Below are 124,854 nucleotides of genomic sequence, written 5' to 3' on the forward strand. Positions count from 1 at the left end.
GCTGTGCTGTTCTCATTCATCCGCTTTCAATGGCGATCTGTGTCCACTTCACTCGCAAGCGAGTTAAACTTCAATACGAAGCGCACTATTCTTTATGGGATGCATGGCAAAATATATGAAAAGCATAGAGTGCTCTTGATCGAATTTTCAGATAACATTTCAATAAATATGTCAAATACTGAGGGTGAAAAATAAATTTAAAAAGATTTTACATTCTTTCTCTCTCTCTCTCTCTCTCTCTCTCTCTCTCTCTCTCTCTCTCTCTCGATCAATCTTTACCTCATATTACCTTATCGTATTTAATTTCTGGATTTAATTGCTCAAACATTTGACTTGAAAAGATTAAAAGATATCGTGAAAAAAAAATTTTCGAATTATTAAAATTTTTAATGGAAAGAAAGGAAACTTTCAAATATCCAAGAGAGATACGTCTTTTCATATTTTTTCTTGCATCTTGTAAATATCTATTGATATCATTTGTGTACAGGATGTCGAAAAAATATGTGTTTTAGTTACAACAACAACAGAAATGAATAATGTGCATTGACAGCAAATCATTAATTATTTTCAGCCTAATATTTATTAATATTAATCTTATAATTCTAATTTATGATAAAGGAAGGATAAATGCATTATCGTGCTTTCATCCTGATGTGATAAGCAAATACGAAAGATACATCACTGCTGCTTATTGCACAATACGTCGCACGATATAGAAACGGATTGCGTAATATATTGCTCGATGATAAAAGCATAGTTAGAAATTTTAAATAATTTAAATTAATTTGTAATTACTTCTTAATTAATCTATAAGTCGATATTTTTTCTCCATTATCGATACTTGTATCATTTTTATTGTGTACACGTAATTTTTTGTTTAATCCGTAATTGGAGAAGCTTCTATTTCTTACGAAATTAATTTACAATCCGTTTCTGTCGCACGCAATCAATAATTAGACATGCGAATAGTTTCAAGAATGCAATACGAAATCTAACAATCATCTAATAATCGTATTACACGTACTGTCAATCGCGCTGATTCAAATGACAATACGTCGAAAAAAAAATACGCATGGAAACAATAAAGTTATCGAGATAACTTTGGGAATTCGATGCTTGAACCTTTTTTCTTCCTAATACGATCTTAAGTTTCTAACAGAGAAAAGTCGAAAATAAATAATTATACATCTTCTATGTGCATAATTAATCATAAAATTTATTATAAAAAACTAATATACATATATTAATATAATATATAATGTATTTGATCAAGGGATATACTCTAAAGTATATTTTATCTTTGAAAATAAATTCTTTGAAATGAAATCGGTCTCTCGTATCGGGAAGAATGATGTTCGTCGGTTATCTCGAGGAGGAAATTTGTGATAGTTTATTAATTAAATTATATTGTAACAGCTCTTTTAGGACGGCGAAGCGTGCGATCTCGCAGCCACCTTTGGGCAAGACGCCCTTCCCGTTGGAACGATCCACGAGCGTGGGTCCAGGATCGAGCAACATTCACCGATCGGCGGCGACTGAGAAACTTTGACGATTCGCGCGCTGCCGCTCGTTCTTCGAGTCCCGGCGGTAGCTCCCCGCGAAGGAAGAACACGATTCTCGGTTCCGTATCCTCCTTTATTCTGTTCCCTCGTTTCGTCGGGATCTTTACTCCAAGTAATATAGATCTTATATAGATCTTTACGCCCTCTCGTTAATCTCGTGAAGATTGTGTGATCTTCTGATTATATATATTCTTCTTTTTACTCTTCTCTGTTCTTTATAGATCTTCGATAACATAGGCGTTACCGCTCCATCTTTCGTGATATCTTCCTCATATCGTAAATCTTTGGTCTAGAATTTCGTAAATTTATGTATATATTCTATATATAACGATAAGAATATTCTCTATACGCTTTTATTATAGATTTTTATTCTTCTTCTTGATCTTAAATACTTTTAGTTTCACGCGAGTGCTAGTCTTAAGGTTTTTTGATGTCAAAAAAATTTTATTTATTTCTTTTTTAATTTTACTTATTCCTTTTAGAATTTTAGTTATTCCTTACAGATCCGAGAAATTAGATATGGAATATTCCTCTGTTCGATTTTATAATCTCTTTTTTACATAGATTCCAAATTCTGTATTGTATAGATTTTTAGTTTCAAATTAATTCTTGTATAGCTCCTATTATATGACTTTTATTATACGGGACTAGCAAATCTCTCGTATTATTCCAATAAATAAAATTTTACTTTTATATATATATTTTTTTGTATGTCTTATACCATTTTTATACTACAATTTATCGCAGTAATCTCATTTTACGCTTATTTATGGAACAAAAATATTTATTTATTTCAAATATGTATTTTTTTAATTTTCTTTTTAATATAATAGTGAAAAATAAGAATAGATATAAGTTAAAACAATAGAATTTTATTTAGTGGAATAATGCGGCGAGAAAATAACTTGTTGAAACTGTTACCTGAGTCCCCCTGTTGTTATTAAGAAGACGTAATGTTATCTGTGTGACACACACCGAGACACGCTTAGATGTATAATTAGTATTAAGATCTGTTAGTATTCTATTCATTGCCAAAGACATTATAAAGAAATGTAATACGTAATGCTCTGCAAGGTCCGCGCCAACTTCTTTCAGGGCTCTTTTCTCCTCGCGCGAAATATATATCAAAAAAAGACAATTTTAAAATATGAGGATGTAACACATTGATTGATAGATGGTACTTGTTGTACGCGTGCGATTTTTTATCCGTTTGACTTCACAGTTTTATTTATAGCATCAAGAAGATTATAGTATGTCATAATATTAAATATTATTTATCCGTGACGCAGACTGAGAGAGTGTATTTTATTAAATCGACTGAGATAAATATTTATATCGAAGATAATAATTAAGACGCAATATTTTTGTAATGGTAATTTGAAAATATACGATTATTTATAATCAGAAGTGAGATGATATATATAATGCGAATATAATAATATTGATTTGAGAAAGAGAAAGATCTTTCTATATTACTGTCTCTATAAGATAAATATAAATGAGTTTTCATTCAATCCTTTACAGAACAATAAATTTTTGAAAATAACGCGTATGTCGACAAGTATTTGTGCATTTAATTGGAAGGATGGAAGATGTATCATTCATTTATAAGACGAAGCATCAACATTAGACGCGCGCGTGACAAGCGGTACAAAGCTATTTCCCTTATACTTATTACATAGTCGCGTAAAGTTGTAGCTGGCGATGTAAATAATGTTAGATGCTATGTAAATAACCACTGTTATTCGTGAATAACGCTAGGGAAAGTCGTGAAATGTCATTTACGTGATTAGTTGCTAGGTGCTTCGTCGAGGAAAGTGATATGATAAACGACTTGGAACTGAAATGAATCGATGCCTCTGATTTCTGACTATATAAAATTCCACATTTCTATTCATCTTATGCCTGTAAATTCTTCCGCATTGTACTTGCAGAAAGAAAAAAAAGGTTTATCTGTCTCAGCTTCGATCGCATCGACGATGGCTAGAAATGGGATCGATCATGATCCAGTATGTTTCTCATTAAACTTAAATCTATTATAATCACGTTACGAAATGATAAATTCTTTCCTATGAGCTCGATTCCATGTACACGGTGTCCCATAAGTCTTGCGTCAATGACGAAATTTTTGCTGTAAAATTATTTTGATTTCTTTCTTAGAAAAGAAATTTCACTGACGATTTTATTTTCTTTCCACTCAAAATTGCCAGGTATATAATTAATTTTTAATCTAGATCTCCAGATCATCAAATCTTAAATCATTATATTATTTTTGAAAATATATAATTTTAATTTAAAGAAAAATAATTATATTATCTAAGATTATTGTTATTATTAAATCTCGAGAGAAGAAGAGATAAATAAATATAAATTCTGTTGCGGAAAATATTTACACTTTTCAAATTACGTATGAATATTAAAGTAAAAGTAGATAAGAGACAAGATAACTTTGTGCCAATGATCGGGACACTCTGTAGAACAGAATCGAGCGCGGAGATTGATTTGTTGCCGTCTTATGTCACATTCGACGATCTTCTCGGATCATATTAATCTCCCGATTTTGAAGAAAGCATTACGTATTGCTCAAACTGCTATACTAGTTGTGGTGCTTGCATTACGCAAGTCAACATTATCATTAAACATTGACTGTTTGTATTGTTGTAATATGGCATGGAATAGTTCTATATATACATTATATATATATACAAACGTTTACATCTAAAAATATAAAAGAGAATAATACACACATGTATACAAGTTACGAATTTGGAAACATACACGAATGTATGTGTATATGTAGTACGCGTAATACGTATGTATATATGTATTCTTTTACAGGGTGTCCGTAAAATCCACGTGTCGGAAAGAAATGCGTTTCATCTCCCATTTTAATTCAGTCTGTCGTGTGTCGCGAATGACAAATTTTATAGACAATCTCGTTAGCAAAGAAATCTTTCAAGATTCTGACTTAAATAGGTTAATATCGTCAATGATGAGAATAGAAAGCAAAAAGAGAGAAAATCTTAATTTAAGATTGCATCGACATTTCTTTTGCAATGATTAGTCACTCTCTGATTGTGAGATCGACTATTCTTTTTCTATATGAAATTGAGTAATTAAAGATAATTATCATAATCGGATTATTTGCTATTAAGGTCAATTACAAGCAAAATTAATGCACCATTTGACTAACTAGTTTTCATAATCTAATTAATCTTTCATAATCAGATTTGATCATTATTATATAATCATTATTATATGATAAAAGTTTATAAGGCTAAACAATAATGATCACTAAATTTGATTGTGAAAGAAAATTACTTTGCCAAATATAATTAAATATTACCTGGTAATTATATCTAATCTAAAAAGTATATATCTGTGTTATTGTTAACGCGATAAAGATAGATCTTTATAAAGCTAGGCGAGAGAAAAAATGAATCTCATTCGCTTATTAAATTAAAACACTTGTACAAAGACGCGTAATTTGACGGACACTCCTTAAAGATAGGTGAGCGACTGCAAAAGATATTTTACTTATACATTATATATAGAAGGAAATGCGTGCACGCGCGCGCGCGAACGAAATCACTGTGTGTACTGATCGATGTAATGAGAATTATATTTTTATTAGAGTACACATAAAAGTGATGCGATACTGTAATAATAAAAACTAACTGGAGATCATTGTTTTGTATTACGCGCTCTCGCTCTAGTGTGTAACAATTGTTTTATATATACATATATGTATATAATAATGTTGAGACGAGCGGTTCCGTGAAATTTCTTCGCCGCAACAGGAGACATCTCGTTTCCTTTTCTAAACAAAGGGAGATGAGGGAAAGAGAAACTCTTAGCGGACAACACTGTATTCCACTTCCTTCATTGGAGACATTAATAAATGATAAGTCATTGTGGTTTAAATATCCGTTTTCTCCTTTTGTTATTACTATATTATTTGTAAATCTCACATTTTTGTTATTGATCTTTTCATACTTTTGAAGCAGAAATCTCCTCAAGATCTTTGGAGGACTTAAAATAAAAATGATAAATAAATATATGTAATATCATAAGATTCATCAATTCTTTATAAATCATGTATTATATTCAAATTATCAAATTGGCTAAATGTAAATTATCAGTTATGTAAATAGTGTTCAAATTCTCGAATTATTGAGTGAATATATGTAATATAACTTTCAAGATATTTAACATATAAATTTCTGTAAATGTTCAAATCGGTAAACATAAAAGCAGGAGATTTTTAAGAACATTTAATTAAAAATTTCGAAGATATATATAGAATTTATAAATATGATAAATCGCGGTGAAAGTAGTGTAACTTTTTGTTGCGGCTGGGAAGATGCTAGAGATGTTTCGAAGCATTGAATTAGCCAATCAGAATAAAGAAATTTTTACTCTTTTTATTCTGATTGGCCAATCGAGTGCTTCGAAGCATTTCTGGTGATCGTAGCCTAATTGATCAATCGGAATAAAGAAATCTTTGCTCCTTTTGTCCTGTTTAGTCAAATAAATATCCCTCTACCTGGATAGAATTTTAAAATACACTCCTAATCGAGAATTCGTCACGTCCAGAGAGAAGACTGAGAGATGTCATGGCCCGCTTTTAGGTGATCCCTGGAAGCGATACTCCCTCTATGGACATTAAAAACGTGGACATGAACTGCAAAGCCAACGTCCACGAATGTTCTCAGAGGGTAACATATATGTCTCTCTGACAATATAAATAATATCAGAGAGAAGACTGAGAGAAGTCATGGCCTGCTTTTAGGTGATCCCTGAAAGCGATACTCCCTCTATGGACATTAAAAACGTGGACATGAACTACGAAGCCAAAGTCCATGAATGTTCTCAGAGGGTAATATATAATGTGCACAATTTCTGGTTTTGTTCCGTGCTATGTGAACGAAATGCCGGTAGCATCAGTGCTTTATAACAAGATACTTATGTATGTAAATTGATAGTAAATAAATTATTCAATCGCGAAAGATACTGTAATATTCAAAGATGAAATAAATATTTTTCTATATTCATTGTCATATTTATATCTTTTTATTTACAAAACACAAAATGCCTGCTGTGGGATAAAAACATTTTTAATCGTAATCCTATAAATCTTCTTAATTAGCAGTAAACTGATCTTTGATATTTATCAATCATTTTTTTAATTATTTAGAAATTTAATTATTAATACATGTATAGAATTAATCACTGATTCTTCTGAAGTTTTTATAATTAAGACTCGAAAAATATAAACGTTGCAAAATATTTTAAGTCTCTTCCTCTATATAAAATATAAAGAATTCATATGTTCCATTTTAATATAGCTAACATTATTTTTTAATATTTTTATTAATGATTATTTATTAATGCTAAATACATATTACAAAATATATGATAAAATATAATACAAATTTAATATAAAATATAATTCGAAATTTAATACAAAATAATTTATTACATGGAATAATTTATTACACGAAAATATCCAAAATATACGTGTAATATAAAATTTACTAAAAATTTTTACATAGTCCAGACGAGACTGATCAGCGAAGATTAATTACGCGACATTTATTATTAATAATAGATATGCAATAATAGAATTTAATAAGTTTTATATAACGTAAATAATCGTGATCAAAAGAATCATTAATAAAATTATTGATAGTTTATTTGATTGTAAAAGAAAGTATTTGCATTACTGGCGCATTTTGTATAGATTATCAAAGGAAATATTCAAAATGAAAAGATAGAAATAAACTTCTAGAAATATCCTATTTCGCGCATGATTAACTGAATAAGATAAAATGAGCTCTATAAGCTTTAAAATATAATTAAAAATCGCGTTGTGGCCACGATTAATAGAAAATAACAGAACGAATGATTTTCAAAGTCCCTCTAATAATCGATGTAATTGTAGAGTTTAATAAGATTTAAATAATGTAAAGAATCACGTTTAAAACAGTCATTAATAAAGTTATCGATCGTCTTTTAAATTATAGAAGAAAATATTTGCACTACCAGCATTTTGCACGAACTATTAAAAACAATATTTAAAGACGTGGAAAGATAAACAAAGCTTCAATGTATAAGTCAACGATTAAATTATAAGATAAATCGCGATTTAAAATTCCCGAGAAAACGCGACGAATAAATAAATCGATAATATTCGAAATATCCGATTGTGATATGTATACCTTTTATAATATAATAATCGAAGCGCCTCAATAGACATTATAATCGCGCGCGATATAATTATCACATAAATGCGAAGATATTTTGACAGACAATTTGATGACTGTAATATTTACGAATACAGTACTCACTGTCCGAGTCAATTGCGAATCTTTATAAGATAAATCGCGACTCGAATTCACGAGAAAATGCGACGAATAAATAAGTCGATAATATGCGAAATATTTGATCGCGATACGTATAATTTTTATAATGTAATAATCGAAGCTCTCAATAGACACGTACGCGATATAATTATTATCACGTAAATATAGAAAATCGAAAATATTTCGACAAACATTTGAGGTCTGTAATGTTTGTGAATATGCAATTCACCGACCGATTTACTTGCGAATGTTTATAAGATAAATCGCGATTTAAAATTCGCGATAAAACGCGACGAATAAATAAATCGATAATATTCAGAATATTCAATTGCAGATACGCGAGTGACATACCGGTAATCCGATAAAAAGAGGAGCGATCTTAAAAATGGAGAACGATTAACATCTTGTTTCTACATCAGATTTCGCAAGATCAATCTGCGAAGAAAAGTTAAGTGATCCATTGAACGTCGGGAACTTCACTGTAGGAGGGAACGAATCCTGGATCTTCCGGACTATTCCCGATAGCAATGATTTCAGTAATAAATCAACGACAATTATCCCTCGTCATTATCTTCAATTCACGAAATTGATATGCACATCACAAAACATGTTCTTCCATTATTAAGAAATATATTTCTTTATTGAAAATTAAATGGATATAACGACCTTTTTTATTGAAATGTGATTACGAACGATTATATTTATAAATAATAAAATACATGCATTATTGGAGTTTGTGTTAAATGTGCGAACACATATAATTTGGGGTACCGTTCGCGCGCGCGAGACGAATCGAACCTGATATCAGCAAGATTTAAAAAATTTCAATTCGAACAGTGTGCAAAATAAAATAAATCAAATAATTTTAAATAATTAATTCTAGATTAATTCTCTAGATTCTTATTCTTATAACGTTTAAATTAATGATTTCTTTTCTTTTAATCAATATCATACTGATATAGGGGTACCCATTCGATTTATCTCGAAATTTTTAAGTATTCGCACATTTTATGTAACATTCATGTATAATTTCGCTTAAATATATAACATTATTAAAAATTATAAAAATATTTTGGATACGTGAATTTGTGCATGTATTTTATTATACATATATATAAAATGGTATATACCTAAAAATTAATATTTCAAAATGGCGATGGATGTCCAATACCTGCAAATAGTTTCTTAAAAGAAACTAAAAATTAATGTTAATATCCCCAGCACCTAGAAATAATATTTCAAAAGAGACAAATTATATTAATTAAAAATATATTCGTTCGTAATCATTTTTATCAAAAAAATTATACAAATTAATTACAATATAAAATTACGTGAAAAATTAAAATTTATACACAACGCTATATCCATATTTAATCTACTATTAAATCTTTCTGGCATTATATATATATAGACAATAATAATACCAATCCTAATAATGATAGAACATTTTTAACGAAGAAAAGAAAAGATACATTTCGCTCATCTAAATATATATTATTTAAATTAATTCGACGTTAAAGAAGCGTATCGTCGTTGAATTACTACCGAAATCATTGCTTTCGGAAATTGCCAGGAAAACCTGGGATTAGTTCCTTCAATCGTATAATAAAAATTCCAAATTTTCAACAGGGCACCGAACTAGACGTAGCGAATGGATCTCACAAGAACCGGTGAGAAATAATTCTCCATGATGAAAATCGTTTCGACTCCTAGGCGGTACGAGCCACGCAACTTTCATTAACGTTTATTTAACGGAAGGAACAATGATAACTCTTTTATTAAAACGACAATCTCGTCTAACAATAAGAACGCGAAAAAGAACGCAAGAAAAACACGGTGTTTTCGCAACGGTAATTTATTAATTTATTTATGAATATTTTCCGATAAGAAAAAAAAATTCGTAAATACAAATATAACTGAAAAAACAAATTATTAAATTCATAATAATTAACTCGCGATTCTATAATATCGAAGGTGATCGTTAAATTTTGTGAAGCTAATACTTAATCGTGGACATATCACATCGAATCTTCACTCTCTTATTCGACATTTCTTTATATTTAATTAGCAATATTTAGGAATATTATCTAACGAGAGGGACAGCGATCAATTTCTTTTGTTAAAATGATAATCTTGTATGACACGAAGAGAACGCGGAGAGAACACGGTATTTTCGCAATCATAATTTAATAATTTATTTTAAGAATATTCAGTTCCGCGCGATATCGAATTCATAAATAAATAAAGCTAACGGAAAGCATATCATTAAATTTATAATAATTGACTCGCGATTCTGTAACGAACGTCCGTCAAATTTTATAATGCTTATATTTAATCATTAATTTAGCATCGAATTTTTACATTTTATATAAAAATTTTCCGAATTTATTAATGACTCTTTGACATGAAAATACAAACAGTTATTCTTTTATGAATATTCAAAAAATATATACTTCAGAAACAAATACTTTAATTTAATGAATTACTATTATGTTAATTACTATTATGTAATCATTACACGTATACTTTCGATAATTTTTCGTGTAATTTACATAAGAATTTACAATCGTAAATACAATTTCATATAATATAATTATAGTCATAATTGTATTGTATTTTACAATTAAAATATCAATGTTAGATTATAATTAAAATACAATTATAACTATTTATAATTAACAATTTACAATTTACAAATTTATGATGTTATCAATATTAAATAATAATATTCGATTTATTCAAATATTTAATAACATCGATATAATAATTTGATATTGATAGCATTAACATTTGGATTTAATATTATATTTGATTTAATACACATATATTTTTAAGTTTTAAAATAAAATATAACATGTTAAGATTTCTTAAACGTTAATAATTATGCAATTTCTTTAATATTTCTGAAGATAATTTTGATAATTTAAATTTCACTTTTAAAACATGTTATATTTATTTTTACAACGTTATTAAAAATAAATTCAACTTAATGAAAATAATTTTAATTTACCCCTAGGATTATTGGAATATTAAAAGAAAGAATGAATCTTACTTAATAGCCCTAACAACCCTATTATTAAAGGATTCTAATAATTTTAATAGCTCTAACAATCCTACTATTACAGAATTCTAATGATCTTAAGAGACCTAATGACCCTAATATTAATAGAAGAATTTTTATGATTTTACTTAATAGCCTTAACAACCCTACTTCCTGATTAACTAAAATTATTCGAGATTTGAGGAACCTATCTCTAATCATCACCTTACCTAATCATGTATAAATTTTAGTCAGGTGCCCTAACCGCGTGCCCTAACCGTACTCTTCAGGCCAGTTGAACCTACCTTTCGTTGATCCTGGCCACTTTCTTTCTCGATCTCTAATCAGAGATCAAAGAAGGAGATAATTACTCCTTCTTTTGCCGGATAAAGGGCAAAAGAGCGTGAAATATTTACGCTCATTTAGTAACGATCGTTCGATTTCACGATCGTTCGTTAAATATTGAATATAACTTTATTTTAACTGAAATAAAGCCAAATTACTACAAATTTCTATAAATTATATTTTATAATAAAATATAAAATTAATGTGTGTATTTATCATATTACAAATTATTTAATTAATTAATCATTTGGCTTTATATTAAGTTAAAGTAAAGTTTAAAAACAATATCTATAAACAAATTCTACGATGGATGAGCTATGAGCAATCAGAAAATAAGTGCGTATTATAAGAATAAATTAGCATCAAATATTGACAAAATTGATAATTGTTAATGGGTATCCTTTATTTAATAAATTAGACAAAATCTTTTCTTGATCTCTTCTTTTTTTAATTAATATTTCAATATATTTTCGCAATAGATGTAAAACATAAGTTCGAAAGAACTTATTAAAATTATTTAATTTAATTCATTTAATTTAATTATTTAATTTAATTTATTTAATTTAATCCATCCTAGCTCATCCATTTTAAGGCAACGGATTTATCTACAATCTACAATCTACATCTACATCTACATCTGCAATCTCTACGAATCCGTTACCTTAAAGTTAAATAAAAGTTTTTTTCACTCACCGGCACTGATGCGCAACAGCGGAGTTGTTATTATCGAAGCTAGTTGTCTGTAACATACAAATATAAAATTCATTTATAATAATGCTCACAAAATGCAATTAATATTTTAAAAAATTTTTATCGCGCGAAATTTTATATCCGATGTGCAAAATAATAAGCAGATAAACACGCATGGAAAAATTTTATAAATTTTTGAAACTGTTTTTTAAATAGAAAATTTTATATGACTTTTACAAAAATCTTTCTTTTTAATTCATTTAAATAATAAGATCGAATTATTGTTCGTTTATAACAAGTTAACGATTTATAACAATTAATATATAAATAATAATATTCACCATCAGGTTGTTCCGCCGGTGCAGGATGCCTCTCCTAGGCCTGCTCCTCCTCTCAGATCATCAGGGTTGTTGCATCAATCTATAACATACAAAAGAAGATTCCAATGTAGCAGCGTTCAAAATAATTAATATTTCAAAAATTATTGTATACATTGAATTTTATATTCGATGCATATAATAATAGCAGATTAATAAAATAATTCTATAAATTTTAAAAAACATTACTAATAATTCTCTTATAACTTTATAAAAGCTTACACCTTTACAAGATTATAGCTTTAATTTAAAAATCTTTTTCTTTAATTCTCTCTTATTTAAATATAAATAAAAACATCAAATTAATTGTTGCGATTAACTGTTTAATTTAAATTATAATAAATATATTTAATATTTAATATATAATTACAAATAAATAAATTGCTTACCAGAAGGTTGCTCTGCCGGAACCTGAAGCCTCTCCTAGGCCTCCCCCTCCTCTCAGTCTCAGGCGCGCGATACTTAACGGCACTCCCGCACTCACGAGCGATATTTTTATATCGCTATTTTCGCTTTTTTACGCGCGATACTAAACGGTTCCCGCACTATTTCGGTACGATAAAAAATTTTCTATTTGGTCGCGCGATGTACATACTTAATATGTATATACTTTGAACGGCACTCCCGATTTCGGTACGAACGAAAATCCCATTTCACTTATGAGAATCAGCTTCGAGCCAACAGGTCAGGAATGCAACGATACAACGAGCAAGGATTAAGCCCAAACCGGAAAGAAGACGAAACGATTGACGGAAATAGAGGAAAATGAAGTTCACCAACTCTTTTTCGCGCATAATTATCCTATCTCGTACCGAACCTGGACCCGCTAAGCACGATTTCAGGTGCTTCGCCCGGAACACGAAGTTTCCCGCAATGCAGGATATGGCTACACCAGGCTGGTAGACGGCAAAAGAAGAGGATACCCACATTTTTTAAATGCTAACATTCAGCAATTTAGAAAATGGGGAGGCAACCCCTTTTACCGAGCGAAAATCGTGCCTAGGGGAATCCACTCGACTCCTCGACAGGGTTAACACACGCAGTGCGTGTGGCTGTAGACGAGCAAAGAGAAGGGACCCATTGACGACCATTCCGAGCAATCGATCGAGTTCTAACTAATTCGGGCCGAATCACTTGACGAAGCACGAAGCAAGAGTGTACGTTGCATAGCAACGTGTGCAAACTCGAAACATCCCAGTTAGTTGGCATCAGAAGTAGAGACTCGTGACAATAAATGAAATTGGGATTTTATATGAAAAGTCCAAAAGTTCCGCGAAAACGCGACGACGCGAGAATACTACAACGCGAAAACGCGGTAACGAAGCGCTTGCCGTCCGCGGCACGTTTACGGCACCGACGACGCGAAAGGGTACTTAGCTTCCCATTCAGGCACCTTAAGATTTATCATAAATAGAAAAATTTAAGATAAACCTCAAGGCACCATCCAAGTACTAAGCCCTCCCACCGCGACAAGGTGTACCCCATGGGAGAGTTATATTATATATAATTTTATATATAATATAATAAATAATTTGAAATTTATTTTGTAATATAGTACATAAATTTAAATTTGTAAATATAAACGATAAATAAAAATATAAAGGATAAGAGAACATCTATTATACAAAGCAATGTTCAAAATAATTGATTTTAAACCTAATTATTGCGCGCAATTAATTTTTACATTTTTACTTTTAAATAGATATATTTTAATATTATAAACTGCGTAATTACAAAATAATTTATATTTCTTAGATATAAACTTTTAAAAATATGATAAATAAAAAAATTTCTATTTTTTTATATATATGAAATATTTAAATAAATATATTAATTTGAAATGTTTTACAAAACATAAAAGTATCTGAAAATATTAATTAATAAAAAATTTTATAAATGTTTTAATTATTTTAAAATAAAATGGAATATTTTTTATAAGTATATGTATTATATATGTTACAATTTAAAATCACTATTAAATCACAATCAAAGAAATAAAACGAAACGAGAAATATGTATATTTTGAATATATATATTATTGATAAATAATTTATATATTGTTGCGTCCGCGGAACGCGGTATATATCGAACGCGCGCGACACAATCGGCATACGCTGACGCTCGTGCACTCGTAAATAATAACGCGATTTAAGGTGCACAAGAATTTTAATAAATCGCGAGTAACATACAAGAATTCAAAATAATCGTAAAACGGATCACAAATAGACGCGCGTCCGCACAACTTGACAGCTGGGCTTTAGACTCTCTGACAGTTGTTTATAACAATATCTTGACAACGCGCGCGAAAACGATCTTCTTCGAAAGAATTCAACGGGTGACGAATACATTCAGCGGGACGGGACGCGGGGACGCAACAATATAATAAATAATGAATGTGATAAATAATTTATATTAATGACTTACATCATATCTTATTGATCCATCCACTTCCAAAACCTCCTTTTTTCTTTTGCTTTCTTCGCTCTTTTCTCATGGCACTTTAATCCTCGTTGCACTTACACTTATTCACGAAAAGTTCCTCGTTGCACTTGCAATTGTGTTTAGAGAAAGAATTTGATAATATATGAAACGTCTCACATCACTACTTCACTGCTCAAGAGCCACTGAGCGAATGATCGTAAGTCAAGAACATTATCGCGGTACTGTTTATATCGCCAGGGTCGACTATGTAAAGAAAGAATTTGATAATATATGAAACGTCACTACTTTATTGCTCAAGGTTACTGTGCGAATGATAATAAAGCCGTGTAACGTATTAACAATAGCGCGATACTGTTTATCAAGGTCGAACACGGTGTTATTGATAATTCTCTCGTTGCCGAAATATTTTCTGTAATATAAAATATTCGCGCGCGGAATATTAAATTATAGAAGTATTTTAATTTATTGATTTAAATTGATTATTTTTTAACAATTTATCACGGAGTCTTTCGTTATGCTATTTATTTGCATCTATAATTCGATTGTTTTACTTTGTATTCTCTCATAATCCAAATTATTTTTAGATTTTCAAGTAGAACGATAAAGTAACACGGATGAAATATATTTGTGACTCTAGGTATTGAAATAATAATTATTGTCCGTAAAGGTCGCAACGATCGAAGCAATTATTTAACATTTTGGATTCCTATCATTTAATCGATTCTCGATTAAATTGTACATTGTTTAATTAACAAGGATTGTTAAAATTTAAGGTATTGGTCGAAATATAATTAATTCTAATATTGTTAATGAAATATAATGAGCATCAATGATCGAAAGTTCATAACATAATTAAGTCTCTTATCCCCTTTTATGTATATTTTGATTCAATTTTTAATCACGGTAATGAATGATTGCGATTCGATAAAGATTTATAGTTGCGATACAGTTTCATGTCGTGAATTAATTTTTAATTAATTAATTTATATTAATATTTAATGCAAATTATGTTTCGATGCTAATCGTAATCGTGTTTAGTAAAAAAATTACAATACAATACGAAACGTTTCTCACCACTACCTTATTACTCGAGAGTCACCGTGCGAATGATGACAAAGCCAAAACATAGCGCGCTACTGTTTATATTTTATATTGCCAAAGTCGAACACCGTGTTATCGTATAATTCGTTGCCAAAATATTTTATATATTATAAAATGTACATTAACGCGGAATATTAAATTAATGAAGTATTTTAATTTATTGATTAAAATTGATTATTTATTAAACAATTTATCCTTTCATTATGCTAATTATTTGCATCTATAATTCCATTGATTTACTTCGTGTTCTCTCACAATCCAAATTACATTTAGATTGTCAAGTAGAATAATAAAGTAACACGGATGAAATATATTTGTGACTCTAAGTATTAAAACAATAATTATTGTCCGTAAAGATTGCAAACATCGATGTGATTATTTAATATGTTGGATTCCTATCACATTAAATCGATTCTCGATCAAATTGTATATTGTTTAATTAACCAGGATTGAGAAAATTTAAAGCATTGGTCGAAATATATTTAATTCTAATATTGTTAAAGAAATATTATAAGCATATAATAAGCATCTTTGATCAAAAGATCATAATATATTTAATTCTCTTTTTCCCTTTCATGTATCCCCTGTTTCAATTTTTATTCGCAGCAATGAATGATTACGATTCGATAAATATTTATCGTTGCAATACAGTCGTTTCATGTCGTTTATTAAAAGTTAATTAATTTTTAATTATTAATATTTATAGCAAATTATGTTTCGATACTAATCGTAATCGTGTTTAGTACAAAAATTACAATACAATACGAAGCGTTTCTCATCACTACTTTATTACTCGAGAGTCACCGTGCGAATGATGACAAAGCCGTAATGTAGCGCGCTACTGTTTATATTTTATATTGTCAAAGTCGAACACCGTGTTAATGATAATTCGTTGCCGAAATATTTTATACATTATAAAATATACTTTAACGCTAAATATTAAATAACAGAAGTATTTTAATTTATAGATTAATTAATCGAATATTTATTAAACAATTAATTAACATACGTAGCATTTTGCATCACTACTTTACTGCTCGAGTGTCACCGAGAATAAATGATAGCAAAACCATTACATTCAAACAATAGCAACCTATTATTTACGTCGCCAAAATCGAACATAATATTATTGATAAGTCGTTGCCAAAATATTTTATATATTATAAAATATGCACTAACGCGGAATATTAAATTATAGAAGTGTTTTAATTTATTGATTAAATTGATTATTTATTAAGTCTTCATCACGGAGCCTTTATGCTAATTATTTAGGTATATAATTCAATTGTTTTATCGCGCGTTCTTTGATAATCCAAATATATTTTGATTATCAAAGGAACACGCGTGAAATACGTTTTATTTTAAGTATCATTGAAAAAATAATTATTGTCCGTAAAGCTCGCAACGAAATGATTATTTATTATCTTAGATTTCTATCACTTTGATTTTTCTACTTGACAATCTCAATATAATTTGGATTGTGAGAGAACACGAAGTAAAACAATCGAATTATAGATGGAAATAATTAGCATAACGAAAGACTTCATGAGTGATGAATAGTTTAATAAATGATCAATTAATCTTAATCAATAAATTAAAATACTTCTATAATTTAATATTCCTCGCGCAAATATTTTATATTACAGAAAATATTTCGGCAACGAGAGAATTATCAATAACACGGTGTTCGACTTTGGCAATATAAAATATAAACAGTAGCGCGCTACATTACGGCTTTGTCATCATTCGCACGGTGACTCTCGAGTAATAAAGTAGTGATGAGAAACGCTTCGTATTGTATTGTAATTTTTGTACTAAACACGATTACGATTAGTATCGAAACATAATTTGCTATAAATATTAATAATTAAAAATTAATTAACTTTTAATAAACGACATGAAACGACTGTATTGCAACGATAAATATTTATCGAATCGTAATCATTCATTGCTGCGAATAAAAATTGAAACAGGGGATACATGAAAGGGAAAAAGAGAATTAAATATATTATGATCTTTTGATCAAAGATGCTTATTATATGCTTATAATATTTCTTTAACAATATTAGAATTAAATATATTTCGACCAATGCTTTAAATTTTCTCAATCCTGGTTAATTAAACAATATACAATTTGATCGAGAATCGATTTAATGTGATAGGAATCCAACATATTAAATAATCACATCGATGTTTGCAATCTTTACGGACAATAATTATTGTTTTAATACTTAGAGTCACAAATATATTTCATCCGTGTTACTTTATTATTCTACTTGACAATCTAAATGTAATTTGGATTGTGAGAGAACACGAAGTAAATCAATGGAATTATAGATGCAAATAATTAGCATAATGAAAGGATAAATTGTTTAATAAATAATCAATTTTAATCAATAAATTAAAATACTTCATTAATTTAATATTCCGCGTTAATGTACATTTTATAATATATAAAATATTTTGGCAACGAATTATACGATAACACGGTGTTCGACTTTGGCAATATAAAATATAAACAGTAGCGCGCTATGTTTTGGCTTTGTCATCATTCGCACGGTGACTCTCGAGTAATAAGGTAGTGGTGAGAAACGTTTCGTATTGTATTGTAATTTTTTTACTAAACACGATTACGATTAGCATCGAAACATAATTTGCATTAAATATTAATATAAATTAATTAATTAAAAATTAATTCACGACATGAAACTGTATCGCAACTATAAATCTTTATCGAATCGCAATCATTCATTACCGTGATTAAAAATTGAATCAAAATATACATAAAAGGGGATAAGAGACTTAATTATGTTATGAACTTTCGATCATTGATGCTCATTATATTTCATTAACAATATTAGAATTAATTATATTTCGACCAATACCTTAAATTTTAACAATCCTTGTTAATTAAACAATGTACAATTTAATCGAGAATCGATTAAATGATAGGAATCCAAAATGTTAAATAATTGCTTCGATCGTTGCGACCTTTACGGACAATAATTATTATTTCAATACCTAGAGTCACAAATATATTTCATCCGTGTTACTTTATCGTTCTACTTGAAAATCTAAAAATAATTTGGATTATGAGAGAATACAAAGTAAAACAATCGAATTATAGATGCAAATAAATAGCATAACGAAAGACTCCGTGATAAATTGTTAAAAAATAATCAATTTAAATCAATAAATTAAAATACTTCTATAATTTAATATTCCGCGCGCGAATATTTTATATTACAGAAAATATTTCGGCAACGAGAGAATTATCAATAACACCGTGTTCGACCTTGATAAACAGTATCGCGCTATTGTTAATACGTTACACGGCTTTATTATCATTCGCACAGTAACCTTGAGCAATAAAGTAGTGACGTTTCATATATTATCAAATTCTTTCTTTACATAGTCGACCCTGGCGATATAAACAGTACCGCGATAATGTTCTTGACTTACGATCATTCGCTCAGTGGCTCTTGAGCAGTGAAGTAGTGATGTGAGACGTTTCATATATTATCAAATTCTTTCTCTAAACACAATTGCAAGTGCAACGAGGAACTTTTCGTGAATAAGTGTAAGTGCAACGAGGATTAAAGTGCCATGAGAAAAGAGCGAAGAAAGCAAAAGAAAAAAGGAGGTTTTGGAAGTGGATGGATCAATAAGATATGATGTAAGTCATTAATATAAATTATTTATCACATTCATTATTTATTATATTGTTGCGTCCCCGCGTCCCGTCCCGCTGAATGTATTCGTCACCCGTTGAATTCTTTCGAAGAAGATCGTTTTCGCGCGCGTTGTCAAGATATTGTTATAAACAACTGTCAGAGAGTCTAAAGCCCAGCTGTCAAGTTGTGCGGACGCGCGTCTATTTGTGATCCGTTTTACGATTATTTTGAATTCTTGTATGTTACTCGCGATTTATTAAAATTCTTGTGCACCTTAAATCGCGTTATTATTTACGAGTGCACGAGCGTCAGCGTATGCCGATTGTGTCGCGCGCGTTCGATATATACCGCGTTCCGCGGACGCAACAATATATAAATTATTTATCAATAATATATATATTCAAAATATACATATTTCTCGTTTCGTTTTATTTCTTTGATTGTGATTTAATAGTGATTTTAAATTGTAACATATATAATACATATACTTATAAAAAATATTCCATTTTATTTTAAAATAATTAAAACATTTATAAAATTTTTTATTAATTAATATTTTCAGATACTTTTATGTTTTGTAAAACATTTCAAATTAATATATTTATTTAAATATTTCATATATATAAAAAAATAGAAATTTTTTTATTTATCATATTTTTAAAAGTTTATATCTAAGAAATATAAATTATTTTGTAATTACGCAGTTTATAATATTAAAATATATCTATTTAAAAGTAAAAATGTAAAAATTAATTGCGCGCAATAATTAGGTTTAAAATCAATTATTTTGAACATTGCTTTGTATAATAGATGTTCTCTTATCCTTTATATTTTTATTTATCGTTTATATTTACAAATTTAAATTTATGTACTATATTACAAAATAAATTTCAAATTATTTATTATATTATATATAAAATTATATATAATATAACTCTCCCATGGGGTACACCTTGTCGCGGTGGGAGGGCTTAGTACTTGGATGGTGCCTTGAGGTTTATCTTAAATTTTTCTATTTATGATAAATCTTAAGGTGCCTGAATGGGAAGCTAAGTACCCTTTCGCGTCGTCGGTGCCGTAAACGTGCCGCGGACGGCAAGCGCTTCGTTACCGCGTTTTCGCGTTGTAGTATTCTCGCGTCGTCGCGTTTTCGCGGAACTTTTGGACTTTTCATATAAAATCCCAATTTCATTTATTGTCACGAGTCTCTACTTCTGATGCCAACTAACTGGGATGTTTCGAGTTTGCACACGTTGCTATGCAACGTACACTCTTGCTTCGTGCTTCGTCAAGTGATTCGGCCCGAATTAGTTAGAACTCGATCGATTGCTCGGAATGGTCGTCAATGGGTCCCTTCTCTTTGCTCGTCTACAGCCACACGCACTGCGTGTGTTAACCCTGTCGAGGAGTCGAGTGGATTCCCCTAGGCACGATTTTCGCTCGGTAAAAGGGGTTGCCTCCCCATTTTCTAAATTGCTGAATGTTAGCATTTAAAAAATGTGGGTATCCTCTTCTTTTGCCGTCTACCAGCCTGGTGTAGCCATATCCTGCATTGCGGGAAACTTCGTGTTCCGGGCGAAGCACCTGAAATCGTGCTTAGCGGGTCCAGGTTCGGTACGAGATAGGATAATTATGCGCGAAAAAGAGTTGGTGAACTTCATTTTCCTCTATTTCCGTCAATCGTTTCGTCTTCTTTCCGGTTTGGGCTTAATCCTTGCTCGTTGTATCGTTGCATTCCTGACCTGTTGGCTCGAAGCTGATTCTCATAAGTGAAATGGGATTTTCGTTCGTACCGAAATCGGGAGTGCCGTTCAAAGTATATACATATTAAGTATGTACATCGCGCGACCAAATAGAAAATTTTTTATCGTACCGAAATAGTGCGGGAACCGTTTAGTATCGCGCGTAAAAAAGCGAAAATAGCGATATAAAAATATCGCTCGTGAGTGCGGGAGTGCCGTTAAGTATCGCGCGCCTGAGACTGAGAGGAGGGGGAGGCCTAGGAGAGGCTTCAGGTTCCGGCAGAGCAACCTTCTGGTAAGCAATTTATTTATTTGTAATTATATATTAAATATTAAATATATTTATTATAATTTAAATTAAACAGTTAATCGCAACAATTAATTTGATGTTTTTATTTATATTTAAATAAGAGAGAATTAAAGAAAAAGATTTTTAAATTAAAGCTATAATCTTGTAAAGGTGTAAGCTTTTATAAAGTTATAAGAGAATTATTAGTAATGTTTTTTAAAATTTATAGAATTATTTTATTAATCTGCTATTATTATATGCATCGAATATAAAATTCAATGTATACAATAATTTTTGAAATATTAATTATTTTGAACGCTGCTACATTGGAATCTTCTTTTGTATGTTATAGATTGATGCAACAACCCTGATGATCTGAGAGGAGGAGCAGGCCTAGGAGAGGCATCCTGCACCGGCGGAACAACCTGATGGTGAATATTATTATTTATATATTAATTGTTATAAATCGTTAACTTGTTATAAACGAACAATAATTCGATCTTATTATTTAAATGAATTAAAAAGAAAGATTTTTGTAAAAGTCATATAAAATTTTCTATTTAAAAAACAGTTTCAAAAATTTATAAAATTTTTCCATGCGTGTTTATCTGCTTATTATTTTACACATCGGATATAAAATTTCGCGCGATAAAAATTTTTTAAAATATTAATTGCATTTTGTGAGCATTATTATAAATGAATTTTATATTTGTATGTTACAGACAACTAGCTTCGATAATAACAACTCCGCTGTTGCGCATCAGTGCCGGTGAGTGAAAAAAACTTTTATTTAACTTTAAGGTAACGGATTCGTAGAGATTGCAGATGTAGATGTAGATGTAGATTGTAGATTGTAGATAAATCCGTTGCCTTAAAATGGATGAGCTAGGATGGATTAAATTAAATAAATTAAATTAAATAATTAAATTAAATGAATTAAATTAAATAATTTTAATAAGTTCTTTCGAACTTATGTTTTACATCTATTGCGAAAATATATTGAAATATTAATTAAAAAAAGAAGAGATCAAGAAAAGATTTTGTCTAATTTATTAAATAAAGGATACCCATTAACAATTATCAATTTTGTCAATATTTGATGCTAATTTATTCTTATAATACGCACTTATTTTCTGATTGCTCATAGCTCATCCATCGTAGAATTTGTTTATAGATATTGTTTTTAAACTTTACTTTAACTTAATATAAAGCCAAATGATTAATTAATTAAATAATTTGTAATATGATAAATACACACATTAATTTTATATTTTATTATAAAATATAATTTATAGAAATTTGTAGTAATTTGGCTTTATTTCAGTTAAAATAAAGTTATATTCAATATTTAACGAACGATCGTGAAATCGAACGATCGTTACTAAATGAGCGTAAATATTTCACGCTCTTTTGCCCTTTATCCGGCAAAAGAAGGAGTAATTATCTCCTTCTTTGATCTCTGATTAGAGATCGAGAAAGAAAGTGGCCAGGATCAACGAAAGGTAGGTTCAACTGGCCTGAAGAGTACGGTTAGGGCACGCGGTTAGGGCACCTGACTAAAATTTATACATGATTAGGTAAGGTGATGATTAGAGATAGGTTCCTCAAATCTCGAATAATTTTAGTTAATCAGGAAGTAGGGTTGTTAAGGCTATTAAGTAAAATCATAAAAATTCTTCTATTAATATTAGGGTCGTTAGGTCTCTTAAGATCATTAGAATTCTGTAATAGTAGGATTGTTAGAGCTATTAAAATTATTAGAATCCTTTAATAATAGGGTTGTTAGGGCTATTAAGTAAGATTCATTCTTTCTTTTAATATTCCAATAATCCTAGGGGTAAATTAAAATTATTTTCATTTAGTTGAATTTATTTTTAATAACGTTGTAAAAATAAATATAACATGTTTTAAAAGTGAAATTTAAATTATCAAAATTATCTTCAGAAATATTAAAGAAATTGCATAATTATTAACGTTTAAGAAATCTTAACATGTTATATTTTATTTTAAAACTTAAAAATATATGTGTATTAAATCAAATATAATATTAAATCCAAATGTTAATGCTATCAATATCAAATTATTATATCGATGTTATTAAATATTTGAATAAATCGAATATTATTATTTAATATTGATAACATCATAAATTTGTAAATTGTAAATTGTTAATTATAAATAGTTATAATTGTATTTTAATTATAATCTAACATTGATATTTTAATTGTAAAATACAATACAATTATGACTATAATTATATTATATGAAATTGTATTTACGATTGTAAATTCTTATGTAAATTACACGAAAAATTATCGAAAGTATACGTGTAATGATTACATAATAGTAATTAACATAATAGTAATTCATTAAATTAAAGTATTTGTTTCTGAAGTATATATTTTTTGAATATTCATAAAAGAATAACTGTTTGTATTTTCATGTCAAAGAGTCATTAATAAATTCGGAAAATTTTTATATAAAATGTAAAAATTCGATGCTAAATTAATGATTAAATATAAGCATTATAAAATTTGACGGACGTTCGTTACAGAATCGCGAGTCAATTATTATAAATTTAATGATATGCTTTCCGTTAGCTTTATTTATTTATGAATTCGATATCGCGCGGAACTGAATATTCTTAAAATAAATTATTAAATTATGATTGCGAAAATACCGTGTTCTCTCCGCGTTCTCTTCGTGTCATACAAGATTATCATTTTAACAAAAGAATTTGATCGCTGTCCCTCTCGTTAGATAATATTCCTAAATATTGCTAATTAAATATAAAGAAATGTCGAATAAGAGAGTGAAGATTCGATGTGATATGTCCACGATTAAGTATTAGCTTCACAAAATTTAACGATCACCTTCGATATTATAGAATCGCGAGTTAATTATTATGAATTTAATAATTTGTTTTTTCAGTTATATTTGTATTTACGAATTTTTTTTTCTTATCGGAAAATATTCATAAATAAATTAATAAATTACCGTTGCGAAAACACCGTGTTTTTCTTGCGTTCTTTTTCGCGTTCTTATTGTTAGACGAGATTGTCGTTTTAATAAAAGAGTTATCATTGTTCCTTCCGTTAAATAAACGTTAATGAAAGTTGCGTGGCTCGTACCGCCTAGGAGTCGAAACGATTTTCATCATGGAGAATTATTTCTCACCGGTTCTTGTGAGATCCATTCGCGACGTCTAGTTCGGTGCCCTGTTGAAAATTTGGAATTTTTATTATACGATTGAAGGAACTAATCCCAGGTTTTCCTGGCAATTTCCGAAAGCAATGATTTCGGTAGTAATTCAACGACGATACGCTTCTTTAACGTCGAATTAATTTAAATAATATATATTTAGATGAGCGAAATGTATCTTTTCTTTTCTTCGTTAAAAATGTTCTATCATTATTAGGATTGGTATTATTATTGTCTATATATATAATGCCAGAAAGATTTAATAGTAGATTAAATATGGATATAGCGTTGTGTATAAATTTTAATTTTTCACGTAATTTTATATTGTAATTAATTTGTATAATTTTTTTGATAAAAATGATTACGAACGAATATATTTTTAATTAATATAATTTGTCTCTTTTGAAATATTATTTCTAGGTGCTGGGGATATTAACATTAATTTTTAGTTTCTTTTAAGAAACTATTTGCAGGTATTGGACATCCATCGCCATTTTGAAATATTAATTTTTAGATATATACCATTTTATATATATGTATAATAAAATACATGCACAAATTCACGTATCCAAAATATTTTTATAATTTTTAATAATGTTATATATTTAAGCGAAATTATACATGAATGTTACATAAAATGTGCGAATACTTAAAAATTTCGAGATAAATCGAATGAGTACCCCTATATCAGTATGATATTGATTAAAAGAAAAGAAATTATTAATTTAAACGTTATAAGAATAAGAATCTAGAGAATTAATCTAGAATTAATTATTTAAAATTATTTGATTTATTTTATTTTGCACACTGTTCGAATTGAAATTTTTTAAATCTTGCTGATATCAGGTTCGATTCGTCTCGCGCGCGCGAACGGTACCCCAAATTATATGTGTTCGCACATTTAACACAAACTCCAATAATGCATGTATTTTATTATTTATAAATATAATCGTTCGTAATCACATTTCAATAAAAAAGGTCGTTATATCCATTTAATTTTCAATAAAGAAATATATTTCTTAATAATGGAAGAACATGTTTTGTGATGTGCATATCAATTTCGTGAATTGAAGATAATGACGAGGGATAATTGTCGTTGATTTATTACTGAAATCATTGCTATCGGGAATAGTCCGGAAGATCCAGGATTCGTTCCCTCCTACAGTGAAGTTCCCGACGTTCAATGGATCACTTAACTTTTCTTCGCAGATTGATCTTGCGAAATCTGATGTAGAAACAAGATGTTAATCATTCTCCATTTTTAAGATCGCTCCTCTTTTTATCGGATTACCGGTATGTCACTCGCGTATCTGCAATTGAATATTCTGAATATTATCGATTTATTTATTCGTCGCGTTTTATCGCGAATTTTAAATCGCGATTTATCTTATAAACATTCGCAAGTAAATCGGTCGGTGAATTGCATATTCACAAACATTACAGACCTCAAATGTTTGTCGAAATATTTTCGATTTTCTATATTTACGTGATAATAATTATATCGCGCACGTGTCTATTGAGAGCTTCGATTATTACATTATAAAAATTATACGTATCGCGATCAAATATTTCGCATATTATCGACTTATTTATTCGTCGCGTTTTCTCGCGAATTTTAAATCGCGATTTATTTAGTAATTTAATTGTTGATTTGGAAGTTTATTCTATCTTTTCATTTTGAACATTTCTTTTGATAATCTATGCAAAATGCGCCAGTAATGCAAATATTTTCTTTTACAATCGAAGAAACGATCAATAATTTTATTAATGACTCTTTTGATCACGATTATTTACGTTATATAAATCTTATTAAATTCTATTATTGCATATCTATTATTAATAATAAATGTCGCGTAATTAATCTTCGCTGATCAGTCTCGTCTGGACTACGTAAAAGTTTTTAGTAAATTTTATATTATACGTATATTTTGGACATTTTCGTGTAATAAATTATTCCATGTAATAAATTATTTTGTACTAAATTTCGAATTATATTTTATATTAAATTTGTATTATATTTTGTCATATATTTTGTAATATCTATTTAGCATAAAAATATTATATTAAGCATAAAAATATTATGTTGGTATGAAAATTATAATAAAAATATATAAAAATAATGTTAGCTATATTAAAGTGGAACATATGAATTCTTTATATTTTATATAATGGAAAAGACTTAAAATATTTTGCAACGTCTATATTTTTCGAGTTTTAATTATAAAAACTTCAGAAGAATCAGTGATTAATTTGACAAATTCTATGCATGTATTAATAATTAAATTTTTAAATAATTAAAAAAATGATTGATAAATATCAAAGATTAGTTTACTGCTAATTAAGAAGATTTATAGAAATACGGTTAAAAATGTTTTTATCCCACAGCAGGCATTTTGTGTTTTGTAAGTAAAAAGATATAAATATGACAATGAATATAGGAAAATATTTATTTCATTTTTGAATATTACAGTATCTTTCGCGATTGAATAATTTATTTACTATCAATTTACATACATAAGTATCATACATAAGATTACATACATAAGATACATAAGTATCTTGTTATAAAGCACTGGTGCCGGCATTTCTTGCACATAGCACGGAACAAAACTAGAAATTGTGCACATTATATATTACCCTCTGAGAACATTCATGGATATTGGCTTCGTAGTTCATGTCCACGTTTTCAATGTCCATAGAGGGAGTATGGCTTTCAGGGATCACCTAAAAATAGGCCATGATTCCTCTCATTGTCAGTCTTCTCTCTGGTCACGTCCATTCTATTCATCCATTCTCGCCTTCCATCTGCGCTTTCGGTCTTTCCATCGTGACGTAAAGCGCACGATTCTTCCACGAGCAAGAATTTCATTCACGATTGATTGTACAGCTTATATTTAAAACTGATTAAGAGAAAATGACAGATTCAACATTAACGGAGGAAGAATTAACGCAAAAACACAAGAAAGAGCGAAAGGAGTTGCAAGGTATTCAAATCAGAAATCAAATTTCCTATCACCTGCAATTTTGTGCAATCCTTTTTTCTTTTTTTTTTTTTTACAGTAAATTTATGTGATGTTAGCCATTTTCCAATTTGATAAGATTAAAATTTTTTTTTTACATAATGTCAGAATCAATTCAAAGTTCTCTTTCTGATTTTTTTGATTGTAGCACAGATACAAACTTTAAAAAAGTCCATTTGCAAAGGTGACAAGAAGAAGAAGAAAGAGATTGCAGAAGAGATAGGGCGCTTAGAAGAAAGCCTAGAAAAACAGCACGCAGAGGAATTGAATGCATGGAGATTGGCACATGTTACCCTGAACGATCAGCAGACAGAATCTGCACAAGTAAGCAAAGAAGTCGATAAGGACAATAGTAGCTTGGAACAATCAACACACAGAATTTCCAAAGCACAAAAGAGGAGAGAAAAAAAAGCAATTGCAGAGAAGGAACGCAATCAGAGAATCATTGAGCAAGAGACGCTTAACACCTTTGGCAAGAGAAGTATTGAAACGGAGGCCATAAAAGAAATTCTTTCCAAGCGAAACTTGATGATCTATGAAATCCCTAGTGATGGCCACTGGTAAACATTTCGTTATTCTTGTGTAACTATGTATAGTCTCATTTATTTTGCTGAGAAAAGCAAGAATGAAGGGACTAACAATATATTGTATAATAATTTAGATATTATTTAAGATTTGTTTATTCATAAACATATAAGAGTCTGAATTTTTGTTTGTAGTTTATATAATGCAGTGGCACATCAACTTAAAATAAATGGGGACACACCTCTGAGCTTAGATGATCTCAGAACAAAAACTGCAGATTATTTGAGAGAAAACATGAACGATTTTCTACCATTTCTTTCTAATCCAGATTCTGAGGATTTATTGACGCCCGAGGAATATGAAAAATATTGTAATGATGTGGCTGAAACAAGCGCTTGGGGTGGTGCTGTTGAGGTAAATATAGACATATGCCATACATTTTTAAAATATAGAATAAATATGGATATAAGATTCTTACAATCAAGTTACTTTCTCTGTGATTTAATATACTGATTAATATATGTAATTTTTTTGGTAACATTTTGGTTTATTGCAGTTGCAAGTATTGTCGCGTATATTGAAATGCCCAATTGAAATCATACAAGCTACAGGGGCTCCTTATATCGTCGGAGATGAATACAGCAATGATAAAAAGGTAACATTGACTTATCATCGTCATATGTATGAGTTAGGCGCTCATTATAATTCCGTTACAAAATGCGTTCAGGACGAGGAGAGTTGATGAAAGTTTCTTCTAGATCTATATATTTGTCTTACAACTGTCTTCAAGTTATTATCAAATGATTGGATTACACATATCTCGATTTATGAGTATGTGCTTTATTAGTTACTAAATTAATTTATCCTGTAGGGAAAGTAACTATAAATTTTTAGACATTATAAAAATATTTTTAAGGATATATGAAATACTAAAAATATGCTGCCAGCAGAGAGAACATTCAATCTTCCGATGAGAATCATATTTTTAAACTTTACAATTATTACGCGAGTGATTATTAGCTATTAATGTGTATAAGAGAAATTCTTCAAATGTGTATTGTGACTATTAAAAGATTAAATGTAAAATATATCACAAATTTTATCATAAAACAAAAACTGGAGAGTTATATCTTAGACTAAATCTGTGCTGAAAATACATTATTGTTTAGAATAAGAGATTTAATCTTAATAGTCACACATTTTAGGAATTTTTTTCTATAGTCATTAGTTAAATGCAAGATACATATCAATGAATCATCCATAAAACGTATCTTCTTGATCATTTTAATCCAATTTGAAATTTTGATCTGCACATTTAAGCTAAATATGACTGCCAAGTTCTATTGAAATATAAATAATAGATTATCTATAAATTCCAAAAGCATACACTTTTATATTTATTCCTAAAGCTTTATATGTGGCAAATATACGTTTCTTGTGTTTATTGAAACTTAGAATTCTCAGAAATCCATATGTAATACTCTTATATATATTAAAATCATATATATTCACATTCAATACTAATAAATAGTTGCATATGCCTCATATTAATGTCACATGTGATTCTTATATTAAATAAGTGAACTTTAACAGTTACATTTGGTATTAAATGTGCTATGAAAATTGGACAATGAACTTTAGGATTGTTTAGATTTGACTGAATTATTATAACTAAAATATTTCAAAACTTTGATGTTGTGCAAAGCTGATTTAAAGTTCCTGTGTTATTAGAGATTAAATTTATATAGAATATTTATATAGTTTTCAAACATGGATATCAGACAATATAAAAATATGCTGCCAGCAGATATTATGTAAGTACTTATTAAGATTCGATGTTCTTTAGTTTTTTCCAAAAAGATTGATGAAGTATGTGTCGTTCCTTTTTTTTTATCGCGCATACTGTTCGTGTTCATTAGTAGCTGTCGGGAAATATCGAACGGCTATCAAACCTGCGCCTATAGAGAACTTCCAGAATTGCGTTCCAAAATTCGACTCAAAACTGTGACGAACAGATTGGGTACAAAAAAGAATAAAAGTACTCTAATTTATTTTGACTCATAAAAGTTAAATCTTTGATCCCAAACTTTTTGGAATAAATAGGCTTCTATAGATTGATAAATTGAATTTCTACAACTTTGAAACACATAGTCCCTTATAAGAGTATTAGAATGTTTCTTAATTAGAAAAATCTTCCTTTGTTTCTTCTACAAATAAATTTTTTAGTTAACTCCTTACAGATTTCCAAAGATGTATTATATATCAGAGATTCTTATTTATAATATAAATTTTTTTTTAATTATTTTGAGTTACGTATGAGAATGATTTTTCTAAAGAATGATACATTGTTTTAAGTTTGATTGCCTTATAAATCACTGATGAGGCAACAATACACTAAAAGATTATAAACAATAGTTTGAATAAGTAATCTTGGAAATTCTGTTTGCTATGTGATATGATAATATAAAAGTGATAGAAAAAGAAGAAGGGAAAACAAGGAATACAATAAATGATTTATAATTGTAACATTAGCAGACAAGGAACATTCTAATTTATACACACATGAATGATGCTGTTCTACTCCGTGTTCTTGCGATTTTGTAAATATATATTCGTTTGTATAATGAGTGTTCTGTAGTCGGGCATCAAATAAATATAATATACACAAGAAAGAAAAACACTGTTTATATATCTTCAATGCAGTTTAATTTAAAATTAAAAAATATATATATTGTATATATATATATTTTTTGTGTATAAGCCGCAGTTATCTATTGGAAAAAAAATAACATTTACATTTCGATAATAAATATTAGTGTTTTTTACTGCTTTAAATGCTTTCTAAATTATCATTTAAATATATCATTTAAATTACCTTTCATTTTATTTTTCCCCATTGTCACTTAATGCTTTATCATCCTCAACAATCTCTTTATTTTTATTTGGATTTTCGTCTGGTTTCATGTGAGGGAAGAGCAATACTTCCTGTAAAGAGGAAATTATGTATCTATTATGTGTCTTCTAGCACAAGAGACAATATAATAAAATCTTGTAATTCTCAACAATTTCAATTATAGAAGAAGATAAATTAATTTTAAAATGCCTTAAAATGCCGATTTTTTTTTCTTTCGCTTATTTTAGGAAATATAATATATATTTGATCACACTCACTTTAATATTGTTCGTGTCGGTGAGGAACATTGTTAATCGATCGATACCCAATCCCCAACCTGCCGTTGGCGGTAAACCATATTCCAAAGCAGTACAGAAAGTTTCGTCAACCAATTGCGCCTCTTCATCACCGGCCGCTTTATCCATCGCTTGCTGCTCGAATCTATGCATGTATTTAGTGTTCAAAATTTATGAAAATGTGATCTTAATCTCTTAAAAAATGTATTTTTATGATATAAATTTTAATAAAAATTAATTTATTACCTTTCTCTTTGAATGAATGGATCATTCAATTCGGTGTACGCATTGCAAATTTCTTTCGTTCCAACAAATAGTTCAAATCGTTCTGTAAGACCTTTCTTGGATCGATGCCATTTTGCTAAGGGAGACATCACTTGCGGATGATCAATGATGAATGTAGGATTAATGATGGAATCTTCAATAAATGAACCAACAAGCTGTTGTAAAAAAATATATAAAATATATATAATTAGGATCTCTATACCTACATGCATATATAACTGCATATATTTATTAGTATTTCACACATGTATCTATTATTTATTCTTATTTTGTAAAATGCCATCTATCAAAAGAAAACGTGTCAAGTTGAAAAAGTTTTAAGCATTTCATTAAGAAAAATTTGCATTCTTACTTTGTCTAATAACCTCGCTGATGTTTTAGGAGGAGGACATTCGATCTTATGGTGATCACAGAGATCGCTCAAAATCTTATTTGCCTCTGGTGTATTAAGCTGATCTGCTGCTGGCAACTTGACATCAAGAACCCTCTCCAATTCCTCCATCATTGAAATGCGCTTAAAGGGAGGCGTAAAGTCGAGCGTAAGTGTCGAGCCTTCATTGGTATTGTACTCTATCTTCCAACTTCCATGTATGGCTTTCACCATGCCTGATATCATGTTTTCCGTAATCTCCATGAGATCATTATAGTCCGCATATGCTATATAAAATTCGCAGGTGGTAAATTCAGGGTTGTGGGTCAAGTCGATACCCTCATTCCTGAACTGTCTACCGATCTCGTACACTCTGTCGAGTCCACCGACGACTAACATCTATTAAATATTTACGGCTTTAATCTCACTGAGTCTCATTCTTTCGTTTTTCGAATAAATTTATTTTTTCAAGTTTAATTTGAAGAAGGAAAGATTTATTTACCTTGAGATATAATTCTGGAGCTATTCTCATATACAAATCCTTGTTGAGTTCGTTATGATGCGTAATAAAGGGTTTGGCAGTCGCGCCTCCAGGGATCATGTTCATCATAGGAGTCTCAACTTCCAGGAAGCCCATATTATCCAGAAACTTACGTATATAAGCGATTATCCGCGCGCGTATGTGAAAGATTCGTCGAACTTTGTCATTCAATATAAGATCCAGATATCGTTGTCGGAATCTCGTTTCCTGATAATAAGTACAAAGGCTTTTAGCACATATAATATTTTTACAAATATATTTACATAATATATTTATATCATCTCTACAACAGAGTTCTACAACATGTATTTTTTGGTGAAATGATTTCTTACCCTGTCTTTTAGACCATAGTGAAGATGTGGCAACATATGCAAACATGGACTCAAAAGAATAATTGAAGACGGTATAATCGAAAATTCGCCCGTTTTACTTTTGGCAGGATAGCCGATAACGCCTATAATATCGCCTCTCTTAATTTTGGCTGTATCTCTTACAAACAGGTCCTGACATTGATACAATTTTGCATTAGCCATTATTTGCAATTTGACACCCTCTCCTCGGAGGTCATAGAAAACCAGTTTTGAACCAGATTCTCGAATAGCATGGACACGTCCAGCGACACTTTCTATCGTGTCCTTCATTTGTTCACCATTCTTAAGTTTCTTGCTATACTCTTCGATAAAGTTTGTGAGCGAAATCGACACATCGAATTTATGCGGGTAAGGTTGATCGGCGGTTTTGAGTAGACTGACGATATTCGATCGGAGCTTGAAATATTCCTAGAAACAAAATACAACAAAAAAATTACTCAGTTTTGCATTATATAGACTAATTAATAATTTGAAATGTTGAAACATATAAGAGGCAGAAACTGAATTGTATAAAAAAATGCAGTTGTTTGCTCATGAAGAGATTTTAATTCTTCACAAGTCATACTTGTAAAAAGAAAAATTTCCTTAAGATATTCACGATATAAATTATCTAGCAAAACTGTTTACATTTGGACTAATATTTTCCTCCTTCCTTTCTTTGATCTCATTCTTCTTAGAACTCTGATTCTTGTTGATAGCTGCTACAAGTTCCTTGGCCTCCTCCTTTATAGCCTTCTCCTTAGCCTTCTGCTCAGCTTTGAGACGTCTCTTCTGCTCGCTGCAATATAATCAGAATAGCTTCAGCATCTTTCTAGAGATCTGATGCTGCGTCAAGCGATTCATTACGCACTTGGAAAACCGACGTAGGGACGTCTGACGCAACTTTATCTCGCGGTTCGCAAGCCACGCGCGCGTTCGTGATACGACAGCGCGACTTTTGCCCAAGGTGCCGAGCATGATCGTCGTTACCTCGCGGGATTAAACTTTAACCCACGTGACGCGCTCGCGTCAGAGGGTCTTAGATCTGTCTTAGAGATATCGTTATCTGCGAAAAAACACGGGCGGACGAATACAGGATCTCGCGTCAAGCGTGCAACGTGGGTGACCGCGTGGCGGGGCAAGCCGCATATTGTTCACCAGGTTATGTCGCGCGCGCTGGAAGCGGATCCTCGCGCAATCGTAGGTCACGGATTGAGACTTACGCTCGATAATATAACGCGCACTTTTTCCTCTATATACTCACTTCTTCGACAACTTTTCTCCCTCCGTTACGTCCGCCATACTGCTGATGAACCAGCCGTGAAAGAGGGTCGGTCGGTCGCTCGCACTGCGCTGATCAGACTGCGTGTGCGAACGCGAGCCGCGAGCTGCACGTAAAACGTGAAACGTCCGATTCCGAGGTTTCCTCGATTGAGATTAAGGTGCGCTACGTCGTTCTCGCGGGCGATTATAAAACGGAAATCTTTCGCGGAAAGTCGCAGGCGGTCCGGTCGCTCTTCTAAAAGCAGATTACGATGGACGCGAACGAGTGATCTTCGAGTAAAAATCAAATTGCGCTCGTTAATTTCCAAGTATTAAATCGTCCACGCGAACGAAATGTCATTTATTTAACGTTTGATCAAGGACATCGATAACCTTACGTCCAAGTACGTTCAAATATCGGGCTGAATGATACACGATAACGATTTCTTATACGTGTTGCGAGAGAATAAAATGTTTGAACGTGACGTTTGACGTACAGTTCCTTTTCTCGCGAACCGCGCGATCTTTGACCTATATAGGTCAATTTTTTCTCAAATTATTAGTTTTTAATTTTATTATCATTACAGTATTTCCTTTCTTTTTAAATTATATATAATTATATTCTTATTTTTTTTATATTTTTATTTATTTTATTCATTTATTATATTTAATTTATTTTCTGTGCTTTAAAAATTTTTTAAGGGCTTCTCCCTCCTTTTTGGATTCGTATATGAAGTTTAAAAGCCGACATCAATTAGGATCCGGATTGTCGCGAAAACGAAAGAATTTTGGATAGAATATCACCAAAAAGTCTTTCCTTTCTAAAAATATAATTTATTTACTGAAATTATATTATTTTTTCACACACATATAACAAATATTTTAAAAATTACATATTCAGAATATTACATACATATATCATCTTTATCCACTAAGAAATAATGTAAATGATTTTTGTATATTAAGAACAATCTTAATATTTTTTATATTATATACATTTATTTTTTTTTCTTTTATCGTTAAACCATATTTTATATATTTTTTTGTATCTTTCATAAAAAATATACTTTATAAATCCATTTTCTTTATTGTAAAATTCGCTTGGAACAAACGATTTCGTCTCCATTTTTCTGCAAAGTATAATTTCATGTTTATATATCGGAAAAAAACTGGCTACAAGAAAAACTTATTATCATAGATAAGGCAGTTGATTTGGATTACAGCAGAATTTTCTCACTGTCTGTTTGTGCCTCCAAGCTATTTGTGCTTCATCTCCTCATTGAGTGCACTTGAAATATTAAATTCCTCCAAGCCCCGATCCGAGATTTAAATCGCAAGATGCTGGACGACGCATACAACAAGATCACGCATTGCTTATTCGATATGGACGGTTTGTTGCTGGGTAAATAAATTAATTCTGCCAAAACTATGGGACAGAGATAATTTTTTTCAATTCGACTGCAGTTGTTTTTTTCTTTTTTGCAGATACAGAATATTTGTACACCAAGGCCTTCAATCGTATCACTAATCGTTATGGCAAAGAGTTCACGTTGGAGCATAAAGCGCACGTGATGGGTTTCAAGACCAAGAAGGTCGCCTGCTACATAGTTGAAGAGTTAGAGTTACCATTAACAGCCGAGGAGTTCAGACAAGAAATTGCCGAGATCTATCGGGAGTTATTTCCACAGACTAATCCCATGCCAGGTAATACTCTATACCGAGATTGATCGTTGAGATTCAATGCGATAACGTAATATAATATATATCTCGAGTAACAATATATATGATCTTATCTCTGAAATAATAGGCGCTGTACGGCTCTTGAAGCATTTAAAGGAAAATAACGTTCCAATCGCGTTAGCCACGAGCTCCGATCGAGAGAATTACGAGGTGAAAACCAGCCGTTGGCGTGATCTCTTTGACCTCTTCGATCACATAGTGCTCGGCGGCTCAGATCCCGAGATTGTACATGGAAAGCCGGCACCTGATATATTTCTCACGGCTGCCAAGCGTTTCCGCGACAATCCGGATCCTTCGAAGGTAATCTTCGGATCCGAAGGTATTCTTCGGATAGCTTAACTCTCAAATACTTCCACATGCAAGAGAGATATTATTTTAACCGATAAGCATCGATTAAAATTTATGTAAGATTAATTGTCCGAGCCATTTTTAGTGTCTGGTCTTCGAGGATTCGCCGAACGGAGTTGAAGCGGCAGTGAACGCTGGAATGCAGGTCGTCATGGTGCCGGATCCGAAACTTCCCAAACATTATACGAGCAAGGCGACTTTGGTCCTGAATAGTCTCGAGGACTTTCAACCAGAGAAGTTCGGGCTACCACCATACGTGACGTAGTACATTTCCTTTTCCCGATTTGTCATGCATGTATGCGTGCGTATGTGTGAGATGTGGATTCGTGCAGAGAGGATATATATACAGTTCACGTATTATCTCGAATAAAGATAATTTAATGAGAAGTTTTCGTGTGTGCAGTCTTTTCGATTATTGTTTATCGTTTCGATTATTGTTTGATCGATGTCTTTTTTTTTCTTTTTAAATCTCCTTATCCGTGTCATCGGACAGATCACCTAATTCATCGAAATCCTCTCGCGATCCGGCACTGCCGAACATCGCTACATTGGAACTACCGCTAAATATGCCTGTGATATTTACGCACGAGAACTTGTTGCGCCTCAATTGTCTGTCGATCGCTTCTCTCAGCGTGTTGTACGCGGCGATCATATCTCGCGAACACTGGGACAATAAATCTGAAAGCAGATTGAGAGATCAATATTCTTCTAATTCGGTTTCTTCGGATTCTAATATAACGTGTAAAAGAAAATCATTACGTTTATAAGCCGGTTGACTAATGTCAAACATCTTGTGGTAGTAGTACAACTGATTATAGAGATCTGTTCCGGAATACTGAAATATATAAACATGTAATATGATCTTGGAGTGAAAATTTCAAATTTTTTGGAATGTATTTGATTAAACTTACGACTTTGCTCATGGTAACATCTTTGCACGCTGGACAATCCGGGAACTTTCTCGCGAAATCTAATGGCAATCTTCTTGTTCGGTTAGAACAAAGTGGATTTTCGCACTCCAACCAACCATTATAATACCTGCCGATTGCTTTCCTCATAGCAAGTTGAACCACATTCTGTATTACGTTTGCGTATTTCCAGGGTGGTAATTTACAATCTTGATTGGGACACATACTGAGCGATAATTGCCGACCGGAATGCTACGCAAGATTAACAAACACTTAAATATATTCTCAATATACTGTAGAAGTCATAAATATTTTATGCGAGTTTTTCACTGAAAAGAAAAAATTTAAAATAATTTTGAAATTCTATCGAAGTAAGCTTACAAACTCTGTTATGGTATCTGTAATCACTATGTCCGTATTGCATCGCTCATTTTTACATTTAAATGTCAATGGAAGACAATTGTTGAATCTATCGTCGTTGATAGCCAATGGTAGGTTCAGAGTAGCCTCGCAAGCTAATGTTTTCGGCTTGTAAACAAATTGTAAACCTGGAGAACAGATTAACAGACATGTATATAATTTTTTTAAAGATTTATTTTTTTAAAGCTCATAATATAAGTTCAAAGTTACCTAAATTATTGGCCAAGAAAACATCGTCGATGCCCTCGATAGGTTCACAGATTCGTAATATCACGGGAAATATTTGACTCAACAAGTAATAATTGACATCCACCTTTAATTTCTCGTTATTCTTTACTTCATCGATGTGATACGCTCGTTCCGTCGCGCTCGCATCAGTTCCATCCTAATATAAAACAATAATATATAATTTTTTTTCAGATATTTATTTATTGGTATTTTCCGGTTTCTATAACTCAGGAAAATTCGCGAATCAAGATTGCAAATTTGATACCTCACATATAACATATGGTAACGTATCGCCGGCTTTCCACATCCGACCGCCCGCTTTATTTAATCTCAGCGCCACCATCACATGAGACAATTGCTTCTTATCCGGATATGCGTCTGGATTTTTGGATAGTTGTTTAGTGATGACAAATGCCGATAGCGGCGTCGTCCCCTCTCTCACGCCTTTCGCAACGTTCTGCATAATCTGAACAACCTGCTCCAGACGCGTTTCGCTCGCTTGATCACAGAGAAGTATATCTAAAACTTTTCTAAGAGAGAGAAGACGAATAATATTAGATTTAACATAATGAGAATAAAATTAATCTCTGGAAATATGTCCACTTACTTTCCAGTATCGCAAGCCAATGGACACCAATCTCTTCTCACAATATCCAAGCCCTTGTGTTCCTGTATTAATTGCATCTGACCATTTGGCAATTTCGTCATTGCAACAGCAGCGTATTTCTTCTTTTGCAAAAGCAATAGGTATCGGAATACTCCGTCTATGTCTAATTCGACTTTTTTATATCGGTTATTGACTTCTCGCATAATCTAGAAAATATTTAGTCCCGTATAATATATAACATTTAATCCTTTAATACTATAAACTGATGATAAATTAATATACATAAAATTTTCCATACTTTTCTACCAATCGAGAAAACATCGTCGTATTCTAAAATATTGGTGTTTATCATCAAGGAATCGGTATCACCATAAATCACCTCGTACTGTAATTTCTCAACCAAATGTTTTGTATCTTCCAGAATCTGTCGACCCTTGGCTGAGAGCAACAGCGGATATATGTTACATGTATATGTTGTGTTCTAGATATTTATTTCACAACTTACCAGTTATCAGAGCAGCAAGACCTTTGGCATAGAATCGACAATGTGTTGCTCCCAGACATCCATACATTGAATTGGCCGTAAGTTTTAATGCCATCTGCCTGATATGATAATCCATTTTTTGTTCCGGTGTAAGATTCGGCGTTTTCATTAATTGTTTGATTTGCTGTCTACTCTTGACCAATTTGTGAATTTCGGTTGGAATCACACCGGCCTCCAGATTCGATTCGGGAATACTCAATTGCTACAAATTATGCGAATTACGTTTTTATCCAAAACACTTTGATCTATCGACATTCGCGACGAAGAATTACCTCGACATCGGCATACGCCGCACCAGGTACAGTGGTGAAACACAAATTATACTCTTGTATGATACTCGGATACAGGGAATTGAAGTCCATCAATAGCACCAGCTTGTCATAGAAACCTTTCTTCGGATCGAGCACCAGGCCTCCGGTATATGCCGCAGCCTTTCTACGCGGACCATCTAATGTGCGTGATTTAGCATTAGTTATATAATCGCGTATAACAATATACAAAAATATATTGACATCTCACCGTCATCTCGTGCTTTCTTCTCAATTTTCTTGTCCGGAGTTATGTAATCCTTCAAATGGAAAGCATGCAACAACAAATACTCATTTCTTTCTGCTCTTCCGCCTAACAGTGTTCTCGATAAGATATTTCCTACGTTCGAAGATTGATTTGTACATGTAAAATGTTATATTTAAAATATTAATTGAAAGAAAGATGTTAAAGCAAGTAATACCAGCTAGAGAGGTGATTTGAAGTGCGAGCGGTATAATGTTGAGATCCATTACTATGGTTATAATGAATTTTGCTTCTTTTAACGTCATGTGCATTAGATTCAGAATTTTGTCCACTGTATTGTAGAACAATAGAGTCTCCGCTGGCGTAATCTCTTTACATTCATGTTCCTTCGTTTTTAACACCTATCACAAATATTTATTAAACTTGTATAATATTAATTTATATTTCGAGGAATATGACACTAATGTATCATGCAACTTACTGCACTGCAAAGCGATTGCAAATCATAACTTCTGACTTTCAAATTTAATTCCTTTGCCGAGATTTGTATATCGCAAATTGGACGACCGACAAATGCTTGATTGAGGATTATCTTTCCCTAAAAAATATAATTTGAATTAGATTCTTTTACTACATTCGTTATCTGATATTAATTTGTATATAATATTAATTTCGATTTTTAAAAAAGGTACATATTTACCCTGAATAAAGGAGGAGTTGTAGATTTTAATCTTCCCATTCTGTTCCAATTTGACACTTTTAATGAGAACATTCTTTGCATCAAGACGTCAAATTGAAATGCGCAGTCGTAGCCTATTATTAAATCCGGGTCTGCTTTCTGCATTAAAGTTAATAGTTCCTCGAGTAATTCACTTTCGGTTTCGCATTTTATTACTTCGGTATTCGCGACCTTTAAGGCGTCCCGGATTTGTCGCGGCCATGGAGTTTCTCGAGGATGTGTGACAACTGCGTAAAAAATTGCAAATCAATCACAAAGCTTTTATTAATATTTTAATTGATAGATAAACAGAAAAATATCTTGCAATTTAAAAATTAATGAAAAGAGAGTATTTCTAAATTATATAATGAAAGTATTTTTTGTTATTTATTTAATTGCAAAATAATATTGATGTTTTTAAATATCAAAAATAATTGTTGATGATAATTGAAGTAATCAACAAATGATGTAAAAATAAACATACAGCAAAATTGGCGATCATAAGGTGGTTTTGGTGGTTCTTTGTCGACATTATACTTGTGATGAATCAATACAACAACCATCACCACTTCGTTCTGCAGCTTTGCATTCAAGGACATCCTCACATTTAGGGTCGCTATTACCATTGGTGGCTTGGATTTTTCTTGGGAACATAGCGATATATTGTCCATGTCTGAAGTAACCACCTGTTGCATTATATAAACTGTATTCAAAAATTCAATTTTCTTATTATACCATATAACAAATGCACTTACTATTTGCGAACACCAGGCGAATCGTCCCGCGGTCGACGATATATTCTTAATATCTAACCAACAGGGTCCTTTAATCTTTCGTTCTATAAGTAACAGCTCTAATGCATTTACTGTTGTGCCAAAGACGCGTTCTATTGCCTGACCCGAGTAATCGGCATCAATCGCTGGATAGCGCGCATTATATCTGACTTCCAAATAATCGGAAGTTCTCGGTGTACCTTCCTTTTCGAAGGAATAATGCTTCTTTGTCTCTTTACAGTTAAACTCCATTATACGCATTTTATTCGCATATTCATCAAATTCTTTATATACGTCTTCAATAGTAGTTAATTGCGATTCGTTGTCTTTTGATGTCTTTATCTGTAATTTAGATCCATAAAAAGAAACTGCATTTAATAATTAATAACAATCGACTAATATTAACATATTTGAATCAAATAATAGCTTAAACAAAAATTAATGAAAAATTATATGCATACATATTTTCTAGGCAAGAGATATATTCTTCTTGGTATACAATGCACCATGACGCAACATGAACAATATACATCGTGTTTTGGTACATAAGTCTTGCCAAAGAGGTATACAGTTCCAGGATTTTTGTATGGATTTTCATATGCATCCAAATAATAAAACCTAAATACTTCTTCCTCATCTTTTGTCTTAACCAACTGTGGCGCTATTTCCGTCAAATCAACGGCGTTACCGATTTTCATACTTTTGATGGAAGTTTTATATGAAGTAGTTTGTATGTCTGTTTCATTCTTTTGAGGTATAACATTTTTATTCACTGGAAATGAAAAATCAACATCCATGCTTCCATCATCAAAATCTATAGTAGACAGCTGCAATGTATTTCATATGTAAAATTTTGCTCTTATAGAAATAATAAATGTAATAACAAATAAGATTATGGAAAAAGTAAAACTTACATCTCTGATACACTCATTAGGATCCATTACAGCAGTAACCTCATCTTCAATTATCTGACTTGCACTTTGTGTAATATTATTAGATTTTGTTAATTTTCTTACATCTTGTTCTTTTAGTTTTAAATTCTCTTCTACTTTCAAACAATTATTTATCTCTGCTGATTTATTCACACTCTTCTTTTTTGGCACATCAAATATCACAGTGTCATCTATATCTTCAATTATTTGACTTGCACTTTGTGCAATATCATTAGATTCCATTGGTTTCATCACATTTTGCTCTTCTGACTTTTCAGATATTTTCTTATCACTAATTTCTTGGTTTGTGGATAAAAGTTGATAATTTTGTCTGCAATTAATTTATCATTTGAAATTAATGTAGTAAACATGTAGTAAATATGTATAAATACAATTTATCAACTTACGTAATATCTGAGTGAACTGTACGACAAAATTTATTTTTATTGTTATTTGTTTGTGTTGGTTTGGAACTATTTGTTGTTTTCTTACACACAGAGATTTCACTAAGCAACTCTCCCAAAATATCATCATCTTTAATTACTGTTGTATTGGTGTTTTTCTTAGAAGGCATATTTCTAATCATACTTTGAATATTTCCTCTTTTTCCATTTTCTTCTTTTCTTTTCTTTCTAGGACCAGCCATATTATGTCTTTGTTTTCTTGCTTCTTGAATGCTTTCTTCATCCAGATCATCGTCAAAAATCTCCCTTCCATCTTCAATGTATCCACTTTCTCCTGCAATTAAATTAAAATCAATGCTTGCATATTTTAATCTCTATGAAGCAGGTTTAAATTCCTTCTGAAATATTTTCCAAACAAATTGCTATTTAATATAAAGTCTGCTTTACTTATAATAAAATATTTTATATCTTTCTCTATAAAATAAGAAAAACTCTTATACCATCGTCAACTATCCAATCATCTCGTTGACGTTTCAAAACAGTATTGCTGTATTCTTTTTCATCCACCTCGTCATATATATTTTCTAGCTCTTCAATTTCATACTTGCGTTTTCCTCCGCTTCGAATTTCCTTCAGTTTCTCCAAAGCTGAGAGTCTGCCAGTCTTATCAATCTTCTGACGCTTAGTCCTACCAGATACAGATGCTAAAACATTTTTTAGCAAAGAACAAAAATATGCAATACTCTATAAATATTTATAAGAAAATAATAAGATAAAATAATACGATGCAATTTATTTTATTTACTCTATGATTAACTTGCTGTTAATATCAACGTTTACTAAATCATTAGTTATACGAATATTAAATGTAAACAAAAAAATTGGAAGAAAATGCAGTAGTGTTTACAAATATACAATACACCTATGGTAGATATATAGCCAGGGATTGATGATAATTTCGCATAAATAATCGGCAAACTACTTACGCTCGTCCATTATTATTGCTACAAATCTATGCAAACCACGTTTGTCAATAGAAATATGCAAATGCCACTTCACGTCTTCACGTTTCGACAGTCGACAAGTGATTTTGGCGGGAGATAAATAAGGCATCGGCCATTGGCCGCGATATTTCGCGATTCGATATAACTCGATGAATTTGAAATTTGTCCACGTAAAGCTTGTATCAGACTACGCGTTGAAATTTGACCAATCAGGGCGTATCGCTTTTAATGCGTAGTTGAAATGGGCCTTAAGATAACCAGCAATGATTGACCAATCAGAGAAGCCTAGTAAAGATTTCTTCATTCTGATTGGTCAATTAAACGCTACTTTTTATCCCACAGATTTCTGAACGCGCCTCATAATCTTCGAGGTTTTATTTTCTGACCGCGATTTTGAAAATTCGCGGAATTACCATGTAAGATATTACGTTTATTTTCGTGCGACGATAAAAAAAAAAGGGATAGAACATTTCACCGATTATTGAACTGCTGCAGAATGGACGGCAAAGTCTTTCCAAGGTATTTTTGTTTTGTCAGAAATCCCTTTCAGATCCTCGCTGTAACAGTAATGTTGTTCAGTGTCAAAAATGCGGAAAAGAGAAATGATTATCGTAGAACTTTATATTGACTGATATATATTTATATTTAATTATTTGAGTTTCTCCCTTATTCATTATGCTAGATCTTTTTAGTACATTTATTATTTACAGAAATTATTGCATTAAGTTTGCATACCAACCGAAACGTCGTACACCACTCACATCATACATGCAACGTTTATCCTTACAATATGTTTATCCTGATAACACTGTATTTAATAAACAAATTCTAGCTAAGGTATATATTTGATATTATAAGATTAGATTATATTTGATTTATGTTTGTGTATAATTATTCTAATATATTAATAAATCTGACTTCTTATACTGATATATTAATTGTGATATTGTATTGAGGATTATATAATTGTTTGGGATTTGCTTGTGAAATAGATAATTGTTATTTTTCAGATCTATTTTGTACCGGTGCTACATATACCATCTATATTTAAACATCAAAGTTCCATAAAACCGACAACTTTTGGAAAAGCAGAATTGAGCAAAAATTCTCACAATCAATCATCTAAGCTGAAACGAGAGAAAAAAAATTTTTTCTATTTGATATTTCTTATTGTCAATATATTAGCAGTAATTATCATTTGCAGTATAATTATAAGAGTAATTTTAGATGTAATGGACAAAAATACTATGCAACCTATAAGCAATCATACTTCAGTATTATTTAAACTTATTAAGAATATTAAAGCTGCATATTATAATCAAGAATCAGATATATGGAATAACATTTCGTCCTCTATAAACAAAGTAATATCAGGAGCAACTAGGAAACCTTTGATCATTCTGTTATTTTCAAATGAAACAACTACAATAGATTCTCTAGCTGTAGCATTAGCATATGCAAGCAGTACTGTTTTAAACACTAACAGTCCCCTGTGCTTGAATCCAGAGAATTTTAGAGATGATACTGGTGAGATCATTGATATATTGAAAGAAAATTTTCCAATGAAAAAGGTTGTGGTGAGTATATACATGTATATTTTTCATGTAAATTTTACATATGCTATCTAGTTTGAACAAATAAATATTTGTTTCAGATAATTCGTGATATTTTGAATATTAATACAAAAGCAATAATGGCATTATACAATTTGTGTAATAGAATAAATCCTTCACCTGAAAAGGCTATTTACATTCTTACTGTGCAGAGTGATAATTATCAGTTATTACAGGAAAAGCTTGCCTTTGTCCAGAAACAAATTTATTACAAGCTATTCAAAAGCATTGATCGGGACATTTTAATGCCATTTATAACATGCATTACAAATGGGGTAATTATACCAGTACAACCTGAAGCCACAATTAAGATATTGTTAATCCATCCGAATTTTTAAAAAAGGATGCAGACTGTTTTTCAAGTATTTAGATAGATTATATAATTGAATAATAGCTTTAAATAGAATAGATATAAAATAAGTTGATATACATGAAAACACTGATATAAGTATTTTTCATGTTAAATGTACTGAGATATCTACTTTCAAGACTTCAGAGCTATCATTGCAATTATGTTAGATTATGTCAAAAAAACTGAGGAGTTATAAATCAAATATTTTCCTTGCATTATAAATAACTTTTTTGATGATAGAATACATATATAGTTTATATAGCTTTACAACAACAGAACATTTCTATTTACATAATTGCAGAAATCATTCATATTTCGTTATTCTGATTTATTTTGCTCAAGAATTAATCATTTTTGATTTTTCATCTTTCATAATATCATAATTTGAAAGTATATACAATTACAATATAAATTTTTCAAAATTAATTTTTTTTGCATCTTAACAATATCATTTACTTAATGATTATGACAATCCTGATCAAATTGATTTCTAATTTAAATTAGATGTAATATAAAATTTATATTTAATTTACAATTCTAGAAAGAACTTATTTCTGATAATTTGTTTTGAACTAAAATATATAATAATATTAAATATGTTATAAAATTCGATTTTTGCATATTAGTTTGTCAATCAATAATACAATGATTAAATAATATTGATTATCTTTCACTTCATCAGTTTACGAGATGCTTTAAAAATCATAATAATAAATTAATGTCGTACAATTTTATATATAGAAGAAAAATGTTACATATACAAGAACTTGGTTTAAAATATCTTGTATAAATTGATTGTGCTAAACACAATATATTACTGAAAAAAAAATATATATATATAATATTTTTTTAATTATATTAATAATTTATATTTTATTCCTTGAATAACCTTTTCATTGTATTATTAATAATTAATCTGAAAAACGTTGATATCTTTGACATTTCAATGACGCCTTTTTATTCTCGCGCATGCGCATTAAATTTTATTATGTCACTGACAGTTGCCTGACTGTGTCATTTTGCGATTATACTTCATGCTTTGAATTTCAATCCGTCAAACTGACTCTCATAACGAACTTTAGAGCGGTGGTTTTATGTTTAACGAACATCAGGGCGCGAAAGGGTAAATATTCTCTTTGTAATAATATTCGCATAATGATACTTTCTCCTTGATCAGTCTTGAGTTAGTAGTTTAAGAATTTGCATTAATTTGCGATTGTTTTTTGCCGGTATTAAAATTTCTAATCGGAGAGAACTTTGAAACTTGAAGTTCGACAATGACTCTCGTATAACCAACTAACATTCGTCATGGATGAGTGAGTGATAAAAAAGAAATACACGAAGCACTAACTTCTGCATCTCATGTCGATTGTGTCTTTACGTTATCATCATAAGAAAATATTTTTGTTTTATTACAACATAATAATTGACCTTTATAAAGCACTTCTTTTGCTCATTGAAACATAGGTACTATCAATGTTAAATAAAGTTATTGATTCTCTTATGACATTTCATTGTTTGCACACTTTTTATCGACTTATTGCTTAAAAACTGTGATATATATTTATATTTTATTGAATACTCTTTATGATACAAACATTAATACTTTAGTCTTTATATATATGGCAGTTTTTATATAATAAAAATATATTTTCAGTTATAATGTCGAAGACGCACAGTCCAACACATTTTAATGGAGAAATAGATAGCATTTATTATCCAGAGTTTAATGCGAATATTGATAAGCAGATGCGAGTCCCCAAAAGCATTCGAGTAAACGGGGATTATACAGATGAAGATAGTGCTGCTACAAATAGATCAACGTGGAATCAAATGTCAAATACTACAGAGAAACTTGAAATGCGTGTACCAGAGAGGATTCTTGTTGTTGGTGAGATTCTTTCTTAAGTGGTTGTATTTATTGTACATTTTTATATTATAAGATTAATTTATATAATATTGATTTTATTTCTTCGCTTTTGTTATAATCTAAAATTTATTATTGCAGGACAAGAACAGCATGTTGGTACCAAGGCACCACCACCTGAAATTGTTTTAGAAAATGCTGTAATGCGTGAGCCTGCTATAGTCAGAGTACAGGTAATATATCAAAAAAACTGCAAAATGATGGCATTTGTTAAATACTTATCTTCATCAACAGACTCCTCCAAGAATTTTGACTCTGGACAATCATTACTTCCCAGCGGTGGATGAAGAGGAGGTTCTATCACATGTTGATGAAATTGTAAATCCAGTGAATGAGACAAGACCCAGGACATACAATACAGAAACACAGATAGTGAAGCATGTCAGGTATAAACCTTTACTTTAGAGAGATTTTGCTGAATATTTTAATTCTTACTCTTTGTATGTTTACTGTGTAGAGAACAAACTACCTCTTACAATGCTCTTGATGTGTCTTTGCAACCCAGTGAAGAAGTTCAACACTTACGTCGTCAAGTAGGTAAATTGAATCGCAGAGTAATGGCACTTGAATTAGACATGCTGCATCGTCAGCAGAGAGACAGGATCTTGTATATTGCGACTATAGCATACTTCATTTTGAAAACCTTCTCTTGGTTAACCAGAAATTGAATTATTGATTGAAAAAGAGAAAGGAAAGAAAGAAATTTCGGAAATATTTACTTTGCTAGAAGGCAATGTTTTTTTAATCAGAATCTTGGATTATTCTTGTTGTAAAAAAGTATAACCAAAGATTTTTTATCACAGCCTTATGAATCGTCAAAATAGAGGTGAGTGACGTATATAATACAAGATAGGTGTGCTAGAGTTTCTAAAGCAAATAGATAGACGATATATGAAACGCATTGAAAATATGACGATCGCTTGTCTTTGCTGTATTAAAAATAAGTCTGGATTTAAAAGGATGCGTATGTATTGTATTGGGTTTGACAATATATATATATATGTGTGTTATTGTTAATGTATATACAACAATTTGTGCAGAACTGTAATAAAATGAACTAATTTTCATACGATGTAAATGTAGGAAATGTAGCGCGAATATTGATCGAAATGCGCATCACAATCTAACTTAATTTCCTTTCTCAGTATTAACGAAAAAAAAGGAGTGTTTACGGAATAATTTATTTCTGTCGCGTGCGATATCATCGACGATTATCTATGCTTATCTGAACATCTTATCTGAATTTAATAATTTACTTCAACGATACATAGTTGCATTTTCTCTGTGGCCATAGCACTTAGGATTGTAATCTTGTCTAACATATATTGCGAGTAACAAAATTAATAGTTATATTATTACAGACATTTTACAATGTTAGGAATATATGTGTATAAAAGTAATTGGAGTGTTGTGTATATCTATTATATGAATGATTGTTCTATAGGAAAACTCTGTTTGTGATATAAAATTCTCTTCAAATCTTATTATTAGTTTTCTTATTTAGATCATATACTGTAGATAATTGCTTTTGTAGTAATAATAAAGGCATTAATCTCTCGCAAAAGCTAATTTTTATATTTACATCCTCGACAAAGAATTTACACAAAGAATTGTTTTCCAATCGGTATTTGCATGTGGATTTCCCACGCATATGAAATGAATCCAATATTAGTAAGTATTTAATATAAGGATGTGTATCGAGCTTAATACAAAGGCTTGGATGGAGCATCTGGTTGGGCTCGTCAGACTCATTAAAGATTGAAATTTGACCAATCAGGACAAAGAAATTTATTTCCTTTTGTTCGGATTGGTCAAATTCCAATTTCTAACTGTCAATGCGTAGCTCGAGTCGTTTGATACGGGCTTAAGGTCTCGTAAATCCATTTTTTACCTACACTTTTCTAGCTAGCGTTTGACGCGAAACGGATCGCTCGTACGTCGAAAGGATAAAGAGAAGAGACCCGAAGCACGATTTTAAAACGAACGGAGAAGCTTTCTCGGAGGAGAGGCCTTTTCCCGGAATCGCGGCGTCCCGTACAAGATTCCAAGGGAGAAGAGATAGTGACATTCGTGGAAACGACTCGGGTTGGCGCACCTGCGAGCGAATGCGGGAGGTCAGTGCACGTCACCGTAGTTATTTGCTCCGAGCCGTGGAATCCGAGTTCGCGAGCCGTTATCGCGACGGTCCGCGACAGCGTCTCTCTCGCAGCGGGTCGCGTTAACAGGCCGTAATCGTTCCCGGACGACTCCGCGCGAGCGGGCCGAGGACATTTGGTGCGCGGTCTCTGGCTCCTCTCTCCAGGTCTGTGCTCACGGGGCGCCGACGGGCGGCCACGTCGGGGGCGCGCGCGCGCGCGCGGAGGAACAGCGGGAACAATCGCGTGGAATAGAGCGGAATCGCGAACGGCGTGAAGCGGGTCGGAGAAGCGAGGGCCCCGTGTTTCGGCCGCGAGTGTTGGCATAACTTGGCGGGCCGCCGCCAAACAAGAGGAAGACGAGGGTGGAGGTGGCGACCGTGCGACCGATCGCTGGACGTAACCGCGCGATCCGCTGTTCCAGCAGCCGGTGGTGCTCAGGGACGGAGCTCCCGACCGACCGCCTATTTTGTCCTCTAACGCAACCTAGTGCCACTCTCTCTGTCTCTCTCTATCTATCTGTCTTTCTCTCTGTCACTCGTCCTCTCTCGACACGGGCGCCGCCGCCGCCGTCGTTGTTCGACGCCGCCCCCGCTGACGACGACGACGACGACGACGACACAGCCGCGCGAATCGCAGGTTATGTCAAGCGGATTGGCAGGCGCTGTCTCAAACCAGGTCAGTGTGTTGTGTTGACGCGACGCGACGCGACGCGACGCGCCGTTGCCGCTCTGTCTCCGCGATAGACACCGACACGTACTTCCTTCTCTTTCCTCTCGTGCCTGCCCTCCCGCCCCCGTACTACTGTCACGTCTCGTCGTGGGTCGGCCCTTCTCTAAATTTTGTATGTTTTTTCATGCAACGGCATGCAGCGGATGAAAGGACAAACCGGCAACCAAGGTGAGTCCAGCTTCCTCGTCCTGGCGACTTGACTTTTCCTCGCTGTTACTTGACTCGCGCCCAAGCTTCTCCTGGAAGGAGCGGAATGAGTGCTTGAATGAGAGCGGCGAAAAGTTAATTTCTCTTGTCGAGGGATGAATAATTCTATATTAGTTGTTTGGAGAAATGTCATTGTGCGTACATTGATTGAAAGCTTGTAATCTGATTAATAAGACTTGCATTTTTATAGTAAAGAAATTGGATGCAATTGGAAGAAATTGATGTCATGTTGCGTGTGAAACATGTCTTGTATAAAAATGATGTAAATAACGATTTTTTATTAATGATTTTTTATTAATATTTTATTAATGACTTCCACAGAGATAGAACTGACAAGTGATTAATTAGAAAACTTTCTCATGCAGTTATCGAGTTACATATTTGACACTCTTGGCTCTTGTTAATTTGCTGCTTGAATGAAGATAACGATAGGCTGTAAATTTATCGATTCTTTTATCATAATACTTTGGTATGCTAACTTATGTTTATTTCAAAACTGTTGATGCAGTATTAATTAAAAGTTTTAGTTGAACAATATTTTGGCTGTTTTCCTTTACTTTGTGTGCACGTAATCGCGATACGTATCTCTGAGTACGAATATAAACGCATTTCTATTTCGGCCGCAGTGAGCAATGGTCCTAAGGAACATCAGCAGCAACAACAGACGGAGCATGCCGCTGGCGAGGACACCGGCTTCGATTCGTGGCGAGGTGGCAACAATGCTCAGCATCACTCGAGTTACCCGATCGGTACCGGCGATCCGTACAGCCCGTACTACCCCGGCACTTCGTTCCCCTACCAGACCTTCGGCGCCGGCGATGGTACGTGGTCGAACGGCACCGATCCGGTCGCCTTTCTCTCGGGTTACGGCGGTCAAATAAGCCACGATGCTTACGGCACGATGGACGGCATGTTCTCGGCGTCAGCGGCCGGCGGTGGTTTCAGCGCGTTCGGTCAGCCCCCGTTCAACTACTTCCACGGCAACGGCGACTTTAGCGCGTGGGGCACGCCGAGGAGGACCAAGTACGAGGATTACTATCAACCGCCGCGCGGCAACGAGAGCTATGCTAATCCCGCGGCGAGCGGCACCGGCGAGATCAAGAGCATCGAGCAGGGCGTGCAAGGTCTGTCGATCGGCGGCGGCGAGCTGCCGCGACAGGATCAGCAGCATCCGCAGCAACAAAGTACGGCGCAGCAGATCAAGCCTGAGCCGAAGGAACCTAGGAAGATCACGTGGGCGAGCGTGGCGAGTCAACCAGCCAAGCCGGTACCGCCGCTCTCGTCCACGCAGGGGATGAAGAAGAAAGCAGGCATGCCACCACCGCCGATTGTGCCGGGCAAACATAACATGGACATCGGGACGTGGGGCGAGGGCAAGTCTTCCGCGCCGCCGCCGCCTACGGCGCCGCCGCCACCGCAGGTACAACCACCGATCCCGCCGCCGCCGCCGCCCGTCCAGAGGCAGCAGCGACCGCAGCAGCAACAGCAGCAGCCGCCTCAGCCTTGCTGGAACAGGCAACCATCCACGGCGGCGACAGCGACACCACCGCTCCCGCAAACGCAGATTCACATGCCGGTGCAATCGCAGCAACAGCAGCAGCAGCAACATCAACAGCAGCATCACCACCACCATCACCATCATCATCAGCAACAACAGCAGCATCAGCAGTCGCAACAGCATCAACAGCAGCAGCAGCAGCAACAACAACTTTCCCAGGCCAACCCGTCGCATCCGGTTCTCGACGAACTGAAAGTGAAGAATGATTATAATCCCATAGAGTTCGATCAGACCGCGCCTGGTGCCAGGTTCTTCGTGATCAAGTCTTACTCGGAGGACGACATACATCGATCCATCAAATATGAGATCTGGTGCAGCACGGAACACGGTAACAAACGGCTGGATCAGGCTTATCGAGAAGCGAGTCGCGAAGGCGCGCCCCTTTATCTGTTCTTTTCCGTCAACGGGTCCGGTCACTTTTGCGGCATGGCACAGATGGTCTCTCCCGTCGACTATCAGTGCAACAGTAGTGTCTGGTCGCAAGACAAGTGGAAGGGTCAGTTTCGCGTCCGTTGGATATACGTGAAGGATGTTCCTAACGTGCAACTGCGACACATTAAGCTCGAGAACAATGAGAACAAGCCGGTAACCAATTCGCGGGACGCGCAGGAAGTCCCGCACGCGAAGGGCATCACGGTGCTGCGTATCCTGCACACCTATCGTCACTCTACAAGCATTTTCGATGATTTCGGGCATTATGAGCGTCGACAGGCCGAGGAGGATCAGCGCAAGGTTCCGAGCAATCCCGTACAACATCATCATTCTTCCTCCAATCACAGAAACAGAGGGCACGCCTCAGACATGTCCAGAGATCATCAGCATGGTCATCAGTCTCACCTGCATCAGCGAAAGGTAGACATTTATCAAATTTTATTCGATACATACTATTATCACGATAACGAGATCTTTGAATAAAATTATGATGATTGTCGGTGAGAGTCTAATAGAATTTTGTTGTTTCGTTATAGGAGCGCGGCCGTAGTAGCAGAGGAGGTTCGCGTCAGTAGCGCTGGGTATCGCGGAAACGTATTAGCGTTACTAACAAGAGTAATCGACGTAAAAGGAGCACGCTGCGACTAATTATCTACATTCTACCACTTATCTTTGCTTTCCCGGATCCATGATAGGCTTCGTCTGATTTCCCGTGACCGAACAACAACACTCGTCGTCGTCGTCGTCGTCGTCGTCGTTGTCGCCGTCGTCGACATCATCGGCCGCGTTGTTCTTTTGTTGAAATGATTAATCCGGTAATGAGATAACATTAGCGTCGCGTCGGCATCATCGTAAAATAATATGTAACCGCAATTATTATGACAATGCGAGAGAAAAGCAGGAGGAGGAGGAAGATAATACACTATTTCGAAGGATATTTGGCTAAACTCACTGACGATCGTAATTGCGTATAGTGTGGTGTTGCGTGCTATTCATCGAAAGGTGTTTCTAAACGTACAAATCATGCAATGGAACAGAAGACGGGGGAGAGAGGGGAAGAAACGAGACGCGCGGTCTATAGAAGAAAAAGAAAAAAAAAGATAAAAAATAAAAAACTGTAATATGTGGACTAATCCTTGTAAAATGCTTACACTTTTGTTGAAAATGGAAAAAATCTATACAAGAACTACTATATTATATAAACAAGTGTCATTTGGATTGGTTATCGTTTTAAACACCAATGAACATTTAATCTGGTGCCTGCAGCTATGAAGATTGGATGAATTCCCCCTTAATTGTTATAAAGGTGCAGGGGGGGGGGAGCTTGTTATTACAACATTCTCAGTTGTATTTATAACCATCTTGCTTGACAAAATGAATTATACAGAAATTATTGGCGTTTATTTTAGCGCGTATTCTCTATATCTGTATATTGCGAGTATATCATCAATTATTATATTATTCACACATGAACTATACAGAGAAAAAAATGAGTTGAGATGATAATATAACAAGAAGTGAAATAATATTGCAATTAATCTATACTGTAATGTACACGATGATGACGATCATTATTATTATTATTATTATTGTACCATTTGATGACATTTCATGAGATATTCTTATTGTTAAACGCATCTCTGTTCTCTGCTTTTTTCACGATACATGATATACCCTTTGCAATGATGAGACAACGATAACGTTATACAGAGCGATACTGAATAATATAGAACTCGCGTATGAGTTTTTTAATCGATATATAAGGAATAGAAAATTTCTCTTTTATAGTTTTTATACATCTCCATTTTTCTCACGTTTTTTTATATTTTAATATCTTAAAGTTTATCAGATTTTGAACATTTAATTGATTAAAATCTATAAAACTGAACAAAAAACAAGTTTTTATCAATCTTTACTCTTGAAGGTTGTTTAAAGTTGACAATTATAACTTTTAATAATTTGAAAACCGCCGGTAATTCGATTGCTTTCATTTAAGAAGTATCATGGAATAATCGATTTCTAATTCATTTCAAGGACTTTCCAACTATAAAGTTCATCGATATTATTCAAATTGCTCTGCATATAAGATCATACTATAGAGACGAAGAAAAACCGCTGAAAAATTTATTAACGGACACTGCAGGTCAAATCAATTAGGAAATTCGCATTAAACATCATTTCCGTATTATTTGATAAAGACATTATCGTTCTTCATGGCTAGCCATATTAGCTTCTTCATCCATGCATTTACTCGCTTCATTATCATCGATCTTTTCATTCGTATCTGCAACGAGTTTGCATTCATCCTCCCTCTCCTGTATCTTTCTAGCTTCGACGTCCACATCATTCTGCAGCATGCCTTGCTGTAGAAAGTAGTTACGCAAATTCTCCCGGACCTCCTGGCAAAATTTGTCGCGATTCGCCTCTACATAGCGATATACAAACAAATCGGCGCCGGTGATTACGAAGCGATGATTCAATATGTTGATACGCGCACCCACAAAAAAATCCTCAGGCGTATAATACTCCGGATCGTCTCTTTTCGTACTACACGGTTTCGGGATCAGCCTGAAGGATAGAAAGCAACCCTCGTCCCGGCCAGAATTGCGCTTCTCCCTCTCGACGATTTGAATGGCACCGTCGCTCAATCTGTATTCCAACACAAAGTCGCGATCCTCGTCTTCCGGATGTACCGCATCCATCCTCATGCAATAGCGCAGTTTCTTTGGAAAATTGATCAGTTGACGAATGACATTTTTGCTAATCGGTCTCGATACGAAGGATGGACTGTTGACATACGTATCTTCAGGACTGTCAAATTTTATATATGGCGATTCGCATTTGGCTGGCATTAATTTCTCGTCTCTCACGGGAATCGGAATCGTATCCGCTTGTGGAGTGCCCAGCACATCCGAGTAGTACTTCCGTGTAAAATCGTCGCAGTCATGTAGCAGGAAGCTTCGTCCATACAAGAGGATCGTCTCGCCTATCTGAGAATGATATGATTTTAATTTCATTTTATAATGACCAGAGAGAGTGATATGATTTTAATTTCATTTTATAATGACTAGTGATATGATTTTAATTTTATTCGCTTCGAAGAAGAAATATTGTTCTCTGAAAAAATATTCACATGTTCTATCGTATCTAGACAGCATGTAGAAGTTGAAAATATAATTAAAATTTCTTAATATTGCAGTTTACATATGCAGGATATTCCAAAATTAAATTTTAGCATGTTTATATGTTATGAATAAAAGTAAGAAAAAAATGTTATGTAAACATAGATATAAAGATGCTTGATTATCATGTTATATTGAAAAAAAGATGATTTAATTTTGCATTTCAAGAAATTGGTCTTTCTCAACACTTATTCATCTTAATATGATATTTTGAAATTGTATTGATAATACTGATATTTCGAAACTGACTACAAATTCGCTCATTGAAAGATTGATCATCTTATATTGAAGCATTTTGTATATCTTATGTAAGCGACATATTATTTTGAACTTTAGAAATGAAAAGAAAGCGCTCACATGCTCTTTAATTTCAAGATCGTGTTTTACGTTTGTATGATATAGAAAGCATTGAAAATGTCTACAAAGATATTTTAGTGATAATTTTAATTTCTAACTGTTCTTTGATTTGTATTCAATTAAAGAGCTTATTATCGTATCAAGCTATTCAATTAAAGAGCTTATTATCGCATCAAGCAAAGCAAACAATCAAGTCTCACTCTAAAATCTCGCGGTGTATAATACTCGATGATTTCGGGATCTCCGTATTCCATGTAGATACTCGGATGCCAGGAAGGCAAACTTTGCCAATTTTTAGGTACACGCGTTCGCTTGAGCAACATCGCCACAGGGTCCTTGCCGTCGTTGGGCTTGTGAATCTCGCGGATGGCCACAGTATCATCCGTTAGAAAATACAACACCCGATAATGATCGTCGTTCCACGTAGCGTCGAATGACAGCACCATGCCATCGAACTCTAGAAAACGTCGTCTAGGATCGTCGCTCATCATTCGCGTAGCAATCCTTCCAGTCGTCTCATCCTGCTTGATCTTACGCTGCTCCGCGTAAGGATCCGCAGGCAGACTCTCCTTTTCGCCGACATCGATGCCTTGGCTCGTCAAGAATTCCCTGGTGAACGGGTCGCAGTCGACGATACGATAGACCACGCCGTAAATACCTGTGAGAAAACGCATACTTTATTTGGAATTCATATGATATACATTTGACAAAAATTTTTTTATTTTTTTAAGTATAATTTCTGAACAAATAAATGCCTTTTTAGTCAGATTCTCTAAGAAATCTCGAGATGCATGTTGTATAGAGAATTGAAAGGCGTTCTCTCTGCTCGAAATAATACAGCCGAAAGGAAACAAAGAATGTAATATTCAATCACCGATAACATACACACGTTGATCCCGACGTTAAAGTCCTTCCAGATGAATGGGTCCCCCTTTGCGTTCTTCGAGATCTTGTCGCGCCTCACTAATTTGCCCTGCTGGAAACCGGCATTGTCCACTACCGGTTCTATCACGCAGAGCGTATCGTCCTCTAGGTAATAAATGATATCCACGTGGCGAACGCGATAGTGCTCGTCCGGGGAGTTAAAGATCCCTTGACGAAAGAAGGCCTTAAATCGGAGACATTTTTGCGCAAACAATACGTAACGCGGCACGAATTGTCGAAATGCATACCGAGGCGCTCGGCCATAAGTCAGTGATGGATCATATCTATGTAATTAAAGACACAATTAATAATAATGTAATAAAAAGAATGAATTTTTTAAATGAAAATATAAATTCATATAATACACACACATATATATATATATATATATATATATATATATATATATATATATTTCTGTAAAGTAGTAATATATATGTATAAAATTGAGAAATAATTCCGATTAATTTTAATTTTAATAATCTTGTACTGTGTTCTATGTGGAATAAAATAATATAATTAATATCAATGCGCGCGATATGATCTTGGAACAGAAAGGTTCGCGATTACTTACACAACTGGCTCTGGACATTCGGCATATCGAAGGGATGCTGCGTCTGTCGGTCTCCTACCGAAGCCATAATTGCTGTCGCGTATCACGGGAAAGCCGTTTGAAATGTCGAGCTTGTGCGGCAATTTATAATCCTTGATCTTATGAAACGAGAATGAAAATATATCCCCCTTATTTGCCACTAGAATATCTTTTCAAGATATATGAAAATTGATTTAACCAAGCTATAATCTCGCGATGCATGATATGAAAATAGAGCGAGAGAAAAAGAGAAAGCTTACTTATTCAGACACTTACGCTAACATCTCGAAAGATGTATCCCGGTAAAAGGGGTAGACTTGCCATGCCGATACCAAAGTATCTAGTGATATTAAAAGTGTATAAATCGCCGAAACATATTCGCGATGATCGAGTTGATTCATATATAATCTGACATTTCAAGACTCTTGTTTGAATGCATCTCTATAACAACGCAGGCTGCCTCCATCGATTTTTAACCCTCGTATCGCCGCGCAGCTCGACCTCCCCGAGGTATTCATTTTCATTTCTTTTTTTTTTAGGATTATTGAAACGCTTAACTTAAACGGACTCGAAAAAAAGGAATAAACATGATACAATATTATGGAGTTTCTGTTCGACCATATTTATTTGTTGAAGAACTTTTATTGACAACAGAGGAGAGCGGTACTTGGATGGCGATTTTCTGCGTCTAAAGCCGCGTTTTCTCGGCCGCGCAACGATCACAGGCTCATTACTTCGCGGAAGATGGCCATGCAGCCGGCGGACAGGCAGCCGGCCACCGGCACGGTGATCAGCCACGCGAACGCGATATTGCGAAACAGCTTCCACGAGACCCCCTCGCCGCCGCGTGAGGCCCATCCCACGCATACCACCGATCCCACTTTGCAATGCGTCGTTGACACGGGTAGACCGATCTTACTTGCCAACAGGACCGTCACCGCGGATCCCACCTGCAATAAAACAAATTTATAATGTACTCTTAAGAGAGAAAATAATATTTATGTTTCATAATATATGTAATTATTTTTAGAGTAAATTTAAACCAAACTTTGATTAATTTCAACTGACAGAATGTTGTTTACAATGAAATTTTTCTATGTACTTAATCTAATATTTTTTTCTTTACAAAAATATAAAAAAATAAAAAATCTATTCATGTCAACGAAACACTGCAGGTATTATTTGACAAGTTAATCGCTAATTAAATTAATTGGAGTTTAGTTAATGGAGTTAAGTATTCTTTTTACGTTGACTGCAAATTGTTCTTGCTTGTACTTTGTATTAATATTTTTTCTATCTGTGTATAAAAACAACGAAAATAACTATATAAATTATTATGAAAATTCAAATTTATGCATATATGTATAACTTGATATATTTCGCGTCAATCTTGGATAATTTTTCGCAAAATAAGCGCGTATTCCATCACCTCTATGGTGAATCCGGTCGTTGGGGTGATACGCGCTAGGTCCTGGCCCAAAGTCCGTATTACTCTGCGTCCCCATACCCATAGTCCCGTGGAGATACCTAGGCCGCCGTACAAGAGTATAAGTATGGACGTTTCAGCCTCTTGCCGAGCCGAGCCTTCCGCATACACCGCCCAGAGCGCGATAAGTGGACCGATCGCGTTGCTTACGTCGTTGCCACCATGGGCGAAGCTACCGAATGCCGCGGTGAGTACCTGAAGAAAGGCAAACAACTGCGAAACCTCCGGCTGCTCTTCTTTATCCATCATACCGTCTGCCTGTGCGTTCTCCGCATCCACCTGTGCGACCATCAGCAACGGGCTTTCGCTGCTATTGCCGCGCAACTGCGGCGTCGTTACCGTTAAATTGGTTTTCGCGTTACCGTTACTATTGTCGCCGCAAGGTACCTCCGAGATCACCGACAATGCTGTCGTTTCCTTCTTGTCTTGACAGGCGCTAAAATGCGTCCCCGTCTCCTCACCGTTTCCGTTCGATGCCAGTAGTATCCTCACTCTTTGCCACGGTACCACGAACACATATACGATCACTGCGACAAATGTGCCCAGTAGCAACGCAGCTATCAAACTACCCCACCACGGCAATTGATCCAACATTAATACTGAAAAATTAAAAATAAAAGATATAAATATTATTTTTATTTGTAGAGATGGCATATTTTCTTCTTACAATATACAATTTTTTCCTTATAATATAAATTTTTCTTTCAGGCTTTCTTTTTTTGAAAATACACAATTTTGGAGTCCAAGTGCGAATTAACTCTTTCATTCCGGAAAAATACTCACATTTAGGTCCGTCGAGTACAATTGACAAAATATTGACAGCAACGGTCAGACCGTATGCCACAGGGAGAATATAGAGACCTTGCTCAAATGGATCGTTAGAGTTGAGTACGTATTTTCTCAGGAGCCAGAAGATACTGGAGGATACGGTTCCGCTGAGTATGGGACTAGCAAACCAGGACGCTGCTATATTAGCAAGTGCTATCCATTTTACCTGTACAGTTAACGCAATTTAAAATTAAGACACTCGTTATCGCTAGATCGCAACGCGTTGTAGCCCTACTAACCCCAGCGGTACCTCTGCACACAAGGGAAAATCCGACTGTAGCACCAACAATGGAATGCGTACCAGAAATTGGAAGTCGTAACGCGGTTGCCAGCAATAGCCAGATACCAGAACCGGCTAGACTGGACAATGCTCCTAACATCAACTCCTTCTCATGGCCTTCGTACAACGAGACGTCCAGTATACCTTTTCGCATCGTATCAGAAACCTGCGGCAAAGTAAAATAGGTGGAATTAAAATACTATTTGAAAGTCTATATCTCATTTTTTAATTTATAGAATTTATACATCTATTCATGGAATCCGTTTATCATATTCATAGATATTTGATGATCAGTATCGCGATACTCACCTTATATCCTATCAGTACAGCGCCTGCGATCTCGAAGAAGGTCGCCAGAACGCAGGCTTGGAATATCGTAAGAACTCCGGCACCGACGCTCGTCCCGAAGCTGTTGGCGACATCGTTGGCGCCAATACCGAACGCCAGAATGAACGCCACTATAAAACCGACCACCACTATCCAGATTAAGCTTTCATCGTACGGTATACTCATTGTTTTTCTTCGCTTCTAGCTAGCTTAAATCTATTCTGCTTGAGCCTCGTGTTGCGCGTGTGTGCAACCGCTATGCGTTTTATTATCCTTCTATTATCCTCGCCAGTTAAAAAAATGGTAGGCATAAATCGTCGTCGTATCTTCTCTTTTCCTAAACGCTTCCATAACAATTAATTGCGATTAATCGCTTAAGAGTAACCTCGTAGCACAAGGAAGAACCTTTTCTGATACAGAATGTTATAGCAATACTGTATGTGTAAACGCTTATTCATCAGAATATATTCTTTCTATATATACTTGTGAAAGAATGTATATATATATAATTTTTTTCATAATATAATATAATATAATGTATCTATCTTCATTGTAGCCCTAATACGATCAATTCTTCAATAGTTTTGTACATGTAGCAGAGGTAGTGTTTTGGCGCAGCACCTGATTTAATTTTTAACATCGTGATGTAATTTCGTCACAGGTCGTCGATGCACAACTGTGTCGAATTAAGTAAACTCGAAGAACGAGAATAATTATTCACCGACTATCCTCGTTATGATCGTCGAGTACTGTTCCTCGAGATCGAGATTGTGGCGTACGATCTTCGAGTCTTCTTCTATCAGTTCCTCTGTCAGCGTTTTCCTTGTGTGGAAATACGCCGGTCGCTGTATTCCCCGCATCTGCATATAAATGTATTACAACATTTTATCAACTCTCCAGTATAAAGTATTTTATATTACAATATAAACTATTTTAAATTACAGTTTTTTATCAATTTTCTCCAGTATAAAGTAAGTATTTTATTCATAATATATATAATTTTTATTATCATTACACAAATACACACATATATACAATTCCTCGTTTTCAAATCTCTCTCTTATGTGTGTGATTATATATTTAAAATTTAAAATTAAATAACCACTGTTTTTTGAAAAATTTACGTTTGTATTTGTTTCTTCGATTAATTTTCTTGGAAAAAGAAATAAAAATAAAAAAATATATATATTTTATGAAATTATGCTTATAAAATGTAATTAAAATGATTAAATAAGAATTTTTTTATTTGTAATGTAAAATATTTTCTGATATAATAGATTAGACTATTATAAAAAATATGATAAAAGAATCCACATATATACAATAAATGCCGAATACTCGTTTTCACATAGCTGAAAAAAAATTAATTGCTAAAAAAATCGTCAAAAATCTAACTAATTTGAAACTTATTCGATCGAAAAAAGAAAAGACACACAGAAAAAGAAAAAATTCGATATAATGAGAATATTAAATTTAGATTCTTTCGAGGAACGAGTCGCGAAACTTCCTTTCAGCCGGCTGAATGCAGTATTGCATGCAACGAATTATCCGATCGTTATACTCCTACTGATTTTTCTCCTTCCCCCTCTTCCCCTCACGAGATTCTAACTTAAAGCCGTTCTTACGTCATTCTCAGATTATTATAATACACTTTTTTTCTAATATTCAGGATTTTCGGAATCCCTTGCCAAGAAAGAGCGTCGAAAAGTCATAAATTTTGGCGACAGCACGACGGCTAACGATCGAAACCGCCCCGTGCAAAGCCCCGACGAGCGACCCCTGAGTCATCCGCCGCATAATTCGATCCTCGAACTGTATAGCGATAAGAAAATTAATATCACAAGTCACAAGTTCGCCTTGAAACTCATAGAGAAGCGTTTTTTTCAATCTCTGATATCTAGAGAAATATCACCCTCAAAAACTTTCGGAACGAAAAATTCGTCCATTATAAGAACTTTTACAATTTTTACATTACAATAGCATCAATTGACAATTATACGATTATAAAGTACACAAATCTGAATTTTTATGCTTGAAATTAGAGAAGACGCCCCAAAAAAAGTCGCCAATTATTTTTTTCCCTCCATTTACATGTACGCGCGTCCCGTCAAATGATCGGATCAACTGTCGAAGATAAAACGATGATAAAAATTCTCGATTTAATCCTCGAGTTATTTCTCATAAAGGAAATAACCAATGAAAGACTCGAGAGTTCGATATTAAGGAGATTCCAATATTACCACGCTCCGAGTTATTTTTCGTGCTGGCCAACACGCGTCGTGTCCTTCAGCACGTTGCGGGTATAACGTCGACGGTCACACAGCCGGGTGGTCATCCGAGCAGACAGGAATGAGCAACGCGTTCCAGAGATATTCGCGTTTCTCGAAGAAATCCACCGGCGAATCACCAGTAGCAGCAGCAGCCGCGCGAGACCCGAAACCGCTCAGCGTTCTTGAAGCTCTGACGGCCGCTCGTTCGCTCTCGTCGCGATGCCGTCCGCGTGGGGGTGAGATATTGATCCGTCAATTTGCCCGCGAAATGCATGCCACGGGGGATGATGATGCGGCTCAATGATGATCAATAGATGATCCTTGTGTTGGCACCACGCCGGTCGAATCCTGTCGAGGCTTCCTCGTTTTCCCGGATATCCGGTCTGGTAAAATTCGTCCGCATGTCCATGGATACTGAGGAACAAGTATACAATGGATGCTTTCCATTTAGCGACACAAGTCGATACAAGTGTCATTCTATCTTTGTTTGTTGTTATTCACTGAAAAAAGATAGAATGATGCTTGTGTCGACTTATGTCGCTAAATAAAAAGCACTCAATATTAGTCGTTTTGTAATGTCGAGGTATCGATTTATAAATTGCAAAAAGTCGAAAAAGTTTTAACTTAAAGTTTGATATCTCATAAAAATGCGAAGGAGTAGCAATTTTCACTCAGAAAGTTTGACCCATGTAATTTTTTTTTTAAATCCAAGATGAGGAAGAACTGTAATTCAAAACGACAATTCAAAGATACTTATTAAAAATCACTCTCATTGTGGCTTTTAAATTCCACATAAATATGTAACAATTAAAATTTTCAAAAAAAAAAAATTTCTATTTATATATTCATATATTTCATATATTCTATACGTGCAGTTTTAAAAATATCAATATTTTTTATGTTTAAAATTATCATCAGAGAACGAAATTATACAAGAATTAAATTATGTAAATTCGTGTCTTAAGTCTACCCAAAAATTATTTTAAAAATTGTTTTTTTTGTTTTTTTCACCTATCATTAAATATATATATATAAATCTAATACACAGCGCATTCATTTTATTTATATAATTCTGCTATATTTATTACGTCACTGTGTATTTTCCATTCTCCCTTGAACAAACAAATTAATCAATGAGAATGTGTCAACATTACATATTAACATCATTATAATTTATTATCGTTTAATTATCGTAAATGAGTACTCGCTTAAACAACCGATAATTTGCGTCATTAAGTAAGGAATACTAAATAAGCTGCGAATAGACGCGAGAACAATTAATTTTCGATTATGAGTTGTATTGTTGAGAAATTCATTTAATATTCCTTACGCAATAAGTTATCAATTATTTAGATAAACACGCGCGCGTCACGATAATCAAATACTAATAATAATATAAATTAAATGTTTTACTAATGACTATTTTTATAAGTTTATCGAGTTATTTGGAAATGGTCGTTTAGGAAATAAGATGGATGTTGCAATGCAACCAAGAATGCAGGATATTACTTGAAAAGCGTCGAAGAAAATCATCGCTTAGTTTCATAAATAACTATTTTTTTCTTTTTAAAGGAAAAGCGAATATAATTTATTTAATATCTATTTATCTTAAATATATATGTACAGACCATAATTCTTCATCGCACAAAGCGTGCATTAGAGAACATAAGTAAATTTTTGTTACATTTACTATAACAACTGTTGCATCATATTACATCTTACTCCATGTCCCACTTTTCTCTTTCTTCGCGTTCTTTCTTGACTGCCTCGATGTATGGTTGGAGATACAGTACATCCTATAAAAATATCTTCTTAGCCAAATGAAGTTTGAATTGACCGAGCGATATAACTGGCGATCAATGTTTACATACTTCTTCAAATTTAGTCCACTGTTCTTTAGGTAGGAGCCGCTTATTGGCATCCAACAGCAAGGCTCTCGCTATACGAAAATTACGTTCATCTACGATATGCTGAGGAAGGCGTCTTAGCGCTTCTTTTACATCCTCACTCTCAAATAGACAATCATCCCTCTGTAATCCTTAACAGAACAATTAATTAATTTTTTCAAACATGTAATAATTCTTCCACTGTCAGAATGTTAGCCATATGTAAATTATTGCTTATCGATGCCATTTTTATATAAGATATAAATATATATGCAAGCAATACGAAATGCTATATCGCAGATATAATTCAAATTAAATAGTATATTCAGTGTACAATAAAATAAAGATATGACTACAAATATTATATGTAAAAAATCAACAAAAGCGAGTTGTTAAAAGCCAATTTTTATATGTAGAAAAATATGTTACCGTTACATAAAAATCAGGTTAAGCACATTAACCGTATCAAATTGGTAATAACTAATTTTAATGCAAGCTTAGGATATAAATCTGCCATTACCATATTGATTAAATCCGGAGAGGTTATAGCACCATTTTCTGAAGCTGGTGGCTGAAAACAAGTAATGTATTATGTAAGAATCTGTATCTCAATTGTGTAAAGAAACAAAATCACATCAAATTTCGTTACAAGTAGACTTTAAAATTGTCTACTTACTGATCAACCGATTCATCTGTTTACTCATTTTCAAGGATGATTTTGAAATTAGAAGTTTTTAACGAAAATCGCGGAAGAAATTACCCGTCTTCGCGATGCAATCGACTTGTCCAAAAATTAAATGGCGAAGAGTGTTTGACAGGTTTGACAGTCACATGACGTTTTCGAATGATCGGGTTTGATCCGACCCAGGGTAGTTTACTAAACGTTATTGGCCAATCACAGCCATTCTTCTGAAGAACGTATAGTTATATTCTTCAGAAGAATGGCTGTGATTGGTCAATGACGTCTAGTAAACTACCCGACCATTCGAAAACGCCAATAAGTTCGTAAAAATAACACACTTTCGGGACCCTAGAAATTTCTTATCCGATAGCCAATCAAGATACCCTTTTGCCTATCCAGGCTGTGTTCCAAAATTCACTGCCAGTTCTGAAAATCTATAGTGTACGTCACGTAAACTATAGATTTTCAGTACTGGCAGTGAATTTTGGAACGCAGTCCCAGTCTCGAGTCTATGGACGCTACGCGAGGTTGGCCAAACGCAAATATCCCTAATCGTAGATGTCGCTGAAGCTCGAAGGGGGACTACTTCGCCGGAAGTGGACGAGACGGTTGCGCGGCCGGGTATATAAACGCGCGCAGGAAGTTCCGCGACTGTCCACGACGCTCTTCTGCCTCAGTAAGAGTAGAGTTGTGTTCACGTTTGGTTGTGTGTCTCCTCTTTCGCTGAAATAGGCCACACAACCTACGTTCATTCGTGAAACTAACTCTTCTAGAAAAACCCCAAAAAAAAAGTAAAAAAGTCTCCGAAAAAACGCATACAAAAAAATCGCAAAACCGTAGGCGAAAACCGTCGTAACCCTGGCAGTGTGCGAGTGACGGGACGCGACGCTAGCACGAGACAAGAGAGGACTCGGTGCGGAAAGTCGGAAAGAGGACGAGCCATATTGCGAGGAAGAAGAGGAGGAAGAGGTGAAGCGGAGGGGGCGAGAAGCGAAAAATCCTCGGCGTTCGCGAAGCCAAAGGAAATTTGGAATCGGGAATCTCGGAAGGAGCGCGGCTCTCGATCCATCCATATTGGTATATCTCTCCTCTCTCTCTCTCTCTCTCTCTCTCTCCATCCATCCATCCACCTCTCTCTTTCCCTTCGGTGAGAGCTCGAAGAAGCAAGATACTCCGCAGCCGCCAGCATCATGAATCCCGGAGCGCCCAACTACCCGATGGCCTCGCTCTACGTGGGCGATCTGCACACCGACATCACCGAGGCGATGCTGTTCGAGAAGTTCTCGTCGGCGGGTCCCGTATTGTCGATACGCGTATGCCGCGACATGATCACCCGTCGCTCGCTCGGCTACGCATATGTCAACTTCCAGCAACCGGCTGACGGTGAGTCATCGCATTGCGATTTATCTCTCTACGTCTCTATGCGCTATCCCGTGTCATCGCGAATGCGTGACGCAACGTGGAGCCCCGCGCGCGCGCGCAAATGGCGACCGCCTGCTGCATGTGCCTCACACACGTGCCGCGCGTTACGTGCCTGCTGTTCTGTTGCCGTCCGCCATGTTGGATTCGCGCCGTCGTCGTCGTCTTTGTCGTTCCGTCATGGCAGTTAACGGTTAAACCGTCTCGTGACAACGGGAGAAAAAAAGGGTTTCTTAATCTTTTTTTTTTTTTTTTTTTTTTTCATTACATTTTTTCCCGAGAAATCGAGAATTCCACGATCGCGGTCGCGTGGAAACTGGCCCGAATTTTCGGCTCTGCACGCGTCACCCCGCGCTTTTCACGCGTTTCGCGCGTGTAAGATGAAAATGGCCTAGAAAGAGAGGGAGGAGGGAAGAGAAATCTAGAAAAGGTGCAGCCGCGCAGGCAAACGTGGATCCTGCGTTTTTCGACGACGAGCGCGTGTCCGTTTGCTTCTTATACCGAGGGGACTGATTTTTCTAAAACATAACTTGTTATTTTTCGTCCGTATGCGTCCTTTTTCCGCGGAATTCGAGATGTACGGAGATGACGAAGAGCGAGATAAAAGAAGAAAAAATTCCAGATGTCCGTTGAAAACAAAAATCAAAGAATGTCCCCCACCCTTATCTAACCTTCGGACTTGTTCCACGCGGCGATACAAAGGACGAGTATATCCGCCGGCAAAGAAAGAAAGAGAGGAAAGCTGAAAACAATTTTTTTATCTTTCTATTATCTTTGTGTTCTTTTGGCTTCTACCTACAGGCATCTCGATAACGAAAACGACAAAGAAACTGACCAACGACAATATATTCCTTGATTTCTTTCTCCCTTGTCAATTATTACACTTTTATCTACGCTTCATGCTTGGATTTTTTGGTTTAGTTCTATATTCTTTCTTGCATTTTTAAAATAAGATAGCTATGTCGAAGCAAAATGTAGGAAATGCAATAAAAATGAATGAATCTCTATAATTTATAGAGATTTAGTAGTTCTATAATTTACCATCATAAATATATTGCAAAAAAGGAAACAAAAAAATACTGAGAAATAGAAATCTTTGATGTACTTTCTAAATTATATCTCTTTACTTTTTCGTAAAAATTCCAAGTCAAATAACGTCTATTTCGCTCTGAAAATACAGAAAGTACGATAAAAAATATACGAAAAGACCTAGAAACGAGTATACGGTCCTCTTTTTGGTCGTAAAAAATAAACAGCTTTTACCTCTTTTTTTTTTCCCCTTAACCTTGGATTTCTATCACATAAATAGAGATTCGAAACGGAAACTTTCGATTCCGCTTTTTCCGCCTGTTTCTTTCGTGAAATTTTATGTCGCTCGACTTTTCCTTTGTTATCAATTCAATGCTATTTCAGACTTTCTTTTATTATCACCTTATAATCGAATATTTCTCGGATTTTCTTATCAGACAAGTGTTTACTTCTTTTGATATCAATGAACGAAACCATATAAAAAAAATTCTTTTGATATCGATGAACGAAATCATATAAAAAAAATGCCAATTTAACTTGATAATTTAATTTTACAGCTAAATATTTTTTACAAATATGTCTCTTTAATCGCGCAAACGACACTTGTACATTCGCGTATAAATTTGTTTAACGATAAGACATAAATTCTTTTATAACGCCACATTAAAATTTTATTTTACATTCCACAGGAGAATTTTTGCACATTAAATATATTTATATGAATATTTATGTTTCAGCCGAACGCGCCCTCGATACTATGAATTTTGACATGATAAAGGGGCGGCCTATTCGAATCATGTGGTCCCAGCGTGATCCTTCCCTACGCAAATCGGGCGTCGGAAATGTATTCATAAAGAATCTAGACAAAAACATAGACAATAAAGCAATGTATGATACATTCTCCGCTTTCGGTAACATATTAAGCTGCAAGGTTGCGCAGGACGAGTCGGGCGCCTCTAAAGGATACGGTTTCGTCCATTTTGAGACCGAGGAGGCAGCCAATAAATCTATTGACAAGGTCAATGGCATGTTATTGAACGGCAAGAAGGTAAAGTTTCACACTTTTTATTCCTTATTATTAAAACAAAAGATTCAATCGATTTACTTACCGATACTAACGTGTTTCTTTTCTGTGTTTTTTTTTCCTTCGAAATTGGAACGAATCGCACGCACAGGTGTACGTCGGTAAATTTATCCCACGCAAGGAACGCGAAAAGGAATTGGGCGAGAAGGCCAAGCTCTTCACGAATGTCTACGTGAAGAACTTTGGTGAAGACATGACGGACGACAAACTTAAAGAGATGTTCGAGAAATACGGGACCATTACCAGTCATAAAGTGATGAGCAAGGACGACGGCAAATCGCGCGGCTTTGGATTCGTCGCGTTCGAGGACCCGGATGCGGCCGAGCAGGCGGTGCTCGAGCTGAACGGCAAGGACATCTCTGAAGGCAAGTGTATGTACGTCGGCCGCGCCCAGAAGAAAGCGGAGCGCCAGCAGGAGCTCAAGCGAAAGTTCGAACAGCTGAAGATCGAACGACTGAATCGTTACCAGGGTGTGAACCTCTACGTGAAGAATTTGGACGATACGATCGACGACGAGCGTCTGCGCAAGGAATTTACGCCGTTTGGCACGATCACATCCGCGAAGGTAATGATGGAAGAGGGTCGTAGTAAGGGTTTCGGTTTCGTGTGTTTCTCGCAGCCGGAAGAGGCCACTAAGGCTGTCACGGAGATGAACGGAAGAATCGTGGGCTCGAAGCCACTCTACGTCGCTCTGGCGCAGCGGAAGGAGGATCGTAAAGCGCATCTCGCCTCTCAATACATGCAACGCATGGCGAACGTACGCATGCAGCAAATGGGCCAGATATTCCAGCCGGGCAATGCCGGCAGTTACTTTGTTCCCACGTTGCCGCAACCGCAACGCTTCTATGGTCCCGCTCAGATGGCTCAGATCCGCGCCACTCCGCGCTGGCCAGCGCAACCGAATCAAGTACGACCGAATGCGCAGACCGGAAACTCCGGATTCGCATCGATGCAATCTGCTCCCTTCCGAGCGGCGCCGCGTGCCCCCGCCGCACAGGCTGGCGCCTTGCGTAACAGCATGTCCGCCAGACCTATCACAGGTACGAAAAGAAGTAAGAAAGGTAATCAGCGTTTATATACAGCGCCTATGATTCAAGTTTACGCTTAGGTTTTGTCATCATCATCTCACTTTGTATTCATTTCATTGTATCAAAGTATATCTTATCACAAATTTAGATAAAAATTCGTATTATCTTACAAAAATTCGGAACACTTTAGACTGCTTCGAATCCTTAGAAAACTTGGAGACTTTTAATATTTTAAAAAGCATGGACGAATAGAAATATTTTCTTGAATTAATTTTTTTGAAAGGGATTTTTTAATAAAAGGATTATCTTTGTCGACTAAATCTATTTTCTATTTATATCTGTTTTGGAAATAGAAAATGATTTTAATAGAACATGTTAAGGAAGGAGATATATTTTTATTATTTATATTTTTTTATATGTAATAAAAGCTTATTTTTTTAAGTAATTTTATTATTTATTGTAAAGATTATGCAATCTATATGAGTCCATCATCGAATTTTCTGTAATACTATATATTTCCACATTTATATATGTGATTATTTTGTCATCAAACAAATTACAAAATTTTAATATCATAATTATCTTTCTCAACCTAAATAAAAGACTTAAATAGTGACTAATTCCGAAAAAAGCTGTGTATACTTTCAAAGAATATTTATAAAGAAAGAATATTAAGATAAGCAAAATAAATCGTTAATTTTCTGTCTGTGAGTTTTATGCATCAGTTTAAAATGACTAATAATATAGATTTTACGAATTAAATCGATATTATAGTCTCGAATTCTAATTTGTAAAATGGTAGTTAATTATATAGTTGGATGAGTTAACTATATAATAACTATCCAATCTAATTAAATGCTTGCTTAAATTGAAATTATAAATAATTCTTATATATATTTAAAATTACATGTGTAGAAAGATGTATAAGAACATTTAATATGTGTTGCGACAATAATTGACCTTTAAGAATATCAAAACATTCAAGATTTTCACGACTCGCGAAGCTATTCGAAACTTTCATAATATATTATAAATAATGTAGCGAGAAAGAATTATATGAAGAGTGACAGAAATGTAACCGGTATAGTCCTCAACGGAATTGAGGGTACGCGGATATATACATTTAAAATATCTTGTTTTTATGTTATTTGAATTATGTTTATAGTATACTGTAAATAAAGCTTAAAGTTCATCGATTTTATATGTGTATTGGTATAATGATGATATTTAAAATCATGCGACTCGAAAATAATCATTACTATCGGCATAATCGAAAAACTTATTTTTTAATTGCAGTTGATTCTTATAACTACTTTTTATATCAATCATTAATTATCAAAGATAGTAAATTATTCCCAGGAAAACATTAAAATGACGCATTCGTTCAACATCTGATGTTTACCATTACTCTTCTAAGTTGACAATAGACAACTGCCTCGAGCATTGTTGTAATAGATGTAACGTAACAATTATATTTAGTTTTATTATCGTGAGAGTTCACGCACAATTGATATTTTTTTCTTCTCCTTTAAGGTCAACAAGCAGTTGGTGGCGCCAACATGCAAAGCCGTTCCATGGCCGGGCCCGCTGTCGGGGTTTCGCCCGGTCAGAGTCGTCCGCCGAATTACAAATATACTGCGAACATGCGTAACCCGCCGCAGACGGCTATGGCGTTACCTGCACCGAGCGGCCCTTCGGTGCAGCAGGCCGTACATATTCAAGGCCAGGAGCCGCTTACCGCGTCGATGTTGGCTGCGGCGCCACCTCAAGAGCAGAAGCAGATGCTCGGCGAACGATTGTTCCCGCTCATTCAATGCATGTATCCGTCATTGACCGGCAAGATCACCGGTATGCTGTTGGAGATCGATAACAGCGAGCTGCTTCACATGTTGGAGCACAACGAATCCTTGAAAGCCAAGGTCGAGGAGGCCGTGGCCGTGTTACAGGCTCATCAGGCCAAACAAGCTGTTGCACCGAAAAAGGAATAAGAGACCGTGCTTTGTGAGATCAGACTTTTTGTCGGGAAACAATATTCAATTGTTTTAAATATATAGTTAAATTGATATAAAATTACATATGATAATCTCTTTTTTTTATTTTTATTTTTTTCTGAATTAGACGCGACTAATTTGACATATTTGAATGTAAAATGCATATAAAAAAAGACTTACACTAATAAATTTTTTTTTCAAAATATATTTATGTTTTTCTTTTTTTTTTTTTTACTCTGATACGTTAATTAACGACAGTTACTTACAAATCGCTGTCTATTTTTGAAAGTAAATTTATTGCGTAAAAATATTTATAGATATAAGCATATTTAGAATTTAAATATAAAAGTTTAATCGCGTCTACTTCAAAAAAGAGATGAGAATGAAAAAAAAGAGAGATTATTATATGTAATTTTATATTAACTCAATTATATACAAATTCAGAAAAAAATAGAAATATTCAGAAAAAGAAAATAAAAAGAAACGAAACAAAGATAATGTAATTTTATATCAATTTAATTGTAAATTTAAAATAATTGAATATTGTTTTCAAAAAGTCCGATTAAAAATAAAAATAAAAATTTAAAAAATAGATTAAAGCGCGTTCGGCGAACGTAACGGTTAGACGATCAGTTTCAGAAAAAAAACTATTCGATGTATAAAAGCCTGAAAATATGTATCAATCATTAAGTGACAGTTGTTGCTCAACAGTATCTGCAACTATTGCGTCCGCTGATCGCAGTTTTTTAAATTTTCCCTGCGTATTTTCCTTTCCTAAACATATATTTTTAATTTAAGAAAAGATCGAGAGAAAAAGGCGTAGCATTTCTGTCGAGTACTCTTCCTTCTTCTTACCTTCTTCAGTTCCCTTACAGTTTATCGAAAGATAAATAACGGTTATACTCGGTATAACTCGGCTCGCCTTACGTTCTGCGACTGTCGCAGACTCTCGTGTAAAATGATACTCGAGCGATAACGAGAGATTAATGATGTCATCAGTTCATAAGAAGTTCCATTTTTTTCTTTCCTGCGCGCCTTGTGTACGCGCGATATTGCTTTGGATTTCGAATATGTATTCCTTTTTTTCCAGTATAATAAATTCTTTGATTCTACGATTACACACCAAGTACTAATTGATTTACACTCGAAACAAGATACGAGGTTGGGCGAATCGAGGGGGGAAAAATGACAATTGTTCCAGCATTTTGCGATTAATGTCATACATTTATGTTTTTATTTTTTTTAACAAGTTTGATATACAATATATCGATGTAATATTCCATTCGTACGATCCTGATTAAATCTGATGCGAGATAGAATTTTTTTAATAAAAATTCCAATATATTTTATTTCAAATTACTTTGAATTAAAAAATAAAAAAATGAAGCTTAAGAAAGAAATCTTATACATCGCTTTTTGTATCCTAGATTCGACAAAAATTGAAATTAAAAACGTCGGAGATTGCTTTAAGGATAGCCATACGGTTCAAAAAAATTCGCGCGGAAGCGAATGTCAGCTCGGCTCAGAAGAAGCGAACGCATGATTGGTGACCGCGACCCACTTCGGTGAGCGGGATAGGCTGTCGCGTGGGAGACGAAAAAGAGAGAGAGACACAGATTCCGCGAAAGCGCGCGGCTCTCGCAAAACGTCGACGGGACGATCGAGGATCGAGTCAGTCGTCAGTCCGTCAGTCGTGTTTGGTACGTGCGTTTCGTCTTTTCAAGGAGATACTCAACATTCGCCGAGAAACCGGCTCGGGGAAGAGCGAGGAAAGCCGCGGTCGCGCGGTTCACGATCTTCCGGACGACCAAGTCGACGAGATCCAGTCGTCCGACTTGCGTCGCCAGTGATTCGTCGCGCGCGAATCGAGAAGAGGTAAACGCGTAAAAAGAGATCCGTACATTCCTGCACGTAACGTACATTCGTCGTCCACCGTCGACGACCTCGTTCCAGCTTGATCGGCCGACTTATCGCGGCGATACGCCGCCCCGGGAGATCGTCGTTCTGTTCTCTCGATCATCCGTTACCGTTAATTACGTTGCATATGGCAATGCACACGATGGGGAAATCCGACACCTCTCTCGCGAGGTTTGCTCGCGTTTGTTTGCGTCGTCCTTTCGGTCTCGTCGACCCGAATCTCTTTAGGCGCGTAGTCGACATTGTTTTCTCTTGATGTATAACCGCAAAGATACATATGAACTGTAATTTGCATAATATTGCTTTCGAGGTATATACAAGGTGTCCAATTAAGTAATAATTCTTGTAGATATTTCAGATAAAGATAACCGGTATTCTTCATTATAACAGGGATTAATTTAGTTTTCTGCTTTTTTCAAAAATTTATTTTCCAACAAAAATTTTAACGCAAATTTGAATTTCTATTTTTTTGTTAGCTATCTTGTATACAGAAAGTAATTGAAATAATCTTTTTTTTTTCAGTTTTTTTAAATTCAAGAGAATATGCAGTTTAATTACATACATCTTCAACTGTATATTTCTATTGCAATTTTATGCACTTGCAACAATTTTTCAAACATTGATCGAATCTTATTTTATTTTTGATCTGTCAAAGTATTTCTCTTTTGAAAGAGGGTATAACTTAAGGAAAGGTGCGCGTTTAAAACTTTTTAATTACTTTTTTCCCCCTTCCTTTTTTGAAAACAATATTGTGATTCTTATGCAATTTTAAAAGGTTAATACATGAAAATTGCAACCTTCTAACATAGAAAAAAATACAAAAGAACATTATTTTGTGAATATCTTATTTTATGTATTTGATTGCATTGTCTCCTTTAAGTATAAAAAAATAAAATATAAAAAATTAATGAAAGTATTACTTCTTAGTTATTATATATATAATGTATTAAATAATTAGATCAACGAAAGAAAAATAAAATTTGAACAAAATAAAATAATTCTTAGGAAAATATGAATTCTTATCGCAAATTTAAGATAAACATGAAAAATTTGTAACGTGAATTTAGAAATATATTTTTTTTGCATCTTTCTTTTCCTTTATCTGTGTATAATTAGATAATATATAATTATATAATGTTAGTTTCCTAAGAAGGAATTATAAACAAATACAAATAACAAGGATTTTACTTATTAAATATTATATGCATGTTACATCATATTTTATATAGTTATAAATATTACAGACTTTGTTATTTTACTTTACAAAGTGTTTTTGCAAATGTCTGCATAATAAAATATAACTCGTTATTAACTATTAGTACATAATGTCAAAATTTAATAAAATGTACCTTAGCAATAGCAGCAATTGTAAATGCCTGATGTACATTCCTGATATCTTATCACTTTTTTGCTGTATCCGCAGGTTCTACAGATCTCTTTCTGTCTCTCCATCTTCAGGTCTTACATATTATTTTACTTCTTATGAGAGCATTATAAGAGGCTATTATTTCAATAAAGGTTCAACATGTGACGATATGACGATCAAAATTTAACGAAAGATTCTATGGATTCATCCATCTTTTTATTTTCAATATAATTTATTCATTTATTGCTCGATTTTGTCTTAAAATCTAGCAGATAAACAATTATTTTGTTACAATATTATTAGTTTATCTATAAAATTTCTTTCAGATCGATCAACTAAGATACGTAAGAGATTTAAATACATCTCTTCCTGTATTCTCTCTTTTATGAGAGAGAATTATCATGGATCAAGACGAAGTTGTGAAGAATTTGCGATCATGTTTGATATCAAGCAAAGGTGGTATCAAATTAGACAATTTAAGAGGTAAATAATGAAATCATTGTTATATTTATTATTATATTTTAGTGCACGATTTTAAGGAATATTAATAGAAGTAATCTTATAATATGCTATTTTTTAATATGGTATTAATTTATACATCATTTTAAAGGTTGACAAAAAAACTTTTCTTACAGCGGATTACCGCACGATCGCAGGAGAACCGCTACCCTTCAAAAAATTTGGATATTCCTCTGTTGAAGATTTTATACGTAATGTACCAGAAGTTACTGTGACAAGAAAAAATGGAGAATTGTATGTGGAAGCTACGCCTTCCAAATCTACAGCACATCTTACGAAATTAATTTCACGACAAAAGGCGCGACGAAAAATACGACCTCAACCGAAAAGAGTATACTTATCGATATTTTATATTTTTCAAGAGAGTATAATTATGTTGTCAAAATATACTGTATACTGTTTTACCAAGTTAATTGATCGATATAAAGAGCGAAAGAGAATTCAACGATTATCTAATCTATGTATTTTGCAATGAACATGTTGCATCAAATTGTTGAAAACTATTATTTTATGTTTGTTCTGAGGTGAAAAAAAGTTAGTTTTTTTATGTAACTACAATTAATTATAGAATTCTTTTTCAGTGGACACCACCTCGACACCACACTACCAAAGGTTTTTTATCTGGTAGTAATAAAAATAATTTCAATGGTTTTCAACCTATTAAGAATAATTATGTAAATTTTCCTGGTTCCTTCACCAAATCAACATCCGGAAAGAGCAATTTGTATACAGATTTCAGCAGGTATTTGAAAAAAAAAAATAAATAAATTCAAATATTTTTTTTACACAAATATCTTTTATCACATATATAATTTAATATGTTGTTTTATTCCTAATAGTTAAAAATTTATATACACAAAATTGTAATTGTTCTTAGTCGATTAAAATTGTTTATAATTTTGTTTATATTTATTTATTTATTTATTTATAACAAAAATAATATTTTAGACCTATTTTACCACTCATGGAAACTATTGTACAGTGTCCGTTATCGATTAATAACGAGAAATCAAGCTTTGTTCCGACCACACCGCCAGTTTCTCCTGTTAAAGTAAGTGCGAGTGTTTCAAACTCTCAATAAAAATCCATTAAATATTAATCATGTATTAATAATTTCAGAGACTGACAGATAACGCGACAAATTCGAGTATAGCGATTTTGAACCAAAGTGTTGCTAATTGTAAGACTATCGAAGATTTAAAGTGCAAAGTTTTAAATGACAAGACAGCAGCATCGCCTGTGATAAATTTGAAACCAAAGACTGTAGAGCTCAAACCCTCGAAACTGAGTGAGAGACTCAAAGTCTCTCCTCTTAAAAGTACTCCTATCATGCCTTCGCCGCTAATTAATAGCTATAATAACGGTCATACATCTTTATCTATCCCGTCGATTTTAAATCAATTGCAGGTAAGAATATCAATTAGAATGTTTTTCAATGAAGCTAAACATTTTTTTCAATCAAATCATCTTTGTAGACCATGTCACATCAGATTTCCGATCCTAGGAAGGATTTACAGATTTATACTGACAAATTGAATCTACCATCACCAGTATATAAGATGCATTCGAAAAAAGAGAGAAATTCTTCCAAGATTATCATTTATGCCACTCTAAAGGTAAATAGACATAATTTTTTTTTCTCTTTTTTCGACGTTAACAGGTTGATGAATCTCATATTGCAGGTTGGTGCACACACGTTTCATACGTATCCGGAAGACGCGGCATCCGAAGAGGAAGCCGAAAAAATCGCAGCACGTTTGGCTCTGGTGAATCTCACTAAGTTGTCGAGTCCCGAGATAACGACTGTCGATGAGAAATTGGTGATGAAGCGCATTCTGAACATTGTGACCCAACATCATAGCGGAGTTTTTATGCATCTATTACCCGAATATTACTGCGAGCAATATAAAGAGGCCCTACCCCACAACTGGGAAAGGATTATTGAGGAATGCGGGGATATAAATCAGGAGAAGAGCGTCGGCGATTTAACAATACTTTGCCGAGTCTCGCCGACTTTGAAAGTAATATATACGATGTGCGCGTATATTTCAATTTTCTTTTTATCGAAATTTAACTTTTCTATTTTTCTTTTTTAGCGAAGTAATTCTACCCCACTCAAGAATGCCGTCGAGAATAGCTTCCCGCTTAATGAGAAAATACAATTGAACCCAATTGGGCCTGCCGCACCCGGTAAACTGATAGTACCGAAGGTGACCACTTGGCAGGTGTACATCACTTGCATCATAAGCACCGTCGAAATTTGGGTCCGCTTGGGTGAGAATAATGTAAGTATAGTATTATCCGTTTACTTTCTTTTTACAAGCTGAATCTTACTTTTTTTTCCCTTATTTTTTCCAGGATAATTTCGTCGAAATGACAAAGGAAATGACGAAGCATTATGATAAGAAAAAACCGACTTCAATGCTGTCGACGGAATGTGTCATTGGCGATTTTTATGCCATTTTCGAAGAAAACTATTGGCGCCGAGTTCAATGTATAGATTTCGACTTCGAGACTGGACTTGCCACAGTTTTCTTTATTGACGAGGGCTACGACGAACAATATAAACCTGATATGCTACATCCTCTAGACAAGAAATTCTGCAGTCTTCCAGCTCAAGTAATATTTCAATCGTATTTCTTGTTTTAGTTGTGTTTTTTGTATATTGTATCCGCGCATGTTTTTATCTTATACAGGCGATCAGAGTAGCTCTTGAGGGATTAGAAGAATTTCGCGATTATACCCAGTTAGTCACAGAGATTGAAAATCATCTTTTGGTCGAGAATATGTTTTCAGCGAAAGTGCATGGCACGAACGCCGATGAGTATGGCTCGTATACGAGAGTGACTTTTTATGACATTAGTAAAGAAGGCAAATATATAGATGTGAATCAAGTCTTATCCGACAAGATCTTAAGAGATATTAGCATCGCATCCAAGATACAAGTAATTGTGAAAATTTGTATTACAGTTATTCAATCTCAGTCTTACAATTCTTTTCTTATATATTCTCTATATATATTAACTATTCTTCCATTATAGACGGGACAGTTAATCGAATTATATATCACGCATATAGATGAGTCTGGTAAGATCTATGCGCAGCTAAATTCGTTTATGAAAAGTCTAGTGAATAACGAAGCCTTGTCACAAATACTTGTAAACAACACGACATCCTTGGAGAGGGAAACGATCCACTTTACTAAAGTGTACTTTGCAAAATGGGATTCGCAGTGGTATAGAGCGCGAGTGAAGGACATGCCTGACAAGGATAAAGTAACAGTGTTTCTGTTCGATATCGGTAAAACTGTCACGATATCGAAAAGAGATCTGTTCACGAACGAGACGAATGCTCTGCACTACATTCCGCCGCAGGTAAATTTATTGTTGGTTATTAAAACCAATCTCCGTCGAGTTTCAATCTTCAGTATTTTGTAAGGATGATATAATTGATACTTGTGGATATATTTACACACGAAAAATCAGGCCATACAGGTCTTTCTGCACCATCTCGATCAATCGAAGTACAACGGAAGGCTCGTGGCGAGATTCTGCGAACTGGTATCAGATACTGATCTACTTGTGGCAAGGATCATCAAAATTAGCTCATCCGGAATCCCAATAGTGGAGATTTTCAAGAGAATTGGACCGAGTAACATGCTGGCCTCTATAAATACATCATTGATTTACGATAATGAATTATTGAAGTAAATATTTATGTTTTCATTTCTTATCGAACATTTGACTATGCATCTTCCTGCCTTATATTTTTGTATCTTTATTTCTGAATTTTTTATCTTCATATTTTTTATCTCATATTTATCATTCTATTTTACTGTACATTATATAACTTTAATTTTACTGCTTTACAGCTTTCTATTGACTTTATGAATCTATTTAAAAATACTTTACACATACACATATATATACTTTGTATTTGCAGAACCAATGAAGATGGCAACAATAATATTAAATTATCAAAGAAACGTTTAGAGCGTAGGAATTCTCGTGTTCTTGAGTCTGTTGTTAAATTAAATCCACCCACTATCTCAGATGTTGGTCAATATTTCGATGTTCACGTAACATTAGCAGCGCATCCAGGACATTTTATTGTGCAACCGTTGAATGATGCGGGGAAATTGAAGGTACATATACACATTAAAGTTTAAATCAATGATTAGCCAAATGAACTAGGATAAATTTTTATACTACATCTCATTTCATTCTCAGACGATGATGAATGAGCTGCAAAGATACTGCCACGAGTACGATGGTCCGCCAATAGAAATTGTTGGCGAGGGTAAGCTCTATGCGGGCAAATTTCGAGAAGATTGGTACAGGTATGTGATATATTCAATCTTGCAATGTAAAAAAGACTCGATTAATAGCAATACGATTTCGTTTCAGAGTGTACGTCACTAATATTATCAGCGAAAACGAAGTATCCATATATTTCTGCGATTTTGGGGATGTAACAATAGTGTCGCGCAGTAGCTTGCAGCCATTGAAGAGTGATTTTATGAAGTTACCGTATCAGGCCGTGAAGGCTAAACTTATTGGTAAGAAAGAATATATAGCTGTTCTTTTTCTTCTCTTGAATCGTTTCTTCTTTATATAAATTTTAATGATCTCTTTTTTTATAACAATGACAGGAATAGAGCCGACAAATGTTGACTGGACGGTAAACGACTGTGTCAGGTTTAAGGATTTAGTGCTTGATAAGGATTTTGTCTCAGTGGTCGCCGAATCGGTATTTGACCATCTCTCGCCGGCCAACGGTACTGTGCTGGGCTTAAGATTAATCGATGTCAGTACCGAAAAAGACATATACATCGATAAATTATTGGTGGAGGAAAAACGTGCCAAATATATTGATGGATACGAGGATTATTTTGCATCTAGTTAGCTTGTTTATTGGTTAATGAGTGGAAGAAAGAATTTATTTTTCTTATCGCATTATTGTTATCCTTTTATAATAGCACAGTATCGCTCGCATAACCGCGAGTACTTGAATATAAGAGGGTAATGCGTGAATATATTTCTACTATTTTTTTATTACTTTTTTCTGTAACGATACGACACGCATGTGAACAATGTAGAAGGATAACTAGCGAATATTTAAATTTTATTTAACGTTATTTGAATTTGTCTCCGCGAATGCGCATTTCATTGTTCGGAAATTATATTTTTTTCTTTTTAATATTAGAAGATACGGACATACTAGATTACAATGCGCATAACAGGATTTGAGTTATTGAGTAGTAACGGAAGCGCTGTTTTATTATTAATTCGTTTAAAAGCTTATGTTTATGAGTATATAAACATGTGTTATTTTTTCTTTGGCTTTTATCATTCTTTATTACTAATTACATTTATGTTATCGCACAGAGATGTATTACTGTTACAGTTATAACATAAAGTTTATTTAGAAGTCAAGTTTTATTGTATAATTTTGGAAGCATTATTATAATTATTATATATATTATTCATGTCTCAAGTATTCCTTAACAAAAATGTTATGTTCTTTTTAATTTCTTTGTCGTTGTTTAACTTAGTGTGACCGTTTCATGATATTAAACAAAACAGTATGATTGTCAAACGACAAAGAGATTGGCTGTGTATAATAATTAATTAAACATAATGACATTCCATATATATGTGTGTGTATGTATGTAAATATATATATACACACACACACATATATATAAAAAAACATTAACTGTATCGTGTGCAGCGCACGCGCACATATACGCATATATTATTCATGTTTAAACATATAATTAGTCGCTTCCACATGACTCTGAATTGGAATAATTTACCTTATTGCCATACTATAAGCGTATTGTTAGAAATTCTTGCGAGGTTTATTTGTAACAAATATATATTTTTATTTTTTTATTAATCTAAAATTGAAGAAAGCGAGAGATAGAGTTGCAACACATAAAATAAAATTTATGTACAATAATTTTTACCTCCATGTGTGCATTTTATACCTTTATATTATTTATATAATTAAAATATTGTGTACGCTACATAACAGAATATCATATATGTATCTCTTGTGTTAAAAGAAGGCTAATATGAAAAAACGTAATAGAAAAATTACTTATGTTCGCTCGTTCTCTATGATAAATGTGACATTGCTGGCCAGCGAACTATCGCTCAACCGAGTGGAATCTATCTTTTCGGCTATGATTGACACCTTGTCAATTTTGTCATTTTCATTCAAATCTTGCATTTCTATGACATAAGTCCCGGCGCTGTCCGGAGAGCTTAGACGCTCGAGCGCGTTCGTTCTTTTCGGAGACTCTGAAATCGAGTTGCGGGAATCGGAGCAATTTTGATTTCTAGAGAGATTCGCCGAACTAGATTGTGCGTTGTTACCGTCCTCGTTAGGATCATCCTGGTGATATCTAAGGGAATTTGTAGCACTGTTTTCAAGAAGTATGTCTTCTTTAGAAGCGATATCGCTAGATGAGCTAGTATTTGAGCGGTTCCAGGAATGACTACGCTCGTTTATCCGGCTGGAAACTCGTTCGCCTTCATCCTCGAAGAACATTGAACTCTTGGATAGCATCGAGTCAATTTTTTCGATAATACAATGCAAGCGATTCCGGCTCTTCTCCCTCCAGCATCGTTCCATTTCTTTCAAACGGCGAAGCGTCGCCCACGATCGCTCACCATCATCGTTCTCCATCTGAATCATCATGTGATCGTTCGCGGGGCGATAAGAAGACGAAAAGATCTCTTTCCTCGCTGTCGAACCGCCATCAAGTTTACCCTGCCGGGATAGAGGGTATTCCGATACATTCATGATCACTTCATTATCGCAAGCTCGCGATGTATCCTCCGTAAAAAGATTTAATCCAACGTCACTGCCGTTTGCGTTCTTATTGAATCTCAAAACGCGGACTGACGTTGGATTGCCGAATGTTGAGAATGCCAGTACGTGGTCGTAGGGATGATAATCTACGCAGGTAATAATCGCCCTGGACGAGTTATGCCCATCGTTAGCATATTTGCCCACGTGCTTACCCGTCTCCAAGTTCCAAACGTTTAGTACGGAATCCTCTCCACCGCACAAGATCAAACCACCACAAGGAGATATGCAGGCTTTCGATTGTATTCTATGAATATAAAAAAATAACGGAATTTAATAAATCGAATTAATAATGCGAGAAAGAATAAGAGAGAAATAAGAAGGATAATAATATGAAAGAGTATAAAAACATAAAGTGTATGAAGGAAATATATACAGAATATATAGAGAAAAGTTTAAAGAAAAAACGACGATCATGTTCAAGCGAAATTATAAGAAGTTGATTGGAAGAAATCAAAAGGAACACGGAAAAAATTTTTGAGATGTGATAGATCTAGAAATCAAGATGTATGATATAAAAAAAGAAAGACAAGATAAAATAAAAATAACAAAAGAAAAAACTGAGGAAAGTAGAAGGAAAATTAATATATTATAAAACAGAGAAAGACATTCTTGAGGAGTGAATGCAAACCTTTGATTGTTCAGCTGTTTGTATTTTCGCAAGACTACACCGGTTGCGAGATCTACCATTCGCAGGCCATTATCCCTCGAGTGCACGAGAAGTCTAGACTCAAGGGGGTGCAGAGCGATCGTGTTGATGACAACCCCTTCAATCTCGCGAATCTTTATTTTCCTCGCAACATACCATTCCCACTTGGATGACATCCTATCATTTCGGCGAATCGTCCAAAGGATTATCGATCCTACACTGTCGGCTGTGATTAAATTACCATTTTTTTGGAAGACCATGGAGTTGACGAAACCTTCGTGGCCTTCCAACTCCTGGCTCAACTCTCGCTTCATCGATCTTCCATTCTCGCTTGCCCAGATGCGAGCTACTCCATCGTAACATCCTGTTGCTACAATCGTCATCTTGCCGGGAGCGTACCTGGCGCAATAAACATACGAAGGATGCGGCAGCATCTGCAATAAATTGGATGGTCGAGTAAAATCAATTGTCAATTTTATCTAACATTTTACAGCTTGTAAATATAATGTTAATTTTTCTAAATATATTCGTTTAATGCTTAATCTCGAAAATCGTTTGTCGTTTGCTTATAATACGTTTTAAGTAATTTCGACCAAAATACGTAACAAAATTCTTAAATATATATTTCTAATATTTTTTAATTATAAAAATATTAAATGTAAAAAATTATAGCACAAATATATTAAAAAATAGATAATCGATATCGATAAAATATATGCACATAGTTGTATTTATTTGAATGTTTGGAAAATATTGATATTTAGAAAGCACACTTTACGCTCTCATTAATCTTAACGAAAGTAAATAAGAATGATCTGCTTGATCACCTCGATGTGTTGCACAATCTGGTTGCGAATATCCCAGATGCGTGCCGTTTGATCTGCGGACGCCGACAACAGGTGATAGTCGTCGCTGGACCAATTTAGAGAGTACACAAAAGTTTTGTGGCCGAGAAACTGAACGTGGATTTTGCCGGTCTCGATCTGTAAATAAAAATAATAATTACACATGACTCAAAGATATCGTTGTTCCAGCGAATAAACATTTACAGCGTGAAATGAAAAGTAATAATTTTTTGTATCAACGATGATGTAGGTACAATATATTGAATTTTGCGTAACACACTCTCTTCGTCTTAAAAAAATTGAAATTTAAAAATAAAAGTTCTTTTTTCATCTTCCCTTCTCTCTCCTACAGGTGCGATACTAATTTATCTCAATACCTGCGATATTGCGAACGCACCTCATAAATGACAATTGGATAATTGTACTCCTCGGAATGGACGCAAGCCAGATACTTGCCGTCGTTGCTGAAGGCGACGTAGAAACAGCCGTTCTCGCTCGCCTCCGTCTCGAACATTTTCTCGTTTGGGATTTTGCAAGACTGGGCGGCCAGTCGCGCCCATTTAGGAAGACCTATCGTTGATTCCGATGTGCGACGCTCCGTCAAGAGCCTCCTCTGCGAATCATACGAGTCATCGAAAAGATCGTTTAGCGGCAATTGTTGATAAAGCACAGATTCCTGTTTCGATGACGGAACTGATGTCACTGTTACCAGGAGACTGCTCGGATATTTGTCCCTGTTGTTCGACTGCCACCACGTGTATACCTGCATATACGAAAGAATAATTATAGAATGCGATATCGTTATAGCGCGAAACTTGGCATAAATTTTTCTTTCTCCGTTAAAAAAAAATACAGAACGTTTAAGGTTCCTCGCTTCAATCTTGTTCTTCAATATATTATATACATTGAATTAAATTAGATTTATTATTATATACGTCTCACGATTCGCGTATTCGAAATGATAGATTTATAAATTTATAAATAAATACTGTATAAATTTATGAATTTAAATATAACACTTATGGACATGTGAAATATGCGTTCTAATAAAAGATATCAAATAGAAAACGAGAAAATTTCCGACATATATTTTAACAATCTATTGAACAAATAAATAATAACGCGAGAAAATTTTTTTATTTCAATATACAGAAAAAAAAATTTATACAGAGACCTAAAAAATTTTGCTACGGGATGAACTATTCCAAATGAAGTGCAAGTAAACAAAAAGCAGACACGTCTATAGAGTTCTTCTCTAAAAATTTAAAAAAATGTTAAAAATTCTAAGTTGCAAACCGACGAATTGATTATTAAAAATTCGTTCATCAAGTGAAAAACGGAGAGATGTACCTCGCATGTGTGCTTTCCATATCGCTTAGAGCTTCGTCTAGGTCTGTAAAGTTGCAATCGTACTTTCTTATCCGTATGAAGAATGTTATTGGTCCCAACGGGTTTAAGAAACGCCCAGGCAATTTTGTTCCAGCATCCCTCGCTACCTGAAATCAAGCATAAATTAAATATACTTCATTTCGGAAAAGTGTAAATTAAAGTAAATTATTATGAGGCTTACAGATATTACAATAGATTTTATGCAGGTTTTACAATCAAATAATTTACTCTCTCTGAAAATATCCTCAGTTGTAAAATTATCTTTGTTTCCTTGATTTAGAATGTATATATTATATCAGTTGGTTAATATAATAATTTACAGAGGAAATATAAAAAATTGTTCGATATAAAATTGCATTAGGATGAGAAAAAGCAATTAACATACATTCTAATCACTTTTGTAACAATGCAGTTAATTCGCATATTTTTTACAAGTATTTTTTTGATTGATGCTTTTTCGAGCAAACATTATAAATAATTGTTTATTATTTTTTTGTTCAATATTAAAATTGCGAAAAGATGCACTGCATCATCTGTGAGAATTTCAAACAAATTTGTTTAATCGTCTTTGATTGATATAATTTTAATGAATAAATATTCATACATACAGAATCAGCTTTAGTATATAGAAGATTTTTATTATAATAAAGATCTATAATAAACAATAATAATAAAGATCTATATAAAGCTGATCCTGTATAATTGTTTATTAATAATTATTAATAAAAGATCAATCGAAGTCATCGAGGAAGAAACTTGCCGATTCTATCGTAGCCGAGACTCGCTTCAGCGAAGCTTAAAAGGTCTATCACTTCGAAGAGGATCACCGTCCGATCGCCATCCTCGCGTCTCACAATCGCATCATAGTCGTGCTCGAAGACGAGTTCTTCTTCCCAGACCGGTATCATTGATCTATTCTCTCTGAAATCGAATTTACCGGTGATCAACGGTCGAAGATAGCCGCCGTCTACCTTCTTCAAGTACGAGCCGGTGCGTGCCTCGACGATGTGAATCATTACCATCGGCCGTTTCACGTTTGCGTAGTCGGCTTCGAGCACGTCCGCCCGATGAATTGTTACGGAGATGTATCTCTTCTCAGATGTATCTTTCTTCGTGTCTTCCTTCTCTTGTTTCCGTTTCTTTCTCCTTTTTTTTTTAACAGTCGAGTCGACCGCATCCTTCGCAATTGATGAACTGATGACTTCGTCACTGACGGGAAGCTTCTTCTTTTCGAACAATGATCGCTCTCCTCTTCTCGACGATCGATCTCGTCTCGTCGCTTCTGATTGAAGTCTTCTATCGCCTGTTGATGTTCGATCTTCAGAAACCATCGAACTTGATCGAAGCTCATCGGTTACTCTTCCCAGACTCGTCGATGAATCTAGTTCCCCGGCGCTGTTCTTTCGACCGTTCAAAGACCTCGTTGTCCTTGAAGATCGACTGTCGTTACTCATCGCGATATGTTGCTTGCTTTGTTTTTGCTTTCTCGAAGAACTGCCAGACGTTGAGCTAACTTCATCGATGTTCGAACGATCACTTCCTATCCTTCCCATCTCGATCCTAGTGCTTTCGCGATTGTGATCAGTTTCGATTCGAAGCACTTCGTCCTCGGACACAAATGCTGGATTGTCGAAAACGAGGGTTGCATTGCTGGTTCGCGGCGCCGGAACCGGAACTTTGCGTCGTGAGTCGTCAATCAACGGAGACGCGTCATCGCTCGTCTCGGGCAATCGAATGATCCCAGTGTCCTTAGACCAGCGTTTCCGCGGTGGCTTCTTCATAGAGTCCACCATATCTGTCTCGCTCGTCGCAGCATTCCATTGCTTTCTACGGCGCGGTTTTTCCTCGTGGGAGTCGTTCCTGTTCCCAGATTCCTCTATCAAATCCAATGACACCATCGTCATTACCTCATCATGCGACCGATGAGAACGATCGTTCGAGGATCTCCTCCTCCTCGCTTCGCGATCAGTGGAACGATTCCGAGACGCTTCGCTCGCTCGCGAGGAAACTTTCGAGCTTTGAGAGGATTGTTTAATCTCCTTATCGTCCAAGAGGTCGATCGCGAGACTATTCTCATCGTTTCGTTGTTGGCGATTCAATGAATTTTCGTTGTGAACGTCCACAATGACACTCATCGTCGCCTTTGGCGAGGTCGTGCTCTCCGTCGATTCCTCCAAAAAGGATGATACGTTGTGCGATCTCATCAATTTTCTACCTCTCGTAGACCCAGCGGACTTAGCCATTCTTACAATCTCTTTTCAAACTCTTGTTACGCTAAAAGGAATAAGATCGTCCGAAAAAAGGTATCGCGTGTATATGTTCCACTTGTGCAAATCGATCGATTGCACTTACGAAGATGACAAATTCACTACTGTTTCGTACGATCATAGACACTAAAGAGAATAATTCCTCTTCACTGGGCAGTCTTCATTAATATTATTGGTATAAATAGTGCGATAACTCGTTGTCCGTCGCGTAGAAAGAATCGCCTACCAACAGCTCGTTGCTAGGAACGAGTACATGCCAGGTGCGGGAGTATATATTCAGTCACTGACCGTGTGGATCGATCGATAAACAGTGGTCACCAATTCAAAACTCTTGCGGATCTTGGTGCAATCCTTTTATTTCCGAGCAAGTTGCACACGTCTCACGTTGCACAGTGTCTCACGAGATCTTCGTATTCATAATAAAATGGAATCTAAGATAAAAGACAATAACTGTTAATTGTAATTATTCTTTTCAATTTATTTCTTGCAAATTTTTTTCTTTCGCAGAAATGCAATCGCAAATATTTTCATTTTATTAAACGTGATTTACGTTAAAAGAAAACAAAAAAAAACATTGTTCAAGAGAACCCAGACAACACATTTCCTTAAAAAATAATTAACAAATGACTTAGACATTTTATTGTCTTTTAGATTTTTAATGTTGTAGGGTTTAGGAAAGAAAGATAGTAGAAGAAAATATTTATTAATGTATTAATTATGATACGAAAAAACATATTTGTTTGTCTCATAGTTTCTTCGCTGAATTTTATTCGTAATCAAGATAGAAGATAATTTAACATGTTTATATTTATCTAATTGAGTAAAGGATTATAAAATTGCACAAGAATTACAAAAAAGATTGGTCACCTTGTCAAGCTTACTAAGCGATTTGAATTTCGATTGAAGAAAGCATATAAACTTTTGTCTTTATATGGCACTCCATTGTACATACTGTAGCTCCACTTGTTAATGCCTGAAAGTGATAATGGAAAATAATGAAATCGAAATAAAAGAAGAATTAAGGAAAGAGGGAGGAAGAAAGAAAATACTGGAAGAAAGTTGAAGAATATAAAAGAAAGGAGCGAGAGAAGTAAAAAAAACGATTCAAATGATCATGAAATGTTTTTTAATCTAATATCAAGAAAATCGGTGAAATTAGAACATTAATATTAGACGATATTTTTTAACGTCTTTTTGATTATATTCATTTTAAATTATTCCTCCTCAAATTGCTTATCTATTATCTAATATAAGCGTAATGTAGCTTGGAATTGATTGGAATTAAAATTAATTGGAATTGAAATATTTTACTATTTGTATTTTGTAATTATTTGTATAATTAAATTACATTAATTTACGTAATCAACTCAATTTATAACAGCGTCATTTTGCATCACGTTATTGTTCAATTCCACATTATTCGCTTCCATTTCTCGTGTTAACTCCTGTAATAATTGAAACTTAGAAACACGTATTTTGTACGCGAAATTAATTGAATTTGACGAAATAATCTGCTCACCGTGTTAATTATGTTTTCGTACTCTTGTTCGCATTGTGTTATCAGCGCATTCCTCAAACTGTTCGAAGATTCTTTAACGTCTTCCCGTTCATCCGATTTCGAGGAAGTATCGATAAAATCCGATTCGTCGTGCATCTTTAGAGTTTTCATCTTCAATCGCTGCTCTCTGTTTTTCGCTTCTATCACTTTCTCTCTACGCGTCTCACGATCTAGAAGCTGAAGCAAGATCAATGCTACTGATCATATTAATTCAGGAACACTAAAATGCGTAGTTTTTAAAAGTATAATTTATTGTACATAAAATCTATTTCTTTTATTTTCCTAGATGATGTAACCTATCGTTTCTGACCACTACAGTCATATTAGATTATAATAACAGAAACGAGAAATCATATTAATTTTTTTACTATATATCGAAAGAATTTAACTCATATTATTAGCTTGTGCAGTTTTATTTTCGCGTCTGAAAACATCGATATAATTGCATCAAAGAAAGCTTTCCAAACATTAATATTCTTCTCTTCTATTAAAATTTTAAAAATACATATAACTCATAGCAATAAAAAATTGATCATTCATATTCAATTATAATAATAATAATAAAATAATTCCTATTAATAAGATTATTATAGAGATATATTGTTAAAAATTAATATAGTAATAGCAAAATATTATTAGATACATTAGATTGTATTCGAAATATTTATTATTGTGTATGTTTATATTGTATATTTATTATTGTAGAGATATATATGTTATATATATTTTATACTGATAAACAAAAGAGACAATCTTTTTGATCAATCTCTCTATTGTTATCTAATATTTACCGCGGTTAATAGCAATTTGTCGTTCTTTTGATTGACCGTTAAAGCTTCGGAAAATTCGAGCAGATAGGTCGAACCCTTTTTGTTCGCGACCGCAGCCAATTGCCCTTGCTCATGTGGCCGTAAACATGTCAAACTCTCGTCGCAGACCTTTAAATTAGATTGTTATTGTGAAATTTCGAAATTGCAATCACATAAGTCGCATCAGCGTAATACCTTTACACTAAGAACTGGGCTGTCCTGTTGAATTAGAAAATCCCACACATCTAAAGTGCCGTCGGTTTTGATCAAATAATAGACGGAATAACGTGTGGCACTCCACGCGCCGCCAGTTAAAAAATCTCGGTGACCGCTGTAGGAATATTTAATTGTTTCGTCATTTATTTAACATGCTTGCCGCGCAAGTTTCGCTCGGTTACTTTTAAAATACTCACGGTGTCCATGCTATGCAGGATTCTCTACAATCCTCCGACCAGATCCTTGAGGTCCAGTCGCCAACCGTTAAAAAGTTCTTCACAAATGTGGGATTTCTCTCCAAACTTATAACCGGCCCGTATTGCGCCTTGAATCTCGACGCGATCTTCTCGCCAGGAGTTTTACCTTTTCGATTACCCGATATCACGATACCTGAATGATATTAGAATTATCATAGACAATACAGATTCAAAATTTAAGAACTAACTCAAAAGCTCAATTTTACGCGTTCAACGATTAATAGTACTTGCGCGAGTGTCTTTCGTATCTCACTTATATTACTTGAATATAAATAATTCCTTTCTCTTTATTTAAGAAACATTTTCGCGATATCAATATTTTATATAAAACAATTTATCTCAACTTATTCTTTCCTATTCCTCAAAGAGTTATAGAAGCGTGGAGTAATTTTAAATAAGATTAAAATATGTATCATGATTCATCTGATGAATCTATTATACCATTTTCCAAACCGCACATGAAACGCGTGCCAATTGATGGTTCGAATTGAAGAGCCGAAATGCCGATTGCCTTGTCTACATTCTGATCTTCCGGTTTCAGCAGGTCTATCACCAATGTCTCTGTCGGAATCTGCATTTTCCTGGTATCCCACCACTTTATCTACAAGAGCAAATGTAACGTTCAATATGACATGGTTCTACCACGGATGTCGCAAGTAGCGAGAATATATACCTGTCCGTCTTTTGAGGCGCTAAAGAACTCGGTACCGGTCTTGGAATTGATCCACAAGGTCTTATCACAGGGATCCCGATGGCTGAATTCCACCGAGCTGATGTCCACCGCTTCCGATCCTCGTCTGATGTCCCAGCAGGCTACCTGTCCGGTCGCCAGACCGCTTACCAAAACATTGCTATCCTTGATATTGTACTCCAATGTCAGAATCGGACAAAACGGTTTCAACATCATATATGGACTGTTTGGATTCTCTATGGAATAGAATTTCTTCCAATGTATTATTCGTTAATGCGATTGTTATTTTACTTTAATCGCTTGCGACGCGCACCTACTTCCCAGATGTACGACGCATAATTGCTGCTGCAGCTCTTTTTGAAATCGTCGTTGTAATAACTGGCCGCGAAACGATTACCCTGATCCGGTGACCATGACAGATGAGTGATCTGTCGTTTTGATGTTAAAGGATCACGGTAAACGTTTACTGTGCGCGAGAAAGCTCTCTGTATCAGCGGGTTTGCTTCTACATCGGCAAAGTACTGCTCGTAAATATTGCAAGCATTGTTCTGCAAAATGCAGTGCTCCATTGACTTGAAAAGGACGAAAGAATCTCAATCCCGATCATTTAAAGAAAATGGACGAGAGAGAAAAAGGTGAATTATTTCTTTACGGGTAGCAATTGCAGCATCGTATGAATGTACAGCTCATCCTTCTCGATCTTGCGTCTATATCTGACCGTTTGTTCTAAATCCTTCATGTTTATATCCTTCGGCCAACCGCCCTCGTAATGAAACATCTTGTTGTCTTTATATGTCGCGGTAGTCGTATTTACCTGTGACATGTATACATGTGTGTATAGATATGGGTACACACTGTGGCATCTTTTGTAGAAGTATTATCTAAAGAAATATGTGCCATACCTCGTGGACTGCATAAACTTTACCAAATTGCGTAGCATGCGTAACGGGATCCATTCTTACGTAATTGTTCATCAATGCCAGATTTGACTTGACTTCCACCTCGGTCTTGTCGAAGTCAGTAAAATTGCATCTCTTCCCGAAATGCATTCTTTTCCTTGTATAAGTGTACTCCGTATTCATCGTATATAATAAATAATTGCAAAATTATAGAGAGCGGAGAAAAGGGCAGAAATTCAGATCCAGTATATACTCGTGAAAATTGTTCAGTTAATATTCAACACTTTATTTCCACTCGTTAAAACATACTTAATAACACTTTTTGACTCTGGCACGATGAGAATTATAGTAAGAAAAATATACAACCCCTGATATATTTTCGTCTATTCTTCACCGTCTGTTTAGTAGAATTCTACTTTCACACAAGATAAATAGGTCTCAATTAAACGTACATACTTGGTAGTTACTATAGTAACGCAGAATATATTGTATAACGTGAGACTGGCTCAATCGGTTCTCACTAAAACTGGCACTTTGGGATTTAAACCCTGATGAAGAATAAACATTGTCTTGTATGCCGACGCATATTCCGCGCTTGTAGGCTCAACGTTAGACTTAACAGTAGGCATTAAGTCGCGTAAAATAAGGAGGATCAACGTGTTCAAATATTTTGTGCGCTGTAATTTTTGTATCGCTTCATAGAGCGATAACAATTGCTTTTTGTTACAATATCTTATGTTGTACGCTCGGGAAAAATCTGAAATGTTAAATCGAAAAAAATATTTGAACAAAATTAAAAATTAAGTATTCAAAAAATCGATCGATATGTGTATATATAAAGAGTAAATTTACTTTTAAAATGTTGCATACAGGAAATATTCCATATGCCGTTCGACATCCAGCCTCTTGTCAAAGAAAAATTACAGAAGGTTTCGATCGGTTCGACAATATTTTTGACGTTATATTGCTTTAAAGAGACTCCTAATTGATCGAGGGTATTCTTCATATCATTCAGTTGGGTCGAATCTAAATCTTCGTTAGAAATTTTACTAAATATAGATATTGATTCAGCTGCGGTTTCCAGCAAATGACGCTTTTGTGACAAACAATCTTGCGTGGCTGTATTCTGTACGATGTAAAAACCAAATCAGATACATAAAAATGACCTTATATAGTTTTAAAAATATATCACTTCCTCCTGCATTTTTTCTTTTACTTACCATCGCTTCGAATTCTTTTAGAAAAGCGTCACGTGATTTCCCGTATCTATCCTCCTTAATATCATTCGAGTCATTAATTTCAGTCTTTAAAAATGCATAATAAGCTCTCAATACTTTAACGATGTCATTCGGTACATTAAAGTATCGCAGTGCTTCTACTACGTCTATTGTTGTGATCCGTTCTTGGACAAATTGATGCGTGTCATGTAACGGACATTCTATTCTATCACGGTCCGGAGAAGGTATTAAAGCACCCTCGGTAGATTGTCGCATTGCTATTTTGCGTATTAAATCGTTCAATTCTGCTGCTGATGCTTCGGGCGTTAAAGACTTTCCTGACTGAAATAAAACGCGCCCAATAAAACAATTTTATATTAAAACTCTATATATATATATACCCTTTATATATTTATAAATAAATAAATAAATATATATATTTTTTTCATATATGTATATATTATGTTACATACATTTTGCGAATCATCGTTAAAATTATTACGTTCAGCTTGTAATTTATTTGCCGAACTAATTTTTTTAACGTTTAATTTATTCTCTAGTATAAAATTTTTTCCCCTCTTTGATTTTGTCGCAACTTTCTTAGGTGATGTTTTCGATCTTGCATCTTGTATTTTCTTATCGGATGCATCACTTTGCTTCGCATTGTCGATAGGTTTCGGCGATGTGAATTTTTTCGTAAAGTTACAAGTTACTTTGTCAGTTTTAACTTGTGCAATTTTTTTGCCGTTAGAATTCTTCGCAACATTCACTTTATGCGTTGAAATATTATTTTCCGATACTTTTTTACGGTCATTAATTAATGTCAAATTGGACGAGTAAACACGTTCAACTGAGTCTTTCCTGTAAGATTTTTTCTTCGACGAAGCTACATTAAGCTTCAACTTTTCCCGCAATTCCTGTGCCAAAATTATCGCTCGTCCTATGCCCGCGGCGATTTCCTCAGCTTCGTTTTCAGTCGCGATCTAATTAATGACAAATATTAAAGAACTATTTATACATATGTGCATAATTATATATAAACAAATATATATGTATAATGGATGATAGATTATCATACTTTGTTACAGTTACAAATGCTCTTGTTATCTGTTTGTTTTTCAACAACGGCCTTCACCTGCCACGGCTTTAAGATAAATGCCGCTTCGTCGCAGTCCGTTTTCAGTATCTGTTTCACTTCCTCCGTGATTAATAGAGTGTTGTGTAACAATTCGTGCAAATTTGACAAATTCAATGTATGGTCTGTTATTTCCGTTTGTCCGCGATCCTAATAAAAAAAATATAAACGTAATATTATTAAAGAAGAACGATGCAGAAAAATGAAATATTTTTGCCACTCAAAGTGTTAATTTCGGTACATAAGTAATACGATTATTGTTCTAGACAATAAGATAGTATACATAAGTACTTGTTTATGCGAATTATTATATAATCAGTGTGATTACTTGTCACTTTTGCTTGTTTATGCAAGCGCATAAATCATATATTACTTGCTAAACGTAAGCTTGATAACTTCCGTGTAAAAAAGAATTAAAAATTATATTTATATGTATGGGTATGTGTATACAGTACATATAGTATAAAACATATATTTATAATTTATATCGTATAGCAGTGATAATAAAATAGACATAAACCACAAGAATAGAATAATATCTTTTATATATTAAGAATAATATATAATAAAGACTTAATAGAGTATATATAATTTTCTTTTTTTTCGACAATATGTGTCTCATCGCTAATTTATTTCTTTTCCTAGAGTTTCAGTCAATCAAAAACTAGGACATTGAAAACAATTGCCTATCCTAACTATGTATATCTAAAACCATCACCCGCAGTGATAGTTTTAAAAATGCTGCAAATTGGAAATGTACTTGTAAACCACTAGCCCTTGCAGTGTCCGAAGACTTGCTTTTGTTTGCGCGCAGCAACGAGCAATGATCGCTTATCAAAAAAATGAGTTTTTATAAAAAAAATAAAATATGATTCATGATTTTTCAAATTTTGTTCTTAGATCAACGATTCACTCTTCCATATTAAGGACGTGTGTATAGAAAGATAAAGACGCGAAACTATATAAATGCTGCCAGTTTCCAGAGGGTAGAGATAGTCACGTCAAAGATCGAGTCAACAAAACGGCATAATTATATAGAAATGCATATCTCCGATATCCTTATCGCACGCATTTTAAATACTTCAAATATACCATAGACTTTTGTAATTTACTGCTTACATGATTCACTTTTTACTAATTGAAACTTTTTAATTGAAATTTTTTACTAATTAAAATGTCTCTGTGCATTTCGACATTTAAGCTCGAGATTGTGACAATAACTCCCTGTGTGAAACTGCAAATGTATAATTTTCTAATTATATAAATTGTACACATTTACATTAACTTAAATTCCTAAAATAATAAGTGTGTGAGAATGCACCACTGAAAATTATCCTCGTAGTAAATGAAATATTTTGTTGTAAAGCGGGAAAAATTATGGAGTTCATTGATTGGATGCAGGAAATATAAGAGACGAGTTAATGTTGATTTTACTTCTTATAATAATGATTATGTGCGTTTACAACTCGTCCTTCCTTGGCACGTCATCATCTTCGTCCTGTTCTTCAATCTATGAAACAAATAACATGTGTGAATAACATAAAGAAAAACTACGCTTCGTCAAATTCATCAAAGAAATTTAAATTATAATATGACTTGAACAATAGATAATTTATTGTGTCTTTTTCTCTTATAATTCAATACATTTGTATTGTTTTCCTTTTGTAATTCAAATGCAATTCCATAACATACCTCTTCCGCTCGACCGTATTCTCCGTTGGTTTCGATAAATTTGGAAAGATTTTCGAGCGTCCTCTCGCCGTCATATTCTACAGCCTAAGAATAAAAGTTGAAATAAACACGTTTTAGTATACTGTATAGTGTTAAGTATACTGTAAACTGAACGAAAGCGAAAGATTCGTACCTGATTCGTCTCTTTCTTGTATAGTATGAGCGTAGGGTAATTCATGATCTTTATATCTTCCAATTCATTAGCAGTGATATCCATTTTCGCGATGACTAGTTTGTCCTTGTCCTTATATTTCTCACCAAGCTAAAATAAATTTTAGCAATGTTACAGAGCTACACATGAGATTAATGTTGTTTACAAGCTAGTTTCAATGAAAAAAACAAACATACTTGTTCGTAAATGGGCGCGAGTTGCTGACAATGACCACACCAAGGTGCATAAAATTCAACGAAAACGTCCTTCTCCTTGTCAAAGGCAATTTCGTGGAAGTTTGTGCCGACGAGGACCTTAACCGGGTTCTTGTCCCAATCCTCGGGCAGATCCTGCGTAAGCAGATGCCGCTTCAATTTGCCCTCCACGAAAGCAGTGACAAATTCTAGAATATTTTCGGCAGATATCTCTGGATTTTCAGATTTATATTTTGCCATGTCTTGTTCGAGCTTAATGATCCGCATAGTCGGTATATTGTCCTTCTTCAAACCGAAGAACTCGAGAATGCGTTCGTGATCAGCCTCATCACAATCGATCGTCACAAAGAGGACCTACATTCAGATATTTTAAAATAATATTCTAATCGATTCTTCTAAAAATGATATACAAAACAAGAATATTATGCACGAATATATTTCATACCTCGCCGCGGTATTTTTTCGCCGGCTCTTGAATTTCATCGACGTATTTCTCAAAATGGCCAGCTTGCTTGCTGAGAAAAACTAGCAAGTGGCTCTTGATGTCTCCACTGAAAATCTTTTGCGCTGTGTCTTGATTAAATTCAACAACCAGAGGTAACGAATGTATAGAAATAAAGCTTTGTACATCTTTAATGGTAATTTCTTTATCATAGACGGTCTTTTCTTCGTCAAACTGCAAAGAATAAGAAAAATTAATTTTTTACCTTGAAAAGTAGATAACAGTTTTGCTTCAAATTATTTCAAAATACTGATACAGTAATGTAGGCATACCTTCTTGAACAATACAATCTTTTCATCTTCAATCTCATATTCCTTGAATACTTCATCGGCGCTAGTAATACCAAACACATGATCACCCATAATGGCAACGTCCAAGAATACTTTGGCAGCATCACTTGTCACATCCTAGCAAAATCATTATACATTATCATATACGTGAAGAGCATGAAAAATGCATTAAAAAATTAGCTGCTGTATTAGATTTTGATTATTATAATATATGATAGTTTAGAATGTAAAAAATTTTATACATTGGTCAATGAATGATGATAAATGTAATGCATTACAACATTGAACCGTATATTCAACAATATTCACGATTGTTATACCTTAAAGAATCCGACAACAACAACATTATGTGTTTTGATAAACGCTTTTGCTTCGTCGACTGTCGGCAAATCTTTGGCAGGTGGACCAGTCTTCTTGAGCAGCCAGTTGACAATGTCGTCAGCTTTACGAGCACCGGTGTATTCCATCAGGTTTCCTTTACGGTAAAATTTGATAGTAGGATATCCCCCCACTTTGTGCTGCTCGGCGAGTTGCGTTTCAATTGTTGCATCTACCTTGGCTAATTTAATTGTTGATTTCATGTCTTCCAATTTCTTTGCCGCTTTAGCATATTCAGGTGCTAAAGCTTTGCAGTGTCCACACCATGGAGCATCTGTGACAAAGAAATATTATAATAACATTTATATTTTCTACCTTACTAAAGTATACAAAACTATTATTATCCAGGAAAAATTTAATTGACAATAATTATTGGCAATACTATGAATTCTTTTTTATTATTTTTTTATATTTATCTCTATTATAATCTTGAAAAAAAATGATACAATCAAATATATGAACCATCATGATTCTTGAATTTAGAAGGTTTGTAAAGAGAAGAATCTGAAGGAATTCTCTTTCTTACATCAGTTTTCATTTAATAAGATCAAATCGAAAAAAGAGAAAAATATTAAATTATAATCCTATGACTTCATATATTGAAATCTTTCAGAAATATATTTGTAAGTTACACGAATACCATATGGTTAATTATGCAAGTAGATAAAAGGCAACTAGTGATTTAAAAATTGATAAAATTGAATTAAATTTCTCCCAGGGATGGCGCGATTAATTCGATCGCTTAATCCGAATACGATGGATCGATTTGGATCATTCATGAATACTGTTCGATTACCATCAATCATCATCATCATCATCATAGAATCATCATAATGTGACGCCACCCGTCTCAGTCTGATCGCCGAGAGATATATAACGGTAAAAAAAAGTGTCAAGGAAGGAGGCTTGTCTCTTTGCACTTGTCCTACACTTTCTACACTTGGACGAGACAAACCATGCGACGCGTGGTCTGCGTTTTGGACGAGAACGAGTCTTCGAAAATCGTTTTCGAAAAGTCCGAAAGGTCACTGAAAGGCATCTAAGAGATTAAAAATCTCGTAAACATCTTATTGATAAGAATTGCATAGATATTGTCCAAGTATGATGAAGACGGGCATTTATTCTCTCCGGCATTTTTTTCGCTTTCTTTCAATCATCGAGGCAAGTATACAGACTTCGTTATTCAAACATCATCGAAAAGGACGAGAGAAACGAAGGAAAGAACAGGGAATGATGATAAATCGCGGGAAATCGCAAGAGAGCGAAGAGCGTGGCTGAAATCGTGTATCGCTGCTACCGGTCTCTCGTTATCTCTTCTCGAGGATGTCGAGTGATGACGTGTACGAAGTACTCGTGCTTGCGTCTGGATCGCCCGAGCAAGGCCGGCGAGCCACGCGTCTTGGCGTAGGAGTCGCGCGCACGCGGAGAATATATTTTCATTAAAGATTTCTCCCTCCCCTCTCTTTAATCGTAATTCCATTACATTGTTTTTATCGTCGAGACATCCTTGGAAACGTAAAGTCCCATCCCGAGTACGGAAAGTACAGATGGACCGGTGCAGCTCCTTCGGAGCAACAGATATACTTCGAAGAAGGATACACACATACACGTACGCGCGCGCCCACACACACACACACACAATATCATACACGTACATGCATATACTTACAGAATTCGAGGAGCACGAACTCATTGTCCTGGATGACGCTGTCAAAGTTGTCCTTGGTGACCACCAGGACGCCATCCTCGACCTCGACTTTGGCGAGGCAAATCGCGGCGAGGCAAAGCACCGCGAAACAAAATTCGCCGACGAAGCTCCTCATGCTGATCGGAATCTTCTATTCCGGATCCGGGAATACTCTCTTCTCGTTGCTTCTCGTCCCTTCGGAGAGCCGAGTCGAAATGATACGGTCCGTCTCGTTGACGAAGATGGTCGGCGATGACGGCAACGATGAAGAGGACGGGATGACGAGGAAGACACCGTCCACGAGGAGCGCGCGACGAATGAGCAGACGCGGCGCTGCGTCGGCGAGCAATAGGCTCGCGCCTTCACGCGTGGCATCGTCCTCATCGTGGGGGCCGCTGATTGGCTGACGCTGACGCGGCCGCGGTCGGCCATATGTCGCGCCTCCGCATTCGCGTGCACGTCAACAATACGTCAAGGAGCGTGACGTTACCCTCCGACGAGATTAAAAAGCCGCGATTTCCGGGGAGATCGCGTTTTCAATCTCGGACGATAAGGATAACAATAAGTCGGCGAATCGAAAGATAACGCGTTACAAGTATCGATGAAATATTTTATTACAATTTAATATGCAATTTCATTCCGAAATAAAAATTATATAATATGATTCGATTGTTAGAACATTATTTGAATAATAATATTCTGAATAATTCGATTTCGAATATTTGAATATTTAAATGTCGCTATATTATTCGATATTATTCACTTAATAATTTATATTCTTGGTGTATGTAAATCAATAATTAATCTCAAATGACCATTATTGATTTTTATCGACGGAGGAGATGTTTCCGTCGTATCGGCCATGCTCGACGAATGTTGACAACAAATGTCAAGATGGTCAAGATCGCCAGCGTCACAGGTTATGTTCCGATATACACTGCCAGTACAGAAAATCTATAATATATAACGTAACGTGAAGACGTGAACTGTAGATTTCCCCGATATTGGCAATGTATATTGGAACATAGGTTTAGTGTAAAATAATATTGGTGACGCAACAATGCAACTTAATGCAGTCGAAAATAAAAGGTTAACGAACGCCTAATTGTCAAGTTCACGGAGCTTGTAAATATCGCAGTTATTAGTAAATAAAATTCCATACGATTCCATACGATTCAGATTCAAGTAAAATCTTAACCATAATTCACGGTGATGTTTGTTGCAGTTGAAGCACAATTGAAGCAATGGCAAAACGACGAGCACAGCTGATAAAACTGCACACATTAAAATCCTGTCGTTCGAAGAAACCGCATAATGATCATTTATTCAAAGTGCAATCCAAGGTATCCACGATTGTTTAAGCGACTGGAGGAATTTTAATCATTAGATTAGGAACTCTAGCATTTTTGGAATTATACTTTTCTTAATTTTTATTTTAAAGACCGTTGTTATATTTCCAAGAATCTTTTCGTTCCTCAAAAGTGTTTTTTTATAAAATATTAAAACATTGCATGCTTCAGAAATGTAAAGACAGAGAAATATAGTCTTACGATACCTGGAAAAACATATAGATATTTGACAAATGTATAAGCATAGAAAAAAACACGCATAAGAATGTATTCAAAATATCACCACGCTTCACATATAAATATTTATTATTTTTCGCAGGATCATTTAAAATTCTCTCGAGTTAAACTTCTCTCTAAATAATGATGCTCTTAAAAAACCAGAAAATTTTACAATAAGCGGAAAAGAAGTTTCTTTAACAGCATAATATTTAATAATTTGAAAGATTCAACATGCACTTTATATCCAGTAATAATACAAGCGCAAAACGTCACTATAGAATTATGGATTATGTAATTGTCGGGTTAAGACAGAAATGCCCGAAATAAATGCAGCTACGAAGGCTATAATATTGGCGACGACGACGCTTCATTATCGTGGCCGAAGAGTACGAAGTCACTTCCGTGATTTATTTTCGCGCATCAATCTCAGACGTTCTCGGCCTCTAGACATTAGCAGAGACTTTATTGAAGATTCTCATTATACTATGCATACATATTTAGTGTAAACCGATATAATTAGCACATTATATAAGTAAAATATAATGAGCATCGATATTTTGTGCTGTGCATGAAAAATTTAGACTCTTAATTTGTCTTATAATTACTCGAAAAATATTGATGACCTGTATTAATAAATCCGCAACTCGAAGATAATTAATGATTATAATAATATACATAAAAATTAATGATTATTATAATAATATACAAAAAAAATTAATTTAAAAAAATAACACCCTTTATCTGCTAAGGTAACAATGCATAAAGTAACATCGGAGATATACACAGAAAACGATCACATCTCCGAAAAACTCGATAGCGGCAGTGAGTTGCAATTTTTTTTTAGTTTGATATAATATTTTTGGACTCTCAAATATAAATTTAAATGCACAAATGTGTTAAAACACGCCGCAATTAATTTCAGATACGGTAACTCAATTCACTTTTAAATGGCCGTCATACATGATCGACACAACGAACGAAACGTTAAATTACGATAGCGATGACGATCTGGATATAGAGAGAGATAGAGAAGGGACGATTCAGATAGGTGCGGAATTAATTGTCGTCTCACGCACGTGCTATTACATCGTGTACATCCGTATTTATACGCAGATTGCGTATTTACAGAACATAGCGTATCCACGGAGCTCAATTTGGTCGGTTTGCAAGTGTGGAGAGGCGCTTTCCTATTAGCCGACTATATCCTATCGCATCCGGACTTGTTTAAGGATCAAACGATTCTGGAATTAGGATCCGGAGTTGGCCTGACTAGCATTGTAGCGAGTTATTTAGCTAAAGAAGTTATTTGCACCGGTAATACATATACAAATATTTCTATTGAGAGCTTCAATTTTATTTAAAAATTATTTAAAAATTCCAATTATTTAAATTTATTTAAAAATTCCAGACATCAATGCGGGTGATATTTTGAATCTAATCGAGCGGAACTTTCTAAGAAATCATCCGTACGTCAGATCCGGTTATCACATTGAGGAAGTGAATTTCTTAAATCTGAGGTGGTCGAACAAATTGGAGGAAAAATTACAGAGTGCAAATATCATATTGGCTGCGGATGGTAAATTTAATAATTTCTGTATTTTGTAATAACAAATGTGTAAAAGATAGAAATAAGAGGAGTGATAATGATATTATAATGGTATGGAATGATTAATGGTATTCTTTTTGGTCTCTTGCAGTGATCTACGATGACAAGATCACGGATGGATTTGTCCGCACATTGTCGAAACTTCTATACACGAAGAAGAAAAAGATTATTTATATCGCACTAGAAAAACGATACGTCTTCACTATCGCCGACTTGGACACTATCGCTCCGATGTACGAGGAATTTTTACGTTGTGTCGAAAAGTACAAAATGAATTGGTCTGTAGATTATATTAATATAGATTTTCCACGCTACTTCAAATACGATAGAGTCAAACATTTGGTTTTAATGAAGATACAAAACAATATAAAATCTATTGCATGTGTATAATGAACAGCTTATGTTCTTAATAAGGTACGCGAGTAACACAATATATATATGCGATATAACATATATTATATAAAATATTCACGTCAGTATTACAAGTAGAAAGACAGAGCTCAAAGTTGCCAGATTAAAAAATTAAGATTTTTTCGTATAGATGTACGCTTATATCTAACGAAATATATAGCATCACAATTAATGTAAGTTGTAAAAAGTAATTGTCTACTTAAAACAAGTCACTTCTCGGGTATTACTTTCGCCGACACATGTACATGAAATAATTAAACGATAAAAATTTTGCGCGACTTCTAAACAAGATTTAACTTAAGTTAGGATGTTACATCTAGAAATTCTTTCTCTTTAATCCTTGGATTAGAAACGGTAATCTAAGAATTAATAAGAAAATACTCAGATTGTTCGTGAAAATGACAGCTATGTGATATAGATTTCTCACGTCCACAATTTTATTTCATCGTTTACTTTCCTATTTACAACCTATTATAGATAATATTATTGGACAGTGAATTGAAAGTCGATCGAAGAGAACGATAATTCCGTTAAGCTTAAAAATGCCCCGGCATTTGATCGGCGGCGTATGTTCTAGGAATAAAAAAATTTCATTAGACTACCTACAATGTAAAGAAGACAGTATGTATATATAAAGGAATGTAAGCGCTTCTTCGAACGACCGCGGCAGTAGAGATTGTAATATGTTACACGCAAAATTCATAACAGTTCTAGTATACTAGATTGATATACTAGAGATCTGAACCGCCAAGAGTGTATTACACTCGCTGAAAGAACGACGATCGTCAACAGGTTTAATAGTCGATTAATAGAATATAAATGATCGATTAATTTCATTAATCCGAAACGAAGAATATAATAATTGATTAACGAATTTTTCAGAAATGATTATTCTATGATATCTTCTAAATCGTCGACCGTCGTTCCGCGGATTTAGATCTACGCTTGGTTTGGTAAAAAGGCACTTTCACTCTACCGATCCGTCTCTCTCGATGTAAAAAATGTATAATTTACAGCCTCACAATTTTTTTGTTTTAATGTACTTTTATGCATGTATATACATGACACACGTATATAAATACACAGTCGCGGAAATCTCGGAAATTGCAAATAGCATTTTGTCAATCACATTCAGCGTTCGCCTTAATTCTCTTCCTCCCTGCCTCTTCAAAAAAATCAAAACGATAGAAAGTTCATAACATTCGACTACAATCAATTTGCTATATAAAATCTATCGATATGTGTATAGAACATTTTGTGATTTCCAGTTATCTCGCGTAAGCGGAGAATAAAATTTTATGCTTTACTTGTGCCTCCAGAAAATTAAAAAGCAATCCAGAAATCATTCTTTAAATCTTGAGATCCTTTGTTCTTCGCGTTCGTCTGCTACAACATGTGACAAAATGATTCTGCGTTATTTCTGAAACATAGCAACTTCGCGAGTTTTACGGATTAGTTGCAGGTATATCGGGAAAAAAAATCTATCGGAAAAATGCCATGTAAATATAAAAGCTTTAAAAAAAGAGCGAAGTAATAAAACGTCACTGACTAGAGGAAAAAAAAAGAGGAAAAAATGTATATAAGTTAGATAAAAGTTGCACGCCCGCGAGAGGCATCGTTCGTTTATTGTTCGCGATCGGAGTCATCGACACAGAGACGAACAGGATAGAGTCATTCGCCGGGTATCCTCTTCCCCGTTTTCTCTATTCTCGATTCGTCTATATACGTATAATCATTTACAGCTTTAAATTAAATCTTGAAAATCGAATCTAACTAGAACGATAATCATTTAATAATTTCATTGCATCTTATTTATATTACTTGCAACAAATACTGTACAAAAAAAAGGAAAAAAAGTACAATTTGCATTACAAACACGCGAGATCGGTCTTATTGTTGCCGATGTTAGTAGCTATATTGAAAGCTACCTCCATTCGCGGACGGTTTCTGGCTGGCGGCGATGTTCGCCGCCGGCGTATCGCGTCCAGGACCAATTTTCGCCGTTGGTTACTCGGTGGTATTCTCTCGCTCAGCTTGCGACGATTTGCAGCGTAGTATCGCGCTGCTGTGCCTTCTTCGTCACTTGCACTATACAGTTTGTACTTTTGCGCATTTGCTAGCGGATCATCATTCAATGGTATTTCAATTTTCACTCTAATCGGATAACGCCGCACATTGGACGATCGCGATCTTAGTCCGGGATGTCCCGTGTCGAAGGAGATCGCACCTGCAGAACTTCCACCGATAAACGGAATTCCGCATCGAACTATCGTGAATGAGTCTTGCTACTCGACGAGGACGACGAGACATGCCATTATGCTGGCACTTAAATGCCGTTTATGTACCATTGTGCACATTACTGTGCATGCTCTTGGCGTTTTGCGAACTGGGTGAGCTCAACGGCAACGAGGCGGTCATCTTCCGTCTAGCGTTTGTCGATGAGCTCGATGAGCCATCATTGCCGAAGCTGATCTTAACGCCGCCCGACATGCCGCCGATCTTGAAGGCATCCTGCTGCATCGATTGTGAACCCACAGCTCTCCAATGATCCACCTGGGCCTCGTGCGACTTTTGTAATACTCTACGCACGTCTCCGTCCTCGCCGCCCTCTTTCATGATCTCCTGCAGTTTTTGTATGGTCTGGTACAGTATCACCGGACTGATCAAACCGAAATCGAATAGACTACACATGTGCAGCACAAAGTTGCGATAGAGGTTCTTCATGAGCAACTCCTTTCCCTTACTCTCTAAGAACATTTGGCAAGCTAGTGGTATCTGGCAGTCTCCCACGTATCCGTACTTCATCACGTGCAGGTTCCACATCTTCATCAGTTCCTTCTCACCCTCGTTCACATCCGTAAAGTCGTCGATCATCATCATTGTCTTTGTTTGTAACCACTTGGGGTCGTTTTCACCTTCGGAATCGATATCCATCTCTTTGGGATATATAGGCAGACATGTTACGGTGTGATGATATAGCCTAAAGAAAATAAACACGTTTAATAACGAGATTTATTCGTGCTATAACTTTCGCGATTGTTTATATTGTAACACTCACCTATTGTGACCTGTGATATAAGGTCTTTGGCTCTCAAACTCGTTTTCATCGAGCTCTAGAAACTCGGACAGGCTTGGTTTCGTTCTTTTCGGACGGCACACCAAAATATTTGTCACGCTCGTGCGCCTGGTTGGTCCTGTCCTTGAAAAAGGTACACTAGATGGTTGTGAAATTAATTCGTGAGGACTACCTGCATACGAACCATCATAGCATTCGTTTATTGCTACGTCTATTCGGGCACCTTGTGGAATTGGCTGGAAAAAAAAGTATATAGTGAGTTAATTTAATTACGCGCGAGCAATCATAATGCTTGCATCTTTGTTGTTTGATTGCGGCCATTTATTCTTCATTAATCTCTAGCGTCCATTATTTTCGATTCCATCAAATCAAGTCGATGGTTTATTTCTCTTCGAACATAAGTTTACATATCAACAATATCCATAAAAAAATATTGTAACTGCAAAATCTCTAATATTTCAAGAACATTATTTGTATCTTTGAAAAATAAGAGAATCCAAATTCCCAGAAATTACAATATTTTTCGTTATAGGTAAATGTAAATTATACTTATTATTTATATAACTTCGTGATTTGTGCTTACCACGTATGTGAATGTGAATCGCGAGTGACACAGTTTTAAGTGCTTTAATAGAGAGTACAGTTTCCCACAATCCAACGAGCACCAGGGGCAGTGTAGATCTTCGCAGGCCTCCGTTTGTTGCCGGCTGTTATTATTGTACAAAAATTGATAGACTATCTGCTGAATTCCGTTAGCGTTAGCGTTAGCGTCCACTTTTTCGTTGGAGACATTCATCCTCGAGGGTGTCAGCGGACTAGGCGTTGGCAGTGTCGCGTTATTGTTATTGTTTGTGCTACTATTATTATTATGATTTACAGAAGAGGAACGCTCGAAACCAGCTAAAAAAATAACGACAACACTGTTAATCGCAATTCTTTTTTGTATGATTATTGCAAACACGTTACAATATCGTGGATTTGCACGCATACACGATAAATGAAGACAACTAACCGTTGGCCGATCGATTTTCTTTATTGTCGCCACTCGGTATCGAAGGTATTGGCGTCGGTCTGTCCACTAAACCGTTGCTTGGTTCCATGGTCCAGCTGAGCCGGAACTTCAACGTCGGTCCCTGCTTGAACATCTCGAACGGTTCGCAGTCCTTGATGTCGACTACAGTTTCCCAAGAATTATGTTTCTTAGGACTGGACCTAACGTTGGTCTGCACCTCTTGCAAACCTAACTCATACTCGCCATCCGTCAACAAACATCGATTGTGTTTGTCATAGACAGTGAGCTCCGAGCCGTACTGTTTTACTTCATCACCGGCAGTCTTGATCGAACCCGTAGACGATTTACGACGTTTTTGAGCTGGTTCTGAATTAAAAAGTAGAATTAACAATTTGAAGTATACAGATATTACTTTTAGATGGCGATCGTACATACCTTCTAAATCACAGTTAGTTATAAGGCAGCCATTGTTAGACATGCAATAAACCCTGAGCAAGAGCATGTAAGTTTTCGCTATGTGACCATTGTTTAAGCTAAAAGATTCGTTAGGTATGGAAATCGTGGGTGCCTTCGGCGGAGGCTGACTCTCTGATGGATTGATTGGGACCTCGCTTGTACCGACTGAAACCTAAACAAATTGAACCATGTTTCAATATCAAGAATATAGCATTAATAGAAAGTCTGATTGAACATTAGTGTATATAGGACTATGACTTTTATACATAGGACTATTATCTTGAGTCCAATATAAACTAAAACTTACTTGCATGATAGGCGAACTGACATCTTTTCTTTTCTTGTGGCAGATTTTTAACAACAATGTTTCCACTTTGACTGGATCTTGCGATATCTCAACTACAATTACACATCACAAACTTAAGAAACATATAATCGTTATGCGAAATGCCTCGCCGAATATTGCCTGAACTTCTAGGATGAAAAAAAAGGGTAAAACATGATAAAAAAATGTACCTCTTTTGTCATAAAATCCTAGAAACGTAAGAGTCATATATCCGCGAACGCCGAGATTCTGTTCTTGTTTCTTTTTCGCTAACAGCTTATCCAGAATCGTGTCAATCTTAAATCCTCGTCGTGATTTGTGACTTCTGGACATACGTTGCCGCATATACGTTAAGTTTCTGTACAGAAATATTGGCTAAAAAAAAAAAAACAAAAAACCATAAAGTTTTTCCATTGGACAAAATAGTCGACAGTCTCCAAATAATTTAAATTTTTGTAATAGCTTGTACTTAAATTTTATACCTACCACACTCTATACAAATTTTACACACAGCAATCTTTCTGAGAAGTGTGTAAAAATATAAATCTCGACTCGGTCAAAAAAATATATTTTAACTTACCTTTAGCAAATGCTTGGTAAATTTCAATTTAACATTGTGCATACATTTTAATTATTTATTTTTGTACTTTTATTTTATTAAGAACTTTTACTACACCAAAGACGCATATAAAAAAATTATATGCAAATATAACAGAAGCAAAAATAAGATGTATAATTAACACTTTGAGGGCAACGCAAATTAAAATTATATGACACAAAGATAAAGGTATTATAAAATGGATTATTGTTTACTCACTGAAATTTGGTTTCTTGTGCGGAGGAACCGGTATATTTGCGTTGGTTCTGAAAATAAAAGAAAATATTAAAGTTACAAGTAGAAATTAAGATGTTTCACAATAAAGATGTTTTATAATAAATACCGATTGAATGTTGTGAAATGTTAAAATATTTGAAATAAACTAATTTTTCTTTCTAATTATATTTTTATAATCAGATGCAATAATTTTTATTATTTGTTAGCAGTGTTATTCATATGAATTTATGAAAATTAAAAAAGCATTAATATAAATTTTAAAAAAGCAATAATATAAATTTTTTAACATAAATTTTATAAATCTTAAATTTCTTCCTCAATTTAAAGCATTACTCTTATAATTAAATTTCTTTTTTAATTTTATTACAAACTTGCAGCTTTGGAATATAAAAATAAAAAAATAAAAAGAAATAAATTTCTACTATGCAATTATTGCACATAATTGAAAAAGATATAAATAATTATGATAATATAAAAATTATTAAATATGTATACAGATAAAAAATAAATGTATATAGATAACATAAATTATAAAATATTTATGAAAAAATAATTATAATTAAATAATTATAATTGTACGATATTTAAAAATAAATTAAGTAGTTTATAAAATTATTTAAACGTACCAAAACATTATTCTTTTTAATTAAGTTTTTATGAAAAAGAAATTTTATTTCTATCACTTTGTTAGTACGAAATCGAATCTACAGATGGCCACAAGGTTGACTCTTATCTCGAATTCAGAATACATTCGCAAGCATTTAAAAGAAGCAGTGTACGATGCAAAAACCGATCCTTCATTCAGGTATCAAATGGGAAATGATGAATGGGTTTAACTCAAAATTATTTGAGACGCCTGCATCCCTTACTTTGTTACGACACTAGCAGGCAAAACCTCTCTGATCCCACACTTTTCTATTCTATTTGTAAAGTTTATGTGTGAATCTGAAGGATCTTTTTAAAAGACTCACAAAAACAAAATTTGAATGCACGTTTCATATTCTATGAATAAAACTGAGACTGCTCCCATGTCAATTTTACATGTGAAAAATGCAAAACATAACATAAACAAGTAAATATATGCATTTGAAGACATTTTTTTCATTACACGTGTCAATAGCCATTTTTCCGCTAAAACCAACAATTATAACGAAACACGTAATTCGTATCAAAGAAAGCCTGGATTTTCCCGCAAATTTATATAATTCGCGTGAGGAAGAATGAAAGACATTTTACATTAAAAAAAATGGATATTTCATTCGGGAAAAACTGCTTGCGACGTCAGGAATCATCGCGCGCGATCCGATCTGCGGTAGAAAGAGAAGGAAAATGAGCGTGTCGTGCGGGGAGAGGACGATGACAGGTGTCCGCGCGTTTCAGCGGTGGAGCGGAGGGCACGGAGAGAGAGAGAGAGAGAGAGAGAGAGAGAGAGAGAGAGAGAGAGAGAAAGAGAGAGAGAGTGGAACCGACGCGCGCCACGGTGGGCGCCCAAGTTGATTCTCGACGGATGGGGTTAGGTTCGGTCGCGACGGCGGCGAGCGAGATAACGATACGTCGACGGGCACGTCGCGCGGCCTCCGCGAAGGGTCATCCTCGAGGGTTATCCTCTCGCGAGGCGGAGATCGGCGAGGGCTGGCGCTCGTCGCAACGAGACGACGCGCGCCGCCGATAGGCGCTAAGGAAGGCAGAGAGTACAGAGAGCAAGAAGGGGAGAGAAAAGGAGAAGGATATTTTTCCCTTACTTTCGAAGGCCTGCAGAAATAGCTCGTGATCGGCCTGAATCTGATCCATACGTGGTCCCTTCTGTCCGTCGAGATCCTTCTCCCGCTTCTTCGGCGGCATCTTCGCGCGGTCCTCCGTGCACGAGCAAGGCTCCCCCGCGAAAACGCTCCACCTCTCGGTCGCGCGAAACCTGCGACAACGACAACACCCGCCCCGCGCGAAAACTGGCGCTCGGGCGCCCCCCTATCAAGACGATTGACGCGCCTTCTCGCGACGCGCCATTTAAACAACTGAGCATCACCGCAAACCAAGAGATGCTCTGAGATGGGCGATCTAATAGCGAATTTGATTGAGTGTCCTAATGATAAATAAAATGGTAAAATATAATAGTATAAATAATTAAAATGATAAGATAATTAATACTACGAGTTATTATGATATTATTATTTAAAAGGAATAACGATATAATAATAATTTGTAGAATTAATTATCTTATTGTTTCAATTATCAATGCTTATTGTATATGAAATTTGTATACGACAGCTTTTAACATTTGCTCTACATATGGCGTTTTCGAATGGTCGGGTTTCACCCGACCCGGGGTAGTTTACTAGACGTCATTGACCAATCACAGTCATTCTTTTGAAGAATGTAATTACATTTTTTACTGTGATTGGTCAATGACATCTAGTAAACTACCCCGAGTTGGGTTAAATCCGACCATTCGAAAACGTCAATAGAATGGCTGCGTTCAGCAGAAAAAGCTGCTTTACAACAGTTGCAAAGTAGCTTTTTCTGCTGAACGCAGCCAATGCAGGATTTCTAGTAATTTACTAAACGATCGTGGGCACATCGTCAATTAGCCAATTTAAAATAAGATTCTCTCTGATTGGTCGATCGTTGCTACTTATCCTAGATATCGATCAATACGAGTGATTGTAGTCATACACAATCTGTCAAACGGGTCACTCCCGCGAAATTCGCATCGAGATTTATTCTTCGTAGCTAAACTTCACTAGTGTGACACTAACGATGAATTGAAAATAGACTACTTTTTTTAGATTTGTTTTTTTATTCTTGAACTAGCTGCACTTTTTGTTCCTCCTCTCTTCCTTGTCAAAGATGGCAGCGATCGCGTAAGCGTCAAAAGAAACATTTTCTCCTTGTGTGCTCCGAAAAAGCTAAATTATATATACTCCTCGTATATATATCTTCTATTTCGGACCGTAAAGATCTCGATCATTCCTGAAATCTCGGAAGGTCGTGTCGCCAGTCAAAATGACCGAGGAAACGCAACAACAGACTGAGGGTGCTGCGCAGAACGATAGCTGTTCCGCACAGCAGAACGAAACGCAGATCAATTCGGCGGATGTCGGAAAAGCCAAAGATAATAAAAAGGAAAAATGTCGTCCTATGACAAAGGTTCGTCTCGACAGAATTCTAATAGATGCGGATTTCTATCTCGATAAACGTTCTTTATTAATTTCTCGATAAACATGTAAACATAAAATAGGTTATGATAATCGATGTAAGAAAACATGTTCGGCCGGATCTTGTCAAATGACTCTAAAATATGAACAAATGTTTATATAGTTTACATTCGTTAATGTTAAACATACGTCTTACATCAAAAATATATCATCCAAAATGTGAAATAATATTATAATTTATTGTTTTTTTTTTAGGTGGTGATCAGAAGATTGCCTCCGACAATGACTCAGGATCAATTCTTGGAGCAAGTGTCACCATTGCCGGAACATGATCATTTGTACTTCGTGAAAGCCGACATGTCGCTCGGCCAGTTCGCGTTTTCTCGCGCTTATATTAATTTTATAGACCAACAAGATATCTTTATGTTTCGGGAGAAGTTTGACAATTATGTCTTTATAGATTCCAAGGGAGTGGAATATCCCGCAGTAGTAGAATTCGCGCCTTTTCAGAGATTACCAAAGAAACGAGTCGGCAAGAAGAAGGATCTCAAATGCGGCACTATCGAGAGCGATTTGTATTTTGTAAACTTCTTGGAAGGTTTAAAGAATCAGGAGGTTGATCCAAGTGTAACTCAATCGAAAACTGAATACTCTTATCAACCACCAGACAGTGAGTATTTTTTATTTACATATTTCTTATTCAAGTAAGGAGACACTACATGGACATTGAAAAATGTTTTAAAATTATAATGATTGTACATTGCATAGATACAGCAAAGAAAATCACAACAACTCCACTACTCGAGTATCTGAAACTTCGTAAACAGGAGAAGCAACGTCTTAGGGATGAGAAACGTGAGGAAAGACGAAGGAGAGATATAGAAAAACGGAGAACGAGAGATGATCCTGTTATTTCTAAGGTAGAGTAATTATTGGGATATATTAGAATACAACAAATACAGTATGGAATATGATATGGAATAATAATTATTTTGCTTGTAATAATTACTTATCAAGCTTGAAAACAGTTTATACTTCATTCTTTACTGTATTTGCTGATACTAAGTATTTTCATCTACAGCACATATATAATGTGGAAAACGATCAATCATCCAATTTTCCCACATCTCATCAAACACATCTCTCTACAAATATTAAATTTGAAGATGCGTTTTTTCAATGTTTCGTCAAAAATGCAAGCATATATAAATACAAAGAGAAAATCTTCCTCGATAGACTTATAGATAAACAAGAAAAATTATATAAGAATCATCAAAGATTCTATGAGTATGTTAAAAAGACAAAATCAATTAAAAGCACATTTGATGTCAAGAAACGATATTTAAATGCCAGTAATCAAATTAACTGTCAAACTTATTTCTATTTCCACAAAGGCGATCATGTAAGGAAAAATACTTTATTAGAAAAAAAATATAATTATTTCTATTTAAATTATTTTTAGTATTAGAGTATATACAATAATATGAAATATATGATTTTTCATGTACGCTAGTAGTCGCGAATTTCTTCCTGACTTTCACGTGTGAAAAAGTTGTAGTACGAAAGAATCGTATGTCTGTTTGAAGTGGCATGTAAAAGAATGGGAATCAGGAATTTAATTTTGTGAATCACTTCTACTGCTGCGTCGTGAGATAGGAAAAATCGATGTTGACCAGCGTCGATGGTTTTCTTAAGAGAGGGGCACTCATGATATATTTATCGCAATTACACTTTTGTATCTATGATTTTCTTAAAACCTTATGTGATTTTATACATACATATACATTGTAATATTGTAATTGTTTTACTGGTCTGTATCAAATTTTTGAGAAGAATATGTTTTTAATAGAAGCTAATTATACATTTATATTTGATAATTGTGTTTTCTCTGCATTTTGTTGTACAATGAAGTACACTAATATGATGAAAAAATATATATAAAAAAATACAAGTCTGTAAGATAATTGATAATAAATACTAGAAGGTACATAAGATATTATTTTTTCACAGGTTTTAAGAAATCCGGACTTAGATAAAGAATCGAGTAAGGACGACAAAGAAAATAAAGAGGAGAGAGATAAACTTTCGCCAAAGGAATTGAAGAATAGGCACAAAAGAGACGAAAAAATAAGAGAGAAATTATCGCGAGACCGGGAGATTAAACCTATCATTAAAGGGTATAGAGAGCGAATTGATGATAGAAACAAGGAAATAAAGCATCGACGATATGATGAGAAGAGGCCTTACGGAAGACGTGATGATCGAGAGGGAGTAAGAGAGGAGAGAAGGTTTGATCTCAAAGATGACAGAAGATACGAGGCGAAGGAGGAATTTAGGGAATCTAGAGACAGGAAGGTGGAGGAAAGACGCGGAAAGAGTTACGAGAAAATGAGACAAGAGAAGAAGAAGTTAGCTGAAACGAAGAAACAGATTGTTGATATTAATGGGGATGATGTGAATTCAAAGAAGATAAAAGAGGACTACGATATTGTACGAGAGAAAGAAGATGGAAATGGCAAAGAATCTGTGCATAAGGAGGATGAATTCAAACATGCCGGAGACAACGAATGCACGCAACATGATACTACCGAGGATCGAGTAACGGTGGACGCGATGCGAAATTGTGAGGATGAAACTGGAGAAGAGGGAAATGGTTCATCTAATCCTGGTGAGAAATAGTTATTTATATTTAGAACAATATTTATATATTTTCTCCCTTCATTTTTAATATCTTGAGAAAAATTTAATAAAAATTTTAATGGAAGATATGAGCAGAATATTTATTTTAAAGTGAGTAATTTGAGTCTGGTTGGAAATATAACGCAATCATTGTTTCGATTTCGAAAAGTTAGGGAAGGTATTGCGTAAACATTTTGCAACAATAACAAACAGATTAATATAGATGCGAACGACGAGGATGAATCTGAGGAGAAAGAATCAAAAGTCATGAAGAGGCGAAATTCGCTCGAGAGTGGCGGCGAAGGTGGCGCGGGCGACGGTAGCTGTCTGCGACGTCACAAATCGTTGGATGGAGATGGTGAAAGTAATTTACAGAAAAATGAGGAAAAAGAAAAGGATAAAAAGGATCCACGATTGGAACGCAGAATACGAAATAAAGTAAGAGGCTATATATTCGTTCAAGAAGCATTGTGCAAAGTTATTGTTCAATGGTTTATTATCATTCGTTATTATCATTCGTTTATTATCGTTAGTGCTATTGAATATGTAAACGTTCCTTGTCAAACATGTATACTTGATCGTTCTTCAACAATTTTGTTAACCATTTTTTCATTTCTTTTACGTGATTATAAATCAAATATGTATATACAATATGTCTGTGTATATTTATTAATTACAAATATCCAAAAACTATCTTGATTGCAGGATCGTCCAGCAATGGAGATATATAGACCCGGCATGGGCAAGTTCAGCAAGCAGCGATTAGAACGTGAAAAATCCAACAACGATGAACGAGCATCTCTTTCGCAAAGTCCGACGCCGAATCCAAGTACTTCTTCCTCCGTGACTGGCAAATCCGGGAAATCTGGAGCGACGGAAGTGCGCTCGATGACATTCAAACGCAGTGTCACTCGTGATGCAGTGTAATTTTTTCGAATCATTATTCGTCGCCCGCATCGCTCCATCGTGGTTGTGACGCTTTGATTTCGAACGAACTTACAGTAGATTTAATCATCATATAATACATAATTGTTCCCATTGTACTGTATAAAACATATATCATATCATGTAATGTGATGATTCTATACGCGCATCCAAGATAATTATTTTACGCACAGTCTGATTGCTCGTATTTCGTTTTTTTTTTCTAGACATGATTTTATTATGTAATATTAACGAATTAATAAATATAATATACTCTATTACAACTTTGTAATTTAGAACAATTATAGGAATAAGATTTTTTTAAAATATAACCTACTTTTCCAATGAGACACACACACACACACACACACACACACACACATATATATATATATATATATATATATATATATATATATATATATATATATATATATATATGTTAACATGAAATGAAACAACTCATTACTACTGCATTAATTAGTGCAATATTTTTAGAATAAATTTTAATAAAAAGTGACTCCATGTGATTTTGCAATCGAGTAATAATCTTTAGATTAATAGTTGGTAGATTTTTAATTTAATCTCGATTTTTACCTCGTATATAATATCTCTGTACAGATATTGGAGATGAAAAATTCGATTATTTTATTTTATTTTTGTTAATATGATTAGATGTTTTTCATGTTTTTAATAATCTGTTTAATAACCCTTTTTTTAATAATCTGTTTACACAATATCTCAATCTTTACAAGAAATCTTATAGACTGTATTATTACACAAATATTTCGACAGAATATCTTGGATAAAGCAATGAAGCTTATTCTATATACGAAATTCTTGTATAGAGATCTCGGATAATTTGTTTAAAACTCGGATAATTGTTTAAAATCATCAGAGAACACTCTCTAAAAGATATATCAAAGAAAAAAAAGAAGATCCTAATGTAATATTACTATTAATATTATTATTGAATGCAATCAAATTTTCTTCTTTTTGGTTATTTTTTAGTAACGTTTTAAAATGTTTTCGTGATTTATGTGAGAAATATAAAATTATCCATTCAGGATATTAATTACAAATTCAAGATTTTTATATCAAAATTTAAATGGGAGATTTTAGAAAAATCCTATTAATCGTATTTTTGTTATGGCAAATTGCAAAAGATGATACTTTTTTGAAATGCCTTTTAGATATTTATATTGGGAAAGGTTGAGTTTCGTACTTTTTGAACACCGATATATTACTTGATCAATTGGCATTTCTTCCTGCTTACATTAATTTCATGCACAATAGGATCTTTGTGTTTCGGTAGAAGCTTGACAATTACGTGTCTTCTCATCTTATTCTATAATATATATTAATAAAGGATTCGATTTTTTTGTTTTATAATTTTCCCTAACAACACACATGTCCAAAAGACGTCCATAAAATATCTAGAGGATAGCCAAAGGATATTTTATGTCCTCTGGATGTCCTCTCGATGACCTCTGGACATCTTTTGGACACGTGTGTCATGAGGATGACGTCCCATGGCGCGTATTGCGATACGCGCGTATCGAGCTCCGACCAATGACAGACGATCCGCCGTTTTTGATACGCTGATGATCCGCTGAATTCATTATTCGAGCGAATCGCTGTGCGATCCGCTCATACATATGTATCCCAGACAGCACAAAAAGGCCAAAAGATGTCTTAAAGATGTCTAGAGAACCTTAAGACGTCTTTAAGTCGTCTTTTAGATGTCTTTTGGACATGTGTGCTGTCTGGGATGATATGTATTGTTTCAGCTTTTTTATACATGTATAAAATATACATATGTAAAGTATACAGACTAAAAATGACACGTGGAATTGCTTTACTTGTAATTACTTCACTTTTTAGATGCATGCATGCTTGTGTGCGTGTGTTCAGTACGTCGGAGTTTGGTTCCTACTGTCCCATGAAGCGGATTACGCGGAAGCGGAATCAGCGGATCACCAATTATGAGACTGTTTCGACGTAATCTTTATCAGAATAATTCCATGGATTGGCGATCCGCTGAATCCGCTACCGCGTAATCTGCTCCATGGGACAGTAGAAAATCAAACTCCCGCGTATCAAAAACGGCAGATCGTCTGTCATTGGTCGGAGCTCGATACGCTCGATACGCGCGTATCGCAATACGCGCCATGGGACGTCACCCTAAAAGAAAGAAAATATATATTTTATATAATTATATATATTTACACATTAATATCAAATTTTATTTATTTGTTATGATTGTAGTATTTTACAATTTTTAAATATTATATTAATATTATATATATATATATCAGTGGTCAGGTTTCCTAATCTTAAATCAATATTTTTTTTTATAATTTTAAGCAATTTTTATTTTCCAAATATATTTTTCGCTTTTTTGTTTTTCAAAAAAGTAAATACGCGCATATAATCAGCATATGTTCAAGAATACATCTGGATGTTGTATTTTTTTTATCTCCTATATACATATAAAATCTATAAACTCTATACTCTATATAATCCTTTTTGAATGAACATTTTAATGCAAAACATAAAACATCTTTCCATATTAACAATTAATGTAAAAGTTTATAGTAAAATACGAAAACACTTATTTGTATATAGTATATTTATATGTATATGTGTGCTAGACAACAGAAATCTTTGATAGCGAAAAAATAATTACAAAAATGATTTGTTAATATCCACAACTTTTCACTAATCAAGTTTTTTGATCTTTTTATACTTATGTCTGCAATGTATCTACATATTGAAAAGGCCAATTATATGTTTCCAATTCCGAAAAAATAATTATATATAATTATATATAAAATATGTTCATTGTATATATTTTTTTATAGATCTATATCACGGATGTTAATAAAGATTATTTATGTACGAAAAATAATTAGAAAAATAATTTTTGTATTACTTTTTTTAGGAAGAAAATGAAGTTAGTGGTTAAATTATGTAATAATCTGTGTGTGTATAATTATACATATGTATTTACATACAATTATATATATAATTTTTTTTCCTGGATTTTCAATGGGACTTTCTCGGATGGAAACTACATAGAAAAAAGATCAATACAGTATTTTTATTCTTTTTTTTATATTAAGAAAAATCTGTGCATGCGTTTTAACTTCCTATTATTATCGATGAGAAAACTAATTCTAGAAATTTATTATTATTAATTATTATATGTCCTCGGGAATAATTGAAGAAAGCTGGCATTTATAAACCATTTTTCAAATATTCAAATATTAATATTTAATTCTTATTGCAGTTTATATAACACTCAGTTGATTAATTTTACAATTTAAAATACATCTAGCGTGTATTTTAGATATTTTCACAAATCCGTTCGATAGTCAAGAAAATTTATTCCGTTCCAGCAATCATCACTTGGTACACTGAACGTGCTAAGTCGAACAGTTTTTAAAAATTATCTTTGCAAGCGATTATGAGTTCTTATATAGATCACATACCGTTCAAATGTTATCTCGTCTTCACATACAATTCCTCTTACACAATCCTCTTCAGAAATCTACACGATCAAGGATCATAGGAGAGTTATATTAATTTAAAATTGTATTCATTACATGTGTGTCCAATGGATATCTTTTCCCTCGTGATTAATTTTCGATTATAATCACTATTGATATTTTTTGTGTAATATTTTCTATATGTAGGAAGAGATTTATTAGTTATTCATTACATCATCATTAAGTCATCGTTATATTGAGAAAATTTAATTTATACAGGGTGTCCCTGAATGGTCTGTACAAACTTTGTGAATAAGTTCCAGGGACCTAAACAAGCAGAAAATGTTCCATAAATATGGGGTCGGAAACGCTTGCTTCTGGAGTTACGACAGTTCGAAGTTTTCCTGCAATAGCTGGAGAAATTATCACGTCAAATCGCATAGGTGTTACAAAACTGTGTTTATTTATTTCCTCGGTTTTGCCACGGACATAACAGGACAGTACACTTGCTATAGCAAATGCTCGAAATACGCGATTGTAAAAAATTGCGATTGATAGTATTTCTTGTTCGTGGCGATTATAATGCAGCCGATACTAATTTAAAAAAGAAAAAATGTCACAAAACAGATAACTTTACAGCTATTTCTATTGAAACTTTAAAATGCGTATATATGAAAATCGATAATCAAATGTATAAGAATGTCTATCAATCAAAAAGGACTAGAATAGTATATTTTTTTATGTATATTTATTGTTCATTTTATTATATTCTAACATTAATTGCATTAGTCTAAAATAATAAAAATTGTTCTCGATCTGTAAATCGAGTATTGATATATTTTTATTGGTACTGGAAATTTCAATAAAATTTGAAGGTTCAAAACAGATAAAGAGGTAGAAGTTGTAAGGATGAAAATAGAAGAATTGTATATATTCAACATTAATAAAAATTCTGTAAGACAAAATTAAACAGAGGCGAAAGAAGATATTAGTAAACTCAAAATAGAATTTGTAGGTCAGGGATCATTATCGGAAGCACAAACGACGAGATTCAGTAGATTTTAAATTTCGACTCGAGTTAGCAGCGCTTGCTGTGCACTTAAATTTAGAATTAAATACAATTGAATTAAAGACATCGCTACCAAAAAGCTTGTATAGATCGGCGTTCGTTAAATAGAGAAGAATATCCTCATAAAGAATTACTAAATCAAAGAATTAGAGATTGGAAACGATAGTGTAGCAAAACAAACATTTTCTTGCTTAAACGAATCGGTTCTTTTCAATCTAATATGCGTGAATCAAAATTCACATGTTATCTAATCTACTTATTTTACTTTCAGTCATTGCTTCGGTGAAGCAATCATTACAATGTTTGCTGATAGATAAAGAGAAATATTAATTAAAGAAAAATATATTTTATGCAACGAATATTCGGTTAACTATTCGATCTATTCGGCAATATTTTTACTCTTCGGCCGAATATCAATCCACTATTCGTCAGATAACGAATATTTTTAAATGTCCAAACTAAAGGAAATAGTAAAATAGACCGTTGTTACTTTAGTCGCGGATGCATAGCTTTTACATGCTCGAATATCTATTTTATTTATGTGTAATAATAATAAAATTAAATAACACATTTATATTGTATATATGTATTTATTTAGTACATATTAGTATATAGTAGTTTTAAACAAAAGAAAATAAATTTTGTGATTACACCTACGAAATTTTAGATTTGGTTAGTTACAAAAAGCAAAGTAGGTGAATCTGATAGATGTTTGGTGACAGATGTTTGATAGATGATATGCTTTTTGCAACTGATCCTGTGTTATCTATGTAAAAATAATAATATTATATAAAAATCATAAATTTATATCAGTTTAAAAGTCAATACATTGATAAAATTTTTAACATTTAAATAAAATTTTGTTTGATAATTACTTAATTCTAATCTTTTCAAAATAATAAAATAATTTTTTAAATTATAGAAACAAAAAAAATATAAAAAATCAAGCTTTACAAAGATGCATGCAATAAAAATAAAAAAATGCAATACAAAAAGGCTAAGAACCAAATGAGGATGGTATTCGCAAAAATTACATTATTTATATCATAAAAATTACTAATTAAAATACAATATTACAAAAGTGTTGAAAAACGTAATGTTAAGTGTATAATAATAAATTAAATTTCGTCGATAAACATTTCAATCTTCTCCGGACCCTTTTCAATGTCGTATAAAAATTTGAATAGAAAAAACGAGTCGAAATATGTAATAAATATCAATTCGCAAGCAAATGTAACCAGATCTGATGCATGAACGTCAAAACAAAGCAAATGAAAAAACAGGCGCAACACTTTAAACGCAATTAACAGAAATATGTGTGTCAATGTGTAGTCGTATATGTAAAAAATTAATGCATGAATAAATTAAATAAATACATTCAAAGTAATTCGTAAAGAAAACGCCGCTAATAAGCATCCAGATAAGCTTCATTAAAGACATAATAATATAAGCTAAGAAATGTGTCCGTCGTTATCCAATATAGTAATTGTTACACCTTAGCTATCACATCCTATTTAAGTAATACTATTTTGGAACCTACACACAACTTATAACTAATGAAAACTTACTTGAAATGAGATTATATTGCGTTAACTGAAGAAAATTTGCTTGAGTGAACTATTTTATAGAGTTCAATGCAGAAAAATATATTCTCCTATATACGCATATATATATATATATATATATATATATATATATATATATATTCTTATATCAAGGAGGAAACTAATCTTAAAAATTTATTATTAGTTCTTTATTCTTCAGTTATTACCAAGAAGGGACTTGGTTACAATATTTCTAAACATTCATCCATCCATAACTTTTAAATTAAATCGCTATTTCTTATTATACATATATTTTCTGCTTTATATCTTTATACCTTTTACATTTTTTCCTCTTTTACGTATATATGTATATCCGTATCTATTTACTTCCATACCAGCATACTTTCTTACATATCTATTTACATACCTATACACCATGCATGCACTCATTCATTTACATTCCTTTATAAAATTTTAAATTTTGTTCTTATCATATCTTATCACATAGTGTCACATTTTTCCTCCTTTTATCACATATTTTCGCTTATAATTATAACTTATAACTTATTATTTCATTTATACATTTATTTATTTCTTTACCTCATTATTTTCTTTAACTATCTTTTACCATCTACTTCCATTTCTTTCTTACCTTATATAAGCTCTTCTATAATTGTTCTATACACTTTATTCTTTTTCCTCTTTTTCCTTCCAATCTTCCTTCTAATCTTTCTAGGGTTTTTCCTTTCTCTTCCTCTAAATCATCATTCAGAATTTTTTGGATCCCTTCATTTATATTTCTTCCTAGACCCGCAAATCATTTCTTCACTTTTACGCACTCTCCTACATGTTTTATATTATCTAATCCTTCTTCACAAAATACATATCTTATACCCCTTTTCTTTTATCCAATACCTATTATCCCTTTCCATATTACTATATCTTAATCTTAATTATGTTCTTATCTTATCACCCATTCCCTCAATATTTAATATTTCTCTTCTAAGATAACTAGGACTTTCCATTTCTATTCCTACTTCTTTATATCTTTTATTATATCTCGCCTCCCTTATCTTACTATCTATCATTTGCTTCTGTATATCTCTTTCTCTTTCTCTTATCATATTTTCAATTTCCATCTTTAACCTTCTATCCCACATATTCTCGATTTTCTCTATATCCTCTATCCATTCCTATTGAAAAATAGAAATTTATTATTAATTATTATTGTATTCTTGGAAATAATTGAAAAGAGCCGGCGTTTATATGTCATTTATTAAATATTCAAATATTTAATTCTTATTGCAATTTATATAACACTTAGATTAATTTTATAATTTATAATACATCTCAGCGTATTTCAGATATTTTTACAAGTCCGTTCGAGCAATTAGAGCTTAATCAAGAAAATATATTCCGCTCCAGCAATCATCACTTTGCACATTGAACGTGCTAAGGGAAACAGTTCTTAAAAATTATCTATTCAATTATCTTTCAAAAATGATCTTTGCAAGCGATTATGAGTTTTCATACAGATCATGTACCATTCAAAAATTTATCTCATCTTCATACGATTCCTCTTACATAATCCTTTTCAGAAGTCTACACAATCAAGAATCATAGGAGTTTTATTAATTTAAAATTTTATTCATTACAAGCATAATACATGTCCAACGGATATTTTTGCCTCGTGACTAATTTTCGATTCCATCATAATCACAATTGGTATTTTTTATGTGACATTTTATATAACATGTAGGAAGAGATTTATTAGTTATTCATTATATCATCATTAAGTCATCGGTTATGTTGAGAAAATTTAATCTATATTCTCGTAATTTCTCCAATTTATTCATCAATATATAATGTATAGGTGAGAAATTTACGAAATTTAATAAATATTCATCTTTACGTATACTAATTACTTTAATCTTGACATATATTATCAAGATTATATCTCTGAATAACATGCAAAAAGTTTCAGCCGCTAATTGCTCTCTCTTATTAAATAAATTATTAACAGAAGAAGATAAATATTCATATAAAGTTAAAGTTCCGCAAATGTTAATTATCTTGATATATATTATAGAAGATATAATTGAGAAGGGAAAGAGAATATATATTATAGAGAATTATCCTTTTATAAATAACTTTCAGTAAATCTTAATCATAGACATCTATGGTTTAAACCGTCGCTCACCGTTTATCAAAAATTTATCAACAAAAAATTTATCATATAAATAGTATATAGATTTCTTTGATATTGTAGTTACTTAAATACGCAACCTTCTAAAAAACTCAATGATATTGTATTAGAAAATACTCATAAGGAAAGGGCTGGAAACTGGATTACAAATCTGAAGACAAATTTCAAAAATTCAAAATAACGGATCCAATATAGAAGTCAGAAAACCATCAAAATATGTATAAATACGAAAAGAAACATATTTTTTATAAGTTATTAGAAATCTGGTGCCAATTCGAAAAATTTCAGAGCTAATCCAATACAGACCTCATAAAAAAGGAAATTTATGGAAGTGTACAGATATGAAAAATACGAATTATAAAATTAAATATTAATAGGCGATAATTTATTGCAATGAACACAAATAGATGCGCTTATGCAGCAAAAACATAATATTAATATAAGATAATTTTACAAATGCGTCCAACGTAACACATACGCATTATTATAAAAGCATCTATCGTTGTGGATCAAACTAACAGTTTAGAGCAATACAGTACATTAGCGATTTCGTTCTACTACGATTGAATAAAGATAAGTATATACATATATTACATATTAATTTTAAAATTTTTATTATTGTTCATGCTTTTATATACTTATGCTTTCTTTAAATTTAAGTGTCTCTTTCTAAAAATATGATATTATCGAAAAATATGATTATAAAGTACATTCAAAACCATAAAACTTTTATTCGAAATTTTTTCGTTTGAACCTTTTATCGTTTAGATGATATTCGCTCAGAAATATAAAAAGCGATTTTTTCAAGAGGGTGTTTCACCCCCTTAATGGCTATATGGGTACTTATAAAAAAATACGTGTCTCTTATATTAATCTAGACAATATATCCAGAGTTGGGAAAGTTACTTTATAAAAGTAATTAGTTACAGTTACAGTTTTTTTAGTAAAAAATGTAATTAGTTACAGTTACAAGTTACCGATTCTGAAAAGTAACGCGTTACAGTTACAGTTATTTAAAAAGTAACGAGTCGTTACTTTGTAGTTACTTCCTTGGAATGGAAATAAAAATATTAAATCTGCACGCAGTAATAAAAATTTAATG

The 124,854-nt window shown here is 33.8% G+C and overlaps 19 protein-coding genes and 2 long non-coding RNA genes across 47 annotated transcripts in view; 11 read left to right on the forward strand and 10 right to left on the reverse strand.

Annotated features, from left to right (window-relative positions):
• Rdgb (retinal degeneration B) overlaps window positions 1-8,364 on the forward strand; it is a 73,690-nt gene extending 65,326 nt beyond the window's left edge. For 9 of the 14 annotated variants that reach the window (XM_083100426.1, XM_083100428.1, XM_083100431.1 and 6 more), the window contains one exon: window positions 1,417-5,486. In XM_083100426.1, the coding sequence (XP_082956552.1) occupies window positions 1,417-1,549 (133 nt within the window). In that variant the 3' untranslated portion in view covers window positions 1,550-5,486. Of the gene's footprint in view, window positions 1-1,416; window positions 5,487-8,261 lie in introns of those variants that run through there. The other 5 variants (XR_014439067.1, XR_014439068.1, XR_014439070.1 and 2 more) reach the window with 3 other exon arrangements.
• A 3,445-nt stretch (window positions 8,365-11,809) lies between these two features.
• Window positions 11,810-13,214, reverse strand: LOC145972481 (uncharacterized). Its single transcript, XR_014439179.1, has 3 exons — window positions 12,769-13,214; window positions 12,344-12,422; window positions 11,810-12,052 (listed from the first exon to the last, which is right to left on the reverse strand). It is a non-coding gene; the product is annotated as an uncharacterized LOC145972481 (long non-coding RNA).
• A 7,878-nt stretch (window positions 13,215-21,092) lies between these two features.
• Window positions 21,093-22,592, forward strand: LOC145972494 (uncharacterized). The gene is made up of 3 exons (XR_014439183.1): window positions 21,093-21,633; window positions 21,980-22,058; window positions 22,350-22,592. It is a non-coding gene; the product is annotated as an uncharacterized LOC145972494 (long non-coding RNA).
• Window positions 22,593-27,570: 4,978 nt separating this feature from the next.
• Window positions 27,571-33,051, forward strand: LOC145971364 (deubiquitinase OTUD6B). Of its 2 annotated transcripts, XM_083098923.1 has the most exons (5): window positions 27,571-27,812; window positions 27,997-28,408; window positions 28,568-28,787; window positions 28,930-29,028; window positions 29,132-33,051. In XM_083098923.1, the coding sequence occupies exons 1-5, from the start codon at window positions 27,743-27,745 to the stop codon at window positions 29,225-29,227; spliced, it is 897 nt and encodes a 298-aa protein (XP_082955049.1). In that variant the 5' UTR covers window positions 27,571-27,742; the 3' UTR covers window positions 29,228-33,051. The 2 variants fall into 2 exon arrangements, with proteins under 2 accessions (XP_082955049.1, XP_082955050.1); XM_083098924.1 differs by having other exon boundaries at window positions 28,930-33,051.
• Lysrs (Lysyl-tRNA synthetase) lies at window positions 30,875-34,835 on the reverse strand. 2 transcript variants are annotated; one of them, XM_083098922.1, is made up of 9 exons: window positions 34,373-34,835; window positions 33,757-33,907; window positions 33,091-33,537; window positions 32,720-32,965; window positions 32,200-32,616; window positions 31,809-32,002; window positions 31,545-31,707; window positions 31,249-31,358; window positions 30,875-31,144 (listed from the first exon to the last, which is right to left on the reverse strand). In XM_083098922.1, exons 1-8 carry the CDS (start codon window positions 34,408-34,410, stop codon window positions 31,257-31,259), a joined length of 1,758 nt encoding a protein of 585 aa, XP_082955048.1. In that variant the 5' UTR covers window positions 34,411-34,835; the 3' UTR covers window positions 30,875-31,144; window positions 31,249-31,256. The 2 variants fall into 2 exon arrangements, with proteins under 2 accessions (XP_082955048.1, XP_082955047.1); XM_083098921.1 differs by lacking the exon at window positions 34,373-34,835 and adding an exon at window positions 33,980-34,352.
• On the forward strand, window positions 34,373-36,846 carry LOC145971365 (pseudouridine-5'-phosphatase). 2 transcript variants are annotated; one of them, XM_083098926.1, is made up of 5 exons: window positions 34,373-34,775; window positions 35,570-35,773; window positions 35,857-36,075; window positions 36,179-36,411; window positions 36,545-36,846. In XM_083098926.1, the coding sequence occupies exons 2-5, from the start codon at window positions 35,710-35,712 to the stop codon at window positions 36,722-36,724; spliced, it is 696 nt and encodes a 231-aa protein (XP_082955052.1). In that variant the 5' UTR covers window positions 34,373-34,775; window positions 35,570-35,709; the 3' UTR covers window positions 36,725-36,846. The 2 variants fall into 2 exon arrangements, with proteins under 2 accessions (XP_082955052.1, XP_082955051.1); XM_083098925.1 differs by having other exon boundaries at window positions 34,373-34,550.
• Window positions 35,226-43,645, reverse strand: Dnapol-alpha180 (DNA polymerase alpha catalytic subunit). Its single transcript, XM_083098920.1, has 21 exons — window positions 43,493-43,645; window positions 43,007-43,210; window positions 42,510-42,840; window positions 42,085-42,433; window positions 41,632-41,997; window positions 41,153-41,512; window positions 40,882-41,083; window positions 40,380-40,645; window positions 40,161-40,277; window positions 39,897-40,080; window positions 39,686-39,814; window positions 39,439-39,614; window positions 39,128-39,368; window positions 38,921-39,060; window positions 38,623-38,828; window positions 38,281-38,545; window positions 37,998-38,172; window positions 37,749-37,915; window positions 37,371-37,619; window positions 37,219-37,294; window positions 35,226-37,137 (listed from the first exon to the last, which is right to left on the reverse strand). Exons 1-21 carry the CDS (start codon window positions 43,617-43,619, stop codon window positions 36,923-36,925), a joined length of 4,545 nt encoding a protein of 1,514 aa, XP_082955046.1. The 5' UTR covers window positions 43,620-43,645; the 3' UTR covers window positions 35,226-36,922.
• Window positions 43,646-43,856: 211 nt separating this feature from the next.
• Window positions 43,857-46,002, forward strand: LOC145972553 (uncharacterized). 2 transcript variants are annotated; one of them, XM_083101278.1, is made up of 4 exons: window positions 43,857-44,029; window positions 44,221-44,347; window positions 44,521-45,087; window positions 45,165-46,000. In XM_083101278.1, the coding sequence occupies exons 1-4, from the start codon at window positions 44,007-44,009 to the stop codon at window positions 45,459-45,461; spliced, it is 1,014 nt and encodes a 337-aa protein (XP_082957404.1). In that variant the 5' UTR covers window positions 43,857-44,006; the 3' UTR covers window positions 45,462-46,000. The 2 variants fall into 2 exon arrangements, with proteins under 2 accessions (XP_082957404.1, XP_082957402.1); XM_083101276.1 differs by lacking the exon at window positions 43,857-44,029 and having other exon boundaries at window positions 44,047-44,347; window positions 45,165-46,002.
• Window positions 45,379-48,886, forward strand: Tango11 (transport and golgi organization 11). 3 transcript variants are annotated; one of them, XM_083101279.1, is made up of 6 exons: window positions 45,379-45,398; window positions 46,477-46,598; window positions 47,133-47,366; window positions 47,484-47,575; window positions 47,637-47,788; window positions 47,860-48,886. In XM_083101279.1, the coding sequence occupies exons 1-6, from the start codon at window positions 45,394-45,396 to the stop codon at window positions 48,068-48,070; spliced, it is 816 nt and encodes a 271-aa protein (XP_082957405.1). In that variant the 5' UTR covers window positions 45,379-45,393; the 3' UTR covers window positions 48,071-48,886. The 3 variants fall into 3 exon arrangements, with proteins under 3 accessions (XP_082957405.1, XP_082957406.1, XP_082957407.1); XM_083101280.1 differs by lacking the exons at window positions 45,379-45,398; window positions 46,477-46,598 and adding an exon at window positions 46,605-46,791; XM_083101281.1 differs by lacking the exons at window positions 45,379-45,398; window positions 46,477-46,598 and adding an exon at window positions 46,798-46,942.
• A 419-nt stretch (window positions 48,887-49,305) lies between these two features.
• On the forward strand, window positions 49,306-54,103 carry Ythdf (YTH domain-containing family protein). Of its 3 annotated transcripts, none has more exons than XM_083101272.1 (4): window positions 49,306-49,516; window positions 50,410-50,437; window positions 51,103-52,886; window positions 53,003-54,103. In XM_083101272.1, exons 1-4 carry the CDS (start codon window positions 49,508-49,510, stop codon window positions 53,039-53,041), a joined length of 1,860 nt encoding a protein of 619 aa, XP_082957398.1. In that variant the 5' UTR covers window positions 49,306-49,507; the 3' UTR covers window positions 53,042-54,103. The 3 variants fall into 3 exon arrangements, with proteins under 3 accessions (XP_082957398.1, XP_082957399.1, XP_082957397.1); XM_083101273.1 differs by lacking the exon at window positions 49,306-49,516 and adding an exon at window positions 49,523-49,704; XM_083101271.1 differs by lacking the exon at window positions 49,306-49,516 and adding an exon at window positions 50,048-50,215.
• On the reverse strand, window positions 53,975-57,955 carry LOC145972552 (EF-hand domain-containing protein 1). Its single transcript, XM_083101275.1, has 5 exons — window positions 57,798-57,955; window positions 57,504-57,640; window positions 56,891-57,213; window positions 56,206-56,663; window positions 53,975-55,456 (listed from the first exon to the last, which is right to left on the reverse strand). Exons 1-5 carry the CDS (start codon window positions 57,843-57,845, stop codon window positions 54,668-54,670), a joined length of 1,755 nt encoding a protein of 584 aa, XP_082957401.1. The 5' UTR covers window positions 57,846-57,955; the 3' UTR covers window positions 53,975-54,667.
• A 172-nt stretch (window positions 57,956-58,127) lies between these two features.
• On the reverse strand, window positions 58,128-63,431 carry Napi-iii (Na[+]-dependent inorganic phosphate cotransporter type III). The gene is made up of 6 exons (XM_083101274.1): window positions 62,683-63,431; window positions 60,425-61,302; window positions 60,075-60,281; window positions 59,791-60,001; window positions 58,951-59,606; window positions 58,128-58,471 (listed from the first exon to the last, which is right to left on the reverse strand). The coding sequence occupies exons 2-6, from the start codon at window positions 60,626-60,628 to the stop codon at window positions 58,241-58,243; spliced, it is 1,509 nt and encodes a 502-aa protein (XP_082957400.1). The 5' UTR covers window positions 60,629-61,302; window positions 62,683-63,431; the 3' UTR covers window positions 58,128-58,240.
• Window positions 63,432-64,296: 865 nt separating this feature from the next.
• LOC145972555 (cytochrome b-c1 complex subunit 7) lies at window positions 64,297-65,433 on the reverse strand. Its single transcript, XM_083101282.1, has 4 exons — window positions 65,275-65,433; window positions 65,119-65,169; window positions 64,584-64,750; window positions 64,297-64,508 (listed from the first exon to the last, which is right to left on the reverse strand). Exons 1-4 carry the CDS (start codon window positions 65,300-65,302, stop codon window positions 64,431-64,433), a joined length of 324 nt encoding a protein of 107 aa, XP_082957408.1. The 5' UTR covers window positions 65,303-65,433; the 3' UTR covers window positions 64,297-64,430.
• Window positions 65,434-65,917: 484 nt separating this feature from the next.
• Window positions 65,918-72,949, forward strand: Pabp (poly(A) binding protein). The gene is made up of 4 exons (XM_083100113.1): window positions 65,918-66,663; window positions 68,466-68,776; window positions 68,904-69,852; window positions 71,374-72,949. The coding sequence occupies exons 1-4, from the start codon at window positions 66,471-66,473 to the stop codon at window positions 71,826-71,828; spliced, it is 1,908 nt and encodes a 635-aa protein (XP_082956239.1). The 5' UTR covers window positions 65,918-66,470; the 3' UTR covers window positions 71,829-72,949.
• Window positions 72,950-73,094: 145 nt separating this feature from the next.
• On the forward strand, window positions 73,095-81,603 carry Tapas (tudor domain-containing protein 7 tapas). Of its 2 annotated transcripts, none has more exons than XM_083100110.1 (17): window positions 73,095-73,706; window positions 75,441-75,597; window positions 75,750-75,964; window positions 76,215-76,375; window positions 76,582-76,684; window positions 76,753-77,040; window positions 77,109-77,249; window positions 77,316-77,654; window positions 77,730-77,918; window positions 77,992-78,252; window positions 78,330-78,578; window positions 78,675-79,007; window positions 79,119-79,339; window positions 79,576-79,777; window positions 79,863-79,972; window positions 80,040-80,191; window positions 80,285-81,603. In XM_083100110.1, the coding sequence occupies exons 2-17, from the start codon at window positions 75,516-75,518 to the stop codon at window positions 80,536-80,538; spliced, it is 3,300 nt and encodes a 1,099-aa protein (XP_082956236.1). In that variant the 5' UTR covers window positions 73,095-73,706; window positions 75,441-75,515; the 3' UTR covers window positions 80,539-81,603. The 2 variants fall into 2 exon arrangements, with proteins under 2 accessions (XP_082956236.1, XP_082956237.1); XM_083100111.1 differs by having other exon boundaries at window positions 73,095-73,531.
• On the reverse strand, window positions 80,286-88,641 carry LOC145971971 (uncharacterized). Of its 2 annotated transcripts, XM_083100109.1 has the most exons (8): window positions 88,530-88,641; window positions 86,156-88,093; window positions 85,357-85,502; window positions 84,463-84,769; window positions 83,989-84,144; window positions 83,403-83,595; window positions 83,144-83,338; window positions 80,286-82,759 (listed from the first exon to the last, which is right to left on the reverse strand). In XM_083100109.1, the coding sequence occupies exons 2-8, from the start codon at window positions 87,636-87,638 to the stop codon at window positions 81,739-81,741; spliced, it is 3,501 nt and encodes a 1,166-aa protein (XP_082956235.1). In that variant the 5' UTR covers window positions 87,639-88,093; window positions 88,530-88,641; the 3' UTR covers window positions 80,286-81,738. The 2 variants fall into 2 exon arrangements, with proteins under 2 accessions (XP_082956235.1, XP_082956234.1); XM_083100108.1 differs by having other exon boundaries at window positions 83,144-83,595; window positions 84,404-84,769.
• Window positions 88,642-88,953: 312 nt separating this feature from the next.
• Window positions 88,954-92,594, reverse strand: LOC145971976 (dynein axonemal intermediate chain 2). The gene is made up of 10 exons (XM_083100115.1): window positions 92,096-92,594; window positions 91,846-92,007; window positions 91,507-91,765; window positions 91,176-91,429; window positions 90,944-91,103; window positions 90,443-90,635; window positions 90,225-90,360; window positions 90,012-90,158; window positions 89,182-89,397; window positions 88,954-89,107 (listed from the first exon to the last, which is right to left on the reverse strand). Exons 1-10 carry the CDS (start codon window positions 92,273-92,275, stop codon window positions 89,030-89,032), a joined length of 1,785 nt encoding a protein of 594 aa, XP_082956241.1. The 5' UTR covers window positions 92,276-92,594; the 3' UTR covers window positions 88,954-89,029.
• A 2,378-nt stretch (window positions 92,595-94,972) lies between these two features.
• On the reverse strand, window positions 94,973-99,735 carry Pdi (protein disulfide isomerase). Its single transcript, XM_083100116.1, has 8 exons — window positions 99,381-99,735; window positions 97,654-97,985; window positions 97,316-97,450; window positions 96,987-97,217; window positions 96,524-96,895; window positions 96,309-96,437; window positions 96,137-96,220; window positions 94,973-95,954 (listed from the first exon to the last, which is right to left on the reverse strand). Exons 1-8 carry the CDS (start codon window positions 99,532-99,534, stop codon window positions 95,904-95,906), a joined length of 1,488 nt encoding a protein of 495 aa, XP_082956242.1. The 5' UTR covers window positions 99,535-99,735; the 3' UTR covers window positions 94,973-95,903.
• A 505-nt stretch (window positions 99,736-100,240) lies between these two features.
• Window positions 100,241-104,289, forward strand: LOC145971978 (methyltransferase-like protein 22). 3 transcript variants are annotated; one of them, XM_083100119.1, is made up of 7 exons: window positions 100,241-100,542; window positions 100,624-100,741; window positions 101,716-101,788; window positions 101,889-102,014; window positions 102,095-102,280; window positions 102,375-102,542; window positions 102,664-104,289. In XM_083100119.1, the coding sequence occupies exons 2-7, from the start codon at window positions 100,643-100,645 to the stop codon at window positions 102,960-102,962; spliced, it is 951 nt and encodes a 316-aa protein (XP_082956245.1). In that variant the 5' UTR covers window positions 100,241-100,542; window positions 100,624-100,642; the 3' UTR covers window positions 102,963-104,289. The 3 variants fall into 3 exon arrangements, with proteins under 3 accessions (XP_082956245.1, XP_082956246.1, XP_082956243.1); XM_083100120.1 differs by having other exon boundaries at window positions 100,241-100,487; XM_083100117.1 differs by having other exon boundaries at window positions 100,242-100,523.
• Su(z)12 (Polycomb protein Su(z)12) lies at window positions 102,530-110,656 on the reverse strand. 2 transcript variants are annotated; one of them, XR_014439013.1, is made up of 10 exons: window positions 110,430-110,656; window positions 108,670-108,716; window positions 108,044-108,227; window positions 107,835-107,926; window positions 107,507-107,699; window positions 107,072-107,437; window positions 106,643-106,959; window positions 106,042-106,295; window positions 104,912-105,963; window positions 102,530-104,369 (listed from the first exon to the last, which is right to left on the reverse strand). XR_014439013.1 is itself a non-coding variant. In XM_083100112.1 (9 exons), exons 1-9 carry the CDS (start codon window positions 110,527-110,529, stop codon window positions 105,321-105,323), a joined length of 2,196 nt encoding a protein of 731 aa, XP_082956238.1. In that variant the 5' UTR covers window positions 110,530-110,656; the 3' UTR covers window positions 102,530-105,320. The 2 variants fall into 2 exon arrangements, 1 of the variants encoding a protein (XP_082956238.1); XM_083100112.1 differs by having other exon boundaries at window positions 102,530-105,963.
• Window positions 110,657-111,373: 717 nt separating this feature from the next.
• Upf3 (UPF3 regulator of nonsense mediated mRNA decay) lies at window positions 111,374-115,720 on the forward strand. The gene is made up of 6 exons (XM_083100114.1): window positions 111,374-111,831; window positions 112,095-112,509; window positions 112,608-112,759; window positions 113,850-114,507; window positions 114,742-114,956; window positions 115,224-115,720. Exons 1-6 carry the CDS (start codon window positions 111,688-111,690, stop codon window positions 115,443-115,445), a joined length of 1,806 nt encoding a protein of 601 aa, XP_082956240.1. The 5' UTR covers window positions 111,374-111,687; the 3' UTR covers window positions 115,446-115,720.
• The last annotated feature ends 9,134 nt before the right edge of the window (window positions 115,721-124,854 follow it).

This window comes from Camponotus vicinus, unplaced genomic scaffold (genome assembly GCF_025532165.1).
Source record: "Camponotus vicinus isolate PSW18456_S1 unplaced genomic scaffold, iyCamVici1.0 SCAF_5, whole genome shotgun sequence".
Taxonomy (NCBI): domain Eukaryota; kingdom Metazoa; phylum Arthropoda; class Insecta; order Hymenoptera; family Formicidae; genus Camponotus; species Camponotus vicinus.

What these genes read in the sequence shown, in the direction of transcription:
- Dnapol-alpha180 (XM_083098920.1), bottom strand. Translation starts at nt 43,619, where the DNA reads ATGCCTTATTTATCTCCCGCCAAAATCACTTGTCGACTGTCGAAACGT. An exon ending in TCGCCTGGTGTTCGCAAATA is followed by an intron (nt 41,084 to 41,152) that starts GTAAGTGCATTT and finishes ATAATGCAACAG; the next exon opens with GTGGTTACTTCAGACATGGA. An exon ending in CGGCGTATGCCGATGTCGAG is followed by an intron (nt 39,369 to 39,438) that starts GTAATTCTTCGT and finishes CATAATTTGTAG; the next exon opens with CAATTGAGTATTCCCGAATC.
- LOC145971976 (XM_083100115.1), bottom strand. Translation starts at nt 92,275, where the DNA reads ATGAATACGGAGTACACTTATACAAGGAAAAGAATGCATTTCGGGAAG. An exon ending in AAGTTTATGCAGTCCACGAG is followed by an intron (nt 92,008 to 92,095) that starts GTATGGCACATA and finishes TACATGTCACAG; the next exon opens with GTAAATACGACTACCGCGAC. An exon ending in ACGAAAACATAATTAACACG is followed by an intron (nt 89,108 to 89,181) that starts GTGAGCAGATTA and finishes CAATTATTACAG; the next exon opens with GAGTTAACACGAGAAATGGA.
- Pabp (XM_083100113.1), top strand. Translation starts at nt 66,471, where the DNA reads ATGAATCCCGGAGCGCCCAACTACCCGATGGCCTCGCTCTACGTGGGC. An exon ending in CTTCCAGCAACCGGCTGACG is followed by an intron (nt 66,664 to 68,465) that starts GTGAGTCATCGC and finishes TTTATGTTTCAG; the next exon opens with CCGAACGCGCCCTCGATACT. An exon ending in GTCCGCCAGACCTATCACAG is followed by an intron (nt 69,853 to 71,373) that starts GTACGAAAAGAA and finishes TTCTCCTTTAAG; the next exon opens with GTCAACAAGCAGTTGGTGGC.
- LOC145971364 (XM_083098923.1), top strand. Translation starts at nt 27,743, where the DNA reads ATGACAGATTCAACATTAACGGAGGAAGAATTAACGCAAAAACACAAG. An exon ending in CTTGGGGTGGTGCTGTTGAG is followed by an intron (nt 28,788 to 28,929) that starts GTAAATATAGAC and finishes GGTTTATTGCAG; the next exon opens with TTGCAAGTATTGTCGCGTAT. An exon ending in AATACAGCAATGATAAAAAG is followed by an intron (nt 29,029 to 29,131) that starts GTAACATTGACT and finishes AGTTTCTTCTAG; the next exon opens with ATCTATATATTTGTCTTACA.
- LOC145971365 (XM_083098926.1), top strand. Translation starts at nt 35,710, where the DNA reads ATGCTGGACGACGCATACAACAAGATCACGCATTGCTTATTCGATATG. An exon ending in ACAGACTAATCCCATGCCAG is followed by an intron (nt 36,076 to 36,178) that starts GTAATACTCTAT and finishes CTGAAATAATAG; the next exon opens with GCGCTGTACGGCTCTTGAAG. An exon ending in ACAATCCGGATCCTTCGAAG is followed by an intron (nt 36,412 to 36,544) that starts GTAATCTTCGGA and finishes AGCCATTTTTAG; the next exon opens with TGTCTGGTCTTCGAGGATTC.
- Tapas (XM_083100110.1), top strand. Translation starts at nt 75,516, where the DNA reads ATGGATCAAGACGAAGTTGTGAAGAATTTGCGATCATGTTTGATATCA. An exon ending in TACGACCTCAACCGAAAAGA is followed by an intron (nt 75,965 to 76,214) that starts GTATACTTATCG and finishes ATTCTTTTTCAG; the next exon opens with TGGACACCACCTCGACACCA. An exon ending in ATGATGCGGGGAAATTGAAG is followed by an intron (nt 79,778 to 79,862) that starts GTACATATACAC and finishes TTTCATTCTCAG; the next exon opens with ACGATGATGAATGAGCTGCA.
- LOC145972555 (XM_083101282.1), bottom strand. Translation starts at nt 65,302, where the DNA reads ATGAGTAAACAGATGAATCGGTTGATCA. An exon ending in ACAGATGAATCGGTTGATCA is followed by an intron (nt 65,170 to 65,274) that starts GTAAGTAGACAA and finishes ACTTGTTTTCAG; the next exon opens with CCACCAGCTTCAGAAAATGG. An exon ending in AGTGGACTAAATTTGAAGAA is followed by an intron (nt 64,509 to 64,583) that starts GTATGTAAACAT and finishes ATATTTTTATAG; the next exon opens with GATGTACTGTATCTCCAACC.
- Pdi (XM_083100116.1), bottom strand. Translation starts at nt 99,534, where the DNA reads ATGAGGAGCTTCGTCGGCGAATTTTGTTTCGCGGTGCTTTGCCTCGCC. An exon ending in TTGTTGTCGGATTCTTTAAG is followed by an intron (nt 97,451 to 97,653) that starts GTATAACAATCG and finishes TGATTTTGCTAG; the next exon opens with GATGTGACAAGTGATGCTGC. An exon ending in CGAAAAAATACCGCGGCGAG is followed by an intron (nt 96,896 to 96,986) that starts GTATGAAATATA and finishes ATCTGAATGTAG; the next exon opens with GTCCTCTTTGTGACGATCGA.
- LOC145972552 (XM_083101275.1), bottom strand. Translation starts at nt 57,845, where the DNA reads ATGGCAAGTCTACCCCTTTTACCGGGATACATCTTTCGAGATGTTAGC. An exon ending in ACATCTTTCGAGATGTTAGC is followed by an intron (nt 57,641 to 57,797) that starts GTAAGTGTCTGA and finishes TCGTTTCATAAG; the next exon opens with ATCAAGGATTATAAATTGCC. An exon ending in TAACGTCGGGATCAACGTGT is followed by an intron (nt 56,664 to 56,890) that starts GTATGTTATCGG and finishes GTTTTCTCACAG; the next exon opens with GTATTTACGGCGTGGTCTAT.
- Lysrs (XM_083098921.1), bottom strand. Translation starts at nt 34,086, where the DNA reads ATGCTCGGCACCTTGGGCAAAAGTCGCGCTGTCGTATCACGAACGCGC. An exon ending in AGGAAAATATTAGTCCAAAT is followed by an intron (nt 33,538 to 33,756) that starts GTAAACAGTTTT and finishes TTTTGTTTCTAG; the next exon opens with GAATATTTCAAGCTCCGATC. An exon ending in CCGACACGAACAATATTAAA is followed by an intron (nt 31,359 to 31,544) that starts GTGAGTGTGATC and finishes TCCTCTTTACAG; the next exon opens with GAAGTATTGCTCTTCCCTCA.
- Ythdf (XM_083101271.1), top strand. Translation starts at nt 50,180, where the DNA reads ATGTCAAGCGGATTGGCAGGCGCTGTCTCAAACCAG. An exon ending in CAGGCGCTGTCTCAAACCAG is followed by an intron (nt 50,216 to 50,409) that starts GTCAGTGTGTTG and finishes AACGGCATGCAG; the next exon opens with CGGATGAAAGGACAAACCGG. An exon ending in CTCACCTGCATCAGCGAAAG is followed by an intron (nt 52,887 to 53,002) that starts GTAGACATTTAT and finishes GTTTCGTTATAG; the next exon opens with GAGCGCGGCCGTAGTAGCAG.
- Tango11 (XM_083101279.1), top strand. An exon ending in GAACATCAGGGCGCGAAAGG is followed by an intron (nt 46,599 to 47,132) that starts GTAAATATTCTC and finishes ATATATTTTCAG; the next exon opens with TTATAATGTCGAAGACGCAC. An exon ending in CTGCTATAGTCAGAGTACAG is followed by an intron (nt 47,576 to 47,636) that starts GTAATATATCAA and finishes CTTCATCAACAG; the next exon opens with ACTCCTCCAAGAATTTTGAC.
- LOC145971978 (XM_083100119.1), top strand. Translation starts at nt 100,643, where the DNA reads ATGGCAAAACGACGAGCACAGCTGATAAAACTGCACACATTAAAATCC. An exon ending in TATTCAAAGTGCAATCCAAG is followed by an intron (nt 100,742 to 101,715) that starts GTATCCACGATT and finishes TTATCTGCTAAG; the next exon opens with GTAACAATGCATAAAGTAAC. An exon ending in CGAAAAACTCGATAGCGGCA is followed by an intron (nt 101,789 to 101,888) that starts GTGAGTTGCAAT and finishes AATTAATTTCAG; the next exon opens with ATACGGTAACTCAATTCACT.
- LOC145972553 (XM_083101276.1), top strand. Translation starts at nt 44,186, where the DNA reads ATGCTAGATCTTTTTAGTACATTTATTATTTACAGAAATTATTGCATT. An exon ending in ATAAACAAATTCTAGCTAAG is followed by an intron (nt 44,348 to 44,520) that starts GTATATATTTGA and finishes GTTATTTTTCAG; the next exon opens with ATCTATTTTGTACCGGTGCT. An exon ending in TTCCAATGAAAAAGGTTGTG is followed by an intron (nt 45,088 to 45,164) that starts GTGAGTATATAC and finishes TATTTGTTTCAG; the next exon opens with ATAATTCGTGATATTTTGAA.
- Napi-iii (XM_083101274.1), bottom strand. Translation starts at nt 60,628, where the DNA reads ATGAGTATACCGTACGATGAAAGCTTAATCTGGATAGTGGTGGTCGGT. An exon ending in CTGTACTGATAGGATATAAG is followed by an intron (nt 60,282 to 60,424) that starts GTGAGTATCGCG and finishes ACTTTGCCGCAG; the next exon opens with GTTTCTGATACGATGCGAAA. An exon ending in CGACCGGATTCACCATAGAG is followed by an intron (nt 58,472 to 58,950) that starts GTGATGGAATAC and finishes GTTTTATTGCAG; the next exon opens with GTGGGATCCGCGGTGACGGT.
- Upf3 (XM_083100114.1), top strand. Translation starts at nt 111,688, where the DNA reads ATGACCGAGGAAACGCAACAACAGACTGAGGGTGCTGCGCAGAACGAT. An exon ending in AATGTCGTCCTATGACAAAG is followed by an intron (nt 111,832 to 112,094) that starts GTTCGTCTCGAC and finishes TTTTTTTTTTAG; the next exon opens with GTGGTGATCAGAAGATTGCC. An exon ending in ATGATCCTGTTATTTCTAAG is followed by an intron (nt 112,760 to 113,849) that starts GTAGAGTAATTA and finishes ATTTTTTCACAG; the next exon opens with GTTTTAAGAAATCCGGACTT.
- LOC145971971 (XM_083100108.1), bottom strand. Translation starts at nt 87,638, where the DNA reads ATGGCTAAGTCCGCTGGGTCTACGAGAGGTAGAAAATTGATGAGATCG. An exon ending in ATGGAAAGCACACATGCGAG is followed by an intron (nt 84,770 to 85,356) that starts GTACATCTCTCC and finishes TCGTATATGCAG; the next exon opens with GTATACACGTGGTGGCAGTC. An exon ending in ATCCAATTGTCATTTATGAG is followed by an intron (nt 84,145 to 84,403) that starts GTGCGTTCGCAA and finishes TTTTATTTACAG; the next exon opens with ATCGAGACCGGCAAAATCCA.